We start from the raw sequence: 144,179 nt of genomic DNA, 5'->3' as shown, positions 1-144,179 counted from the left end.
AGATATATTTGAAGGATCTCAAATGAATTAAGGCGAAGAAAATAGGCATAATTTATTACTGAAGAGGTTGTTCTCCTAGATATACGTCCATGCCGACTGTTCATCAAGTTGCGAGTCCACCCTACGTACAACTGTAGAGAAATCTCCACAGAGGCAACAGCTACGGTCTTGGGCCCGTCAGACGTCTGCGGGAAGTCAGCTATCTGGGGGCGCGATCTGGCTTCCGGCCCTGTTGCTGGTGTTTTACATCCCCCGGGGGCGGCGCCGGTGTTCTTAATGGTCACCAGCCAACGACACCCCAGCTCCGTTACGGACGGCCGGATTATACAGTTATACCGCCGGCACTCGTTTGCATAAAATATGCTAATTATATTTTCACATCCCGGCGCGGCTGCGATATTTCAGCGGCAAGGAATAATATTTTTTATCTCTTACGGGTTCAGTGTGAGATAAACGACTGAATCAAAACTTCTGCCTCCAGTTTACATATGACTCCTTATTTGCAATGATAAAACATTTAAATCCTTAGGCTGACTACAGCCGAGTGATAACGAAGTCGCGATTCGTGAACAGATAGCGGATGAGCGGCATCTGTGACGAGGGGTTTGCAACTCCCGCATCATCTAACTGTAAGAACTCAAAGAAATGCTAACAGCCAGGTCATGGTTCATGCCGTAGTTCCTTCAACAATAGCCGCCGTAAGATGCGGAGATATTATTTTTTATATTTATATTATTTTTCTCTGTCAGAAGTTAGGAGATATCTTGAAAATTTATTCTGCACATATCGATAATAAGTATCATACCATATGTCTTGTCTAGGAAATATCTTGAAATCTGGTTTCGCAGGAGAGGACGGATCAGGTTATAGTTGTGGAAAGACACCAAAATCAGTTACCGTCTGTTGCACAAAACTCCCAATCACACATGCCCTTAAAAGCATTCAAGTTATCAATATTGCCTTGAGGAATACACACGGCTGAAGGCCTACTAAAGGCCACACACTGTAGATAGAAGAACTGAGGACTTAAAGCCTGGATAACAAGAATTTCAGATATAGAAGAAAATTTTAAAAGGTTTTAAACAAGTGATTTTTCAAATTTTAATTTAAGACAGCTGAAGGCCTTACCTTAAAATAATTCACGTAAAGTTCGGCTGAAGGCCACATACTGAACATAGAACAACTCAAGGCTTAAGGCTTGGATAATAATAAGGATTTCCAAAGAGAAAAATGCACCTCTTTTTTTCTAAAAAAAAAGCAAGAATCTTCAAAGTTTTAATTTGAGTCGGCTCAATGCCTTATCTCAACATTAAAACAAACTGAATTAATAGATAGCTTAAGGCCTCTCACAGTACTTGAGATTAAAAGAAAATCACAAACTAAAACAACTGACTGCGGGACTGCTACGGTCGCAGGGTCGAATCCTGCCTCGGGCATGGATGTGTGTGATGTCCTTAGGTTAGTTAGGTTTAATTAGTTCTAAGCTCTACGCGACTGATGATCTCAGAAGTTAAGTCGCATAGTGCTCAGAGCCATTTGAACCATTTTTTTTTAAATAACTGAACAGTGGTGCTCAAAAATGCTCCAAGGGTCGGCCTGAGGAGATAACTCTAACGTAAGTTCAGGTGAGACAGGCAGCCAATCGTAATACTAAGTAATTGGATGCCAACACGACCCAGGGACGGCTGAAGGACCGACCAACAATCTATTGAATTCCCTTCTGCCCGACCAACAGCACGACAACGGAAAAATCAGTAAGGACGAAGATGCCAGCAGGACTACGTTTTAAAATTGGCTTCTAAATACAGTCAAGACACAATAACCACTCAGAAATATGAACAACACCAAAGGCTGTCGAACTACACACTGTGCCGAACAGCATCAACATGGCGAGGAAAACCACACTGCCGGAAAACTACGCTAACGACCAGGTTCAAATGGCTCTGAGCACTATGGGAGTTAAAACTGCTGAGGTCATCAGTCCCCTACAACTTATTCAACTACTTAAACCTAACTAACCTAAGGACATCACACACATCCATACCCGAGGGAGGATTCGAACCTGCGACCGTAGCGGTCGCGCGGTTCAGACTGTAGCGCCTAGAACCGCTCGGCCACTCCAGCCGACGCTAACGACCAGGGCAGGTAACTGGAACGTTAACGACCTCAAGGCAGAAGATACCGCTGGTGCACTTCACTAATAAGTATCAACCAATTCAATTGTTAAACACCATATATGAAGGCCGCTGCAAAATTTCGCCGACTCCAACACAACATACGTTGCTGCTTGCGGGAACATCACAGCAGTCGCGGTTTCATAACAGGTTAACTGATCACTCAACTTCAGTGTCCAGTTTCGGTGGGCAACAAACTTTGTAGCTCTCGCAGCTAGCGCCGCACAAATCCAACCGCGCGTGCACGCCGCCGGTGGCCATGGCCTGACCTCGCGCCGTGGAGACTTCCTCGCCGCTCTGTCCCAACCGACCGACTGCCACACACACCACACATGGAAATATAGCGGTCACACCAAAGATGGTACAGCAGTAATAGTATCGATAAGCGCTGCTGTCACTGATGGTGGCAAGTCAGCAACTCGTTATGGCAGTAACTCAGGGAGAAATAAGACGCCACTTGATTGTGCCAAACGCTAAAGAATAAGGCATCAATGCGAGCCAGTCACGGCTGAGATTTGAGTAATTGTGTACACCGAGTTAACATACGCATTCAGTATTTGAAACTTGTGATAAACATGACTTCCTATAACCGCCTCCCTCTTCACATTCCTGTAAGTAACAAACAGGGACAAATAGACAGGCGCCATTTGGGCTGTGGAATACGTGATTTTGAGAGGAATAAAACAGACCGGATTCTTGTTATTTTCATCAGATAGAAAATAAGAAGTTAAACTTCACATTTAATAACGATTTACTTTCTTTTATCCCAATTTGTAATTAAACCTGTCGTTTCTTGTATCGTTGCAGGGATTTGATTTCTAAACATGGAAGCTTGACACACAGATTCTGTTCACTTTAATATGTAATGAAAAACTACGGTAACGGTACGTTGAAAGAAAACAAATGTGCATTCCTGTAACATAGAAGCTACAGAGGAGAAACAGAAAGAAATGAACAGAAACAACTGACTGTGTTGAGGAACAGCAAAGGGAAAGCTTTATGTGGCTGGCCTAGTGAGCAGTCGGAAAGGAAACAGAAAAACACTAACAAAACCATAAGTAGAATGGAAACACGCGAGTCATGTTTCAGACATTTGGATGATAGAAATGATGAGAAATACGATAACAAGTTTACTACAGCTATGAAAATATTACCTACACGTGGTAAAGAACTTAATGAACGTGTGACCCAGATACTCTGCAAGCTTACTCAGGCCTAATTAAAGATACTGTTGGATGAAAAATGTTGGCTGTTTGGTTACCTTTCGTTAATTATCATAGTTAATGTGATACTCAGGGATTACATACCTCACTGCACGGAATATGAATAGCGTGCAATGAAAAATACAAGTCGCTATGAATTTGCGTTTGGCGTGTATTAGACCATACATTGCTGCATACAAAATGTAACTAACACACTGAATTTTTCATTTAATTTGGGAAGAGCTCCACATCTCTCTCCTGCCTCTAGAAAACCGGCTGTATATAGTACGTTCCCTTCCACTTCCCTACGCGATTTCCATATGTTTGGAGCACTGAAGACATTCATGGTCGCCGATTTGCTAATAACCTCTAAAACAGACTTAGTTTTCTCTCTGGGAGGAGTAACTTATTTCCTGAATTTGTCCATTGTAAAGACGAACTATAGCCTGCAGCTGCAGTTACAGCCTACGTAATATGCATTGATGTTCTACTGTAGCTTCTCATTGCTCACAATTTGTATTATCTCTTGTCTCAATCATATTATAGTTATCAGATGTTACTAATTATGGAATTTGTTCTATATTTTCTTCGTTAAACTGTGAACGCCGACGATCAATAGCGTTCTACTCGTTTCCCCTGACTTCACTGCCGAATATTGGATATCTTCCTCTGATTAGAGCTGTTACATATCCGAAAACTCGAGCGTCCTATATACCGTCTCCTTTACAGATCAACTACAATTTTCCAAAATCTTCAGATAAACCGAAGTCGACTTTTCGCCTTCCCAACCTCAATCTTACGTACTTTTTCCACTTCATATCGCCTTCAAACGCTATACACAGATATATAAAAGACGTGACTGTGTCATGCCGGACACTACTAATTCTGTATCGGAACATTACTGGTTTATTTTCCTTACTCATCCGCATTAATTTACATTTTTCTACATTTAGAGCTAGCTGGCATTCATCACAAGAACAGTAAATTTTCTCCAAGTCATCTTGTGCCTCCTACAGTCACGCAACTTCGACACCTTCCTCTACACCACAGTGTCATAAGCAGAAAATAGCAGATTGCCCTCCACTCTCTCAGCCAGATGATTTATGTGTACTGAAAATAATAACGGCCCTATCACATTTCCCTGGTATACTTATGGTGATAACCTTGTCTCAGATGGACAATCGCCTTCGAGGACTACATACTGGCTTTATTATTTACGAAGCCTTCGAGCCACTCTCATGACTGGGAACCTACTACATATGCTCATTCCTTCGTTAAGAGTCTGGACCTTGTCAAGTGCTTTCCGGAAATCTAAAAATAGGGATTCTACCATTTTCGTTTCATCCATAGTTTGAAGTGTATCATGTGAGAAAAGGGCTAGCTGTGTTTCACACAACCAATGATTGCTAACATTATGCTGATTTCTGGACATACGCTTCTGGTGAATCGTCCTGGCAGATTAAAACTGCGTGCCGGACCGAGACTCGAACTCGGTACCTTTGCCCTTCGCGGCCAAGTGCTCTCATTCTGGATACGCTTCTCGTTCTCAAGAAAATTTATTTTATTCGAGCTGAGAATATCATCAAGGTATCTGCAGCAAGTCAATTTTTGGAGCAGTGGTCTATAATTTTACGTGTTCGTTCTTTTTCCTCCTTTACCGCTCTTCCATGCTGCAGAATCCCTCCACTTACACAAGCAGATGACAACAGCTGACGTTGCTTCCTCCCGCTCAGTAATGTAGTGTAGCGCTGCCTCAGTCATTTTCAACTCTCCCGAATGTGGTATGATATTTCTCCTCTCTTTTAAATTTGCTCTCCTCCTCTTACGTTTGCGTCGCTATTTTCAGGATATCGTTGCGCGTTACTTCATCAACTTCGTAATTTGCTATCAATTCCGTAGCCTCCTCTGCATTATTCACACAGCTTACTACGAAGCCATAACATCGTTTCCATCTTTGACTTGGGTTCAAAGTTAGAGTCATAATCTTAAAGAATTTTTCGCGTCATTACAAGTGATATCTTCGGAATCTCATGCCAAACTTCGGCCAGCCACCGTAATTTGAAACCTAGGAAGTCCATCTTCTTCGGAATGTTTCCAGTCTCCATTATTATCAACCGCTGTTAACGAATTGAGAAGATGGCGGCGATACTTCATCTTTAGTATTCCAATGATCGCCTGGTCCATCGGCTGACAAAGAGCAGTCACATTTCATGGAAAAAATAATTCTTTGATATCTATCTGTGAGTCCGTCACTGAGAGACTGCGAAGACGCTTTATCAAGTGGCAGCAAGGCTTTTCTTGGTAAAGAGTTTCCTTTTAAATATTTCTCTAAGCCAGTAAGAATTCATTTTAGAATCAGATTATAGTGATTTCTATATTCATCCATGTTGTCTTTTGACGGTTATAATGTTGGAGCAGTGATTCATTATCATTCAGATCTTTAAGCTCCAGGTATCATAGAATCTTACGATTGTTGTTGCAGTTGCTTAAGTCCAAGTCACTAAGGTTACTCTTTCGTTACGTTTATTGCATCCAGGTGCCACAACTTCCTTTTTGCAAGGAAGCGTTTTCCTGCGGAGCATCTTGTAATTTAAGGCACTCTCATCACAACTGTAGAACTACTAGACAGATATTTCCTCCTTGTCAATCAAATAGTCTGTAAACAATGGCACAGATCTTTGTCAATGAATAAAGCCTCTTCATTAATGGTAATCTGGCGAATATCGAATCTATTTTTCCGCCAGTCATCCATCACTGGGAGTAAATTCAGAATCTTCTCCTATTTGCCTCTGAAATTGCAATGCCTTTTTCCGCAATATCACCCTCGCAACGGGGAAATATTTTCGTTTTAAATGCTCATACCACGAAGATAAAGCTTCAAAAAATGGTTCAAATGGCACTGAGCACTATGGGACTTAATTTCTGTGGTCATCAGTCCCCTAGAACTTATAACTACTTAAACCTAACTAATCTAAGGACATCACACACATCCATGCCCGAGGCAGGATTCCTAGAACCGCTCGACCCCCGGCCGACCGATAAAGCTTCCTCAACTTCGTTACGCTTACCTTTCGACATTGTCTTCCTTACTTTTATTCCAATTCTCCTATCTTAGGAAGTGGATCACTTTTCAATTTCTGCTCGATTTTTCTCCAGTCTCCAACACTTATGTTCCTAATGGTTTTGGCTGATTCTCTAGAAACCACTCGCATTACAGCATGTAGTTCCTGCTCCATAGTCAAAAAAGGTATTTTCTTTTCGTTTGTTACCCATTTCGGAATCTTTAATTAAAACGCAAATGACCGTAGATAACAACCATTGAACAAGGCACGCTATTTGGGTGTCTGAAATGCAACTGAAGCAACAAGAAAGAAAGGGTTGCCACTAGGGCTGCATTCTACTTGTGATGATTGCTGTTTGTGGGCGCTGTAACAGGGACTGTAAATGTCTTTTGTTGCAGAGTGGTTCCAGTTAATTATTGAGTATGAACAATGCAGAATGTACCTTATGACTGTGACTTCAGATGTGGTAGAAGCACAAAAGACGCGTAAAAAATATTTGAATTGCCACGTAGCATTGTAGCCGGCCCCAGCTTGCTAAAGCTTTGCAGAAGTACTGTACGCACAACAAGTTAATCCTTATTTTATCACGGAGAAGCGTTATTATGATACTAACTAAGTAGGCCGGATCAAGTAGACTGGATAGTCAAGAGCTGGACAGTTGATAGTCCGCTGTACAAAGTGTTTTCACGCAATTATGCAAAATGGTCTCACGTACATAAATTGTGAAGGAAATATGGGGTAGTCCTTTACGTACATGCATATACAGTCTTTTAGGTACGTTATCGGTTGACGTCTTGGATCAAAGTTGTAGTTTCACCAATGTTCAATGAGCTCATCATCAGATGCACAAGAAACAATCAGACGACGGTCTAATTTGTCCATACATTTGCTAGCTAGCCTAGGTTCCTGCAGTCACCGCTCTTCTTAATCGGTACTGGAGCTCGTGGAAAGTTTTGGAGTGGAACGCACTTAAACAATGTCACAGACAAACACCGTCACAAATTCGTTTCACATAACGTGAGATCAGGTGAGCTTGGAGCACTGAGGCTTGGCGGCCACACAGCCGTGACTGATCAGCACAGTTCTGAAACGAAGAAGGCAAACCGCCTTTTACTAGGCAAATGCCGGGATGGTTCCTTTCAAAGGGCACGGACGACTTCCTTCCCCGTCATTCCCTAATCCGATGAGACCGATGACCTCGCTGTCTGGTCGCCTTCTCCAACAACCAACCAACCAATCTTTTACTGCTCTGTTGACACCTCCTCGACAGGACGCACAATGGATAATGAACGAGTGAAGTAGCTGTACAAGAGGGCCACACCAGGAAGCACATGAACCGGCAACCTACAGCTCGTTACGAGATAAACTATTATTTTCAACGCATAGGCGAATACGACCCATTTTCCTCTCTTCAGTCGTGTAGAAAATAGCGACTCGTAAAACCGGATTAAGTTTTTTAGCAACCAGTCAATATGGGAAGAAACCTGATGTTCTGGTATAGCGCACCTAATATGGAAACTGCCTTTCGTAATTAGTGGTACCTCACTTTCTTTTTAGAGTGCTTTACCTCACTCGGTAAAAATGGAGCCCTTAAAGATCACACTGCTGTCCACTTGTCTGTTTGTCTGACTGTTAAATACCGTTTTTCTCAGGAACGAGCACACACATAAATTTGAAATCTATTTTACATACTACATTGAGGTAACAAAAGCCATTGGATAAGTCCTAAAATAGTGGCGGACCTCCTTTCTCCCGGAGTGGTGCTGCAGCTCATGGACTCAACAAGTCATTGGAAGTCCCCTGCAAACATACTGAGCCACGCTGCCTCAACAGCCGTCCTAAATAGCAAAAGTGTAGCCAGTGAAGGGTTTTGTGTACTAACTGACCTCTTGATTATGCCCCACATATGTTCGATGGGATTCACGCTGGGCGGCCTGGATTGCCAGACTGTTTTCTCGAAACATCCAGAATGTTCTTGAAACCATTCGCGAATAATTGTGCCCTGGTGACATGGTGGATCCATAAAAATTCCATCATTATTTGGGAACGTAAGCCGGCCGAAGTGGCCGTGCGGTTAAAGGCGCTGCAGTCTGGAACCGCAAGACCGCTACGGCCGCAGGTTCGAATCCTGCCTCGGGCATGGATGTTTGTGATGTCCTTAGGTTAGTTAGGTTTAACTAGTTCTAAGTTATACGGGACTAATGACCTCAGCAGTTGAGTCCCATAGTGCTCAGAGCCATTTGAACCATTTTTTTGGGAACGTAAAGTCCATCAATGGCTGCAGATGGTCTCCAAGAAGCCGAACACAGTCATTTCCAGTGAATTAACGGTTCAGTTGGAACAGACGACCTGATACATGCCAAGTACACGGGGACCATAGATTATAGTGCCACCAGAAGTATGCACAGTGCCTTTTGAGAACTGAGGTACACGGCGGACCCTACCGTCGGCTCTTACCAACTGAAATCGGGCTTCATATGACCAGGCCACAGTTTTCCAGTCGTCATTCGTCTAGGGTCGAAACCACATGGTCACGAGCCCAGGAGAGGCGCTGCAGCCAATGTCGTGTTGTTATCAAAGGCACTCGCGTTGGTCGTCTGCTACCACAGTCCACTGCCCTAACGAATACGTTTGTCGTACCTCCCACATTGATTTCTGCGATCATTTCACCCAGTATTACTTGTCTGTTAGCGATAACAACTCTATGCAAACGGCTCTGCTTTCGGTTGTACCCTCTAGCTACGGCCGTAGGCCACTGCTTTATCCGTGGTGAGAGGTAATGCCTGAATATTGGGTGTTCTCGGCACACTGTTGACACCATGGATCTCGGAATATTGAATTCCTTAACGATTTCCGAAATGGAATGTCCCTTCCGTCTATCTTCAGTTACTATTCCGCATTCAACGTCTGCTAATCCCCGTCGTGCGACCATAATCACGTCGGATACCTATTCACATGAATCACCTGAGTACAAATGACAGCTTCACCAATGCACTGCCATTTTATACCTTGTGTACGTGATACTACCGACGTCTGTATATGTACATACCGCTACCCGATGACTTATTACCACAGTGTAAGGATTATGGTCACTTGGCGGTGTAGAAACCTAATATTTTACTTCAAAGAAATCAAAAGATGTGACCATTCATGTCACATATTTCGATACACGCAAACTCACTCATGAAAACCTATAGGGTACTTAATGTTGGCCTAGAATCACAAAATTTGCTAAGAAGAAAAGTTTCGTAGTATAGGTAAATGGAGAATAAGGATTCGTAATTATATGGCACGAGAAAATATTTCTTTTCTCGTTTGTTATCCTACACTACTGCCCATTAAAATTGCTACACCAAGAACCAATGCAGATGACAAACGGGTATTCATTGGACATATATATTATACTGGAACTGACATGTGATTACATTTTCACTCAATTTGGGTGCATAGATCCACAGAAATCAGTACCCAGAACAACCACCTCTGGCCGTAATAACGGCCTTGATACGTACGCCTGGGCATTGAGTCAAACTGAGCTTGGATGGCGTGTACAGATACAGCTGCCCATGCAGCTTCAACACGATACCACACTTCATCAAGAGTAGTGACTGGAGTATTGTGACGAGCCAGTTACTCGGTCACAATTGGCCAGACGTTTTCAATTGTTGAGAGATCTGGAGAATGTGCTGGCCAGGGCAGCAGTCTAACATTTTCTGTATCCAGGAGGTCCCGTACAGGACCTGCAACATGCGGTCGTGCATTATCCAACTGAAATGTAGCGTTTCGCAGTGGTCGAATGAAGGGTAGAGCCACAGGTCATAACACATCTGAATTGTAACGTCCACTGTTCAAAGTGCCGTCAATGCGAACAAGAGGTGACCGAGACGTGTTACCAATGGCACCCCATACCATAACGCCTGGTGATACGCCAGTATGGTGATGACGGATACACGCTTCCAATGTGAGTTCACCGCGATGTCGCCAAACACGGATGCGACCATCATGATGTTGTAAACAGAACCTGGATTCATCATAAAAAATGACGTTTTTCCATTCGTGCACCCACGTCCGTCGTTGACTACACCATCGCAGGCGCTCCTGTCTGTGATGCAGCGTCAAGGGTAACCGCAGCCATGGTTTCCGATCTGATAGTCATACTGCTGCAAACGTCGTCGAACTGTTCTTGCAGATGGTTGTCGCCTTGCAAACGTCCCCATCTGTTGACTCAGGGACCTAGTCGTGGCTGCACGATCCGTTACAGCCGTGAGGATAAGATGCGTGTAATCTCGACTGCTAGTGATACGAGGCCGTTGGGATCCAGCACGGCGTTCCGTATTACCCTCCAGAATCCACCGATTCCATATTCTGCTAACAGTCGTTGGATCTCGAACAACGCGAGCAGCAATGTCGCCATACGATAAACCGCAATCGCGATGGGTTACAATCCGACCCTTATGAAAGTCGAAAACGTGATGGTACACATTTCTTCTCCTTACATGAGGCATCACAAAGCGTTTCATCAGGCAACGCCGGTCAACTGTTGTTCGTGTATGAGAAATCGGTTGGAAACTTTCCTCATGTCAGCACGTTGTAGGTGTCACCACCGGCGCCATCCTTGTGTGAATGCTCTGAAAAGCTAATCATTTGCATAGCACAGCAGGTTAAATTTCGCGTCTGTTGCAAGTCATCTTCGTGGTGTAGCAATTTTAATGGCCGGTAGTGTATTTCAAACATAAAATTAAAACATTCTCTTAAGTCTTGGAATTCCTGACAGTTTGTTCCTTCAGGTCCTCCTGCACCACAGACGATGCTTTGCAAACGCTCCTGTTAACTGCGCTCCTATTAACTGCTCTTTGATTCCACGCCACGACGTCTAGCAGCCCTTATCGCAGCACGTTGTGGAGCTCCTCCGTAATGAATTTCCACAACGACAGTGCACGTAAATCTCGGTAATGATAATCATTTGCGTAGTATCATGTGCCTCATCGGTGGAATAAATTTCATTCTCGGTCTTGTTGTTTCACATTTTCCTAACAGCAGTGGATCTACAAAGATATTTAAAAAAATAGTTTTTTGTGAAACATTTTCTCTAAAAGTAAGAAATAAAGTAGATCAGAGTAGCATTTGCCACCCTTAAGACCTGTACATAATTTCAAATATCATTCAAAGGCGCATCAAATCTTTGCAACGACGATTTCGGCAAAAATATTTGTTTGATTTATAGGGGATTTTGTTTCCGTTGCGCTCAAACACTTGACCAAAAATACTCCCATCCAATCGTGTACAATATTCAAATCACAGTTCAATAAGCATCAGTGCATGCATTATCAAGTTCCACCGAACATGATTCACCGTCCGAAACCCTGCTGTCTAATTCCTTATAGACGCCCCGATGTAATGTAATAAAATGAAAATATTTGTGGCTCTTTTCCTTTACTATCAGTGTAATGTATTAGAATGAATATGAGCCGTTACTTATGTAAAAAAAAGAAACACACATTAATGCAATTGCTCAACATAAAAGAGAAATAACTAATGTAGGAATATTATTAACCTTGTAATATGTTGTTTAATTTAGCCGACGCGTAAAGCACTCAGTAAACTAGCTCAGTTCTCAGGGGTTACGGAATTGTAAATACTCATTTGTTTAACTTTTAAAACACCATAAACATTCCTCAATATATGCCTAGTCGACGTCAAGTTAAAAGTCGTGTGCTTATAGCACCAGAGAATTCTTCACCAGTCCGTTCACTGTACAACAATAAATTCCGTAACTCAGAATCATGGTTTCGTCTTGATTCCCAATATAAGATAACAAGCGTAGCTTTTGAAAATGAAATCTTATACCAGAACTAGAAATCTGTGACCAGGCCTTCCTCCCTGGGATGTTATATCGGAACTTTGAGAAAATCTGAAAGTGAATCTTATTAAATTATTTGCAGCGACCACCAGGCTCGTAGAATCGGAAAGAAAGGTTTAGTTTTCTAACCGGTGGCACGTCTCGACGATGAGCTGATTTTTTAAGATGGTGCCTAACAATGAAGAATTTCTGTTAAGGCCCATGTCTACTGTAGATAAGCACGGTTTAGGATTACAATGTTTAAGTCACAAACAACTATATTTTCCGTTTTACATTGGCTGATAAAGCAAGATGACCCTCGTTAAATGCTCCTTAAAGTTCGCGTCCAGATCATAAGCCAAAAAGAAGAATGACACAAGAGGTCAGAGTTCAAACACAGAATCTCACTTCCATGGAATAGGCATACATTGTAGCATAATATATTGTTCGTTGGTAAAACTCGCAGGTTACTCATACAATACTTATCGTAAAAACATGTAATCTATAAATTTCCCATTCATGTCCACCCAGGAGAAACAGTACACTGACTAAACGTCCACTCTACCAAAACTATAGTTGTGTAGTTTTGGTACAGTCCTTAATGATGTAGCAATTGGTAGGGTTACCTGTACCACTGGTAGTATTTGTAGGGAAAGAAACATAAATGAAGGTGTGACAAACTGGGAGTCGACGACTTCTCCTTGATTTATGTTTGTATCGGACTTAATTAGAACCGCCTAACGTCCAGTGTTAGTTCATTGTATTTCATATCCTTAAAAAATATAAACTGCATCTCTTAAGTGATAAAAATTAATCTACCGCGTTAATTCTCCGCTTTTACGTAACAAAAGCAACTACGTTTGAAGCAAGTACGGTTTACATGCAGAAACATAAAAATATCTATGTAACTATTGTTGCCATGTTATGCTCTACAGAATAGGCGTTTCCTGTTATTATTGAAAAGCGCGAAAGTTGTTTGTGATAAATAGAACATGTTTTATATAAGCTCGACGAATTATTGAAGCGATGTTTGATATGTTTTTGTTTTGCTGCTTGTTTTTAATTTCACCATTTATTTTTAGAAAATAGTGTTTTCTAGCGATGTGTGATAGATCTGCATGGTTTTCATTTTTTTTTTTTAGTACAACAACCTTATTTTTCAAGTAAAACTTTAAGAATTGCGAGTAGAACCTGAATTAAACATTGACAATTTCTATTTTTCTGTAAACACTGTTTACTTTTAGTTAACACACAGGAGAATAAATATGCACAACAAAAATGTTCCGCAGGTTACGAAGTTTGTATACAGCACGGGAAAAAAAGTTAGTACTCACTTTTAGATATTTCAAATTCGCTCAAAATTTATTGTTGCAACGCTGCGTATGGAGTTCGTGAAATGATTACATTTACAGATCAGTAGCACAAGTTGTTAGGTACCTAGTATCCACACATGCGGAAACACACATATTAGTATGTGGCGCAGGTAATGAGTCTGGCATTCAGTCGATCTTACAGATGGCAAATACAATCCTGGGATACGTTATGTCACGCCTGCTCGACCGACTCACGTACTTCTGTAAGAAATGTTGATGGACGAGGCGCACAAGTCATTTTTCGTCCCATCAAATGCCTCACACGCTTGACTGCAGACAAGTCAGGAGATCGTGCTGGCACGTCTTACAGTGTACATTGAGTTTTACAGGCAGTTTGTGGGCGAGCACTGTCTTGTTGCAACAACACGTCACCTACCTGTTGCAAGAACAGCGGAGGAACAAGTCTAACAAAGTTCTGTAAGTACCGAACATTCGTTAGCGACCATTACAAATATACCAAAAGTGTGCGTGTGGTTCGATGAACCCTCTGCCAGGCACTTAAACTTGATTTGCAGAGTATCCATGTAGATGTAGATGAACGAGAGTTGTGCTTAGCCCATCCCAATCCATAAGGTCTGGAGTGTGGGTAGTGTGTCTTGGACTAATAGCACTTACCAAGTTCACGACGTACGCTGAAAGGACCATCGCTTGCGTGCAGGCAGGATCAGCTCTCATTGCTGAAGATCACCATTCCATCTTCCAAGCGATCCTGGCGCGTCCATGCTGTGACGTGCGTGGAAGACGGGCTAGGAGTCCCCCTGCTAATAACTTGTTTGCAACAGTACGTCTTGACAAGCCCATCGTATCTGTACTGCGTTAGCTGTACGATCTGCCATTGCTGCCGTTACAATACGGAGATCCTGGCGGCCGCCTGTGTTTCGTGGGCATCCAGAACCTCGTCTACGTGTGTCAAAATGTTCACGTGATCACTGATACCGGAATCATTACTCTACTGACGCAACACGCCCAACTTGTGTTGTGAAGGACAAATCCGTCACTCGCAAGGTCACGGTTTCGCCCCTTTCAAACTCTCTCATTTGCCTGCTTGCTTTACACGTTTCCTCCACACTGAGCCCTTCGGCTGTGAGCGCTCCCCAGTCAAAGAGCAGGCGCAGACAGCCATCTGGTAGCTATACCACAACGCTCTCAGTTGGCGGACGACTTTGGCAGCATTATCAATAAATTTGATATCTCGTACGCAGCATAAGACGTCATCGGATCAAAATCGACCTCATCATTCCTGGAGTGCTAACTTTTTTTCTGGCAGTTATATGCTCACTCAGTTTCTAGACGATTCACAACGTCCGGATTTTGGGGAAATCTAGTAAGTCACTGATCGCTAACGCAAATAGTGCCATCGAAACGAGATAGCGCCCTGTAGGTATGCAGCACATCAAACGTACAGGTAATCCGGTCACTGGAGAAACTGACCAATGTTACTAAGAAAACTGCCGTAGTGTACGATTACTTGTTAATGTCCATAGTACCCTATTGCAGTTTTACAAAATAGTCGCGACACTCGCTGCCTGCCTCTTGTCCTTGCTGGCGACGCTGACGTTCCACAGCGACAGTGCACTAAATCTAGTTACAAGCCACAGCGCACAACTAAAACGTTCAAATACTGCGTAAGGTGATCTGATAGTACGCGCACAACGCGAAATTTTCCCATCTTAATAGGACTTCGACGAGATGAAAGGGTACTTTAGATGCCACTCCCCTAGAGGAGAGGGAGCATTTTTGCGGGCTGGAACGACACGCTCCAGTTGGCAGCGATGTCCATCAAGCCATGGAAGACTCGACGTAGATGGGGGCCACCTGCTGGAGGAAGGCGCAGAGAGGTAAGTGCGCGGGGAGCAGGGAAGGCGACAGGCGTTTCGCATTAGCAAGTTGGGCCGCCGCGGCGCATCACTGCCTCGACACGGGCGCCGCGCTACGGCAAACTTGCTCATTACGCGACAGTCACCGCCCGCCGCACTTACTGAACAAGTGCAGACCGCGGGGATGCGCCGAAACGTCACGTGAGAGCGATTTTTCTTCACGCTTGAGCAACTTCAAGTTGAAGACTTGTGGCCACCATATCAGTGGACTTCAAATATTTACCAGACGTTTCAATAGTATTGTGAATACAAGTTCATCTGCACGTCGACGCCTGCAGGCACCTTACGGCGCGTGACGGGGAGTACTTCTAACACCACTATCTTTCCCTCCCTTCCGTGCTCCATTCGCGTGAGAAAAAAGGTTGCGGGTAAACCGTATGAGTTCTATTTTCACGTCGTAGTGATTTCGCGAGAATTACGTGAGAGAATGTAATAAATATGCTGTCCGACTCTTCCCGTGATGTACTCTCTCAGAATCTCGGTAAGGTAAACCGATACACTGACCGATTTCCAAATTCAAATGTGCTTTGACCACCTACAAGTAATTACATTGATCTGTAGTTTCATTAAGTGCTTTCTTAAGCCTCATAAAAGAAAAAAACCTAGTTTGGTACATACATCAAGCAGTGTGAGCCATCATAGAAATTATTAATATAATGAAAGATACAAGGTTGCAGTACAACACGCATAGCTTCAAATTTCGTTGTGGATAATACACTCAATTTTATCAATCTTAAATCCTCGTTTCAAAACATCTGGTTCAATTAGAACTAAGGTTATCCGTTCTTCAATAAACGCGACAATATCTGGCCCTTGTGGCCAAACGAAACCCATTCTTTGTATCTGAAGATATTTGACATTATATGTTATAACTGAATCCTGCTTAAACCACAACAGCTTGCATTTTGAGAAATATATGACTGACATTTGTTTTCCTTCGTTGCAAGTATATTAACAATTACAAATGAACGCTCGTCTATATACCTGTGGTTAATGTTGTATTCCTTAGTTCCACACTGTCATTTACATCAACACTGTTTATTAATGTCCGCCTGCTTAGCTGAGTGGTAACGTGCTTGCCTGCCATGCAGCAGACCAGGTTCGATTCCCGGCCGGGTTGGAGATTTTCTCCACCTGTGGACTGGGTGTTGTGTTGTGTTGTGGTATCATTATCATCATCATCATATCACCGACGCGCAAGTCGCCCAATGTGGCATCACCTGAAATATGGCTCAAATGGCTCTGAACACTATTGGACTCAACAGCTGACGTCATCAGTCCCCTAGAACTTAGAACTACTTAAAGCGAACTAACCTAAGGACATCACACACTTCCATGCCCGGGGCAGGATTCGAACCTGCGACCGTAGCAGTCACGCCGTTCCGGACTAAAGCGCCTAGAACCGCTCGGCCACCGCGGCCGGCTCACCTGAAATAAAAATTGCACTTGGTGGCCGAACTTCGCCGGACGGGGCCTCCCGGCCAACAATCACACACGATCATTTCATTTTTTTGTTTATTAATTGTGTATCTGTATTCCTGGGGTAACAACGACTATTGTGCCAAGTATCCCGAAATTGAGAAATCATGCACATGACCTCAGGAATCGTAATATACTGGCAGTCATTACATGAGAACGAAAAGCTAATCAGTGGTCTGTTTTGAGAACCAATCAAGCAATATACATGATATAGTTGAAAACACCGATGGCTTTGCTGTTAAATTATATCAGTGGATTTTGCACAAACAGATTTTAGCAGGCTTTTTCGTATACAATTACAGGTCGTAACAGGTTCACCAGCTGTCGCACAAGAAGCTCGGCACTGCACGACGCCTTCTCGCGTATATTGACGGAAATATACCGTCAAGTAGCGTATACTGAACACCTTCCTGAGAGCCAACAGATAGCTGTAAAGTGTTTGGTGTATGAGTGACCAAAGTAATCACGGCAGTCAGTACCACTTGAGTTTGTCGAGCATGTCCTTAACTCTCTCGCGCCGTCTAAATGATCCCAAGAAAAAGCGCACCGCTACTTGTTCCTTCATTCACATCTTCTGTAATAACCCAGCCTGGTAAGAGCCCCAGACAGATGAACAATACCCGTGCCTCAATCGAGTAAGTTTTTTCCAAGCCATTTCTTCCGTGGATAAACTTCTGTTTCTTAAGATTTTTCCAACGAGTCCCATTCTGGTACCTACTTTTTCTACTGTTCGTTTTATATGGTCATTATCTTTACGGTTGCTGGTAATAGTGGGCGTGGAGTTGGGAGTGGAAGTGGCAGATAAACATCATTATTACAATTTCCAACACTACCGTCAGCTGTAATTTCAGTATCAATTTATTGGCAACCTGTTTCGACGATGTGCTTCGTCATCATTAGACATGGCTGAATTTTCCCAAAAGACGTCAGAAAGACCCACGCCAAAGGCTCTTGTAGGAAGCAACCATACACCGTGAGACCGCAAACAGGAGTCAGTTATCTGTTAGAGATCTCAGTGTGTGGTTGCTTACCACAACTGCGGATGCGGATAATGACTAGTTTCAAGTGTGACTCTGATTGATGTATTTCGGTGAGAGGACCGGTAACAGCTATTAACAATAAACGGGCATTGGACCCAACGTGCAGTGGGGGCCGGACACGAGTACTCGAGGTACTGCCCTGCATGACCGGCCGTCTAAGTTCCCGCAGGCATCGACTGCACAAAACATATTGAAAGGAAGTCATTAAACTAAATAAAACTACTTTACATAACAGCGAGGGCAGTCTCTTTCTGGTACACCGAGAACACTGGCAATATAATGTATACAAAATGAAAAATACAAACAATTCACATGGAACACGTAAGTAGAACGATAATATGAAGTTTTAATACAGCACAGTCTACGAGGAACATGCAGAAAGTAAGTGTGCTTGAATTTTATATTTTTTTCTTAGAAAAAGTGTATTTGAAAATACACTACTGGCCATTAAACTTGCTACAGAAAAAGTGTATTTGAAAATACACTACTGGCCATCAAACTTGCTACACCACGAAGATGACGTGCTACAGACGCGAAATTTAGCCAACAGGAAGAAGATGCTGTGATATGCAAATGATTAGCTTTACAGAGCATTCACACAATGTTGGCGCCAGTGATGACACCTACAATGTGCTGACATGAAGAAAGTTTCCAACCGATTTCTGATACACAAACAGCAGATGACCGGCGTTGCCTGGTGAAACGTTGTTGTGATGCCTCGTGTAAGGAGGCGAAATGTGTACCATCACGTTTCCGACTTGGGTAAAGGTGGGATTCTAGCCTATCGCGATTGCGGTTTATCGTATCGCGACATTGCTGCTCGCGTTGGTCGAGATCCAATGACTGTTAGCAGAATATGGAATCTGTGGGTTCCGGAGGGTAATACGGAACTCCGTGCTGGATCCCAACGGACTCGTATCACTAGCAGTCGAGATGACAGGCATCTTAAACGCATGGCTGTAACGAATCGTGCAGCCACGTCTCAATCCCTGAGTCAACAGATGGGGACGTTTGCAAGACAACAATCATGTGCACGAACAGTTCCACGAGCTTTGTAGCAACATGGACTATCAGCTAGGCGACCATGGCTGCGGTTACCCTTGACGCTGCATCACAGACAGGAGCGCCTGCGATGGTGTACTCAACGACGAACCTGGGTGCACGAATGGCAAAACGTCATTTTCTCGGATGGTTCAAATGGCTCTGAGCACTATGCGACTTAACTTCTGAGGTCAGCAGTCGCTTAGAACTTAGAACTAATAAAACCTAAGTAACCTAAGGACATCACACACATCCATGCCAGAGGCAGGATTCGAACCTGCGACCGTAGCGGTGTCTCGGCTCCAGACTGTAGCGCCTAGAACCGCACGGCCACTCCGGCCGGCAATGTATGTTCATGTTTTAGTATGTATTGGTTTTAGTTACTTCTTAGATACGTAGCCTGGCCATTTTTTCGGACTTATCCAGGTTCTATTTACAACATCATGATGGTCGCATCCGTGTTTATCGACATCCCGGTGAACGCACATTGGAAGCATGTATTCGTCATCGCCATACTGGCGTAACACCCGGTGTGAAGGTATAGGGTGCCATTGATTACACGTCTCGGTCACCTCTTGTTCGCATTGACGGCACTTTGAACGGTGGACGTTACATTTCAGATGTATTACGATCCGTGGCTCTACCCTTCATTCAATCCCTGCGAAACCCTACGTTTCAGTAGGATAATGCACGACAGCATGTTGCAGGTCCTGTACGGGCCTTTCTGGATACAGAAAATGTTCGACTGCTACCTCGGCCAGCACATTCTCCAGATCTCTCACCAATTAAACATGTCTGGTCAATGGTGGCCGAGCAACTGGCTCGTCACAATACGGCAGTCTCTACTCTTGATGAAATGTGGTATCGTGTTGAAGCTGCATGGGCTGCACCTATACACGGCATCCAAGCTCAGTTTGACTCAATGCCCTGGCGTATCAAGGCCGTTGTTAGAGCCATAGGTGGTTGTTCTGGGTACTTATTTCCCAGAACCACCCAAAGTCCGTGAAGATGTAATCACATGTCAATTCTAGTATAATATATTTATCCAATGAATACCCGTTTATCATCGGCATTTCTTCTCGGTGTAGCAATTTTAATAACCAGTAGTGTAATTACAGTATATTGTTACGCTCGTAGAATATTTTTCCACATACAGCCTTATAAGTTCAGTGAAGGTGGTGAACTATGGAACAAGCTCCTTTACGCCCTCCTCGAAGAACTGTATCGCTAGCTCATTCCCCCACTTCAGAATCTCTAACTGCTTCTGCTCGTAAGTTGAAAATGTAATTCTATTTATATGTGCCGTGAGGGAGGCGACAGACGACATCCTGATGGCACCAAGTCAATGGAACACGTAGGGAAATACCCAAACCAAATTAATACAGGAGTGGCTATGGCGATCTGAGCGCACTCCTTTCTTCAGCACTCCCTCCTTTCCTTCTGAGTGCTCTTTGTGAGGCTTTTTAGGGTCTCACAATATGGTCGTGCACTGATGGTCTCCATCTGAGGCAAAATTTCGACCTAAATGCTGCCGTTTCGGCCCCAAACAAGTAGACCACGATTATGTTTGTCCATAATTGTGGTTTTGAATTTTTTGGCAAGTTTGGAATTGGTGTGACACCACTCTGACGACTGTCGTTATGCATCGGGCGTGTAATGAGCAACCCATGTTTCATCTCTAGTCACAATAGAGCTCAGAAAATCTTCACCTTCCAATTCAAATCGCTCAAGAAACACGTCTGCACTCTAGGCGTGACTTCTCTTGTGCTGCTCTGTCAGTTATTTTGGGATCCATCTCTCCCTGAGTTTCTCTGAGTGTTTCGTATAAGAGAGTTCTAGAAAGCTGTGGAAATACCGCAGAAATTTCGTCCACTGTCATTCGGCCGTCTTCACGAACAGTTTCCTCGATATTTTTGCACCAACTATCTGTCATTAATGTTTGTTCCGCATTGGGTAAACTCCATACTACTATTGAACATACCCGTCGTGTTCATAACTCCTTAACATAAACCGCTTTTATTAGCTAATACAATTCTGTAGATGGCATTCCTTCCACGAACACATGGCTCACACCTCACACTTGACGAGATTTCCTACCGAGATCTTTCACGCAGCTGGACACTTCAACGAGAATTTACGTACTACCGTCTTCCTGCGATGCTCGCTCTGATCAGGGATTCTCCTTCTACCTCAGTGTAACCAACTCTCAAAAGCAACCCGATACGGTCTCAGTACAGTTACATTCTGAACAAGTATTTTAGTTTACTTGCAAGGATCCTAGATCTCCAACGACTTTGTGAAAGAAGTTTAAGTTAAACTTGGAATAAGTCATTGGATCAACAAGGATCCACAAAACTGAGGAATTCGAAAAAAGCAACAAATTTACAACTGTGGATCAATATCAAGCAATTTAGCTATAATAATCTACAACACAGAGTAAATTAAATTAAAAGGAATTTTAAAGCCAAAATTAATATATAAGAAGTGAACTAATTCGTGAAGCCTTAAGCAACAAAACTGGCCTCAAGTAATTCAAGTTTGACAGACCTGCAATATCATACTAAGACGGGAATCCCAGTCAGTTACAACAATATCCACAACGACCGTTGCCTACATTTGCTGAAACGAGGGACCGAACAGGCCATGCTTCGTACAGATACACAAATGTCGGAATCCAATGTACAGAAACGTGTCACAAAATAATTTTCCTCCCATGATGGCCGGCGGCGAACAAGGTGGGACCAGCACGAATCCGAAGCCAGTTTACAGGTGCTTAGGGCCTATCGTGCCATTCAGCACATTGCATATTGCAACCAGTGGTCTCCAACCAGCACGTCCGAATACTCCTGTGGCTCCGCATTGCCCCATAATGCTGCATTCGGTCGGCGCTGCCTGTTCCCATTCGCTCCCGTCCGAGGGCGGAAATACATCTCAAAGTGGGACGCGGAGAGCGGTTTCAGGTCGACAGGACGCACTCTCTCGGGAGGTGTTCCCGAACCCTTTGTTAGGAAACTAGCATAGATACCTGGCGACAAGGGAAACTCCCTTTCGCACTGTCCACACATTTAGTGGTAAGATGACCCAATGGATAGCCCGTCAAAAACAGTACACAGATCAAACATGAAAACAGGAAGTAGGTTTACTGAATAGGGAAAAGGAAAGCAAAACAGAAACAGTGAACGATCCAAGAAGTGCAATAAACAGCACTCTGCAACAGCAATGGCGTCATGGGTAAGTGGTCATAGTTTTGGACTGCACAGTGAACGAGCCATGTTCAGAACTCCCTGCTGCCATTTATTTTTATTTAATTTTTTTCACAACACGATGAACTTTCCGTACGATCATTGAAATGTTTGTTCTCTTTCTGTAGTCTTGGCAGTTGTCGTACTCTACATTAGAGTGTAAGTCATGTTGTAAGTATAAGCTACCGTCGCAAATAAATGTGATGTATAATACGAGCAGGTGAGATACCACATAGACGTCTTACAGAAATGAAACAACAAATAAACGGTTGTGAACTATGTTACAACAAAGAAATTTAAGAGTCAAGACTTTCAGAACAGAACTAAATTTCCAAAACGTTGAAAACTATGTTTTGACAGAGTATAGAGAAACTGTATGACTGTAAAACTGTTGCGTTCATTTGTAGCAGATTATGTGACATGTGATTACATTTTCACGCAATTTGGGTGTATAGATCCTGAGAAATCAGGACCCAGAACAACCACCTCTGGCCGTAATAACGGCCTTGATACGCCTGGGCATTGAGTCAAACAGAGCTTGGATGGCGTGTACAGGTACAGCTGCCCATGCAGCTTCAGCACATATTTTCATCATTTCCTTGGGAGTGATTGCACCACACCATAGACACAAATTTGAATAAAGCGAACAGCGAAAAAAAAAATTCTAAGAAAATGGCACGAGTGAGGTTTGAACAAGGCTCGCCACAGAACCACAGAACCACGACGCAATTTCTCTTACCGCTAGCTCTACATTGCACTTGTTGTTCTTGGATCGTTCACCGTTTCTATTTTTTACACTCCAGTACCCTTCTTCCTGTTTTCTGACTCGAGCTGTGTTCATTTTTTGAGAGACTGTCCACTGCGCCCTCTTGCCACAAAATCTGAGGGTGGTGCAGTGGGTTGTTTTCCTTGTGAGGAGGTCAAGCGATACGAGCCAGCATGCCTCAGTCTCGCTCCCCCCCCTCCCCCCCCCCCCCCCCGATCAATTAAAAAATCGAGATGTTTTTCATAACCCATATAAATTATTAAAATGGATTTGTGTACGTAAGTATGTGTTTATAAATATGTCCTACATCTTCCTCTAAGCCACTGGAAGATTTCAATCAAACCTGGTAAACATATCAGTACACGTATGATTTACTGCCTGGATAGAATAGTTGTGGAGTAAGAAACACCCATCTATCAAAGGGGAGGGGTTTGGTGTTAAAAGCCGTGTAGCCCACGGCACATGAATACATATACATAAGTCATACAGTATTTGAGAACGAGAACACTCAGAGACATTCAACAGACCTTTAACATGACTTCAAACCTTTACAAAAATCTTTCTCGCTGACGATCTCCACAAAATTGTGAAAGGAAAAATGTTTATCGCTTACTACTTTTTCAATGTTCCTGTAGTAAAATTGCTGCGTGAACCATTTACCACTTCTTTACTACTGACTGTCACCGTGAAACATTTTGCAGACAGTTTTCACATATACCATTGAAAGTACCAGAAAGATTACGACATTGTGCTTAATTCAGGAGATAAACTACAGCATAATCAAAGATGTTCATTTTTTTAATTCCTTGCTACTAACTATACGCAACACGTTTGGTATGAGATATCCACATACGTTGCTTAATATGCCTAGAAAAATGTATCATTATACGACACGTACATCAGGAGATATGACATCAAAAACACTGAGATGCGTGAGAAACTGCCGTATGGTGCATGACGTTCTAATTTATTACTTCTTTAGTACTGAAGCTAATCACCACACATTTCCAAAACACTAGCCACTTGATGTACCAGCAATATTATAATATTGTACGGGCCTAGTTCTGGAGATACGGCATTATAAACATTGAGCTGTGTGAAAATGAAACTGACATACAGGTAAAATACATCGACAAATATGTGCGAAACATGATAAATTTGTGTGAAATATATTTGACATATGCGCATATGCGGCCAAAGCTATGGATAAACAGCTCATCCTAAGCCCATGGGGCTGGCCGGAGTGGCCAAGCGGTTAAAGGCGCTACAGTCTGGAACCGCGCGACTGCTACGGTCTCAGGTTCGAATCCTGCCTCGGGCATGGATGTGTGTGATGTCCTTAGGTTAGTTAGGTTTAAGTAGTTCTAAGTTCTAGGGGACTGATGATCTTAGAAGTTAGGTCCCATATTGCTCAGAGCCATTTGAAGCCCATGGAGCGATTTCAAACAAATTTGATACACAATTCAGTTACAACCTGGACTGGAATGCTGTATGAGTAAGAACTATCATCCTCCTGTTTTGGTGAGCATGATAACGTGGGGAGAGAAGGGCAGGAGGACATGGGCAGATAGCGACGGTGAAGGAGGAAATAGGCACAGATTGGAGGAGAAGGAGGTAGAGATATGGGTGTTGAAACGGCCAGAGAATGGAGGAGAAGATGAACTGAGAAAAGAAAGAGGTGGAGATGGAAACAGACAAGTGGAGGAAGAGAAATGTAGAGGGGGTGGAGGAGATTAACAGACAGAGAGGGAGGAAGAAATATGGAGAGAAATGTGAGGGGGAGCAGAAGACAGAGGTGAGGACGACACCTGCAGAGAGGGAGGAGGAGATGGTCTGATGGAAGACTGGAATAAATACGTATCCAGACAATGCTAGTGATCATATACGATTGCCAGTATCAATCTGGCTTACATGAACCCAGCAGGACTTATTAGTAGACAGATATGTAACCAAAGGCTGACTGTAGTCAACATTAACGACGTTACAGGGCCCCACTAAGCGAACAGTTGTAACACAGTGAGTGACTTTGCAAATTCAAATATTGTACTTCCCAACCTTTTTCTATTTTTTTACGGAGCACCAAAATTTTAAAATTCTTGGCTGAGGCAGTGCTTAATGACAAAATAACTACAGAATTGACACGTAAGGTGCTGGACAAATATTCAATACTGAATAGTCTGTGAATTTAAGCAAGTAAAAAAAATAATACAGTAGTGTTTAAAGCAATACCAAGCCCCGAAACAGTTTCAGAATATCAGTCTTGAAGACGCGTCTCTTCTAAGAGAATGAATTAATTAGCGAAAAATTCTATAGTGTAAGAAGTGTTTGAGTCTAAGGCAGTAAGTCATTAATATTACAGGATTGCACTGGCACTAACAGTCAAGGGCTACGCATGATCTCAATACGTCAGGCATGACTAACAATCAGCTAAAGGTTACAGAAGGAAAGGCGAACTCAACTTATATAGCTGACTAAGCGGTACGAAAGGTGCACGCAGAGGTAGTTGACGGTATCAGAACTCGCACTGTCCTACAAACAGCAAGCTACACAGCGATACACAACCACCCCTATACCTGGTAGCCCCCCCCCCCACCTCACCCCACCGCACCCAGGCCCTCCAACCAAGGCGAGAAGCGCTACCAGGTAGGAAACAGCGCAGAGAAGGAATCGCCTAAGCAAGACTGGTCCAACAAAAATACAGGCAAAATAGTCTTCAAAAAAGGAAGCGTAAGATAAATTGACGCCTAAGCCCCTTCAATTAGGTGCAATTAAATGACAAATTGTTACAAACGAACTGAATCAACTTATGGCCCATTAAGTTAGAACCTGAGTATAAATTAAATTCTTTATTAAACAAACACATTCATTAAAAGCACTAAAATAGACAACCAAATTTAATACGATTTTTACACCAGTTAATTAAATTGAAAACAGTTACAATTAGTTTCCTTGAGGGATAGCGGGAAAAGTCAAATAGTGCCCCCAAATTTTTTGTTGTTGAGGCATGAACGTAAGACCCGAGACGGATGAAATTGCATAAAAAAAGCCAGACAAGACCTTACCTTAGAATTAGGCTGGGCAATGGCGAGCAACTAACCAGTTTCTCCTTATTAAGAACCTTAGTAAACATCTTGAGGACCTGGCCAGACTACGTATCTAAAAAGTAACTAAAACCAATACGTATTTAAACAAGAACATACATTAAACGAATAACCAGCAACAAACACAAATAATCAGAAACTCGTATGTTAAAAGCACCTCGGGAAGGGAGAATATTAAACAACAATGACGTGCCCCGTAACCTTTAGCTCAGTTCAATAACCTTAAATACACTATGAGATTATTATGAAGGGCACTGACCACGACTTTTAGAGGAACTTTTACAAATTATTTGTTTAGAGTGTCAAAGACCTTAATAGGGAAACAACTACAAATGCAGAACCGTAAGGCCATATTGAAACAAATACACTCACAGTAACATTAATAAAACGACGGAGAGCGATACGACGCAAGAGGAAGGCAGAGGCAACCCGCCCCAAAATAACTCGTTGTATTGGCAACCATGCGATTGAGCGTCTCGCGAAACGCAGGAGGAGACTTTCGCAGGAGGCGCACGGCGTTCAAGTTATGCGGTGGGCTGATCCACTTAGCCCATGAGCGGAATGCACCAGAAAAACACCTTTCCAAACATCAAACTTTGTAGGTTCCCCATAGATCAACATTCCACCGTAGCGGTTACCGTGTACAAGGCAACACACTATTTTAACATTGGCGCCGACTCGTCTATTCCTCTCTTCCTCTCAACGGAGAGACTGCTCTTGTCCTCGGTTCAGAGATCACTGCAAAACACGCAACTCTACGTGGTCGTGCTATCTCGCGGCGCGACAAGACGGTGAAGTCACGCCAGCAGGCCGCGAATCAAACATCGATACGAGCCAGCATGTTCAACCCTGGCCTTGGGCTCCAAAATTTCTGATAAACGCGACATCACCCACATTCAACAGGAGAGGACGTCCAACACAGATATATCGCCCCGCCTCCGCCCGGTGTGCAAAGTCAATATCGCTGCTTGGCCGCATGCTCAAAACAAATTTCTTAAATTCTTTTGAGACGGAGTGCGTGCGTCATCACTAATGAAGTTCTTGGGTGGGCCAAAAACAGAAAAAAACGTTAACGAGAAGACGAATGGTAAGAGGCAGTACCCCACCCTTAATTAAGTACCTGCCACAGGAAACAATAAAATGCGTCAATAATGTCAAGTATGTACCTGATCCCCTTTTGAGTACGAGGAAGAGGCTGCCTCCTCATCAGCCGAGTGGAGGAGACCCCAATAAGTATTTGTATTTGGCTTCACCAGTTTACTGGCCTCGCACTCACCAACTGCCTTATGATGTCCCTATTTAGTAAAAATTGTAATTTTGGGCATCCACATCTGTGGAATTGTACCATGATGAAGAAGACCTCTCAGCTGTATGGTAAATCTTTATTAATGATTCAACTAGTCACACGGTGTTAGAGACACATCTTGAGGGATACATATCTATCCCATAATTTATTCCAAATGATGACCGAACGTTCCTTGTCCAAATGTGATAAAAAGGTTTATTCGTTAAAAGGGAACAGAATGCAGGGAGCATCTTCTCGATACAGGAATTGTAAGGCTTAACATCGTAGTGACAATATGGGGTCCATAATGACAGTCTACACGAACTGAACTGAACCAGCACAGTTCCGGCGCCGATAAGGAAAACAGGCGCATTTGGTCAAGAACCCAACTTGGAATTGAGAGTTCCACTTCGAAACCAGCAAAGATGACAAGCGAAAACATATTTGGAGTGCTCTGAACCAGTGGTCGGATACCAACGTGGCTGTCGCCCACCACACGGCCCGAGGAACAGGAGTGACGGTATGGGGTGTCATTTATTTTCATGGCAGAATCTCTTTAGTCGACGTCAGCGGCATCTTTACAGGACAGCGGAACGTTGACAATATTCTACACCTCCTTTTATGGCCCTTGGTTGGCAAGCCATTCTCGGCTTACATTTCAGCAATAAAACTCCCGCCCGCACACGATCAGAAATTCGAGTGTTTGTCTCAGTGCTTGCCAAACCGTACCTCGGTCAGCAAAGCAGTCGGATCGCTCCCCAACTGAGAACGTGTGGAGCATTACGGGCAGGGCCCTCAAACTAGTTCTGGATTTTGACGATATAACGGACCGGTTAGACATAATTTGGCTCGATTTCCTTCAGGAGAACGTTCCATAAATATATCAATGCTGAGCCGAATAAATGCTTGCATAAGGGCCACAGGTGGAGCAACGCGTAGTTGACTTGCTTAATTTGTGAAAATCTTTCTCTTGAATGACTCATCTATTTTTTATGAAAGTGTAATCATTTGTTTGTCTTACAAGTACATTATATCTACTGATTTGCGTCCCATTGTTTCTGAATGTCTTCATGGTTCGAAGGATTATTTTTCTTTTTGGTCGCTTTAGAGTGTATTAGTCGTAGTCCAGCGATCTAAAAGGAAAACACACACACACATGTTAGCGGTAGCACTCCCTTCCAAATTTGAATTTAAGAAAAAAGAAACACAAAAACACATAAACGGTAGAGCTAACTAACTCGCACTAGAGGCAATAATTTCTTTCAGTTACCACGCAATACAGAAGACAGGAGTTGACCATTAACTTCCGTTAAATGATGGTGATAACTGCCACACGTCCTCGCAGTAGATACACCTCGATAAAGTACCTCTGTGGCGGAATTAAAACCTGGCTCCACCACACTGATTGTTGTACGACAATAATTGAGTTGGACCAAAAGAAGCGACGACTTTTCATGTGGCTACTCACACCTCCAAACAGGAAAACTCGCGCCTTTCAAAATCAAAACCCTCCACAATCCTCACAACCTTCACGTATTCCTGGCTGCTAGCAGACTGGTCGCTAGTGTACCGTCCATGCCCCCTCTCTTCTTGAAAGTTGAAACTTCATGTGTCTCAACTACACTTTTTAGTGGATGAAAATTACCTTAGGCGTTTCGATATTACTTCATTATCGAAGGCTACAAAGAAGTGTATAGTAACATAAATGTGACTCTGAAACTACAGAAGTTTGTGAAGACATCTTACCAAATTTTTAAAAAAATATAAATTATCTTCATGCTAAAGTACTGTTCATAATACGAACAATACCACAGCCAAGTGTAAACAGATCGTAATACTACGAGGTATTAGTTCAGCTCCTTCACAAGAGGGCGCTAATGCAGCGATATATCTGCGAATTACCTACAGATTTATGTTAAAAATTAATTCGGAACATAAATGAAGGTAACAAAGTAACCTTACGGGTAATAAATTGTCTTTTACATATGTCCTACAAGTAGTTGCATAGTAAAAGAATAAAGTGGAATTACTACACAAACCGCCAGATGGCTTTGCTTATGGAGAAAGTTACAAAGCAGTGTTAAAACACAAACCAACAGATGGCGTTATTTATGGTAACGATATACAGCATGATGTGTATAATTAATACAAGCTCGTAATCCATCTCACATTAAAATTACTTTCAAGGAAATGTGTCAAGCTGCAAATGTAAAAATTGCAGTGATAGAAGGAATAATATTACTGTGAACTGTGCGTTAACACATCCATGGGAAAGCTTAGTCCTTCGTATGACATGCATGGATATTATAGTAATGCAGATACGAGGTTGGTGAATTTACTTGTGAGCCACAACTGGCCGCCGTTTCATTGCAGACATTGACCACAACATGCAACTCATCATGTACACAACATGAATGTAGCTGAATTACATAAAATTCTTGAAAAAAGAATGAAAATGCATGTATTTTAATGTGTGTGCATAAATCACTGTGTACTGTTTGGTAGCCTGCACGAATAAAAGAAGCAAAATATGCCCGACGAAGCCGTATTCCTTACTGAGTGCCCGATATCGACTCTTATGTTGGGAACCTGTTTGTCAAATATGAAAGTTACTTATGTCTGTTATCCTGCATTCCCATGTGGTGAAATCTGTACCGTTTTTCGCTATAAATATACCACTCCAACTCTTCCACCTGTTGACTGTGTTTCATGTCTTCCATCATTGCCTGTGATCAATCTTGTCCGACAATGTTCCTATTCCTTAGCAGCTGTCAAGCACTGTACATTGCTCAATCGCCTGTGCAGGATCGCACTCACATGTCACATGCCTTAGGTCAGGTAATGGACTTTTTTCCAGGAAGACAAATATCAACGTGGACAGTGCTTCCATGTTTGGAGCACCATGGAATGTGAGCACGGCGGCTACTGTCACTGGCCGACACCTGATATTGGACTTGACACACGCAGTTTTTTTTCTGATTAGACATCATCATTTGGCACGATGATATAGGTGCCACTGGGCGCATAATACAGTAACCCCTGGTTCACATAGACGGTAATGTAAATAACAGGTGTAACAGTTCCGAGGTATTGAGGTCTCCATGATAACGCAAGACGGTATTTCTGTCAATCTCTCCTGACCTACATCGATGCAGACAGTGTTCGACTGTACTCACTTTGCCCCACCAAAGGCATCTGCTCAGGACTTGACGAAAAACTGGCACGCTACTACTCGAGAGCCTTTCGGTTGATGAACTGTGATATTTGAAGCGACATGGAACGACGTATCTATATCTTTGTTATGGCTATCCTTGTAACAGATGGTTACAAGGGATGCGGCTCTTCAATATGAAATGAAAATTGAAACACCTTCTCTTTTGCACTTACTTTATTTATGCAATCAGTTTCGGTGTTTCATTACATCGACTTCAGGCATGTATGGAAGTGAAACATGGACTATAGTCAGTTTACACAAGGGAAGAACAGAAATTTGAATGTATGGTGCTACAGAAGAATGCTGAAGATTAGATCGGTAGATCACGTAACTAATGAGGTGGTACTGACTAGAATTAGGGAGAAAAGAAATTTGTGACACAATCTGACTAGAAGAAGGGATCTGTTGATATGACACAATCTGAGACATCAGGAGATTACCAATTTAGTATCCGGGGGGCGGGGCGTTTGGGAGGGGGGGGGGAATTGTATATGGAGACCAAGAGATGAATACAGTAAGCATATTCGGAAGGATATTAAGTTGCAGTTGTTATTCGGAGGTGAAGACACTTGCACAGCGTGGAGTAGCGTGGAGTAGTAGCATGGAGAGCTGGACAAACGCGTCTTCAGACTGAAGACCACAACAACAACAACAACAACAACAGTTTGGAGTTATCCTTGACTTCCAAATTTTAGCTCTGTTTGCGTTTAGCAATTCATATATCGAAATTTACGAAAGTATGTGCCAAGGTATTGCACTTGTATGAACAGTAACCTGATTTATCATATCTAAAGAGATTTTCCGGAGTACAGACTTAGTATTTAACCCGAAATGATTGGGCCATAGGTAGCACATATATCGGATTCTTATTGCAGGCTAAGGCGCAGCTGTAAGTAGTAATCTCTATCTGATACAGTAAATAAATCAACTAATAGAATTAAACAACTTTTTAATTAATCAAGCTGTATTTCCTTTACGAGTTCTCAAAAGATTTATCCCACGATTAGATCTTAAGAATGGGTAAGCAGTTCTTTAAGTAAGCGTGAAATTCTTCGGAAGTCAGTGTCGTGCGTTCTTCAGAGCGGAGTGGCAAAATTAAATCTGTTACTGCGACGTACATTAGAGCACGTGGAAGCCGAAACCTTTCACCAGATGTCCAGACGGGGTTACCGTAAGGGCATTCTACATGCCACGAACTACTGAACTTGATGAAGGATGCAATGGGATCCTTCGACCACCACGTGTTTTCTGGAGCCCTGCTGCTGTATGTCGTCAGAGCTTTCTACTCAGTGTGGCATGAGGGGTACTGCATGAGCTGTAATTTGCATGAATATGATGCGAGACGAAGCGGTCATTTGGATGCAATTTCATAATTCTTCTTATGGCTTGACCGCAATTCTTTTAGTTCCTAGAACACCCTATCAGTTTCGACATTCCGTCACTTTCAGAGTCAAACAAATTTGCACTTGTCTCTTGGTTAACAATGTTGACGTGATACAATGTATCTGATGAACAATTCTGTATGATTGACGTAGCACTGTCTTTGAAAATCACGGCATGTCGAAAACCGTAAGGTGCTTTTGGAAACAGAGAAGTGTGGTCAAGACATAAGTATAATAATTAAATGTATTGCTTAAGTTGCTAATACAACGCGCCCCGCGTGTGAGACTACCCAACAACTACTTGGACGCACGCACAAGCCATGCACATGCTGCTGTCGAAGTGACGTCACGTGGCGCCATCGCCGTCAGCGTCACACACTGGCCGGTGTTTGGCCCAATATCTCATTACAACAGACACCCCCACAACATCATAGAAGAAGCTCGCTTTATAAGCCGAGGATATGGTCTTGTGCATAAGGAGCCTTCATGAGCAGATAATGCAACTACGACTACAAATGACAATAAACCAGCACGACGACTGGACGACAAAATGGCGCCTTGCTTTCAATCCAAACAAGACACAGGGCTTCATGATTACGAAGAGAGTTGGGTTACCAGCTCCGCTGCCCGACAACGTTTGGGGAACAGTTACTGTGTAATCAAAATATCCACGGGTGTGCTGCCGGTCTGTAGTGTCCAACGGGCACAATATTTCGGCGATCATACATGTCGCCATCATCAGGTGAACTGACGGACTGAGCTCCTGTGAACGTGCCGGCACGGAGATCCGTACGCTATGGCTGCTCAGAGGGAACTGGGTCGGTCGCGGCGGCGGCCGATTTAAATACCCTCCGCCCGCGGCGCGCTCCCTCCGCCGTCCGCGCCCCGCACCACGGTCACGCGGTGGAACAGATTGCGACGGCGTCTGAGATGACGTCGGTGTGATGGCTCTGTCCGCCGTGGTCGTCACAACTATACGTTTGCTCGATTTACTCTTGATTAACCCAATCGCTGGTTCCCAAGCCTTGCTAAGATTATAGCCACAGTCACGGTTTATGAGGTCGTCATTGGTGCGAATTTCGATGGCCTCTCTAACAACGCTGTCCCAGTATCTCGAAGTCTGTACCAGAATCCTCGTGCGGTCATACTCCATGGCGAGATTTTCCGACAAACAATGTTCAGCGACCGCCGACTTGCTCGGATACATCAGTCGAGTGTGCCTCTGGTGTTCACGGCATCGATCCCCGACGGTACGCATCGTCTGACCAATATACGACTTGCCACATTGACACGGAATCTGGTACACGCCGGCCTTCCTCAAACCGAGGTCATCTTTGGCGCTCCCCACCAGTGCACGAGTTTTATTTGGAGGACAAAACACAGTTCCGACCTGGTGATTCTTCAGAATGCGGGCGATTTTCCCCGAGAGTGCGCCTGTGTATGGAATAAATGCAGTGCCTACCTCCTCCCTCGTGACTTCATCCATCTCAACAGGTTGTGCTGTAGTGGTTGGGCGGAGAGCACGTTGAATCTGCCATTTTTTCGAAATACAGTTCTCAGGTGTTCCAATTCCTGGTGTAGACTCTCTGCGGCAGAGATAGTGCGCGCCCTATGTACTAGAGTTTTAAGTACCACGTTCCTCTGTGAAGGGTGGTGGCAGCTGTCTGCGTGCAAATACAGATCAGTGTGCGTTGTCTTCCGATACACCCCATGAGCTAGGGTGCCGTCAGCCCTTCTCTTGACCAAGACGTCAAGGAAAGGTAATTTACCCTCCGTTTCAGGCTCCATAGTACGCCGGGAGAAACCTGCAGCTTGCCTTGTCGTCGCGGTGAAGAAACGTCTAACATGGTGAGACTATACATACATCACGTGGTGGGGCTCTCGAACGACTCAGGGCCCTGTATCTACTGGTCAGCCAATACTTTCAGCTGCACAACCACGCCAGTGCTTTTATCTTCAAGTACCTACCACATCTCCTCGAGTATGTGGCAGTTGCAAGGGAGAATGCAGCCAACGATCATATCTGACTGCAGCAACAGCGACAGGGCTCTGCGCCTGGCTCTACACGTTGCTCGGGACAATTCGTCGCGAGAACTACACCTATTGGCTGATATACAGCAATTGAACGAACGACATCAAGAAACTGCAAGAAAGTTTTACAAAACATACACACCAGAAAGCTGGGAAACAGAAGGCGAATACTGTCTCACTCTAAATTGGCTATACAGTTTCTGCGACAAATATGGTGAGATTATAAAAAGAGTAACAAAGTAACTGATACTTGGGTAGCAGCAGAAGGTTCCAAGGAACAACGACAGCCGTAGGCAAGCAGCAAGCCTGAAGCCAAACCACAAGGTTGAAGATACCACACAAATTGTAGACGCTTCATCTTAAACTGGAAGATAACAGCTGGAATAAATAAATACTCAAGTACATGGGATGTAAAATCCCCTATATTATTCCCAATGTTCAGTAATTCAAACTGCAAACATTTCAACAGTTGTTATGTACTATGAATAGCAATATCCTCAAAACAAATAGGGAAGCGACACAACCAAAATTTTATAATGTGACGGCAGTACCAGTTCTTAAGTTTGAGTAGGAGACTTGGACTCTAAACGTCAACTAACGCTAGACGAATAGACCAGTAGAGATGAAACTTCTAAGGTCACTAGCCAGTCACACACTCATAGATCGGAAAATACAATAGTTAATTTAAAAATCAACATCTATGCAAAGCACTCTCTTGAACGAGTAGTGTAACATTTCAAAGAAATTGTGCCTTTTAATGACCTGGTAATGACTCAATTAACATACCTACGAAGGCATTCTGAAAAGCAAAGCCTCAGAATTTTCCGTGTGAAAAACTCTTAAAGCTTTTTATAAATAAAACAGACATTATTAACATTCCACATTTTTGGTCTTTATTTCTACATATTTATCTCTCAACGTAATCACTCTGGCACCGAAGCCATTTCTCCCAACGACAGACCGATTTGTTAATATCGTCACCGTATAATGATTGTTGACGGAGCCACAACTTCGTATCTGCTTGCACCGCTTCATCGCTATCAAAGTGAAGTGCTCCAAGTTGTTCTTCAAGTTTTGGAAACAGATGAAAATCGGATGAGGTTACGTCGGGACTGTATGCAGGACGATCGATGATAGGGAACCCAAGTCATCACAATGTTGCAGATGTCGCAGCGCTTGTCTGTAGTCATGCTTAAAGAAAGGGTACCCCAAGGTGTGTACGAACTCTTCGAATTCAAAACTCGATTAGAGTACACCGTTCTTCGCTCATTCACATAGTTGCCTTGCACGCCACCACGTGACACGCTATAATTCGGAGTCCTGTAGCGGCAGAGGGCTGCCATTATGCAGATATGAAGGATAAAGTTGTAGAAATTAATGTTTTATTTAAAGTTTTAAAGATTTATTTAAAAACCTGTAAATATTTTGATGTAAAAAAAAATGGGGGAAATTACTCTACAGCACTCCCCATATTAACGGAATCTGACTTCGATAAGAGAAATTATATGAGCAGCAATCATCTACATTACATTCGAAATGAAAGCTATCATGCAGTGAATAATAACGAATACTAGTGAATACGGAAAAGTCATCGAAAGATCCTAATACTATTTAAAATGCTGTACTAAGTAACTTACAGTTGTTCACTGTGCAATTGGCTGTGTACCCAGCATGGTAGTTTCAATCCGCAAACACAGAACACATATTAGATGCTTAAAATAAGACTAAATTCGAATGAGTATTGATAGAATTCAAAAGATCTGAACAAGTACGTTCTACGAACTCGTACTACACAGTTCTCGACGATACTGTACACGAACCAGATCGTAACACATGAATGAAAACTCACTGGTAGAAGCAGCATAAGCGTCACGCCACCATCCCTTGACAGAATCTACCTTCTAATCTGAAATTTCTTACGTTACAACGGATCATTATTATTAAAAGTGGGGTATATTACCTGAGAAGTGTAATCTTTAGTGATGCTCATCAGTGAGGCAATATAAGGGCAAAGTCGAGTCTTGTAACACGTGATCAGGAAAGGGTGGCGCACACAAAGCTTTGCCTGTTAGCTTAAATATTCAATAAACGAATCAAGAAGGTAATAATTAAATACCGTGTAATTAACTCAAAATCTAATATAACGCCATCACATGAAATCGCTATCATACACGACTCTCAAGAAATCATTTATTAAGCTAAACAGAGAGGAACAATGAGCGAAATGTTGAGTAATATTTACGATTAAGAGACAGAAGTACGAGTCTGTAACCAGATTCGCGTCTACAAACAGAGAAAGATCCGAAGCATTAACAATAGCACTCTTATGAATGCATGTTTGCTTCGGCGACTTATAGCAAATTTAACAGAACCAATCTAACGGAAATGTTAGCAGCACTCGAATGATTTATGGAATATGTTTGCATACAAACAATCCGTCCGAATGTCGTTGTTAGTGGAACAGTCTCACCAAAAAAAAGTGCAAACTCGCGGCCGCCGCATCTAACATCATGGAGCTGCATTTGAAATTCGACTCGATAGCGGGCTTCCCGTGGTCAGTTCCACGGAAAAGAGTGGCCATAGGTTCCCCCATACATCACGCTGAGAGACACCTAAAAGATCATGATTGTCTATAGTCGATGCTGATTACAGAAAAGTATTTGCAAAATATTTACAGCTGCTATCCCAAGTGGACAACAACTATATAAGACTGCAGATTGGTGAAGATTATTCAGAACTTACGCATTCCACTCAGGGTTCCGCAAGCACTTCGAATGTGCTACAATCTTAGTGCAAATGAGGTCAGTGACACGTCATCTGTGGTAACCCAGAGGAGGTGTGAAAGAAGGAAATTTTATAGGGAAGGGATTTTTGATAGGCACGCAAATACCTCTCTCTCCCTTCCTCCCTGCCACTCTCTCTCTCTCTCTCTCTCTCTCTCTCTCTCTCTCTCTCTCTTTTACTTGCTGTAGGTTAGCGGTAAACAATATCATCGGCCTGTTGCGATCTCGCATTCAAGGGGTTCCTTGCGAGAATATTATATTCGGTAATTTCTCAGCGGAGCACACATCGCCATATTGTAACTAAGTTGTTTCCGAAACAGTATTCTATTTCATCATCCCTGAAAGACTGTATTGAAACGTCCCCTTTGGCAAATTATAAAAGACTGTACTGATAAACCTCTTACGTTATTTGATTTTCAAACAGCTGAGCAAAGCTGATCGTACTCAGTCATTTCTCTCTTACTTATTCTGATCAACACTAAACTGATACACAATATTTATAGCGTAACGCAATCTGACTTTCAATAATCCCTACAAAAGAATGGCCCTTACTGACAATAACCTATACCTTTCATGAATCACTTACCCCACAAAAACCTTCGTTACTCAAACTACTGCAATACAGCGTGCGCCAATACTGCCAGTGCCCGCATCTCGTGGTCGTGCGGTAGCGTTCTCGCTTCCCACGCCCGGGTTCCCGGGTTCGATTCCCGGCGGGGTCAGGGATTTTCTCTGCCTTGTGATGGCTGGGTGTTGTGTGCTGTCCTTAGGTTAGTTAGGTTTAAGTAGTTCTAAGTTCTAGGGGGACTTATGACCACAGCAGTTGAGTCCCATAGTGCTCAGAGCCATTTGAACCAATACTGCCAGCTAAATAAAAGATTCTAACTACTGAAGGCACTAACTACTGATAGGCATAGTTAGCATATGAAAGATTATGATGCAGAACAAAAATGTGTTTACCTTAATAGTGTTCAAAAGTCATTATATATATATATATATATATATATATATATATATATATATATATCAGTTCATGTCATCCAGTCTTACAAATGTCCTATCTCTGACGGACACACGTCCAGATCATCCGCTCTCAAAATTCTGCCATCTCTCTCCCCACATCCACCACTGCTGGCGGCTCACCTCCAACTGCGCAACGCTACGCGCTGTTCAGATCCAACTGCCCAACACAACAATAGCAAATATTCCAACAATGCCAACCAGCCACAGACTGCACACAGCACAGTCAGTGATTTTCATACAGAGCGCTAAGTGGCGTTACCAACATAAAAACCTAAACAGCCTACTTTAGTATCACCGCCATGTGAACACCAGACGTACATTTGGACACACAAAGAGAAGGGTACAGTTACAGACACGGAGCGGCTACCATTATTTTCCCATGCTTTACTCGCTTAGTGTCTAGACAGAGTATTGTCTCGTTCCATATTCTGTACTATATTTGCACACGACAGTTTTTTAATCGCTTTTTTTATAATTTATTTTTACGAAAATAGCCTTTTTTTAAATAAGGAACTACACGAGGAAAAGGAAATTGGTCAGATTCAGATGACTGACATTTCTTTCACACAACGGTCCACCTAAGTTCAATCACATACTACGGAGACAACGTAAAACTTCAAGTATTTGAGTCGCTTTAAATGCATATATACGTATAATCGCTCACTGCCACATCCGCATGTATTAATTATAGCTGTTTACTTGGCTACGGCAGTAGATAATCGGACCATCAGTATCCGCATCCCTTTGATGCCGGCGCAGTGCAGTGCGATGCCTGCGATCAGAGCGCTAGTATTTACTCGTGCTTGCGGTCGGCTAGCGCAGTTATTAGCGGCGGGGAGTAATAATTATATCAGAGAGCAGACGCGTTAATAACGGCCCGTTATTAGGCCAGCGCGGGGCCGGTCTTGACTTAGGATAATAGCAGGGGACACGGCCGCTGCGGCTGTTGACATAGGCGTCTGCCATTAGAGGCAGCGGGTCCGCGGTCCCTGCGGGGACCGAGACGGCGCGCCTTACAATAGCACGCGACACTGCACCACCTGCCGCCAGAGGCGCCACTGTCGCGCCGCTGTGTTACCTGACAGCTGCGAGTGGTGCACTGTCCGCAGCTGTCTCAACTGCAGGGGCATTGCACGCTGCCAGCGGGCCGATTTCCGTCACGAGCAAACTAACACGCTATCGATCCTGTTAGAAATCACGAAATGTTACATTCCATCAGGATAGCATATTTGGTTAATTCATTTTTACGACCCAATTAAGCACATTAAGAAAAAACTCGAGGAAGGACAAAACTTTGGCAGCTACCTGCCGCCACTCTAGAAAAAAAAAGTTATGATCCAGACAGACAGATGTTTCAGTTTGTCGATCACTTCTAACGAAAAGGATATTTTTTCCTAGAAATACGAAATTATTATGCAATAACTGCAACACCTATCAAGAAAATGGACCTTATGAAAACCACACTGGATAACGAAAATATCGGGAATATGGTAACATTTTATGAAGATCAAGTTCTACGCTAATAAATACAATGAAATATTTCGTGGTAAAGGCTTCCGCCAAAAACGGTACATTCAAAAGTAGAACATCCACAACACTTGAAGACTTCATTCCGTTGAATGCAATTCGCCAGTGGTGAGACGAACATCAAACATCGAACTTTACTAAAAGGAAGTACATGGGTCGGATAAAAATATGGAAACTCAGTTTAGTTCAATGAATGTTCTTACAATAATCTGTATTTGTGGAGTAATTCTTGCTGCTTTTCATGGAGGATTTTGTCAATGATTTCCGCTATTTGACTCGAGTGTATAGCGCATAATGCATGCATATACATTCTATGCCAAAAAGAGGCCCCACGAATGAATTGTCCGAATGGGAGTGAAATTGTCAGATGTGTACATGCACAGACAATTTCTAAAAAAACTGGAGAAAGAGTATAAAAAATTGTGCTAATGCAAGCAGTTATTCGGCTTGTCACTCATTGACAGGGTTGTTGTATGTCCTCCTGCGGGATATCATCCCAAATTCTGTCCCAAATTGCTTGTAGGGTGCTGCCCTTAATGCTCCAAACGTTCTCAGTTGGGGAGGGACCCGGCGACCTTTTTGACCAAGGCTGGATTTGGCGAGCACGAAGACAAGCAGTAGACACCCTCTCAGTGTGCGAGTTGACAATGTCTTCCTGAAATGTAAGCCCAGATGGATTGTTATTGAAGGATAACAAAACGAGGCGCAAAACGTCGTCGTTGTATGTACGAGGTGTATTCAAGTTCTAAGGCCTCCGATTTTTTTTCTCCGGACTGGAAAGAGATAGAAACATGCGCATTATTTTAAAATGAGGCCGCGTTCATTGTCAATACGTCCCAGAGATGACAGCACCGTACGGCAGATGGAATTTTACCGCCAGCGGCGAGAATGAGAAGTGTTTTAAATACTTAAAATGGCGACGTTTTCCTTACTTGAACAGCGTGCAATCATTCGTTTTCTGAATTTGCGTGGTGTGAAACCAATTTAAATTCATCAACAGTTGAAGGAGACATTTGGTGATGGAGTTATGGATGTGTCTAAAGTGCGTTCGTGGGTGTGACAGTTTAATGAAGGCAGAACTTCGTGTGACAACAAACCGAAACTACCTCGGGCTCGCACAAGCCGGTCTGACGCCATGATCGAGAAAGTGGAGAGAATTGTTTTGGGGGATCGCCGAATGACTGTTGAACAGATCGCCTCCAGAGTTGGCATTTCTGTGGGTTCTGTGCACACAATCCTGCATGACGACCTGAAAAGGCGAAAAGTGTCATCCAGGTGGGTGCCACGGATGCTAACGGACGACCACATGGCTGACCGTGTGGCATGTTGCCAAGCAATGTTGACGCGCAACGACAGCATGAATGGGACTTTCTTTTCGTCGGTTGTGACAATGGATGAGACGTGGATGCAATTTTTCAATCCAGAAACAAAGCGCCAGTCAGCTCAATGGAAGCACACAGATTCACCGCCACCAAAAAATTTCGGGTAACCGCCAGTGTTGAAAAAATGATGGTGTCCATGTTCTGGGAGAGCGAGGGCGTAATCCTTACCCATTGCGTTCCAAAGGGCACTACGGTAACAGGTGCATCCTACGAAAATGTTTTGATGAACAAATTCCTTCCTGCACTGCAACAAAAACGTCCGGGAAGGGCTGCGCGTGTGCTGTTTCACCAAGACAACGCACCCGCACATCGAGCTAACGTTACGCAACAGTTTCTTTGTAATAACAACTTTGAAGTGATTCCTCATGCTCCCTACTAACCTGACCTGTCTCCTAGTGACTTTTGGCTTTTTCCAACAATGAAAGGCACTCTCCATGGCCGCACATTCACCAGCCGTGCTGCTATATTGCCTCAGCGATTTTCCAGTGGTCAAAACAGACTAATAAAGAAGCCTTCGCCGCTGCCATGGAATCATGGCGTCAGCGTTGTGAAAAATGTGTACGTCTGCAGGGCGATTACGTCGAGAAGTAACGCCAGTTTCATCGATTTCGGGTGAGTAGTTAATTAGAAAAGAAATCGGAGGCCTTAGAACTTGAATGCACCTCGTATGTGCTCTAAGGCTGCCGTGATTTCACTCGTCATCGGGGCTCAGTTCAAGCGGGACCCATTGCTGGAGACAATTCTACTCCAGTTAAAGAGATTCCAGGACAAGGGCAGCGGTGGAATACCAACCTCACTGTCGCCTACCATACGGCTAGACAACGAAGAGTGATCGTCTGAGGTGTCATTTCTTTTCATAGCATCTGCAGCGTCCTTACAGCACAAAGTTACGGCGACGATATTCTGTGCCCCGTTTTGTTACCTTCACGGCAAGCCATCCTAGGCTCGCATTTCAGCAAGAGAATGCCCTCTCACAAACGGCGAGGGTCTCCACTGCTTGTCTCCGTGCTGGCCAAACCCTACCTTGGCCACCAAGGTCGCCAGCTCTTTCACCAATTGAGAAATTTTGGGAGAATTATGGGCAGGGACCTCCGACCATCTCGGGATTTTGACGATCTAACCCGACAGTTCGACAGAATTTGACACTACATCCATCAGCAGGAGATCCAACATCAATCGTTATTCAACGGCCTGCTTCAGTATCAGAGGTTGCGCAACGCGTTATTCACATGCTCTTGAATAAGTCGCCCAATTTTTCAGAAACTGTAATCGTTTGTTTGTCTGCATATGTACATCACATCTAACCATTTCCGTGCCATTCACAGAATTCCTTTGTGGCTCTTCTTTTTTTTTTAAGAGGAAACTTTTAATCTAATGTAAGTAATTTGACTTTCTTCCTTCTAAAGAAGATACTACTAGGGATATGGAAACCTGGTTAACGAATATTACAATGAACTTCATGCACCGGCCGCGGTGGCCGTGCGGTTCTAGGCGCTTAAGTCCGGAACCGCGAGACTGCTACGGTCGCAGGTTCGAATCCTGCCTCGGGCATGGATGTGTGTGATGTCATTAGGTTAGTAAGGTTTAAGTAGTTCTAAGTTCTAGGGGACTGATTACCTCAGATGTTAAGTCCCATGGTGCTCAGAGCCATTTTTTGAACTTCATGCAACCAGATAGCCCTATTTAGCATATACTAAAATTTTATTTACTGTTGCTGCAGCAGTCATGTTTAAATCTGTGCCAGCACGTTGGCATGTCTAATACTGTGTAGGAAATACGTTCGCATTCGAAACAGCTTCTATTCGTCTCTATGTGGCTAAATGGGGGCTGTTGTTTTCAAGGGTATATTGTACCACATTCCTGCAACATATTTTTCAAGTTGAGTAACGACGATGGGCGTGGAGAGTGGCCAAGCACCATTCTCACCAAAATAAGCCACAAAGGCTAAGTGATACTGAGTTCTGACGACTTTGTAGCCAGGAAAGATTGTACCGGCTTAACCAGAAGTACCCGATACGAAAATGAACAACGAAAGAGCGGAGAAATCTGTGAGGCAACGTCAGCCAATAGTTCGCTGACCATGACCGCACCACGATGGGAGCGACCTCTACAAGAAGAGAATATAAGCGCCTCTCCTGCCAGCCTCGGCAGCTCACTACTTGACAGGCACTAGGAGAGCACTACCATTGCAGTTATTAGTGATCTATATCCATTGTTTGTATGGACATAGTACACACATAATTAAAGTTTTGTATGAGCTCGGTTCCGAGAGTTCCTATCCAGAAAACTGGCACAGCGATAAACATAAACATCATTTCTGTCCTTTCTATTGCTCACGAAAACCACACATTGCGTGTTGTACCATCATACAGCGAGACCTTCAGAGGTGGTGGTCCAGATTTCTGTACACACTGGAACATCTAATACCCAGTAGCACGTCCTCTTGCACTGATGCCTGCCTTTATTCGTCATGGCGTACTATCGACAAGTTCACCAAGGCACTGTTGACCCTGATTGTCTCACTCCTCAACGGCTATTCGGCGTAGATCCCTCAGAGTGGTTGGTGGGTCACGTCTTCCATAAACAGCCCTTTTCAATCTACCAAAGGAATGTTTGACAGAGTTCATGTCTGGAGAACATGCTGGCCACTCTGGACGAGCGATGTCGTTATGTCGTCCATGAAGACGAATGCTTCGCCAATAGGCTGCCGATATGATTGCACTATCGGTCAGAGGATGGCATTCACGTGTCGTACGGCCGTTACGGCGTCTTCCATGACCACTAGCATCGTAGGTCGGCCCCACATAATGTCATCCCAAAACAGCAGCGAAGCTCCACCTTGTTGCACTCGCTGAACAGTGTGTCTAAGACGTTCAGCTTGAATGGGTTACCTCCAAACACGTCTCCTACGATTGTCTGGTGGAAGGCATATGCGACACTCATCGGTGAACAGAACGTGATGCCAATCCTCAGCAGTCCATTCGGCATATTGTTGGGCCCATCTCTGCCGCACTGTATGGTGTCGCTGCTGCAAAGATGGAACTCGCCATGGATGTCGGGAGTGAAGTTGCGCCTCATGCAGCCAATTGTGCACAGTTTGAGTCGTAACACGACGTTCTGTGGTTGCACGAAAAGCATTATTGAACATGATGGCGTTGCTGTGAGTGTTCCTCAGAGCCATCATCCGTAGGTAGCGGTCATCCACTGCAATAGTAGCCCTTGGGCGCCCTGCACATGTCATCGACAGTTCCTGTCTCTGTATCTCCTCCATGTCCGACCAACATCGTTTTGGTTCAGTCCGAGACCCTGGGACACTTCCCTTGTTGGGAGCCCTTCCTGGCAGGTAACAATGCGGACACGATCTAACTGCGGTATTGACCGTTTATGCATGGTTGAACTACAGACAACACGAGCCGTGTATCTCCTTCCTGGTGGAATGACAGGAACTGATCAACTGTGGGACACCCTCCGTCTAATAGGCGCTGCTCATGCATGGTTGATTAGATCTTTGGGAGGGGTTAGTGACATCTCTGAACAGTCAAAGGGACTATGTCTGTGATACAATATCCACAGTCAACGTATGTCTTGAGGAGTTCTTGGAACTGAGGTGATGCAAAACTTTTTTTGATGTGTGTAAGTAGAGAAAGTCACTGACTGTTTGACTGTCGCCCCTCGCTTGCTACACGATCTTGTAATACAAAGTTATGTATTGTCTGTTTGCTTTAGTGCAGTAAGAACCATTAATGTGATTTTCTTGTATTGTTTTATAGTATTCCGGAAACGCAGCATCCCTTGGGCACGCTGTATGAAACGAGTGGGCAGGATCCCACTGAGATGCGGTAATTTATCTTCGTCCGCCCAAAACCAGTCTTGGACCTTGAATACTATTTGAATAGCTGCACTGTCGTGTTGCTACTCATCGCCATAGTTGGTGTGTGTGTGTGTGTGTGTGTTTGAGGTTTACGGGCGCTAAACAGCGTGGTCATCAGCGCCCAAACGCATAAAAAACAGGAACACATGCAGTGAAGGGACTAAGACAAACAGCGAACAAGGAGCACGGCTAAAAGACACAGACCTGACGCAGTTCCAAATCCTCACATACAGAGGCAAAACAAGAGGAGAAGGAACACACTAAAAAGGAAAGGAAACACAAGGAAAAGAGAACAGAAACCGAAGGGAAACAAGGAGGTAATCGTGACCGGCTGACCTCTTACCTAAAACCTGGGTGAGCCAGTCACCCAGCCACAGTTGGAGAACAAACATTATTGAATAGGTGGACTTCATCAAAATGAATACACTGTCCTTGGCAGTAATCGACCTTGCAGTTTAGTCAAGCGGTCCACGGAATACCACGAATTTACTGCCCAAATCATCACCGATCTCGCACCATGTTTCACGCTTGGGATGTAAACTCGACCAGAAGTGGTAAATAGTGAAACAAAACTCATCAGAACAAATGACTATCTCCATTACTCCACAGCCAAGATTTTATGTTTCCGGTAACACGTTTCCCAGTTCGGCGATTTACATAAATGGTGAGCTGTTTTGGCATTCCAGATCGCCCTACAGTTCCGTGATTATGGAGCTCCATTCGTGTGGTTTTGATGTTGACAGGATTTGCGAATGCGCCCAGCAGTTTTGCAGTGACTTTTCCAGCTCTTGTACCCCTATTTTCCGTCACAACCCTCTTTAATGACTGTCTGTCACGATCACTTGACACAACATTTCGTCTGCGCTGTGACATACTGTATGATGTTTTTCCGCTTTGCCTGTATGCGGTATTAACCTTCCTTTATTGTGCCTCTTGAAACATCATACGCTTCACTTCCCTTGGTTACAGGAGCATGCATCTTATGACTACCAACAATCTGCCCAAGTTCTATTTCATATAGCTCTGACATAATGCATTTACAATTACGTAGCGCTGCTCTGAGCGCGACTGACAGCTTGCAACGTATTGAGGACATTGCACAGGTACGATGTGCGGTCAGGTGCAAAAGCTCAAACAGCAGGCTTGGTTAGCACTTGAATTTACGTTGAAGCATGAGCTACTCAAGTCGTTTCCATATTTTTGACCAATCCTGTATTATAAACAAGCACAGCAAAACATCCCTTCACAACCCTGCTTCCACACAGATCTTGCGAAAGGAGAATTTAAAATTTCTACAATCAGCATTACACTGAATCGTGGATCATTCACTAGTCACTTTCATCCATACCTGCTAAACGAGCCGGCCGTTGTGTCCGAGCGGTTCTAGGCGCTTCAGTCCGGAACCGCACTGCTGCTCTGGTCGCAGGTTCGAATCCTGCCTCGGGCATAGATGTGTGTGATGTCCTTAGGTTTGTTAGATTTAAGTAGTTCTAAGTCTAGGGGACTAATGATCTCGGATGTTAAGTCCCGTAGTGCATAGAGCCATTTCAACCATTTGTGCTAAACGATCCTGGCAGTGAATGCGACTGTGCCATAATTGGAAACACAGATCAAATTTTGTTGGCTTGTAGGCCGAATACAAGTCTGCATACCTATTTCTTACGATAGCTAATAAGATATAATCAACTAAAAACCAGGGCATGGCTATTATCCTTCATGAAAATGATATATAATTTTTAAAAGTGATTATAAAATCTTTCAAAAAACTGGTTCAAAATGGCTCTAAGCACAATGGGACTTAACATCTATGGTCGTCAGTCGCCTAGAACTTAGAACTACTTAAACCTAACTAACCTAAGGACAGCACACAACACCCAGCCATCACGAGGCAGAGAAAATCCATGACCCCGCCGGGAATCGAACCCGGGCGTGGGAAGCGAGAACGCTACCGCACGACCACGAGCTGCGGTATATATATAATCGTCGAAAATTCCTCAGTGTGCTATGAACATGTAGAAGTCATTTCGCAAATCCGTAATGGTACTTCGTTCATCAAAACTGCCTGTTCCCCAATTTTCAGGTTCTTCTACAGCGATTCCACCCATCACTTAACAGTTCTTAATATTCAAGTTTGGTTTTGAAACTAGCAATTCTTTTTACTATATAATAAAATTATTTCGGACAGTTATTTCGAAGCAATTATCATGTGAATGTGGATCGTCACCTTTCGGTTTCGACTCATGTAGTTACTTATTACAAAAGAAAACTAATTTCATGAAAAGAAATTACAAAAGAGCCATTAAACAAGTAGAGACCTGAAACTTTCATGCAAAATAAACGTGTGATGATATAATATTCTGTCTAGACGTACAGGAATCTCGCCTACATTCTTAAGTCGTGTAAGATGTAGTATTCACAGTGCTTCAAAAACTGTCCTGTTGCACAGTTTCCACATCTCTTTAGGGTAAAAAATGCTTTCATAAAGCTTAGGAAGCTGCTAAGAAAAATAAATTTTCCTATGTAAAGAGGCGCTGTGGAACGCACGTCCTTTTGAGTATAAAGCGTGTGCGCCTTCATTATACTTTACTGGAATACTGCCTGCCCTGTTATTTCCTCGTCACCCGTCGCTGTATGATATCCTCTAACATTCGGGTTTATAGTCGACTTTCATTAGTGCTTTGACTTCGTACTGCTGGCCGTTACCTACAGTTATCGTACAATTCTGTCAGTCAGAGCTGCTCCTTTCGGTCGGGATAGTTATACAGGAAAATGATTCATGAAAGGTTGTATTTGACTTGTAGTAGTGATTCTACAGCAGAAGGAGTTTCTTACTCATTGGGTCTAAAGATGACCACAGTAGTGGTCGAAACCGGTCACCGTAATAAATAAATTGTGATCAAGACTGTTTTTGATAGTAAATATTTGTAACACATTGATCACTGTTCACTCCCATAATGTATTCAAAAGTAAAAATTTTTTCCTGTTAAAATTAAACGTGCAATTGTAAACGATTAGCGGCTGAAGGCCTACTCGTCTGAAGAACAACTATAATTAAAACACATGAATAAACAATTTTTACAACAAAGAAATTTCTTTCTAAACTTACAACAGAATGGCCTAAACCCTAACTAAAGAAATATTAAATTATTGCACGGCTGAAGGTCTCCAACAAATTTGGAACAATGGCTGAAGGCCAGAACAACAAGTCAAACATACAATTTAAAATAAACCCCTTCCTTCTCATAAAAAACTTTGCTTTAAAGAATACACATGGCTAAAGGCCTTATTAAAAAGGGTTCATGTAAATCCTCAGCTGAAAGCAACACATAAGACATCCAACAACTAATGGCTTAGGGCCCGGATTAAAAACAATTTCAGGCAGAACCATTTTTAAGGAATTTTTTTTCCTTTTTTAAAATGAAATAAATCTTCAGAATTTTTATTTAACACGGCTGAAGGCCTTTATGTAAAATTTAAAAAGAACTAAATTAAAACGTGGTCGAAGTCCTCGCACAATGCCTCACAGTAAAATGAAAATCACAATCTAATACAAGCAGAACAATTGGTGCTCATAAGTGTTCGAAGGGTTGGCCTGAGAAGATAGTTCAAACTTAAGGTGAGGTGAGACAGGCAGCCAAGAGTTAAAGTTCAATAATCGAATGGCAACAAAACTAGGGACGGCCCAAGGATCGACCAACAATTTAACCAATTCCCTTCTGTCCGACCAACGGCACAACTTTGGAAAATATTGGCTAAGGATGAGAATACAAACAGCACAACGTCTTCAGAAATTGGCGTTTAAAAACAGCCAAGGGAACAATAACCACTCTAAGCAAATATGAACGAAACAACTTAAAAGGCTGTCGAACTACGCGACATGCCGTACACCATCAACACGACAAGAAAAGGCACAATGCTGTAAAAGCACGCTAACGACCAGGGCAGATAACGGCCACTGAGCAGAAAATACCGCTGGTGCACTTCACTGGTAAGTAACAGTTAATTTGATAGTTAATCACAATATAGGAAGACGGCTGCAAGATTTCTTTGATTCCAACACCTCATACGTTGCTGCTAGCCCGAACGGCCAGCGAGCAGTAACCCGCAAATGAACGAAGAGATTTCACTATAGTTGACGCTTCATAACAGGTTAACTGATCACTCAACCTCAGCGTCCAGGTTCAGTGGGCAACGAACTTTGTCGCTCTCGCAGCTAGCACCCACGATCCAACAGCGCATTCACTCTGCCAGCAGTCCCGGTCTGGCCTGGCACTGCAGAGTGCTCTTCGCTGCTCCGTATCAACTGACTGACTACATGCAGCAAGCAGACCGCATTAAAATAGCTGCTCAGTCAAAACCACACAAGCTACACATGGTTCCACGAAAACACTTCCACAAACAACTCGAACAATACTAGAGGAGGAGGAGGAGATTAGTGTTTAACGTCCCGTCGACAACGAGGTCATTAGAGACGGAGCGGAAGCTCGGGTGAGGGAAGGATGGGGAAGGAAATCGGCCGTGCCCTTTCAAAGGAACCATCCCGGCATTTGCCTGAAGCGATTTAGGGAAATCACGGAAAACCTAAATCAGGATGGCCGGAGACGGGATTGAACCGTCGTCCTCCCGAATGCGAGTCGAACAATACTAGAACCAGTGACTGTGGAGCAACAAGGACGTATCGCAAGTCTGCACACACAGAGAATGCAGAAGCAGTCGGCGACCAAATACACGTCGTCCGAAGAGACGATTAGCCGAACGACCAACCGAGGTCGTCCCCACCCAAGTCATGTGTGTCGGCAACGGTTGGGCAAGTCATGGCTGTCCGGACCTCACTACTGCTCCATCCCGACTGAACTCTCAACACACAATGACCCGTAAATACTAGCAGTCGCTCCAAAGATAGTATGACAGTGCTCTTATCGATAAGCGCTGCTGCTGCCACTCATGGGCAGGCAAGCTAGCAACTTTGTGACGCCAGTAAATCGAATAAGAAACGGGACGGCAGTATCACAAAGACAAGATGTCAAGTAATAAACAGCACAAACACGAGCTGCGCACGGCTCACAGTGCAACACACTGATCCCTAGGGTTAGCCGAAAGCCTAGGTTGGGTTGAAAGTTTTGAGGTACTTATCAGTTGGCGAGCGCTAAGACTATGAATTCCAAAACAGGTTGTGGTAACAGGCTGACCTGTTGCGTTGCCTAATGTTCACATTCACACCATATTTAATCGATCGTTTTCAGCCCAACACCAACTGTACTACACTCAGTGAAGTTGCCTGACATATTAAGTATAATGCTGACTGCAGCGTGCTTCCATTTCGCTGCTGGTAGGATTGCTGTTTGTGAGTGTAGCTGCATGACAGAAGCAGATGAGTGTTACGGACAACAGTATTCATGATACGAACAGCTCCCATTACTCCACCTCTCCATGTGGCGAGCAAAAGCTTGGACCAAAGGTGATAGAGACCGCATTATACTGAAATCAACATTGTCTCACTACTTCCAGCATTCATGTCCACATAACGTCTTGAACAGTGTTCAGTTTACCTTAATTTACAAAAATTGTACTGTCTTCAGTAAGGGTTTCTTTATTACAGTGTTGAAATAATGGAAATAAAAAATGAAAAAAGTAAAATGAAAGATGAAACTGTTAGAGTGAAAGATGATAGAATTGAAATAAATGATGAAATAATTAAATCAAAAGATTATGAAATAAAAAATTAAATGGAAATTTTTTGAAAATTTCTGTCACAGTTTGTTAATACCACCTGAGGGTGAATGACGGAAGGTATGGACCAAAGGGATTTGAGGCATTTCATTCGTTGTTTATTTTTTTACAACACACTTTTTTATTAATGACATTGATAATACTTTTAAAAGGAAACCACACAACAGGACTTGTAAATCGACTTACTGCATAAGTCAACTACTAAAAATAATCGTTAATATGTTTAGGAACACAATAAACTTCAACTCACAAATAACATTTTGTTGTTTACTAATTAATTATTTGTCTGTTCAAAGCAATTTCCCCACATAATCAATACAATGTAAAACCAGAATTCAATACACTTTCTTGCTATTAAATGTCTACATAAGTTAATTGCCATATATAGAAACCTCTGAAGAGCAATTCAATTGACTAAAGGAAAACACAACCATCTAAACATGTTTACATAATTATAGGAAAGAAATGCAAATACACCTTCTGTTTAGCAAGTGAACCACTTTCGGCCTGAGCCGCCAACAACGTAAGTCGTTCTCATTACCCACATAGAGCCACTCCGAGCTACTGGAAGCGAAATGTAAGTCTTCCACGTGTACACCAAAGGCACAGTTTCCCAGACTGCAAGCCATAAGAAAACAGTCAACACACTCCTGCCACCAAGTACAGAAAGGCGTCAGGCTACGGGCTAGTAAACAACGCCCGCTACGGTGGGCGAGTGCGACTACGTTACTTCTTGCCACAGTGGATTGGTCCCTCCCGCAGCCTGTGCGAAGACCAGTGGCGAAATTAATGAAATTAGCACCACCTGTGACACATAGGGTTAGCAACTCACCTAAGTAATAAGGACATAAATTATTTGCATATACAACGAGTCCATAACAGCTGTCCATCCACTACTTCCAGCACCTCAGAGGAAACCACTTAACAGAGTGAGTTCAGAGTCATCTAAACATATCGCGCAATCTATGTAAAACCACATAAACTTTCTGTGCATGTGCGCACTACACTTAAAATAAGGAGTATTAACTTAACACAACATGCAACTTCTTAATGTCCAGGTGACTGGCCTGGACTCCTGAAATGGATCTACCAACACATCATCATGGCCAATAAACCGCCTCCACCCTCCACTTCTGAGGCAAAAATAGGATATGTCCTGCAACACACAGATTAAAATATCTAAAACAGTGTTCATTACAAGATTGACACTCAGTGTCACAGGAAAACTTTTATCAGAAACAGACATCGGTTCGTTACAACAAACACACGAATTACTTGGCTGAAAAACACAACCAAGTCAGTGGCACACAAGAAGGTCAGTAATAGTATGGTCCTTTATCATTTTCCCATTCAGAGGGGCGTAAAACAATAACACTTAGACAGAGAAGTATGAATACATTTGAGCAATTCAGTGACTGACAACAACTAAGTTTTTAAATGCAGAACACATGTCCTCACAGGATAAATGTGGCCTTACGCAATGGATTCCTAATAGTAACGTCAAGTGTCCAAAGCACACTGCTCAATAAATAAACCACAACTTCAAGCACACTCAGTAATCGCCATAACGATGGACACTGAGAACAAAATGCTGCTTTTATCCAAACCAACTCTGCTGGCAATGGCATCAGTCACAGAGCCATAGACACGAGAATGTAGTCACTAGAAGCAAACGGTAAATCCATCATAAACAAGGAAACAGCATGTTTCCGACAGCATCGGCGCCTCTACCCACCAAGTCCACCACAAACGCCCAAACATAATCAGGTAACTTGGGAAACTTTGCTCTGGCCACCACACATACCGTTGGCAGACACAGCCTCATGCTCCGCGCAATACTGCGTATCTCACTTTTTCTGCTCGCCCTCCAAAACCCAACTCCTCACCATCACAGGTACCTCGCCGACTTCCCCCACGAGGGGGCGCCACTTCTCTCTTTCCTCCGTGTTATAGCGATAATATTATACGCGGTACGTTCGATAGATCAAACCTAAGCCGCCACAGCTCAATTTTGATACCTATTTTTTAAAATGCAACTGATTGTTAAACTAAAATAGTAAACTATTTCTTTGCGACAGCAAAAACCTGTCTTCACACTGCATCTTTATAAAATTACTTTATCTTTATATAATTACTTTATCTTTATGAATCAAACAGTTGTGTGAATTATCAAAACCTAACCATTTAACGTAAACTTATATCCTTTCTTTCTTAAAACTTTTTCAACTAAGTATACATCTGGGTATTTAGTTTTCTGTAGTTCTTGTTCAGAAAAATTTCCTTTTATTTCTTTCAATTTATATGTAATTGTATTAGGATAAATAACATCTTCAATTTCAAATACTTCTGTTGACCAATTAGCTGTATATCCTTTTCCATTTCTAAGATATGTCTTTTTTGTTCCTCTAATTCCTTATCAGCTTTCTTTTTATTTAATGCTGCATTTGCAATTGCTGCAGATCCACGAGCTAAAGAATCAATTGTTGCTAAACAAGGTAATGCAGTTAATAATAATAATAAAAATCCGCCTTCAAGTTGTGTTAGTCCTTTACCATGTTTCTTTTTTGTTAAATAGTGAATAATTTTTTAACAACAGGTATCATCATCATCAGTTATCTGCTATATTAGCAGGTCCTTTGCCTCTCCATTTTCTGTTATCCATTGCTTCCTTCTTAAGGCTGCTGTATGTTGTACCGTCCATCATGTCATCCAGTATCTGGAATCTCTTCCTTCTTCGCTTCCTTTTCCCTTCTACATAACCTTCTAAAACTGTTTTTATCAGTCTGTCATTCTTCCTTAATATATGCCCAATCCAATTTCTTTTTCTTCTCTTTATTACATCTAGTAACTGTCTTTTCTCTCCCACTCTTCTCAGTACCTCTTCATTTTTTACTCTGTCCATCCAACTTATTCTTTCCATCTTCCGCCATGTCCAGATCTCAAAAGCCTCCAGCCTTTCTCTGTCTTTTTTCCTCATAGTCCATGTTTCAGCGCCATATAGAAGAACACTCCCTACAAGACATTTTATGAGTCTCTTTCTGAGTTCTCTGTCCAGACCGCTGCAGAAGATTCTCCTTTTCTTATAAAACGCCTCTTTTGCCATTGCTATCCTTGTTTTAATTTCTGTGGTGCACTTCCATTCGGTGTCTATTCTGCGTCCAAGTTACTTAAAAGTTTGCACCTGTTCTAGTGTTTCTCCATTCAGCACAATTTTTATTTCCTTATTTCCTCCTATTGCCAATACTTTTGTTTTATTTGTGTTAATTTTCATTCCATATTTTTTCCGTTAGTTGCAATGGTGTCCACCAAATCCTGTAAATCTTTTTCCCCTGTGGCTAGAAGGGCCATGTCATCAGCAAATCTCAAGCATCAACAACAGGTATACCTAGTATAATAAGTAAATTTCTGCCAACTTCCTTTTCTTTTTTCCTTTTTTGAACATCAGTTAAATATGGTTCAATTGCATTTCATTGTCCATTGTCCATTTCATTTCATTAACTTTGGTTTAGTTTTAGCACTAGGTAGCAAAGTATAATCAATTATATACTTAAAAATTTAATAAAGATTTTATTATATAGTTTAAATTTTATAATCCCCAAACATTTACATCAACATTAATTGGCATACCTAATTTTCGTTTTCCCTACGTTATTCCTCTAACTGTTGTTGCTTCAACTATACCACCAAATGAAGCATCATTTGCATACATTCTTTCTTTTGCAGCTAATTGAAGTTCAGGTATATGTCTTTGTTCTAAATCTTTATCATCTCTATAAGCAATATCATGTTTTTTACAAGCTTCATCTAATTATCGATTCTGAAATCACTAAATTTATTTGTTAAAATTTCTGCAATACTAACTTTCTCCTTATGATAATTCTTATTTCCACCTAATTCTTCACCATGAATAACTGCTAATCTATCAATTAATTGTCTATCATCATTCATCCCAACATATTCAATTCATTTATCTGTATATTTTTAACTACACCTTCACCTATTTTTTCAGGAGAACTTGGTTCTGAATCATCTACAGTATGTCTTCTGAAGTTTGGAAAAGAGTCAGCAACAATTTCTTTTGTTAAATATTTATATTTATTACCTTTACTTGATCTTATTTTATTTTGTATTATTATCAGAATGCAATACTCCAGAATTAAATAATATTTCTACATAATTCAGTAAATCAACAGAATGAAACTTGTCAATTGAATCATCTATAGTAATTTGTTTTTCAGTTAAAAGTCTCGTCAATCTATCTGTAGCTTCATATGTTTTTTCTCCAATTTTTAATTTATCTCCACTGAATCCAACAGGTAAATTAACGGTATATAAACATACCAACAGGTTTTAAACCAAATACTTTATCTTCACTATGGTTAATATACTGTAACATTCTTTTACTAACATTTATCTTTTTAGTTTCATTTATCTTTTTGCTTTCATTTATCTTTTATTTTCATTTTCTACTTGGTATTCATTTAATACCTCTTGAATTTCTGATTCACTTAACATACACTCCTGGAAATTGAAATAAGAACACCGTGAATTCATTGTCCCAGGAAGGGGAAACTTTATTGACACATTCCTGGGGTCAGATACATCACATGATCACACTGACAGAACCACAGGCACATAGACACAGGCAACAGAGCATGCACAATGTCGGCACTAGTACAGTGTATATCCACCTTTCGCAGCAATGCAGGGTGCTATTCTCCCATGGAGACGATCGTAGAGATACTGGATGTAGTCCTGTGGAACGGCTTGCCATGCCATTTCCACCTGGCGCCTCAGTTGGACCAGCGTTCGTGCTGGACGTGCAGACCGCGTGAGACGACGCTTCATCCAGTCCCAAACATGCTCAATGGGGGACAGATCCTGAGATCTTGCTGGCCAGGGTAGTTGACTTACACCTTCTAGAGCACGTTGGGTGGCACGGGATACATGTGGACGTGCATTGTCCTGTTGGAACAGCAAGTTCCCTTGCCGGTCTAGGAATGGTAGAACGATGGGTTCGATGACAGTTTGGATGTACCGTGCACTATTCAGTGTCCCCTCGACGATCACCAGTGGTGTACGGCCAGTGTAGGAGATCGCTCCCCACACCATGATGCCGGGTGTTGGCCCTGTGTGCCGCGGTCATATGCAGTCCTGATTGTGGCGCTCACCTGCACGGCGCCAAACACGAATACGACCATCATTGGCACCAAGGCAGAAGCGACTCTCATCGCTGAAGACGACACGTCTCCATTCGTCCCTCCATTCACGCCTGTCGCGACACCACTGGAGGCGGGCTGCACGATGTTGGGGCGTGAGCGGAAGACGGCCTAACGGTGTGCGGAACCGTAGCCCAGCTTCATGGAGACGGTTGCGAATGGTCCTCGCCGATACCCCAGGAGAAACAGTGTCCCTAATTTGCTGGGAGGTGACGGTGCGGTCCCCTACGGCACTGCGTAGGATCCTACGGTCTTGGCGTGCATCCGTGCGTCGTTGCGGTCCGGTCCCAGGTCGACGGGCACGTGCACCTTCCGCCGACCACTGGCGACAACATCGATGTACTGTGGAGACCTCACGCCCCACGTGTTGAGCAATTCGGCGGTACGTCCACCTGGCCTCCCGCATGCCCACTATACGCCCTCGCTCAAAGTCCGTCAGCTGCACACACGGTTCACGTCCACGCTGTCGCGGCATGCTACCAGTGTTAAAGACTGCGATGGAGCTCTTTATGCCACGGCAAACTGGCTGACACTGACGGCGGCGGTGCACAAATGCAGCGCAGCTAGCGCCATTCGACGGCCAACACCGCGGTTCCTGGTGTGTCCGCTGTGCCGTGCGTGTGGTCATTGCTTGTACAGCTCTCTCGCAGTGTCCGGAGCAAGTATGGTGGGTCTGACACACCGGTGTCAATGTGTTCTTTTTTCCATTTCCAGGAGTGTATAATCATATTTTACAGGAAAATCATCAGACCAATCTGTTTAATTGGTGATAATTCTCCAAAATCTCCTATATGATGACGATATGGAATCATTTGTTTTTAATCTTGTCTGTTTTCACCAATTGCTTTTAAAACATTACGACCTAAACCTTCGATTCCTTAATTAACTTGTTCAATTTGCGTCAATAACAGGTTGATCTTCCTTTTTATATTCCTCATATTCAGTTCTCGTTAGCTTTTTCCAAAGCTTATATTGTTCTTTTAATTCTTTAACCAACTTTCTATATTGTTTAACTTGTTTAACAACTTTTTCATTGTACTTTGGAAGCATTTATTAAGGATGAAAAAACATTGATTATGTTTAACATTTATTTTTAATGTTTTTGATTAACATTTATGTTTAATAGTTGTGTTTAACATTTATGTTTAATGAGTATGTTTATGTTTAAAGTGTATGTTGGTGTTTAACATTTATGTTTGACATTAATGTTTAAAGTGTATGTTTATGTTAAACATTTATGTTTAATGTTTATGTTTAATGATTATGTTTATGTTGCACATTTAGTTTTAACATTTACATTTACCATTAATGTTTATTTATTTATTTAATCTTTACAATGGTAAGAAATGTTGTATTTTAATTCTAAACTTAGCGTCATTTGGTTTTCTAGTCATGTCTATTGTGAAAAATCCAAACTTGTCATTCCAACATTTACTACACATTTCTTTAAATTTACAAAACTTTAAATCTCTACCAACAAACTCTTGATAAATGTGATTTGGATTTGTATAATCTTGTCTAGAGATGTTTCAAAAATTTAAATTGTCTCTAAATAACTGCTTTGGTATTTTTGAATTTGTTTGAGCTAAATAAAAGCAATCTATACCTTTGTGTCTTCCTCTAGTAAAATAATCTCTTACAATATCATGCTTCTCTAAAATACAGTCAGCAAATGCAGCAGCTGAATTATCTTCACATTCATCTAATGGAATAATTTCTTCATTATTTTCAATAAAACTAACAATTTCTTTATTAATTTTATCTTGAATGTCTTATATTGCTTTATAAATTCTTGATGTTTTAGCTGATCTTAACTTTTTGAATATATATATCCAGTTTGGTTAAATTGGAATAAAATTATATATATATATATATATATATTCTTACTTTAGGTTCACAATTTGTTTTATTCATTTATTAATAATTTTTTCAGTAATAAATTAGCCACATTTTTTAACTTACAGAAAAATCTTCAATACTTAGAAAAAGATTAACTGTTACATTACATGATAGTTATACTAATGTTTCATTAGTTGGTTTTTATTAAATTTTTTTAATGTCAAATATTTCAACAAAAAATAATAAACTTTATTGTGTTGGTGAAACAATATAAATTACTGTAGGTCAATATAGTTCTAAAAATTTTTTAAAATATTCATACTATAAAACCTAATATACACATTAAAGCAGATGAAATTTTTAACAGAGATGTTATAGAAAGTGATGTCGAATTGTATATATGTATATATATATAAAATATGCTATTGGATGTTTACTTGGTTTTAATAATCAAGTTGTTTTAGCTAATGAATAAGCTGTAAATAAAGATCTTCCTAAAATAATTCCTTTTGAATTAATAAATTTAAATTTTTATCTTGCTGATGGAATATATGTAAAACATAATGAGCATTTTCATAAGGGAACTAATATTATTGCTTCATTTAAACATAATACATAGTTTGGTGGACCAATAATTTATGAACCAAGACATCCTGTAAATGTACATATTTTTCATACAATTCAAGATTTAGAAATTACTGTAACTGACAAATATGATAATTTAATTGACATTGGCTTGAATTGCACACAATGGTCTTCAAACCAGTCTTGAACAACAGTGTCCCGGCGACATGGCGCACTGTCATCCCTAAAAATTCCGTCATTGAATAGTTGCAAATAGTCTCCAAGTAGCCGAACATAAGCATTTCCAGTAAATGATCAGTTGAAATAGAGGACCCAGTCCACTCCATGAAAACACAGCCACCGCCGCCTTGCAGAGGGTTTTGTAGACAATTTGAGTCCAGACCTTCGTGACGTCTGCGCCACACTCGAACGCTAACCTTCAGCTCTTAACCAGCTGAAATCGGGACTTACCTGACCAGGAGACCATTTTCCTGTCGTCTTGGATCCAACCGATATAGTCACGAGAAAGTAGAAGCCCTGCAGGTCATATGGTGCTCATAGCAGAGACTCTCGCGTCGGTCCTCTACCGCCATAGCCCATTAACGCTAAACTTCGCCACAGCGGCCTAAGGGGTACGTTCGTCGTCCGTCCCATTTAGATTTCTGCGGTCATTTCACGCAGTGTTGCTTGTCTGTTAGTTCTGCCATCTCTACACAAATGTCGCTGCTTCCAGTTCTTAAGTGAAGCCCGCTGACCAAACGGCTGTAAAACATTGTTACAATTTGGAGGAAAAAATTCCTCTCGAACACTTTCCAGAGCTGCATGGTGTGGATGGGCTGCATATCAACCCATAAGAAGAAGGATCCACTTTCTCCTTTCTCATTTAAATAGTTTTTTACCAATTGTTCCTTTAACATCACAGTATTCCAAGAATATTTATTGAATTCATATTACGAATAGGTTTGGTCTTAACACCTTTGAAACACCTCGGATTCTAAGATTTTCCTGTTGTCAGTGGGTGAAGTTTGTTGTGTCCATATGCATTCGTGGCGAGAAATTTGCTTTGGTTCTGTCCATTGCATAAGTCACCCTTTCGAGCTATGTTCCGCTGGGGAGCAGCTGTAGAATAGAATCTGTCTCGTCACAGTTGTACATATTTCGCGGCTGTTAATCCCTTAAGATACCCGGCAGAATCTCTTGAATCCAGGGTTGGGCCGTGAAGTAGTCCACAGCTTTCAATTCGTCGGAAATTGTTCTCCGTGTGATTCCATGACAATTTTTGCATCCTTGTAAACATCCTGATGAAGCACTGGAATCGGTAGTGAAGCTCAGAGTTGTACAAATTCTCCTTCCAGTCAGCCTACCCTATCACCGCCGTCACCATTAAAGCAACTCAACCCACCGCAACGGAGACACACGAGTACGCGTCTACTGAAGCACAGTGATTAAAGCAGACCAGCTGGGGTTACCGTAAGCATTGCAACCTTCACGGGACACGTTCAGCTTGTTGCACCTGACAGCAGCTTGCGCTATCAATCCACCGTGTGATATACAGCCAAAGAATCTGGTACTAATGCCTAACACCCTATAGGGACCCCGCGGTCACGCAGAAGCACCGTAACAGGAAATTCATACCATGAATCCTGCACGCCTATGCATAAATCCGTAAGAGTAAAATTGGGTTGCGATCTCTTCTGAGCCTTCTGGGGTGGCCGAGCGGTTCTAGGCGCTACAGTCTGGAACAGCGCGACCACTACGGTCGCAGTTTCGAATCCTGCCTCGGGCATGGATGTGTGTGATGTCCTTAGATTAGTTAGGTTTAAGTGGTTCTAAGTTCTAGGGGACTGATGACCTCAGAAGTTAAGTCCCATAGTGCTCAGAGCCATTTGAACCATTTCTCTTCGGAACAGCACGTTGCAAGGCATCCCAGATATGCTCAATAATGTTCATGTTTGGGAAGTTTGGTGGCCAGAGGAAGTGTTTAAACTCAGAAGAGTGTTCATGGAGCTACTCTGCAGCAATTCTGGACATATGAGGCGTCGCATTGTCCTGCTGGAACAGCCCAAGTCCGTCAGAATGCACAATGGACATCTTTGGATTCAGGTGATCAGACAGGATGCTTACGTATGTGTCACCAGTCAGAGTGGTATCCAGACGTATAAGGGGTCTCATATCAAACGAAATGCACACGCCTCACACCATTACAGAGACTTCACCAGCTTGAACAATCCTCTCTCGACATGCAGTGTCCATAGTTTCATGAGGTACACGTCCATCCGCTCGATACAGTTTGAAACGAGACTCTTCCGACCAGGCAACATGTTTCCCGTCATCATCAGTCCAATGTCGGTGTTGAGGAGCCCAGGCGAAGCTTAAAGCTTCGTGTCGTGCACTCATCAAGGGTACAGAAGTGGGTCTTCGGCTCCGAAAGGCCACATCGGTGATGTTTCGTTGAATGGTTCACACGCTGACACTAGTTGGCGGTCCAGCATTGAAATCCGCAGATATTTGCGGAAGGGTTGCCCTTCCGTCACGTTGAACGATTCTCCTCAGCCGTCGCTGGTCCCGTTCTTGCAGGATCTTTTTCCGGCCGCAGCGATGTCGGAGGTTTGCGTTTTGCCGGATTCCTGATATTCAGGGTACACTCGTGAAATGGTCGTACGGGAAAATTCCCATTTCATCGCTACCTCGGAGATGCTGTGTCCAATGCCTCGTGATGACTGGGTGTTGTGTGATGTCCTTAGGTTAGTTAGGTTTAAGTAGTTCTAAGTTCTAGGGGACTGATGACCATAGATGTTAAGTCCCATAGTGCTCAGAGCCATTTGAACCATTTTTTTTGCTGTGTCCCATCGCTAGTGCGCCAACTATAAACGCGCTCAAACTCACTTAAATCTTCAGAACCTGCCATTCCAACACCAGTAACCGATCTAACAACTGCGCCAGGCACTTGCTGTCTTACATAGTCGTTGCCGACCGCAGTGCTGTATTCTTCCTGTTTACACATCCCTGTATTTGAATACGCAAGCCTATACCAGTTTCTTTGGCGCTTCAGTCTCATGATAACGGTGGGAGCAACGAAATGAACAAATCAAACTTAAAGGAGACCGATGTGAAATTACGAATTGGGGAATACATAACAGTCACGAAACAGAGCCGAATTCCAACATGGGAAAATGTTTATGAGGCAGCTGCAAGTAAATCTGTAGGTGTCTCCCAACGCAAATAGTGAAAAAGTTACTAAACACTCATTCGGAAACTTCGAGTATGTTATGACATGTTCGTAAATTTGACCGCCAATTTCGTCACTGTATTATTTTTTTAAAGAAGACAAAGCCTTATTGGATGCCAAGTGGGCGGTAATGTATGCTAAGGACTTGAGGCCATTTAACAGGGTTTAGGGCAAACATTGATTTAAATAGGAAAAAAAAAATATATGGCTCAGTGGATACTAACAACCACTTTGTTGTGGTATTCAACTTAGTGCCAAGAAAGCTTAGTTTGAAAGAAAAGCTTATTTTTTCAGAAATGTACTTTTTAGATGAACATAATATGAAAAACGTACTTCGTGTTTGCTAAAATGCATTGGGTGATTTAGAATGGACTATTTTCGCCACTTAGAATGAATTCAGCGAACCCAGAATGCATATCGTGGAAAAAGTTTTTAAGATTAGTATAACTGGGGACACATACGGCTGAAACACAGTAATGTAACATAAATTAACTTAACGTTGCTGTAGTGGCGTTGCCTTGTAATCTTCAGGTTCTCATGTGCGAGGAACGGTGATTATTAGTGATGGTTCTCCTTGCCAAAGAAAACAGGTATTAGAGGTTCCCTTTTTGGTTCGAACTGAGAGTAGCCAGTACTAGCCGAAATAGGGTGAAGTTGTTGAGAACATCGTTCATCATACGCCGTACAGGAAAAAATGGACAAACAAAATTTACTATTTTCTGGATTAGAGCTTCTCAAAAATGAATATGTGCACCACCGGCCATTAAAATTGCTACACCACGAAGATGACGTGCTACATACGCGAAATTAAACCTACAGGAAGAAGATGTTGTCTGGTGAAACGTGGTTGTGATGCCTCGTGTAAGGAGGAGAAATGCGTAACTTCACGTTTCCGACTTTGATAAAGGTCGTATTGTAGCCTATCCCGATTGCGGTTTATCGTATCGCGACATTGCAGCTCGCTTTGGTCGAGATCCAATGATTGTTAGCAGAATATGGAATCAGTGGGTTCAGGAGGGTAATACGGACCGCCGTGCTGGATCCCAACGGCCTCGTATCACTAGTAGTCGAGATGACAGGCATCTTATCCGCATGGCAGTAACGGATCGTGCTGCCACATTTCGATCCCTGAGTCAACAGATGGGGGCATTTGCAAGACAACAATCATCTGCACGAACAGTTCGACGACGTTTGCAGCAGCATGGACTATCAGCTCGGCGACCATGGCTGCGGTTACCCTTGACGCTGCATCACAGACAGGAGCGCCTGCGATGGTGTACTCAACGACGAACCTGGGTACACGAATGGCAAAACGTCATTTTTGCGGATGAATCCAGGTTCTGTTTACAGCATCATGATGGTCGCATCCGCGTTTGTCTACATCGCGGTGAACGCACATTGAAAGCGTGTATTCGTCATCGTCATACTGGCGTATCACCCGGCGTGATGGTATGGGATGCCATTGGTTACACGTCCCGATCACCTCTTGTTTGCATTAACGGCACTTTGAACAGTGGACGTTATATTTCAGATGTGTTACGACCCGTGGCTCTACCATTCATTGGATCCCTGCGAAACCCTACATTTCAGCAGGATAATGCACGTCCTCATGTAGCAGGTCCTGTACGAACCTTTCTGGATACAGAAAATGTTCGACTGCTGCCCTGGCCCGCACATTCTCCAGATTTCTCACCTACTGAAATCGTCAATGGTGTGGCCGAGCAGCTGGCTCGTCACAATACGCCAGTCACAACTCTTTATGAACTGTGGTATCGTGTTGAAGCTGCATGGGCAGCTGTAGCTCTACACCTCATCCAAGCTCTCTTTGACTCAATTCCCAGGCGTATCAAATTCATTATTATGGCCAGAGGTGGTTGTTCTGGGTACTAATTTCTCAGGATCTATGCACCCAAATTGCGTGAAAATGTAATCACATGTCAGTTCTAGAATAATATATTTGTCCAATGAATACCCGTTTATCATCTGCATTTCTTCTTGGTGTAGCAATTTTAATGGCCAGCAGTGTATTTCACTGAGACTCGTCTCGTGACAATCGGTTATAAAAACACTTTTGATCAACTTGCTAAGCAGGTAAGCAAGACTCCTTGGGATGGGCACAGTTTGGCTTGGATGGGGTAGAGCTGCCTGCACGTTCTGTTGAAAACGTGCGGCAGCTTGCCTGCCCAGCTAATAAGCACGCTTTGGCAGGTTAAAAGCGGAATGTGTAAGCCTCTTGGTCTTACCTCCGGATAAATCAATCGCCTTTCCTTTCAGCATGTCGCTGTTGACCGCTAGAGCTGCTGACCGTTTTTTTCTGGCACCACGTTAAAAGTGCCTTTTCCAAATTACGTTATCCCCCTTCTTGCGAACAGCAGCGTTTTATTGATTTTGCACCCAACTTTAAAAATTCATCCAAATACTGGTCTGCAACTACGTAATATTTAATTCTAAAAATACTGATTAGCGAAAAAAAGGATAAGTTAACGGTCGTCAGCCCGCTAGGACAACAAATATCCAAAATCCCAAGAAAGGTAGTGGCAAAACTTCTGTTACAACTTCTGTTAGAACAGAAGTTTTTCAAACTCTTCCACAACAAAACATTTCACGAGAAAATAAATGAATCAGAATGTACTAAGTTTGCAAATACTTATTCTGAAACGCTTAATTTTGATAGTAAAGTTGCTGATTAGATAAATGATTGACGCTAACTGAAACTCTGTCGCATAAAAATGCCTTTTAATGACCTCAGCGTAACGTAATGCAAAATATTTAAAAAGGCAAGTAGTTTACTTTCAATTATTGAAAGATTGAGTTGAGTTTACTGTACGCAAATGAGAAACTTATTTACTTTAACTTGAGAATAGTAAAATACGGCAGAATTCACTCGCTGAGCTGAATCAGAATAAATGAAACTTCACACATTTAATTTGTGCGGTATCTTTTGTTATTAGCTTTGCCAGTGAAATTTTACGCTACTTTAGGTGAGTAAAGTTAATATTCAAAACTGCTAATTAGTCAAGCCTCTCTTATTCAATACAAGAACGAACAGTTACTTAGGCAGCAACATTTAGACTTAAACTGGTCATTAGCAAACAAACAAACCTGACAGTAAATAGCTAATCAATGTTCATATTCTTACGACACGCGGTGATTGCGTGGGAAGGAAAGAGACCCCGCTTGGTAACAATGTCTGATGAAATGACTCCACAGGTGCCGTACAAGTTTTAACTACTGTAGGTTATTATTCGAGGAAGTCAGTTATTAACGTTTGTTGGTGAACTGCCACTACTTATGCTGTCTCAATTAACAGTCTTACGATGTCTGCGCCGACGACAACGCTGAGCTGCTGCTGTTGCTGCTGGTTGCGAACCACGAGTCAATTCCAGAGACACGAATAATTATGGGACAGGCAGTAGTTAGAACTGCAGCTTCCTCAGCCCGTCCACTCCGATCGCGCTCTCAATACTCGCGGGTTAACAAAGTAGGTGCGCATACACTGGCACCATCATAGCTCCACACTGCGTCTGCAGGAGCGCCTAACAATCCCCTCCACACTCTTTCAAGACTCGAACTGCTGTATCTTCTCATTGCCCGCAGCGCGAACGAGGCACTCAATAGGCAGAGATAAACGAATCTGACATTTCGTTGTTGCTATCGATACATTTAAATGAAGTTTTCCTTGGCGATTACTCAGAAATTTACAATATTTACATTACAATTACAATCAGTTATATACGTTCATAAACAAATAAACTATTACATCCACTACATATTAAATATAGTTTTCATAATGAAGCTTACGCGTACAGAATAAGCAGTGTATTACATTTTATCGGCATCTACTTGACTCCGAAAAAAATTTATGATGACCCAGTTGGTATTTTACCTGCATTTTCAGTGTTACAAGTGTATGTACAGTAAGAACAATAATAAAACCAAAACACAGCAGGAACGGATTCCTTGCTGGAAGTAAATGAAAAAATTTCTATGGATACGAGGGGCGTTTTGAAAGACCGTACAAAGTCTGAGAAATGGCACTACCGGCGCGTATCGAGGTCATGTTTAGTCAGTAGCATCTGTGGGAAGAACGCATACCAAGTTTCAGCCATAGTAGTCTATTTCTTTGTGTTTGGCATTCGTGTGAATCAAGGAAGTCGAGTGATTGTCAAAAAATGGGCGAAAAAGAATTTCATGTGGTGATTAAACATTACTTTATGAAAGGCAAAACGCCTCAGGGGACTAAAGAGAAGCTTGACAAACATTACGGTGAATCGGTACATTCGATTAGTACAGTTTATAAGTGGTTTCAAAATTTGCGGAGTGGCCGTAAGGACACATGTGATGCTGAACGTTCTGGACGCCCTGTGGAGGTTACGACTCCATAAATCATTGATAAAATCCATTATATGGTGATGGGTGACTGAAGAGTTAAGGTGCGTGAGATTCCTAGTGCTGTGGGTATCTCGAATGAACAGGTACGTAATACTTTGCATAAACATTTGGACATGAGAAAGCTATTCGCAAGATGTGTTCTGCGATTGCTCACGCTCGATCAAAAATGGAATCGTGTGAAGTGTTTCAAGGATGGTTTGCAGCTGTTCAGGAAGAATCCGCAGGACTTTAAGCGTCGTTCCGTCACTGTGGATGAAACATTGTAAGAGGTCCGAGCAGATGTAATTTCGATGTATTGCTCACGCGCTGCCTGCGATATGTAAGGTATAAGAGAATCTCAGTCCAGAGAGCAGTGTTGACTGCAGTAGGAACTGTGTAGCTGTAGGAGTAAGTTGTTGCTAGCGAGCAGTCTAGTCTAGTCTGGTGTATCGTGTTGGCTGGGCCGGTCGTGGTGGGGCGATGGCGGAGCCTGAGCGATATAATATAAGGTAAAAGCAACCTCGCGCATATGTAGTATTGTTATACCAAGTCCCATGTAAATGTATCTAAAAACTCTCTTAATAATAATCTTTCTCATAAAAAGTAATTTTTGACAATCATTCATTTCAATTTAAAGAATTTACTAATTTCTCCAATCCTTGGTCATCCCGATTATTGAAAGAAAAAAATCAGTTGTTTCTTTTTATACGTGACAAATCTATCGGCCAGCATTGCACAGGGCTGTGCCAGAAAAGTTTAGTTTCATATAGGAGCAGATATATACGCGTTATCCGGCGACTAGACTGAGGTAAGAATTTTCAATTTATTCAGTATGATCTTTCAGGGCCATGACGCAGCACTGCTGACGTCCAAAATTTACCTGGTTAAATTCACAGTCGATAATTGAAAATTTATGGTTACTGAATTTATTTTTTGTTGGGACGTTACACTGAATGTGAACGACATAATTATAATTTTTACTGTTGAGGAGTTTAGGAATTTTTCTGTTTTGAGGTTACACTAGATGTGAAAGAATTTTGTGGGGAGGTTACAACATGGATTCATAACTATACTTCTGAGACCAAACAACAATCTATACATTGGGTTACCAAGGGAGAATCTGCACCAAAAAAGGCGAAGACCATTCCTTCGGCCAGAAAGATTATGGCGACTGTCTTTTGGGATTCGCAAAGGATAATCCTCATCGACTGTCTGGAAAAGAGTAAAACTATTGCAGGTGAATATTATTCATCGTTATTGGACCGTTTGAAAACCGAGTTGCACGGAATACGTCGGCGACTGGACCGCAAAAATGTCCTTTTCCATCACGACAGTGCACCAGCACACACCTCAGCAGTCGTGGCCGCAAAATTAATGAACATAGGATTCTAACTCTTTTCACATCCCCCCTATTCTTTAAACTTGGCTCCCTCGGACTATTATTTGTTCTCAAATTTGAAGAAATAGCTGATGGAACAAAGATTTTATTTAAACAAGGAGGTGATTGCAGCAACTTATAGCTATTTTGCAGACTTGGGCAGTTCCTATTATTAGGAAGGGATCAACAAATTACCACAGCGTCGGACGAAGTGTATAAGTCTAACACTAGACTTTGTCGAAAAATAAAAAAAGACTTACCCCAGACACGTAAGTAGTTTTCATTTTTGCACAGATTTTTTAAAGCCCCTTGTGTGTGTTCAGAGATGCATTGTTGCCACGGTACATGACACTTGCCGTGTTCCTTATATGTCACGGAATGCGTGGTTGAAGCAGCGTACTGCAAGCAGCAGAATGGTATGGTATTCATGTCGGAAACCAGCCGAGGTGGTGTTTGTATATGGCTAAGCAAATGGACATGACCGAGATGCAGTATGGCTATAGTATACAAATACCCTCGTAGACACCAACCACATTTTACATTTAAAGCCCATTTTCGATGCTTCTGTGATCATGGATCCTGTCAGATAGACGGACGAGCAAGGAGGCGTCGGTCTGTGGGGACACCAAATTTGGAGGATTGGGTTCTACACGGTATTGAGACAAACTGTAGTAAAAGCTCCCAGTAAGTGGTCCACCAACATTGTTAGAGATGAAGTACGTTATGGATATTTTGCATGACAATTGCTTCTAACCTGTTGTGTACATAGTTCCGCGTAGTCAGCGCGAACACAACTTTCCCACTAGAGCGCGCCCCGCTGAGCACAACAGCACAGGCGCAGCGGTCGTCCATTTCCATACTACGAGATGGCGCTGCCATAGAGACGGACCAAACTCTGCTTGCGCCGATCTGCGTGTTAATATGTAACGCAGCCAATGAGATTGCTGCTTATGTAGAACCTTTTCTCCTCGCAGATCACACTCGCGCAGTGATACATGAACACACGAGGTATTGTAATAAGTGTACAGACCTCTGATTAGTCAGTCTGCATTAGTCTGTACCAGTCTGCATGAGTTCTGCATTTGTCTGTACTAGTCTATAGCCAAGTTTCAGTCTGCGCCTAATAAGATTACCATATTCCTGTACATAGCGATGAAGATAAATGTATAGACACTTTTGTCAAGTATCAGAGATATATGTGAGAATAAGATTAACGTACCAATACCAAAGGAACTTCAGATTGTCAATTGTAAATAGCATCCAGAACCAAGTTAAGAAATTTTTATGCTTGTTATTATTTTAATAAATGTGTATGAAAATTAATCAAGTTCTGTTTAAAGTTGGTCACCGTCAATCTGCTACTCTAAGCGTGCAGGTGGCATTTCTATCGTCTGACCTAACGGCAGAAGATAAACACGCCACAATGAGACCACGAGACATATTGCTGACACTCGCCTACTTCGTTAGGGCGATAAGTCAAATAATCTGATGGTGTGTGTACTGAAGGTCTTACAGTACACACACCACATAACCCCATCACCTGCCATCCAATGGCTGCCACTTTGAACATCTGTTGTGACGTGGATGCGATGCAGGTCTGTATTGTATTCCGGGACGATTTGTTGTCATTGCACGCACACTGTTGATAGGACCTTTTACCCTCATTTCCAGCCAGGAATGAGTCCCGGCAGATCGTCGGTTTCATGAATGTTCACCCTGTGAAAGGCTTTTTAAGACGTTTTGAAATAGTATTGTACTGAGAACGACAGAAGTTTGCGTATAAATGAGAAATACGCAGTAGAGGGTTATGTATAAAACGGGTTCAACTGCACTTCTGCAGTAAATGAAATGTCGTGTGGTTAGGGCCTACCATTGGGTAGACCGTTCGGCTGGTGCAAGTCTTTCGAGTTGACGCCACTTCGGCAACTTGCGTGTCGATGAGGATGAGACGATGATTAGTGGAACACAATACCCAGTCCCTGAACGGAGAAAATCTCCGACTCAGCCGGGAATGGAAACCGGACCCTTTGGCATGACATTCCGTAGCGTTGACCACTCAGCTACCGGGGCGGACAATTCTGCAGGGAATACACCAGTGACACAGTCCTTCTCCAGGCCATTTGACTCCCAATGAAGTAGATTTGTGCCCCTGACCTCGTTCCGGCAGTACATCAGAAGGCAATCGAACAGCTTGGCGTTCCGGCCTGTGAGTGGGATGTCGCAGGTAGGGGATAAGACGCGCAGGCACGACATAGCGCACGCCGTCCGCGCGTCAAGTGTGTGTCGGGCAGGTGGGAGGCCTCGGGAGAACAAAGCGCCGCCGGCTTAAAGGGGACCGCGGACGGCGGGGGCGGCGTAGGCGCGGCGGGGTGAGGTGAGGCCAAATACCGGGGGGTCCGCGACGCTGGGATTACATTTTGACGGCGGCCGCCTGATGGAAAAACTGTGTCAGGTGCTAGCGGACGCGCCACTTCGGCCGCCTGTTTCCTTTTCTGCCAGCACATTCGGCGTGTTTCCTTTTTCTGTTTGCCGCCCCCGTGCCGGCACCGCCTCGCGGGTCTCTGGAGAACGCCACGCAACCACGGCGACGCATCGGCCCCCGGCGTCGCGCAGCGCACAGTAGTTGCGTCCGACCTGCCTTTGTCCTGCACCGCGCCGTGTGGACATAAATTCGCGTCGCGGCGTGGCAAATTAAAATTTTAATTAAAGCCGCAAGTATCGCTGCGTCTCTGGCCTAGGTTGCGAGCCCGCGCCGTGCGATGCACCGAAGAGGAAAGCGGGACGGACACAGAAAGAAAATTACACGCGCAACAGAGATTTCGGGAGTGGCGAGATAAGAGAAACAAGTCTCATTTAATACCGCGAGTGTTAACATCTGGTCGCAGGTTCCGCACAGACGTATTCCTTTATGCGGATGCAAATAAGTTAACGACCGCGCTGGAAACCAGCGCTATATTGCTGCATCAGAGGCAGCAGAAGAAGTGTGTTAAGACTCGTGACACTGGCAGCATTTGCATGTTGTGTAGGTGTCATTTCGGAAATTGTGTTGCGCAGAACACTGGCATAGCTTGGATATCAACCAAGGCTTCCGGGAAACTTACGCACCTTTTCTTAGAATGCCAACGAGCCCTCGCTTTAACTTATGTAGACACTGACAGCAAATAAGGTCGTATTTATCACAGGCGAGACGACAACCCTGCACATGACAATCTGAACAACGAGGGCATGACTATACGTATGTTTTTGGATAGGGTGCGCCTTTAGCAAAACACAATTTAATTTTTTAACCCAAACATGTTTCACTGCAGTTGCAGAATCTTCAATGGACTTTTATTTATCACCTGTTAAAGATAAAATGTGTTCTTTGCTGTTTGTATACATGTAGCTATTAGTTTTTAAATCGTAATTACAGATATTTGAAAAAAAAAACACATAAATTATGAATTCATATCTTTTTACCACTGACTGATGGTGGCAGACCGTCCAGATCTATGTCCAGAAATGTACTAGTTGGATACAAACTTATTAAGGCCGAGGTTAGAAATACCGCGTCAGTTGTAAGATTCTTATTGTAAGACGTATGCGTTGCCGGCGATGGGCGAGGCATGGCTGAGTCTCTGACAAGAGAGTAGTATGTAGTTAGTTGTTGCTTGTCGCTAGTCGGCAGTAGTCTTCAGTAGTCGGCAGTAGTCTTGAGTAGTCTGCAGTAGTCGACTGGAGTCGGCGCGTGCCTGCGCGTGTCGGCAGTCTGCTCTGGTCGGGACTCTGGAGGATGAGTATTATTGTAGAAGGTAAAGAAACAGCCTTGCGCATATCTAGTAATGTATGTTAATTGTCATTAATTTCTTTTAAAAAAATGTCCCCAATAATATTTTTTATATTATAAAGTAATTTTTTTAAAGAAGAGCATTCATTTGAATTTAAAGAAAATTTCCAATGCATGATCATTCCTTCCAAGAATCAGAAAAAAATAAACGCCAGCATTGCACGAAGCTGTGCCGAAAAATTTCTACATAAGAGCAGATATATTCGCAGTTTTTATTGAGGTAAGAATTTTTTCCTTTTTTTTATTCAGAATACAGGGCCGGAGCGCAGCGCTGCTGTCGTCATAAAATTTACCAAGTTACTGAATTTTTTTATTATTTCCGGGTTAGGAATTGAATTTTGTGGTTACATTAAATGTGAATGCATTTCTGCACAGAGATTATAAGTGGGAGCCAATTTTGTTCAGAGGTTACAATATATAAAATTCATTTAATTATTATTTTTGTGCGGAGGCTACACTTGGTTGTTGGTTAATAATTTAAATAATTTTGTGGGGAGGTTACATTATTATTTTTTAGTAGTTAAAACACTACCAGTTTCGGGTTCTTACACGCCCATCAACTGGTTTTATACTGAAAGCAAACAAGAGACTGGAGCTAATAGTAGTTTTACACGCAGTAGTGCAGATGAAAAAGCAAAAAAGACGTTCCATATGACTTTTTAGAAAATAGTGTTCGGACTAGTTGCCGTAAAGCCTAAGGCAGTGGCAAAGTGACACCAGACGATACCACGGACGACTACCTCGGTAGAGAAATATGCAGTAAACACCAGGACACTTGCGCTTTGAGCTATGAACCCGAGGACCGCGACGGACGAGTACAGGACGAGGTGTACGACCAGCGAGCGCAGAGCACGGAGTACCGTACACGAAGGGGGAAGCAAACTGGTAAACCAGACAGGCAAAAGTACTGCTATCTGTTGACGAGAAGAACAGCGTGGGGACAGCTAGCACGGCCGTTCACAATTTAAATTAGTGATTTACATTCAAAATGAAAGAAAAACATTACATACAATATTACATGGTTGATTGGTTGATCTTGGGCAGGGGACCAGACAGCTAGGTCATCAGTCCCATCGGCTAGGGAAGGAAGTAGGCCGTGGCGTTGCAAAGGAACCATCCTGGCATTTGGCTGAAGCGATTAGGGAAAACCTAAATCAGGATAGCCGGAAGCTGGTTTGAATCATCATCTTCCTGAATGCGAGTCCAATATGCAAACCGCTGCGCCACCTCGGTCGGTAAAGTCACATGAAAGGAATTAGAAATACATTATGAGTGGTAAAGGAACATACTGAACAGCGACAGGACAGTACTGTAGTCAAACTTACTGGAAGCTGGCGACATAAAATTCATGCAGAAGTAGTAAACAATGATAATTTTTCCCTTTCCACGAGTGGCATGCCAGTTTTTAATTTAGTGTGGAATAACGCGCAACAGTCATGAGCTGGAAGAACGTACAGATGTGCCATTCCTATTTATTAGTAAACGTTGGATCATTTTCAAATCTCCTTATATACTCTATGTACACAAACCAAGAAGACGGAGCCGTCGTCAGACCCACTAGTACTTATTATGACATGACATGCCATTTGTCCGCACATCGTGGTCGTGCGGTAGCGTTCTCGCTTCCCACGCCCGGGTTCCCGGTTTCGATTCCCGGCGGGGTCAGGGATTTTCTCTGCTTCGTGATGAGTGGGTGTTGTGTGCTGTCCTTAGGTTAGTTAGGTTTAAGTAGTTCTAAGTTCTAGGGGACTGATGACTATAGGTGTTAAGTCCCATAGTGCTCAGAGCCATTTGAACCATTTTGACATACCATTTTCGTCCGACTACAACAACGGCTGATTGGCTCCTTCGCGATTAAGAGGCCGTCATTCGTCATTTAGAACAACACTGGAAACATTGCCCATTCCATTGACCCGTGTAGAGGATACAGGGCGATTTTCGCTGTCTCCGCTGTGTGAGTGTCTTGCAGTGGGAGTTCTTACATCCAAACGGTACGTTTCTGGACGTAGGTCTCTTATCGAAACAGTATCTACTAACCCTTCTCTACTACCCTGGGAAGCCTGTAATAAGAACTCTCAAATACCCTATCTGTTCCGGATGTGCCTCCTAGTAGTCTCCCGTCACATTTTCTCTGGTGTTTCAGCAGATATTTGCAATTTTATTTTTCCAACGTGTAGTTGGAGTCAGTCTAACAATTAAGGCTCGTAACGTCTTTCATGCGACGCCCCATGTCGACAGAAATCACCGGTTTATTTCTTGTTGCGAACAATATAATTTGAAGCGGAAATGTACTTCCCCATTCGATAGTCCCCTTCCAAATTCGCCTTTTGCGACATTCTTTTTATTGATATGCTTTCCTAGGAACAGTAAAACATGAAGAATAACCAGTACGCCAGCAGCTACAGTACCGCTTTGACCCGCTGTGACTGCTATCACCATGGAGTTTCTCAATTGTCAGAAATGGTTCAAATGGCTCTGAGCACTGTGGGACGTAATATCTGTGGTTATAAGTCCCCTAGAACTTAGAACTACTTAAACCTAACTAACCTAAGGACATCACACATCCATAACCGAGGCAGGATTCGAACCTGCGACCGTAGCGGTCTCGCGGTTCCAGACTAAAGCGCCTAGAACCGAAGGCCACACCAGCCGGCGCTCATTTGTCGTCTGGAGTACTGGTTATTCATCGTGGCTTATTACCATTGTTAACACATATCGATAAAATGAATATCACAATAGAGGAAGCTGGGAATGGTCTAACGAATGGGAAAGAAAAATTCCGCTTTGAAATTATTTTGTTCGTAACGGGAGACAAACCGAAGATTTTCACTGTGAAATGCCCTGCTTTACCCGCAGGACAGGACAGGTAGAATAAATTGTGGAAAGGGCTCAAAATAAGGGGCTGCCAGTTACACTGGAACATACAACTTTATTATCTGATCAAACATTACAAGAGCCCAAAAAAATTTGTACCACTACTGGTACTCAGATCTCCTTGCTTATAAGGTAGGAACGCTAACTATTACACCACCACATCATTATTGCTAGTTTTGCTTCATGGACTACACAAGTGCAATGGCCTCGCCAACACAAACTGAAGTTCAATGCCCTTGCTAACACAAACGGAAGATATAAATTGAAGACTGAGTGGGGGAGGGCATTGAACTTGGGTAATTCATGCAGCAGTGTTAGCCCTAACGCTGCGGTGTTGTAATGGTCACCATTCCTACCAGGTAAACAAGGAGGCTTGAGTTCAAGTTCTGACCATGGCTCGAATTTTAATTCGTTTCTTCAGATTCCATTATTATTTTAGTTTATTCTGATTACTTTACAGATGATCGTGAAATGTCTACTGAGAAATACAGACATTTGAAGGCTAGGAAAGTTTTTACCATAGTGAAGTGCAAGTATATTTCTATCTGCATTAGTCACCATCAATTGGAAAGGGACAGAGCAATACTTCATAATGTATATTTATACGATAACATTATATAACTTATTGTAACGGGAATCTAAATAAGTGGTTAGTGTTCGTAATATAGAAGCTACCTACAGTTTGTTACAGATCTGTCAAATTTTTCCTTTGTGCAAGTTGAATTACAGATAAACAAGCAGCATATGGTTGTACACCTTAATTGAGTGTATATAATTTCAGCAGTAACGTTTCTCTGTAATATATAGCGTAACGTTAAACAAAAACAAAAAATATAAGTTTGGAAATTCAAATATTGTGAGTCGTTAAACTCTAAATTTTGTCTCCTGAAAAAAGTCTGGTTTTACCCCTAAACTCTTGAAATGTCCCCTTATAAAAATTTATACACGACTGTGCTTAAACTGACACACAATATTTTTTTAGCGCAACGCAATCTGACTATCAAAGATCCCTGCAAAATAATGGCCCTGAGTAACATTAAACTATACCTTTCAGAAATCACTTACCTCACAAAAATCTTCATTACTCGAACTACTGCAATACAGCGAGCGCCACTACTGCCAGCTAAATAAAAGATTCAAACTACGGAAGGCACTAACTACTGATAGGGATTGTTAGCAAATCAAAGATATTAATGGAGAACAAACAATGTATTTACCTTAATAGTCATAATATATATAGCAGTTCATGACAAATTACAAAACTCCGCCATCTCTCTCCCCACATCCACCACTGCTGGCGGCTCACCTCCAACTGCGCAACGCTACGCGCTGTTCACATCCAGCTGCCGCTGCCCAACACTACAATGGCAGACAACAACGCAAACTAGCCACAGACTGCACACAGCACAGCCAGTGATTTTCATACAGAGCGCTACGTAACGTTGCCAATAAGAAAACCTAAACAGCCTACTTACATAAAGAAAACATAAACAGCCTACTTACATAGCCCCCATGCTCCCCACAAAAAATTTTACAAATGGTTTTGGACACTGGCCAATACAGATTTGAAAAAAATTTTTTCATGATTACAATAACAAAGATATCAAATGCACACACTTATTGATACAATGTTGGTCAAAATCTAAAATGTTCTCACAGTCCCTAAAGACAGTCCTGATCATTTATCACAGTAAAATTACAGTGTTTTTTTTTCAAAGTCTGAGTAGTAAAAGAGAATGCACACGGAAGTAGTGGATTTCCATGCAGTCTTGAACAAGTAGTGTTGTGCTTCCAACGGAAAGACAGTGCTGACTCTTGACATGCTGACAGGTAATGGGCCACAACAGAGCAAACCCACAGCAGAGTCATTCGACGTTTTGAAGAATATTGGTAGGTAGGTCATCACAGAGTAGACCCACTGTAGTCCTGGTAGAGATTGTGGTATTGGTGGGCCACCAGAGGTGCAGACCCACTGCAGTCCTTTTAGAAATAATGGTACTGGTGAGTCAGCAAAGGTGTAGACCCACTGTAGTCCTTGTAGAAATAATGGTATTGGTGGGTCATCAAAGATGCAGACCCACTGTAGTCCTTGTAGAGACGGCCAGCAGCCATCTGTTGTGACTGTGCAGGTGCACAATCACCATTGAAGAGTCTTGCGGATAATATAGCAAGTTCATAACCACCACTTGTGCACTCACAAAGTTTTTGGAATTGTCCTTAGAACCAGCAATGCTGTTATCCAGTCCCTTGCTGAATTATTAACACACATGCAAACACTATCAGTCCCTACTCCTCACATATTGTCCATATACTATGACCAACAGAAACGTGTGCAGTGAAATGTAACTTACAAGTTAATTTTTTTTTATGAACTGGTGTCAATTACAATTTTATAACATGAGAATACAATTACAAAGATACAGAAAACATCATTGAAAACATAATAATACAGATAACATTTGTAGTACAGGCTTTACAACAGAATAGAAATAAACATATACATCAGTGTTACAGGAATTATGACATGAGTACATACATAAAAGATCAGAATAATTATTGAAACATCAACTTCACACATGAGCATTAAAACAAAACAGAATAAATAATGTCTAAGCATATTTACAAGGTAAATAACATATTATTAATGCCAATTATATTTGAGGAGAACAGTATTCCTCATTATAGTGAATGTAGCTTAATATTAGAAGAAAAAATTATATGAAACTACACAGAGACAGGAAGAAAACAAATACACAAGGGTACGCAAACACATAGTGGGATAACACAAAAGGAAAGGACAGGGTTTGTTTTCAGTGTAACATTTGGTACTGCAGTCCAACCCAAAACTTCATTCCATAGATTTTTCGTCTTATTTCGATATTTACTCCAGCCAAAAAATTCTATCCAAGCATGCTTTCTGTATTCTGTTCACACATTTCTTACCTCATTATTTATTTACCTTTATCTTACCTCAACATTTATTTCCAAGAAAATCCTACCTAAACCTGTTGTCCCTAAACCCTACTTTTTTTGTTCATATCCTCTTTCAAAATTCTTTTTTTTTTTGGCCACACCATTTTCTTATAGCTGCTCAATGCATTTCTTCCAATCCATCATAGTTAGTTTCTTATAGGCTACCCCCTCTTAAGCTAACTTAAATCTACTGAGCTCAGATGCTAAACTAAGGGACGAGGCAATGCAGCAGCACAAAACAATTAACACAAACATCAATGACAAAAATATTCAAATTGGCAAAGCAATTGCAATATTACAACTAATATAAGCCACTGTGCAGCAAACAAGAAAACTAAATCCGTAGTAAAACTGGCTTAACAGCGTAATACAAAGTCAAATTCTGTAACATTATGCCTGGCAAACAGCAGCAGCAAATATAAAAAATATAAAACTTATATCTATACATGACAAAGCTCAAGCAGAAAAAATATTACAGTAAAAATGGCCATGTTTAATACTTATGTCACATCTTAACACTAGAGTGATGCATCACAAAAACGTACTCTACCAAAAAAATTACCCAGTACTCGAAAAGAAAATTATATATGCAGTTACTGTTATAAGTCCCTTCTTATTGTTCTTTCCATTCCAAGAGCTCCTTTTTCAGAGAATGTGGATCATAAAATAATTATTTAATAGATCTGTTGACAGAAAGTGTTCACATTAGCAAATGCATATAAGTTTATTTTATAAAACCAATGCTGCAACACAGCTGGAAAACAGATATCAAATGAAATAAGCAATTATGCAAACCCAAGCATAAAAACATCATTCAATAGCTATGTGGCTTTTCGTAAGTCAGTAGCTCTCAACTCTTGTAGAAAGATACTTGTCATAATCAGGTGTGCAGATGTAAGCGTGTCGTATTTGTGGTGCTTTCTACAAAGGAATGTCAATGGCGAGGATAATGGCCTCCCTTTTTTTTTCACCTAATGGCTTTCTTTTGTCAGACGACTACCTCTCAGCTGGGCGCCCAAAACGCATTACGTGCAGGTGGTCACTTAACTTTCTTATGGAAATATTTACGACAGCAGTTTCCGCTACAGTGACAGTCTCATATACAAAATTTCACGGGTCGAGAATTTGCGTTGCAAATGTGTAGAAACAAAATCCTATGAATATAACAGTGTCCAAAAAAATTTTCGCCGGCATTGTGATACATTCACGCATTTACACACACATTTCATAACTCTTAAAGTACGTTTCTTGGTTTCAAACATCCTTTTCATAAATCAGAGTCCCTAAACACTACTCATTATTCCTTACCTTATTCATCGACACTTCTTCAATATTTCATCATAACAGACACTTAGCATAATCAAATAACTCATATAGCATCAGCTTATGGATCATAAACTTACCGCAACAGCATAATACACATAGTCATCGTAGTAATAACATCATAACACCTCAGTCAACTCTCAAAATCGTCGTAGCTTCCTCCAATAATTAAAAAAATTCTCTGCTCATGTCAAAGGTGTCATCTGCCTCAAACGTACTTTAAAAATTGTGATCCCATACCAAATACATCATTCAAAGCTCTCATAGTATCACAATGGGTCCGAAAAAATATGAACAGTTCGCAAAGTACAGACAGAATACAATTTCATAAGTGTGAATTTATCCAACTGTTTAATTGCATAAACATGTCACTGATGTAGTAAAAAAAAAGTTTGTTTCTCTGTTAAATGATCAGATAGCTGTGTAATTATGTGTTAGAGAAATATGGTACCGATGTGTAAAGTTGTATAAGCAAATACCATATTAGCTAGGGCTCCTTGTGCTTGCCAAACACATGGTACACAAAGTAAGCGTGCACCCCCCTGAGGATTATTGTAATTATACCCTCATGTGTTACAGATTACAGCAATGGAATGAAATGTATCACAGAAAACTTTCTTTGTAATTCAAAAATCTTTAAAAATAAATGTTTTAAGTACAAAATTAATCACTCAAATACGTGTCCTGTAGCGCTAAATGTGCGTCTTGCTGTAAGATAATCTCTGTGGAAGTGTCGTAGTTATCGTCCTCAAAAAGCTAAGTTCTGCAGAAGTCAATGTACTGACCTCATGATAAACAAAAGTGAAATGCTTTGCGTATAGATATCTTACTTATTACGCTTATTGCTGTGATGAAGAAAGTACTGTGCTGTAACGTATTGTTGTGCTACGGAAAAGGCTGTCTCATTGTAGCTGTACCACAAAAGTTACTACTAAAACATGTTTTACTTTCCACAAGAATTCAGAAAAACCGTGCAGATATAAAACAGATACTCCGCAAAAGCAACAATGTAAATTGTGTCACACATTAGTAACGTCATGATATAATCGTGTAGCTGTCACATTAACTAACCACTGTGTCATCTGGTATCTCCCAGAAAGTACTTTAATTCAGAATGTATTTTCAAGTACACCAAAATGTTGCATTAAAATCTCATTAGCAGTACTGGTAAATGTTCTATGTATGTGAGCCTTATAGTCGTTACGTAATCATGCAACTAACAAGCAAGAATGTACACACACAATAACACTGTGTCGTCTGTTAGCAATAATAATGCATTCGTAATTTCTGTTTGAATAAGTTCTCTTGGTTCTTGACTGGATATTTAACTTTAAACATTGTTGCATAGTAACAGTTTCTAAAGCATACCAGTAACGTGAAGTGAAACGTTTTATGGCAAAGACAAAGTTAAAAAGCAGATTATCTTTCAATAAACGGTTTTACATGTGAAATGTGGTGTAAACCTTTACTCTTCCTAGTACGCAGAGTTTCAACTTTAACGCAATTATCATGTGATATGCGTCGGTAAAGAATACTGGAATTTTTCTCAAGGTTAGCGTCTATGTTAATTTTCTCTGAGCCAGCCGGCGCATGCGGCAGCCTGCAGTGCGAGTCAATGTCTGTTCCTTTGTTGGCGCGCATCGTTACTGGGATTAGGAGGCCTAACTTCTACAAATTCGCCTTGCCGAGAGGGCCCAGCTCTGTTAGAAACCCGCCAGTTCTGATGAAATTCATGTCTGTCGTTTTGTCGGTAGTTTACGTAGTTTCTTGTTTGTCGGTATGTGGTGAGGAATTTCTCCCTGAATTACCACTGCCCGGTGGACCGTTGCGTCTGAAGTTATTCTGTCTCCCGTGATAATAATTGTTCTGGTTGCCAAATTGTCTGTTTCTATGAGTGTTTCTGTCATATTCATTACTACGGAAATGCGATCTCTCTCTGTAACTATTACTCTGACAGTGGTTGCCATACGGGTGGTGTCTCCTTTGGTCACGATTTACTTTGTAAAAATAGCCTTGTCGCTTCCAGTTATTATTTCTGTCATCGTGGAATTGTGACGGATGTGCCCTGTAGTGATTGTTTTTCTGTTTTTGCATCCCGCGACTGTCCGTGTCAATTTCTAATTCTTGTACGAGTCCCTGAAAAGCTTCAATGTCGTCTTTGCAACGTCCTGCTAAAATAATATGTCTCAAATGTTCAGGCAGTTTGATTAAGCAAATGCGGATGAGTTCTGAGGGGCTGTATGGGTTTGAAAGATACTGATTCTTATGCAACATGTCTTCAAAATATTTCACAAGACTGGAAAATTCAGATTGTTCGAAATGTTTCATCATTATGATGCTATGTTTTACACGGTCTTGTGTAGCTTGAAACCAATACGCTGAGAGGAAGGCATGATAAAATTCTCCTTCACTGTGACAATCGTGAATGACCGATCGCATTCTTACAGCTGGTTCATTCTCTAAGTAGCCACACATAAATTCTAACCTTTGCTCCAATGACCAGTTAGGAGGGAAACAATGAGAGAATTGATGGAGCCACGCTTGTGGATGAATGTCGTTGGCAGAATTCTTAAACGTTTTGAATTTACGTGTAGTAATGAACAGCTTATAGTCAAAATCATCGTGTCGGCGAGTAGCATATCGGTCATTGTTACGTCGTGTCGGCGGTTCCATCTCAATATTCGGTGTACCTTGCCAATTTCTTTCATAATTACCGAAATGCCCTGTGTTATTATTTTGTGGCTTTTCCGTATTTCTAACAAGGGAACCTCCCCATCGCACCCCTCTCAGATTTAGTTATAAGTTGGCACAGTGGATAAGCCTTGAAAAACTAAACAGAGATCAATCGCGAAAACAGAAAGAAGTTGTGTGGAACTATGAAAAAAATAAGCAAAATATACAAACTGAGTAGTCCATGTGCAAGATAAGCAACATCAAGGAGGATGTGAGCCCAGGAGCGCCGTGGTCCCGTGGTTAGCGTGAGCAGCTGCGGAATGTGAGGTTCTCGGTTCAAGTCTTCCCTCGGGTGAAAAGTTTACTTTCCCTATTTTTGCAAAGTTATGATCTGTCCGTTCGTTCATTGACATCTCTGTTCACTGTAATAAGTTTAGTGTCTTGTGTTTTGCGACCGTACCGCGAAACTGTGCGATTAGTAGACGTGCCTCTCCAATGGGAACCGAAAACATTTGATCGCAAGGTCATAGGTCAAACGATTCCTCCACAGGAAAACACGTCTGATATATTCTATACAACACTTGTGACGGCATGTGCGTCACATAACAGGAATATGTTGTCAACCCACCTAACTTGTACACTTGGCGAATGGGTAAAAAGATTCTTCTACCTTGTCCGATTTAGGTTTTCTTGTGGATGTGATAATCATTCCCAAAAAAGTGATAAAAACATAAGCGTTTGACACATAAGCCGAAAAAAAGTTAAAATTTTTCAACCGAGGGAAGGCTTGAACCAGGGACCTCTCGTTCCACAGCTGCTCACGCTAACCACAGGACCATGGTAGTCCTGACTTTGCTGTTTCCTTGTTATTGGCTATCTTGCACGTGGACTACTCAGTTTGTATATTTTGCTTATTTTTTCATAGTTCCACACAACTTCTTCCTGTTTTCTCGATTGATCTGTGTTCAGTTTTACAAGGTGTATCCACTTTGCCAACTGAGGGGGGTGCGATGGGGAGGTTCCCTTGTAAGTTCCTCTTCCCATGTTTGAGCGCGAGTGTCCTCTGAAATATGTAATTCTTGTATTACCTGCGTCAACAGATCTTGTACTTCCCGGATTTCTCTTTTGTACTGTGTATTTATTTGATTTTGAGTTTGTTTGAATTTTCTTATTTGTTCATACTCTTCTGTGTCAGTGAAGGCTACAGGTCTTGTGTCATTCAGATCATCATCTACCTTTGTAGATAAGTTAGTGACCTGATCCGAAAGTTCGGCTACTTTCTCCGATAGTGTACTTATTTCCTCCATGTGTCTTTCTGAACCAATTTTCAGGGTATCTACTGTGTCCTCTAAGTTTTCCTGAGTTTTTGCAAGTTGCGTAACCGAATCGGTAGATGCAACTGTGTCAATTTTAGCTTGCAAGGTCTCATGATTTTCATGAACAATAGTTTGCAGTTCTTTTATGGCTGCTTCGTGATTCTGTAATGCATTTTCATGACGCGAAAAAATAGGTTGGAAATGCTCACAAATTTGTGTTTTTACGTCATTACAGACCTTTTGACATTTCGATTCGATGTTATGTAACTCAGTGGTTAAATCTTCACGTGTTTGTTCAAGTGTGGTGTCTAACTTTTGAAGATTTTGTTCCATTGTGTCTAACTTTTGAAGATTTTGTTCCATTGTGTCTAACTTTTGCTGTGTTTGTCTCTGATTTTGTTCCATTTGTTGCATTAGTTGTAATAACAATGCATTAGTGTCTGGAATCTGTTCCTCTACGCTTTTCGGCAGTGCATTTGCACCAGCAACATTCACATTTTGACAAGCAGAAAATGTGTCTTGACTTATTTGAGAAAACGGTAAGGACGCAAAACCTGAATCTACAGTATTTGTAAAATTGTGTCCTGTCATTTCGGATTCCTGAGGCGAGCTGTTGCCAAGCGATCGATCGATAATGCTTCCCTGTTCACTAATTGTTTCACTGCCTACGCCATTGTTTGTCGCCCTCTTCATTTCCCTATGCACAATTACCAAATTACTATGTTGAACATTAGTTAATTCATTACATGGTGGCGTTACCACACTGCTTTCGTCTTCACTGTCATTTCTCAGTTTACTTTGGAGCCTAGTGTTACGCTTTTCACACGCCATTATTGACACAATATTTCACACGAGAACACAGAAAAACACAATTTGAAGAGCGAAAATAGGGGAACACATTAACATAGCACTGAAAATAATATCTAGTTAATTGCAAGCGCAGCTGCGAAATACTTGGTGCAAATCTACATGCATGCCACAACTGTTTTACTGTACAACAATGAAAGACTGCAACTACAAAGGAGATTCTCTCTACAGTTACGCAATAGCAATAAACCAAATCTACACCAATTACACAAACTACAAGAAAAAATCAGAAGATTCCAGTGAGGTATCCTAGGCTAAGGGTCGACATATGAAACGTCCCCTTATAAAAATTTATACATGACTGTGCTTAAACTGACACACAATATTTTTTTAGCGCAACGCAATCTGACTATCAAAGATCCCTGCAAAATAATGGCCCTGAGTAACATTAAACTATACCTTTCAGAAATCACTTACCTCACAAAAATCTTCATTACTCGAACTACTGCAATACAGCGAGCGCCACTACTGCCAGCTAAATAAAAGATTCAAACTACGGAAGGCACTAACTACTGATAGGGATAGTTAGCAAATGAAAGGTATTAATAGAGAACAAACAATGTATTTACCTTAATAGTCATAATATATATAGCAGTTCATGACAAATTACAAAACTCCGCCATCTCTCTCCCCACATCCACCACTGCTGGCGGCTCACCTCCAACTGCGCAACGCTACACGCTGTTCACATCCAGCTGCCGCTGCCCAACACTACAATGGCAGACAACAATGCAAACTAGCCACAGACTGCACACAGCAAAGCCAGTGATTTTCATACAGAGCGCTACGTAACGTTGCCAATAAGAAAACCTAAACAACCTACTTACATAAAGAAAACATAAACAGCCTACTTACACTCTTCAAACGATTTGGAAAGATTTTTCGATATTTTTATTTCATATTTATTTTCTTGTTTTACTTTGTGTTCCGCAATAGTTAAATATTGTATTAATGACATTAGTATAATCATCAAAGATGGTACAGAAATTGTTCGTTTTTTGCGTATATAATTCTGAACGTGATAGTCTTTCAGCGTTCTTTTTTCTTTTTTGTTTTCTCTCATCAATGTTCTGACTGTTTCTATAATGTCCACCACGAATAATTCTTATTCTTTTCAAAGTATTACTTGCACCTAACCTCCTCATTTATTTGTGCGATATTTGGCTCAAATGGCTCTGAGCACTATGGGACTTAACATCTATGGTCATCAATCCCCTGTGTGCGATATTTATGCCAGTGTCTGTGTTCCTCTGTAGATTTTACTGTCTTTACTTCCGTCAGTGCAATGGAAGTTATTTCTTAATGCCTATCATCGAGTCCCTTTTTATTGTCAGTGTTTCCCACATCTTCGTTTCTTCACTGATTCAGCGGAAAAACACCTGGTTTCTTATTTTATAATAACACCACATTTCAAACGCTTCGATTCTCAGGAATGCCCTCTTCGCCTGTGCTGATCTGTTTCTTATGTTCTCCTTCTCTTCGTCCATCATTTATTATTTTGCTGACCAGGTAGCAGAATTTCTTCACTTCGTCTACTTCGTGATCCTGGGTTTCGATGTTAAGTTTATCGCTAAATCATTTCTTACATTCCTTATTTGTTTCGTCTTTCTTCGATTAACTCTTAACAGACAGTGGGATTAATTGACTAGTCCTGCTCTTCCTCTTTCACTGGGGACAGCGAAGTAATCAACGAACGTTTTCCTTGATAACCTTTCGATCTGATTTTAAGTCCCAGTTCTGAACCTTTGTTTTATTTCCGTTGTTATTTGTCTGATGTACAGATTGAAGAGTATGGCTGAAAGATTATATCCTTGTCTTACACCCTTTGTACCCGAACATTTTATATTGTTCCAGATGATTCGAACGCAATGAAGATATTTTGGTTTTTCTTAAAGTCCGCTTCCACTACCAAGTGCAATGACAGAATTGCCTTTCTGGCAACTTCACCTTTCGTAAAGATACCCTGATCTTTATCTAACTTGTCCTCAATGGTGTTCAACAGCTATAGTTTCATATTTCTGAAATGTGAACACATATCATCAGCTAAGCTTTATCGTACACTTTCGAATTCCGTGGCTTGATTTTCATAATTGTTAAATTATCTGTCACAAAACTATAAGCAGATTAAGTCACATTTGCTATTTCGCTAGCCTGTGCACATGTGCCTTGACATGAGAGTGTTGTGCAGCATAAAGAAACGGCTTACTTCTTCTTTGAGACATAAGTGATTATCGTACACAAGTAGTAGTCACATTGTACTCATTGTACTGTTGACGTTTAAGAATGCCTGAAATGTACGGTTGGCACATAGAGGAAGTTCAGTGATAAATTCCTCAATACCGTTCGCACACAGGAAAGCGTTTTCCAAGGACCCTAGATTGCCTGTGAAACGCGTTCAACTTCTAGATTGCCGACCTCTCGTCTTCCCATAAATCTCCCTGGTTTCGCCCGCCCTTACTTGATGTCTACCTGCTCCGAGTCTGCTTTGCCGCCGGCGCAGCCGAGACCTCATCCGACAAGCCAATTCTTCTTCGTCGGGAATTGCTCGTTTCGCGGAGAAGCTTGTGACCCAGAAAGAACTCACTCCTAATAACCTCTGGCGTGGCAGCGCCGAAGTCCTCTCCGAATTGGGTTAACCTGAATTGTGCACAGCGTGACTTCTTTGTAATGGGACTGCTCGGCTCTAAACTGCACCTCCACCTTTTGGAATAGCTCGATCCATTACTGAACTGAATACCTATGTAGCCTACCATAGTAAAATTTGACAGTTTGGAAATATAAGGGGTTTTGAAAAGTTCTCAGAAAAAAATCTCTCTTCTTCCATCTCCTTTTCATGCTGAAACCACTACAGGAGAAATCTGATATTCCTAATTCTCAGTCTTACAACTACAGCAACATATTTTTATCTGACGATAATTACGTTTAAACTGTTATCAGTTATCATTATTATCTATCATTTGTTATCAACTCCGCGATATAACGCCTTCTGTAGGTTCATGCATGTTTTGATGCTTGAGTTGTACGAATACATTTTTATAATCTCATCTACCCACCTTCCATTTTGCCGTCTCCAGCCGGAGTGGCCGAGCGGTTCTAGGCGCTTTAGTCTGGAACCGCGCGACCGCTACGGTCGCAGGTTCGAATACTGCCTCCGGCATGGATGTGTGTGATGTCCTTAGGTTAGTTAGGTTTAAATAGTTCTATGTTCTAGGGGACTGATGACCTCAGATGTTAAGTCCGATAGTACTCAGAGCCACTTTTTTGAACCATTTTGCAGTCACTTTTTTTCCTTAAAATCCCGCGAAGAATGTGATTAATCCATCAACAATCTACTTATGTACATCGCTTTCTATCTCGTCCACCACCAGTTCAATACATATCTAATTATGTCCACCAAGACTGTCTGTTCCTTCAATCATTAATTAATAATTTATTAACTCTCTACTGTCTCTTAGAAATTTCCAAAGTGTCTCTCTACGTTACTTGAACAACACTAACTTTGCGAATGGTTTTCGAATTAAAAGTTCATGTCTCACCTCTGACTGCAAAGCATCGACTTGAGACACTTGGGAAACATTTTTTGGACACCAAATTAAATAGATTAATAGCACTTCCGGCCATTTTAATTCTTATGGTTGTTTCTTTTCGCGTTACCGCAGATGTTGTCCCAAGCTACAGCAAACAGGAAAGTTCGTCAACTGGCACCATGACTGCAGAGGTAGTACGGTATTTTGTTTTTAAGATGTTAGTATATAGTTTTCTTATTGGAAAACTGACCTCTTAATGTCCTATTAGTCCAGAGTTTCCTCTGTTTCCAATAATTCTTCAAATGGTCGTTACGTTGTTGCATTCGTTCTTCCGTCCATGTTCCTCCGATCTTCGTAGTTTTCTTTTTGACTTGCATCCATTTCTAACCTTTACGCAGTTTTGAAGCACGATCCGTTCGAACATGAGGACTTCCACGTTGTTGGGCATCTCAAGGCTTTTCAGTTTCCTTAAACCACGTCAGTCTTGTTGTTCCAGGGTTAATCAAAGGTAAGTCTGTTTTTGTCCATTCTGTATAGATATTCTAGGAATGTCAGTCCTTGTTTACTCATGGTGTGAGATCCTCTCCACATTCTGAACTTTCGAGGATAAATCATTTTGAGCGCACACACGATTTTTCGTAAGGTTCTGCGTTCCAGGATCTCCATCTCATCTAGGTTGTAGTTCTTTGAGAGAGATTAACTAGCGAACAAGCATATTGTTTCGACCGTAGTGTTCAGTCTATTAGCTTTGCAGTGCAATAGAGACACTTTTTGTTTTAAAACTATTTACTTATCCCATGTGCCTTCTTCATTTGTTGGATACGATGATCTGTCGTAGTCTATTCTAGTCCATTTTTTTGTTTGACATCTCTAAGCGATTTGAATTTCTTTACCTGTATAATATGGTCTATCTCTCTTTTAATGCATTTCGGTAATTGTTCGTCATTTATCAGGAATTCGGCCTTTTTAATGAAGATCATCACTCCTGCTCCGATGGCGATCATTTCTAAGAGGTTGATCTGGACGGTCGCTTCCTTAGAGCTTTCCAAGATACAAACTTACCCACAAAAGCCAGACAGTTGACTTCAACTCCTTCTGATATTTTTCCTTAAACAAATGTGGCTGATTTCCTATTTATATTGATTTTCCGGTCGAATTTCTATTTTGCATTATTTTCTTTAATTCGCTACTGAAACTTGCCCGAAGTAGGCGTTAGCAGAAGACTTCATTTATTAAAGATGGTAGTTCAAATATGATACTTTGCCAATTAGTTCTTGATCATTATCCCAGGTAGGGATTTGGAAAATTGCTCTGTAACAGCTTAGAATAGTTTTGGATATGCGGAAAAAAGGGGCGACTATTCCGGGACAGTGGATGAAGTGACACTTCGCCAATTGTTTTATCGTGGTACCGTTTAAAAAGTTTGACTTACCTTACCACGAATGCTGGATTTCAGTCCAAACATATTGCACTGTTTTGTACTGCCCGGAGCTCTCGTTTAGCAACAAGCACGCAATTCTGACCAGGCGAAGGAAGTAGCCTTCCTTCCTCGCATCTCATCCTCATAGGTGGAGTCACTGGCCAAGCATATCTGTATAGTTGCTAAGCAACCATGACATTACCTGCTTCACTATGTCTGAGGGGTCATACGTTGGGATGTATGGTAATTTTATTCCCGGTTACTTCCAGTTCCAGTCTCTAAAGCAGAGGTTCTTTCTGTGACTGGAGCACTCACAGTGCTTTTAGTACTACAAAGTTTAAATATGGGTTCTGCTGCTGATATAGTGAGTATGTCATCAGAAACACCCTCTTCTTTTTGGAAAGACGAAAATAGGCAGGAAGTTTTTAAATGTGGGCGCCCTACTGAATGTCCACAAATTTGTGATACGGATGTAGTGAAACATACAGGTAAATTACAATCTTAGTTTCATACGACACCGGTTTATAAAATTCCCGCGGTTGTGATCCTCTCCAACTCTGCAGGAATTGTTTACATGACCTTCCTGGCTTTTTAGCTATAAAATCAACGTTTGGATTAGAGAACGATTTGGTGCTTTGTTCAATACAACACGATCATTAGAAAAATCAGAGATTTGGGAGAGCATTTAAAGCACCAGGTTAATTTGAAAGAAATCGAAATAAAATTTCAGATGCCCTAAAGGAAATTTCTGAACTGTGTATCGTGCAGTTTATTGAAAACGTCCGTTTGAAACAGAGTTTCCCTACATTTAGCATTACTCTACACTGGAACTACAAAAATCATGGGATGCCTCCTAATATCTTGTCCTATCCTAATATCTTGTCCTATCCTAATATCTTGTCGGACCACAGCTCGAAGTGGCATTGACAGTTTTAGGAAGCTCGCTGTAAAAATATGAGCCATTGCGCCTCTATAGCCCAGGCTGCCCCTCTACCCGACCAGAAGTGTTGCAGGTGCGGGAATTTTTGCACAAACTGACCCTTTATTAACTTTCATAAATGTTCAACGGGATTCATGTCGGGCGATCTGGGCTGCCATTACATTCGCTCGAATTTTCCAGAATGTTTCTCAAACCAGTAGTGTACAATTGTGGCCCATTGACATGGAGCATTGTCATCCATACAAATTCCATTTTTATTTCTGAATATGAAGTCCATCAAGGGCTGGAAATGGTCTTAAAGTAACCGAACAAAACCATCTCCGGCCAATGATCGGTTCAATTGGATCAGAGGACCCAGTCCATTTCACGCAAACACGGCTCATACCATTGTGGAACTGCCACCAGAATGCACAGTGCCTTGTTGACAAATCGGGGTCGTCGCCACACTGGAACCCTACCATAAGCTCTAACCAACTGAAAACGGGACTTATCTGACCAGGCCACGGTTTCACAGTTATCTAGGGTCCAACCGATATGGTCACAAGCCTAGGAGAGACACTGTAGGTCATGTTAGCAAAGGCATTCGCGTCGAACGTCTGCTGCCATAGAACATTAACGGCAAATTTCGACGCGCTGTCCTAGTGGGTACGTTCGTCCTGCGCCCCACATTGATTTGTGCAGTTATTTCGCGCAGTATTGGTTGTCTCTTAGCACTGACAACTCTACGGAAACGTCTGTGGTGAGAGGTGATACCCGAAATTTGGTATTCTCGCCACGCTCTCGACGCTGTGGATCTCGAAATATCGAATTTCCTAACGATTTTTGAAATAGAAAGTCTCCTGCGTCTACCTCCTTTCCGCGATCAAAGTGCGGTCATTATCGCCTCGGACACTTGTTCACATTTATCAGCTGAGTACATATGACAGCTCCGCCAATGCACTGCCCTTTTATACCCTGTGTACCCGATACTACCGCCAAATGTATATGTTCATATCGCTATCCCATGACTGTCAAATCAACGTATTTAAGTAAGAAAGAGTTCACTTTTCGCGGTCACAACGAATCAATAGACTCAATAAATCGCGGGGACACATTTTTAGTGGATATTTAAATTCCGAAAGAACTTACACTGCAGTTAATAAAAACACCGCCATCCTATGAAGACATCACCGACGTGATTGCTGCCTTTAAGGAGTTCAGTTATTAAATAAGTTCATGCAAAAAAAGATATAGTTTTCTTTTCCGCCAACTCTTCACTCAGCTTCCCAGCCACGAGTTTCCGCTGCTGAAACATCCTTTTTTGGTTCCTCTTTCACTTTCTTTTGATTGGGCACTGTAGCATATACACGTGGGCGAAATAAAAATTGGTCCGGAAGATATTTATAAGGTTGACGCACAACTGAGCCTTGTTAATGAACAAGTGAACTGCACATCACAGAACATACTGAAAACCATGATTTCAATGCACAAATAGGTTGCTGCAACATGCCGGAAATGCGCCTCTTCCACATGCTCTGTCCGAGTAGTTCGCCGTGTTCGAGTGAGTGAGAGAAGCAAAAGTGCCTAATGTCTAGCTGAATGCGAAACAAAATCGTGCTCACAATAAAACAGATGATGTTCATTGCTCGGTTTTATGTCAAGCACTACACGTGGATAACCTTTGCGGAACTTTTGACACACATAGTGTTATCCATTTGCAGATTCTCTGTTAAACATTGCACAACCGATCTTTATGTCCTTCGTTTTACAAAGTCAAACTCCTTTTCTGTATATTTTTTCATATTTTCTCTGTGTTAATGCATTTCTTCTATATAATTTCATCTACATTGTAATTATTCTTGTTCATAATCACATGACGCAATCATGTATAGATGCACACCAGCTACAGACCTTTCTGACAAGTTTTGGCTTGGGATTCTCAAGCACATACAGCAGTTGGGATTGCTACAGCTACGAGTACGTCATAGTGAAAAATGGTTCAAATGGCTCTGAGCACTATGGGACTTAACATCTACGATCATCAATCCCCTAGAACTTAGAACTACTTAAACCTAACTAACCTAAGGACAGCACACAACACCCAGCCATCACGAGGCAGAGAAAATACCTGACCCCGCCGGGAACCGAACAGGTCATAGTGAAATTAGATTCGCTAGACACACAAACGTTTCTTAGCTCTGACAAGATACTCGATGTACCGGTGTTGTTTATACAATTTAAATTTGACTGCCACTTCGTTTGGCATGATATGTTCCTATTCCTAAACCAATGCTATTTCTATCTACATGATAAATTTCGCTGCTTAACTCAATCATTTTGCTTCTCTTCTTCCGTAGGTTTCAATCTAGTTGCTTTTACAATGATGGTTTATTCAGTTTCTTACTGAAGCTCGTAAGAGCATGAAATGTTATGAATATTACGTATTTGAAGTAATTTTGTTAATTTATATGTAGAGTTCACAGTTATCTGACAGTCATTTTCATTCTTTTAAGTAGCTCAAAGCTATATAGACAATGCAAGATTTTGAGTACCCTCTACACTATGTGATCAAAAGTATCCGGAAATCCCCAAAAACATACGTTTTTCATATTATGTGCTGCCACCTACTGCCTGGTATTCCGTATCAGCGACCTCAGTAGTAATTAGACATCGTGAGAGTGCAGAATGGGGCCCTCCGCAGAACTCACGGACTTCGAACGTTGTCAGGTGATTGGGTGTCACTTGCGTCATACATCTGTACGCTTGATTTCCACACTTTTAAACATCCCTAGGTTCACTGCTTTTGATGTGACAGTGAAGTGGCAATGTGAAGGGACACGTAGAGCACGAAAGAGTACAGGCCGACCTCGTCTGTTGATTGTCAGATACCACCGACAGTTGAAGAGGGTTGTAATGTGTAATAGGCAGACATCTATTCTGACCATCACACAGGAATTCCAAACTGCCACAGGATCCACTGCAAGTACTATGACAGTTAGGCGCGAGGTGAGAATACTTGGATTTCATGGCCGAGTGGCTGCTCATAAGCCACACATCACGACGGTAAATGCCAAACGACGCCTCGCTTAATGTAAGGAGCGTGAACATTGGGCGATTGAACAGTGGAAAAACGTTGTGTGAAGCGACTGATCACGGTACACAATGTGGGCATCCGATGGCAGGGTGTGGATATGGCGAATGCCGGGTGATTTTCATCTGCCAGCGTGCGTAGTGACAACAATAAAATTCGGAGGTGGTGGTGTTATGGTGTGGTCGTGTTTTCCATGGAGGGGGCTTGCACGCCGTCTTGTTTTGCGTGGCACTATCACAGCACAGGCCTACATTGATGTTTTAAGCACCTTCTTGCTTCCCGTTGTTGAAGAACAATTCGAGGATGGCGATTGCAGCTGCTCTTAATGCAAAGCCTGTGGAAGAGTGGTTACACGACAATAACATCCCTGTAATGAAGTGGTCTGCACAGACACCTGACCTGAATCCTACAGAACACCTATTGGATGTTTTGGAACGCCGACTTCGTGCCAGGTCTCACCGACCGTCGTCGATACCGCTTCTAAGTGCAGCAGTCCGCGAAGAATGGGCTGCGATTCCCCTTGAAACCTTCCAGCGCCTGATTGAACGTATGCCTGCGAGAGTGGAAGCTATCATCAAGGCTAAGGGTGGGCATTACCGATGGAGTACGCCACGAACTTGTAAGTAATTTTCAGCCATGTGCCCGGATTCTTTTGATAACATAGTGTATGTTGGCACGTGTTGCGTCATGAATGGCATGTTATTGTTATTATTATTTTTCTCTCTTTCATTTTAACTTGTAAATTTTAGTTTAAAGCAATTTTCTCTTCTTTGCCTGCTCTCATATTTGAACATGGTTGCTTAGTCAATTGAAACTAGTCATTACACTATAATATATTGTAACGCACACAATGTAGACAGTTACAAAATTTAATAGAAAATTTTCTCAATTTCGTGAAATGTAGCAATTTATTCCTTTGTTCTATGTTTTAATGAAACCTGTACATTTAACTCACTGAAATTCAACTTTTTTTCAATACTGTTGTAGATAATTCTAAAGATTATCTCATACATTTTGAAGAGACTGATAGGTCTATTCTTTTTAAGTTCTGCATTTTACGCTTAAGACATTATTAACTGCGTAAATTAGTACTTCAAATACCATGTTACAGCACTGGATACACAACAGGTAACGTTTTTCATACTGTTTAATGTTATGTAACTATTTACATTCGATAACTACACTGTCTCAAATAACAAAACTAAATGATCGTATTACATTAAAAGCTCTATAAATATTTCGTCACTATCAGCAACGAGAGGAAAAGCTTCCTCATTTCTGAACACTAAAATTATTATCCTTCCTTTACAAAGAGTCTGATATACATGTTTGTATATTCTATACTCTTTCAAATATGAACAGTTCAGTAATTAACCTCTGAAAATGGCTATTACACTTCTATGTAATTTGTAATCTGTTTCTAAAATTGGTGATTAAAATCTAGTGACATTTATAAACTGCCTTATAATTCTTTATTAAAAGAGCAGTAATGCTTATAGGGAATTTAATTCGATGAACTGTTTGCTGTGTAGCTGGAACTTAATACAAGCAAAGATGAAATGATTATTATCTCCAACACCTGAAGTGTTGCATATTTGAGGGAACATGATATGAAGGATCATATCCAAGTGATATCTCTGCAATATACTGACATATTATTGAACAAAGCGGACGAGGAATATGGACTGAATTCATCCATAACGTGTTCCTTTCCTTTTTTTCCACTCCTCATCCCATTGGGACCTGACATCCACTTTTACTTGGTAACAGATAACATTACATACACTGTAAAAATATGTTGTCTGTGATATGAATGCATTTTATTCAAAAATATTTACTTCCATTCTTCATTCATCAAACTAAATTTATTGATACCTGCTCCTGATTCATAAATTTTGCAATAAAGGTTTACAATGAAACTATTGCATTAACCATTTTTTAAACTTTGTTCATTTTATCTGGGATGTTTCCAGATGGTAACCTTCTGCTCATAGATTTCACCCACAAATCTTTTTGCTGCAGCTGAAGATATCCCACATACAGATTGTTGTGGTCCCCAGTCCTGAGACTGGTTTGATGCAGCTCTCCATGCTACTCTATCCTGTGCAAGCTTCTTCATCTCCCAGTACCAACTGCAGCCTACATCCTTCTGAATCTGCTTAGTGTATTCATCTCTTGGTCTCCCTCTACGATTTTTACCCTCCACGCTGCCCTCCAGTACCAAATTGGTGATCCCTTGATGCCTCAGAATATGTCCTACCAACCGATCCCTTCTTCTAGTCAGGTTGTGCCACGAACTCCTCTCCTCCCCAGTTGTATTCAATATCTCCTCATCAGTTATGTGATCTACCCATGTAATCTTCAGCATTCTTCTGTAATACCCTATTTTGAAAGCTTCTATTCTCTTCTTGTCTAAACTATTTATTGTCCATGTTTTACTTCCATACATGGCTACACTCTATACAAATGCTTTCAGAAACGACTTCCTAACACTTAAATCAATACTTAATGTTAACGAATTTCTCTTCTTCAGAAACGCTTTCCTTGGCATTGCCAGTCTACATTTTACATCCTCTCTACTTCGACCATCATCACTTATTTTGCTCCCCAAATAGCAAAACTCCTTTACTACTTTAAGCATCTCATTTCCTAATCTAATTCCCTCAGCATTGCTCGACTTAATTCCACTACATTCCATTATCCTTGTTTTGCTTTTGTTGATGTTCATCTTATACCCTCCTTTCAAGACACTGTCAATACCGTTCAACTGCTCTTCCAAGTCCTTTGCTGTTTCTGACAGAATTACAATGTCATCGGCAAACCTCAAAATTTTTATTTCTTCTCCATGGATTTTAATACCTACTCCAAACTTTTCTTTTGTTTCCTTTACTGCTTGCTCAATATACAGATTGAATAGCATCGGGGAGAGGCTACAACCCTGTCTCAGTCTCTTCCCAACCACTGCTTCCCTTTCATGCCCTCGACTCTTATAACTGCCATCTGTTATCTGTACAAATTGTAAATAGCCTTATGCACCCTGTATTTTACCCCTCCCACCTTCAGAATTTGAAAGAGAGTATTCCAGTCAACATTGTCGAAAGCTTTCTCTAAGTCTACAAATGCTAAAAACGTAGGTTTGCCTTTGCTTAATCTTTCTTCTACTTCGTAGGGTCAGTATTGCCTCACGTGTTCCAACATTTCTACAGAATCCAAACTGATCTTCCCCGAGGTTGGGTTCTACCAGTTTTTCCATTCGTCTGTAAAGAATTCGCGTTAGTATTTTGCAGCTGTGATTTATTAAACTGATAGTTAGGTAATTTTCACATCTGTCAACATCTGCTTTCTTTGGGATTGGAATTACTGTATTCTTCTTGAAGTCTGAGGGAATTTCGCCTGTCTCATACGTCTTGCTCACCAGATGGTAGAGTTTTGTTAGGCCTGGCTCTCCCAATTCTGTCAATAGTTCTAATGGAATGTTGTCTACTCCCGGTTCCTTGTTTCGACTTAGGTCTTTCAGTGCTCTGTCAAACTCTTCACGCAGTATCATATCTCCCATTTCATTTTCATCTACCTCCTCTTCCATTTCCATAATATTGTCGTCAAGAACATCGCCCAAGTATAGACCTTCTATATTCTCCTTCCACCTTTCTGCTTTCCGTTCTTTGCTTACAACTGGGTTTCAATCTGAGCTCTTGATATTCATGCAAGTGGTTCTCTTTTCTCCAAAGGTCTCTTTAATTTTCCTGTAGGCAGTATCTATCTTACCCCTAGTGAGATAAGCCTCTACATCCTTTCATTTGTCCTCTAGCCATCCCTGCTTAGCCATTTTGCACTTCCTGTCGATCTCTTTTTTGATACGTTTGTATTCCGTTTTGCCTTCTTCATATAATGCATTTTTATATTTTCTCCTTTCATCAATTAACTTCAGTTTCTCTTCTGTTACCCAAGGATTTCTACTAGCCCTCGTCTTTTTACCTACTTGATTCTCTGCTGCCTTCAATATTTCATTCCTCAAAGCTACCCATTCTTCTTCTACTTTATTTCTTTCCCCCATTCCTGTCAATTGTTCCCTTATGCTCTCCCTGAAACTGTACAACCTCTGGATTAGTCAGTTTATCCGGGTCCCATCTCCTTAAATTTCCACCTTTTTGCAGTTTCTTCAGTTTTAATCTACAGTTCATAACCAATAGATTCTGGTCAGAGTCCACATCTGCCCCTGGAAATGTCTTACACTTTAAAATCAGGTTCCTAAATCTCTGTCTTACTATTATATAATCTATGTGAAACCTTTTAGTATGTCCAGGGTTCTTCCTTGTATACAACCTTCTTTCATGATTCTTAAACCAAGTGTTAGCTTTGATTAAGTTATGACATACAGATTAGCAATCGCCATTATAAGCTGGTTCATGTCATTATATACTTGCATGTGTGTCGGTTTCCTAGCTAGAGTTCTCAGACTCACTTTGGAAACAACTACTTTTTATTATTATCTACACTACTGGCCATTAAAATTGCTACACCACGAAGATGACGTGCTACAGAGGCGAAATTTAACCGACAGGAAGAAGATCCTGTGATATGCAAATGATTAGCTTTTCAGAGCATTCACACAAGGTTGGCGCCGGTGGCGACACCTACAACGTGCTGACATGAAGAAAGTTTCCAACCGATTTCTCATACACAAACAGCAGCTGACCGGCGTTGCCCGGTGAAACATTGTTGTGATGCCTCGTGTAAGGAGGAGAAATGCGTACCATTACGTTTCCGACTTTGATAAAGATCGGATGTAGCCTATCGCGATTGCGGTTTATCGTATCGTGACATTGCTGCTCTCGTTGGTCGAGATCCAATGATTGTTAGCAGAATATGGAAACGGTGGATTCAGGAGGGTAATACGGAACGCTGTGCTGGGTCCCAACACCCTCTTATCACTAGCAGTCGAGACTACAGGCATCTTATCCGCATGGCTGTAACGGATCGTGCAGCCACGTCTCCATCCCTGAGTCAACAGATGGGGACGTTTGCAAGACAACAACCATCTTCACGAACAATTCGACGACATTTGCAGCAGCATGGACTATCAGCTCGAAGACCATGGCTGCTGTTACCCTTGACGCTGCATCACAGACAGGAGCCCCTGCGATGGTGCACTCAACGACGAACCTGGGTGCGCGAACGGCAAAACATAATTTTTTCGGATAAATCCAGCATATGATGGTCGCATCCGTGTTTGGCGACATCGCGGTGAAAGCACATTGGAAGCGTGTATTCGTCATCGCCATACTGGCGTATCACCCAGCGTGATGGTATGGGGTGCCATTGGTTACACGTCTCGATCACCTCTTGTTCGCATTGACGGCACTTTGAACAATGGACGTTACATTTCAGATGTGTTACGACCCGTGGCTCTACCCTCCATTCGATCCCTGCGAAACCCTACATTTCAGCAGGATAATACACGGCCGCATGTTGCAGATACTGCACGGGCCTTTGTAGATACAGAAAATGTTCGATTGCTGTCCTGGCCAGCACATTCTCCAGGTCTCTCACCAACTGAAAACGTCTGCTCAATGGTGGACGAGCAACTGGCTTGTCACAATACGCCAGTCACTGTTCTTGATGAACTTTGGTGTCGTGTTGAAGCTGCATGGGCAGCTGTACCTGTACACGCCAACCAAGCCCTGTTTGACTCAATGCCCAGGCGTATCAAGGCGGTTGTTACGGCCAGAGGTGGTTGTTCTGGGTACTGATTTCTCAGGATCTATGCACCCAAATTGCGTGAAAACGTAATCACATGTCACTTCTAGTATAATATATTTTTCCAATGAATACCCGTTTATCATCTGCATTTCTTCTTGGTATAGCAATATTAATGGCCAGTAGTGTATTTACCATGCAGGTAGTGCCAAATTACATTCGAGGTGCCACTTACAATTAAAACAGATTTGTACAAGTATATTCAGACCAGACAACTACCGGAATAGATAACACATAACGAATACAAGTTAGAAGTAAACAGCAACAAGAATAAATTGATTTGTTGGGAAATGATATTCTGACATTTGCTTGCGGTTAAGGTAAAGATTTGAAATTAACAAATATTGTATGATCGTGTGCTCTTCCAAAGGAACTATTTTCAGCATTTGACTGAAGTGATTTAGACAAACTATGGAAAGCTTAAATGAGGATGGCTGGATGTGGGGTTGAAACATCGTCCTCCTGAATGCGAGTCCAGTGTTCTAGCCACTGCGCCATTTCGCTCTGACACGTTTATAAATCCATGCTGTATACAGAATCTCTGCATTACAGCAGCACTGTTTTATATGCAGGTTTACAATCTCTTAACAACTTTACGATGATTCTGTGTGCTGTGGCGTTTTATGACTAAAGATAGCGCTGATTACCGATATTTCCATGTTTATAGTCTTTCAGACAAGCATACTTGCTGATCTTGCTGCTACTCAGAGAATTAAACTAGCTGATGTTTTTGCTTTCTAATTCGTAATCGTTCGTCACTCATGCTATATCAGATTATCCATTCCCATTACCTATTACTAACACCTAGGAGTGAAAACAATTCTGCTTGTCAGGTAGGGTACGTGATCATCATTTGTATAAGAATGTTCAAATTCAGTCTCTAGATCATCGTATTTTATTTTTACGTTATGGGTTTCAGTTCAGTTTCCCAAATTCAAATCTTATACAATTTTTAACTTACAACTAGTTCAAAGTACAAAGAATTGAGACCTATGTTTCAAAAGGTCCAAATTTCTTGAGCTATTTACGATAATACGACAGCTGTGCAACAGGCCGTTTCTTACAACTACAGAATAACCCATGAAATACGAAACTTGAAGCTCACTGTCGAAACAAACCATACACCAGCTTGCTGCATCATTACTCATATTTTTTTTAAAAACTTGATTGTTACATCAACTACGGAACTAAAAAGGGCCCTTTGTCTGTAGAGAGAGGATTAATGTAACTCATAAAATGCCCCTAAGTATAGCATACGAAACACTTATGTGGAGTTTAACAGCATTAAAATATTTTAAAGAACGTTATGAAACTGACAAAAAAACTAAATTCTTTTTGTAATGATCCTAACTGGTGCAAAGTCTGTAATACTCAAAAATGTCCTTCATAGATAGATATAATACATAAAGATATTCGTAAATTCAACCTCAAAACCCATATAAGGAGTTTAGTGCTACTAAAAACTGTGAAAGATCTTTAAAACATTCCAAAAATATCATTTCTCCCTTCTATTTGATGACTGTAAAGTAGCACACGAAAGTGCCCTTTATGGACTGAATTAATTCGTACATAAAAATTTATCTAAGTATAAGACATAAAGTGTAAATGAGGGTATTCAGTATCATTCCAAATTAGTGGAAGAGAAGATATTTTAGAGTGTTCTAAGGTTTCCATTATAGTCTCTAATCATATTGTAGACGACAAGGGGTTATTTTTTGGAAATACTGTGCGAAATTGTGATTTAGTGTTTTTCAGTGCGCGATGCGCCAGCCTCACCGCAAACGGTGGACGAAGGCTGGCCGGCGCTTTATGCAGGTGACTTAGTTTTGGAACGAGCGTCGGTATGTGTGTACGTGCGCGGCAGCCATCAGAACGCAGCATTAGCAAAATTACGCAGGCGCGCGCTGTGTGTGGCGCGGTTGCGTTGGCCAACTCATCGAGAACCTTCTAATAAACAAGCCGCCGCGTAACCGGCTGATTCAGCAGCGGTCTGTTAAGGGCAACAGAGCTGGGCATCGGCAGTCGGTTCGACTGACTGGGCATTCGGTCTCTGTCACGTCGTCGTCATCAGTGTCGCTGTCTCCGAGGACCGGTCGGCGGGGGGGCGTTGCCCGCTGCTGCATCGGCGACTCCCCGCGTAGTCACGAGCCGCCGCATCTGCGAGATGGGCCGCACCTCGTGCTGCTAACCACAAACCGCCTGCGCAGCCGCTGACCGAGCGCGGCGTCGCGTTCTCCGGACTGCGTGCATCAGCTCGTCTCCACCACGACACGAGCGGTGGGGCTGAGCTACCGGAAAATGTATAGGAAGAACCAACAATAAAGAGGAAGATTGCTAAAAACAGCCACCTTCTTCCACCCAGCCACGCCCTACAACCCCGACCATGTCACCCACTCTGGTCATCCCATTACAATACTGAACCTCTCGTTTCGGTTTTGTGAGTTTGAGTCAGGTATCTTTTTATGTATGAATTATTTCAGTACACAGATGGCACTTTTGAGTACTGCTCGCTCTATGATATCCAAAAGGAAGGAGAAGAAGATATTTTTGAACATATTAATATTTTTAAGGTTTTTAGTGACATTAAACATCTGTATATCATATGTCGCATTTAGGAATATGTTTTATGTAGTACGTCAGTCGCTGGAGAGCACTCACTAACAAAGAGGCCTAAAGAAAATTTTTGTTCATTTTGCTTCTTACCATGATTTTACATTATGTGATATTCACTTCGTAAAACGCGGTTGGCACTATGTTGGTGTGTTTCCTAACCCTGCGGCGTTCATTTGTTCCTGAGAGAGTTTGGCAGCGAATTTGAGTTTGTGTGTTTCGTGCATTTGTTTCTTTCCTGTTTCAAATTTGTTGGTTTAATTTCTCTGTCATAAGATACTTGTAACCATTTTCCTCTGCTATCTGTTTTATTCTGTTTAGCTCTTGTATGTAATTTAGTTTGTACATGGGGGTTCTCTTCATTCCGTGGTGCATGAATGAGAAGCTTGTTTAATTGTGTACCACAGGGGTAGTTCGACAAATTGTGAATGTTGGTTGTTGGTTTCCTGAATACTGTGAAGACATGAGCATGGTTAGTTTTTCATATGGTGAGGTCCAGGAAATTTAGTGTGTTGTCTGTTACTGTTTCTAACATGAAGTGATTTTTTGGGTGTAAGTTGGTTATTTCATTGTGTTGCTGTTTTATGTGTGTGTGTGTGTGTGTGTGTGTGTGTGTGTGTGGTTCATCAGTTAGTCATATTATGTTATCGACATAATGGTACCAGTACATGACTTTGTATTTTTTTGGACTTATTATGTGTGTGAAGATCCTGTTTTCTAAGCTTCTCAAGAATATGTTGCCTAGGAGGCCATTAATTTGTCATCCCATTGGCAGCCCTTCAAGTCTTAAATAAAATTCATTGTTAAATATAAGTACTTTGCTGCTGTTATGGTCTTGAGTATAGCTGCTATTTCATTAATGTGTTTTAGCAAATAGGTGGAACATATATCCTATAATTTAACTGCCAACATGGAAAGAGAGACAAAAGCTGCAGATCCAAAAGATTTATAATTCTTTTTTAATATTTTACTACAGGTAATATCTTCTGAATGATAAATATAGAACATTAACATTATATAAATAAAGCATTAGATCTATATGGTAGTACAAGTACTTGACTGTGAAATAGACACTTTGTATTTTTTTTAGTTAATTACTTTCATGTTATATGGATCATTTTTCACAATAAATGCAAAGGATTGCATTTTACATTCATATTGCATATTAATTAGTACATCTATATCTACTCTAAACATCACCACATTTTTTTTCTGAAATGAAAACAAGATATACAGATTGAGTTAACAATTCCTATCCATCACCTTAACATTACAAACATAGAAATTCTTGTGTGGAATAGAAGACATTTTCAAGGACCAAATTTTTCAATTTATTTTCAAACTTTACCTTGCTGTCTGTTAGAATTTTATATCACTAGGTAAGTGATTAAAAATTTTTATTACAGCTTTGTGCACCACTTTCTGTGCTAAAGACAACCTTAATGTTGAGTAATGAATGTCATTTTTTCTTCTAGTATTGTAGTTATGTACCTCATTGTTCCTTTTGAAATGTTGTGGATTATTTACAACAAACTTCATAAATGAATAAATATACTGTGAAGCAGTAGACAGACTCCTTACACAGATTTCTACAAGATGATCATGGGTGAGCACCACATATTATTATTACAGCACTCTTTGGGAAATGAGACCTTCTTTATTAAAGATGAGCTACCCCAGAACGTTATTCCATATGATATTACTGAATGAAAATCAGACGAATATGTCAACATACTGATTTCTCTCTCCCAAAATTTTTTTGTGATTCTGAGTGCAAATATGGCTGAACTATTGTGTTTTAAGAGTTCCAAAATGTATTTTCTTCAATTTAAATTCTCATCAATAAGGACACATAAGAATTTTGAAGTTTCCACCCTATGTATTATTTCATCAACGTATGTTACACTTATCACTGGTGCAGTACCCTTAGAGGTACAGAACTAAATATGGCATGTCTTTGTGAAATTCAGGCTGAGACCATTTACAGATAACCTGTCAAAGATGCTTTTGAGAACTTTGTTCACCATTTCTTCCATTTCTGTATGTATACTGGTATTCTGGTGTCATCTTCAAAAAGAACTAATTCTGCATGTTGTACATTAAATGGTGGATTATTTACATATATGAGAAACAGTAACAGACCTAAGACTGAGCCTTGGGGAACCCCATAAGTGATTTCTCCAAACTCAGAATTATTACTACTAAGTACCACTTTCTGCATTCTTTTAGTTAGAAATGACATGATCCATTGGTTGGATATACCATCAATCCCACAAAACTTCAATTTATCTAGGGCTATACTATGATTCACACAATCAAATGCCTTAGATAGGTCTCAGAAAATGCCTAACGGTGCTATTTTATCATTTAATGCTTGTAATAATTGGTGTGTGAACATGTAAATGACATTCTCAGTAGAGAATGATTTGCTGAGGATACAATTGTTGCCAAGGTGCGATACTATTCTAGATTACATCACTTTCCCAAAAACTTTGGAAAATGATGCGAACTGTGAAATAGGTTGGTAGTTACTGTCACCTCTCTTACTACTTTCCTTAAAGAGAGGTTTAACAATGGCATATTTTAGTCTCTCTGGAAAAATGACATTAGTTAGCGATGCATTACAAATTTCAGACAATACTGGACTTATTATATGGGAACAAATCTTTAGTGCTCTATAGGGAACACCATCAAAAACAAGAGAAGAGATTTTGTTCTTGAGAGAAAATATGGGCCTCTTAATTTCAGAAGTAGAAGCTGGTGGTACATTTATATGATGTAATTTTATGAGAGGTACCTCTTCAACATATTGCTGTGATCTTTCTCTTGAACTGTTGGGCCCTATGCTTTATACTGTGTTTAAGAAATGATTATTAAATACATTTGCTACCTGTGACTTGTCATTTATAAGCCTTCCATTCAAATCAATACTAAATCTATCCTCTTCTGTTGTTGGTTGTCCTGTCTCTTGCCTCACTATATCCGTATTGCCTTAACACTGTTGTCTGATGTTCTGACATTATGTGCATGTTTCTTGATTTTTAATAACTTTTCTTCGTAATTTTGATTAGTTTTTGTAATGTGCAACTACTGCTGGGACTCTACTTGTTCTTGCCAAAAGATACAGTTCCTTTTTCCTTTCACAAGATACTTTCATCCGCTTAGTGATCTATGGCTTTTTAAAAAATGGTTCAAATGGCTCTGAGCACTATGGAACTTAACATATGAGGTCAGCAGTCCAAAAGACTAAGAACTACTTAAACCTAACTAACCTAAGGACATCAGACACATCCATGCCTGAGGCAGGATTCGAACCGGTGACAGCAGTGGCTTTTTACATGGTTGTTTAATGTCCTTTCTGATTGGCTTATACAGAAAGCTATTTCCAAATACTGATATGAATATATATCGTTGGTCACGCATGCTTCGGAATCATAAAATCAAACCTGTTTTTATTTCATTGTATTCACCACATTGTAACCCCTCCAAACGGATTATGAAAGAAATCAATAAGCTTTGCAGACTTTATTGTCACAGAAAGCACCAGCATTGGGACAGATATTTACACTTATTTCAAAATGTGCTGAATGAAATGCCTCATGATTCCACTGCTTTACCACCTACTCTTGTACTAAAGAATGAAGAGCCACTGAACAGAATCAGAGAGCTTGTACCTTTCCCGAATACACGTAAACTTCGACACAAAGACATAATTGATTTGGCTCTTAAAAATATAAAATCTGCAGCAGACAAAAGGAGAAAACTACACGGTAAAGCAAATGCAAAGAAATTATATATTGGTCAGAAAGTTCTCATTACAGCTCATTCATTGTCACATAAGAAGAAACACTTGAGTCACAAATTCTTTCTAGTTTACAATGGACCTTACAGAATCCGACGTATACCACATGATAATTGCGTTGAAGTTGAAACTCTGCGTACTAGGAAGAGTAAAGGTTTACACCACATTTCACATGTGAAACCATTTATTGAAAGATAATCTGCTTTTTAACTTTGTCTTTGCCATAAAACGTTTCACTTCACATTTCTAGTCTGCATTGTCACACTTAGAAACTGTTATCATGCAACTATGTTTTGAAGTTAAAAATCCAGTCAAGAACCAGGAGAGCATATTTAAACAGAAATTACGAATGCATTGTTATTGCGAACAGACGACAGTGTTATTGTGTGTGTACATTCTTGCTTGTTAGTTGCACGATTACGTAACGACTATAAGGCTCACATACTTAGAACAATTACCAGTACTGCTAATGAGATTTTAATTCAACATTATGGTGTACTTGAAAATACATTCTGAGTTAAAGTACTTTCTGGGAGATACCAGATGACACAGTGGTTAGTTAATGTGACAGCTACACGATTATATCACGACGTTGCTAATGTGTGACACAATTTACATTGTTGCTTTTTAGGAGTATCTGTTTTATATCTGCACGGTTTTTCTGAATTGTTCTGGAAAGCAAAGCATGTTTTAGTGGTAACTTTTGTGGTATAGCTACAAGGAGACAGCCTTTTCTGTAGCACAACAATACGTTACGGCACAGTACTTTCTTCATCACGGCAATAAGCGTAATAACTAAGAAATCTATACGCAAAGCATTTCACTTTTGTTTATCATGAGGTAAGTACATTGACTTCTGCAGAACTTAGCTTTCGGAGGACAATAACTACGACACTTCCACAGAGATGATCTTACAGCAAGACGCATATTTAGCGCTACAGGACACGTATTTGAGTGATTAATTTTGTACTTAAATCATTTATTTTTAAAGATATTTGAGGTAAAATGATACAAAGGTTTTCCGTAATACATTTCATTCCATTCTTGTAATATGTAACACCTGAGGGTATAATTGCAATAATCCTCAGTGGGGTACACGCTTACTTTGTGTACCATGTGTTTGGCAAGCACAAGGAGCCCTAGCTAATACGGTATTTGCTTATACAACTTTACACATCGGTACCATTGTAAGTAGGCTGTTTAGATTTTTGTATTGGTAATGCCACGTAGCGCTCTCTATGAAAATCACTGGCTGTGCTGTGTGCAGTCTGTGGCTAGTTTGCATTGTTGTCTGCCATTGTAGTGTTGGGCAGCCGCAGGTGGATGTGAACAGCGCTTAGCGTTGCGCAGTTGAAGGTGAGCCGCCAGCAGTGGTGGATGTGGGGAGAGAGATGGCAGAAGTTTTGAAATTGAACTGCTATATATATTATGATTATTAAGGTAAATACAGTGTTTGTTCTCTATTAAAATCTTTCATTTGCTAACTATCCCTATCAGTAGTTAGTGACTTCCGTAGTTTGAATCTTTTATTTATTTGGCAATAGTGGCGCTCGCTGTATTGCAGTAGTTCGAGTAATGAAGATTTTTGTGAGGTGAGTTATTTGTGAAAGGTATAGTTTAATGTTACTCAGGGCCATTCTTTTGCAGGGATCTTTGATAGTCAGATTGCGTTGCGCTAACAAATATTGTGTGTCACTTTAGTGAATGTTTGAGTACGTTCAGTTTTGCTCAGCTGTTTGAAAAGCAAATAGTGTAAGAGGTTTATCAGCACAGTCGTGTATAAATTCTTCTAAGGGGACGTTTCATATGTTGACCCTTAGCCTAGGATACCTCACTGGAATCTTCTGATTTTTTCTTGTAGTTTGTGTAATTAGTGTCGATTTTGTTTATTGCTATTGCGTAATTGTAGAGAGAATCTCCTTTGTAGTTGCAGTCTTTCATTGTTGCACAGTAAAACAGTTGTGGCATGCATGTAGATTTGCACCAAGTATTTCGCAGCTGCAATTAACTAGATATTATTTTCAGTACTATGTTAATGTGTTCTCTTATTTTTGCTCTTCAAATTGTGCTTTTCTGTGTTATCGTGTGAAATATTGTGACAATAATGGTGTGTGAAAAACGTAACACTAGGCTCCAAAGTAAACTGAGAAATGACAGTGAAGACGAAAGTAGTGTGTTAGCGCCACCATGTAATGAATTAACTAATGTTCAACATAGTAATTTGGTAACTGTGCATAGGGAAATGGAGCGGGCGGCAAACAATGTCGTAGGCAGTGAAACAATTAGTGAACAGGGAATCATTATCGATCGATCGGTCGGCAACAGTTCGCCTCAGGAATCCTAAATGACAGGACACAATCTTGCAAATACTGTAGATTCAGGTTTTGCGTCCTCACCCTTTTCTCAAATAAGTCAAGACACATTTTCTGCTATTCAGACTGTGAATATTGCCGGTTCAAATGCGTTGCCGAATAGCACTGAGGAACATGTTTCAGACACCAGTGCACTGTTGTTACAGTTAATGCAACAAAGGGGACAAAGGCTACAAAAGTTAGACACAACGCTTGAACAAAATCAGAAACAAATGGAACAAAATCAGAGACAAACACAGCAAAAGCTTAAAAAGTTAGACACAGTGGAACAAAATCTTAAAAAGTTAGACACAGTGGAACAAAATCTTAAAAAGTTAGACACAATGGAACAAAATCTTCAAAAGTTAGACATCACACTTGAACAAACACGTGAAGATTTAACTACTGAGTTACATAACATTGAATCGAAATGTCAAAAAGTCTGTAATGACGTAAAAACACAAATTTGTGAGCATTTTCAACCTATTTTTCGCGTCATGGAAATGCATTACAGAATCACGATGCCGCCATAAAAGAACTGCAAACCATTGTTCATGAAAATCATAAGACCTTGTGGGCTAAAATTGACTCAGTTGCATCTACCGATTTGGTTACGCAACTTGCAAAAAATCAGGAAAACTTAAAGGACACAGTAGATTCGGTTTCAACACAAATGGACACTCTGAAACTTGGTTCAGAAAAACACACTGAGGGAATAAGTACACTATCGGAGAAAGTAGCCGAACTTTCGGATCAGGTCACTAACTTATCTACAAAGGTAGATGATGATCTGAATGACACAAGACCCGTAGCCTTCACTGACTCTGAAGAGTATGAACAAATAAGAAAATTCAAACAAAATCAAAATCAAATCAATACACAGTACAAAAGAGAAATCCGGGAAGTACAAGATCAGTTGACGCAGGTAATACAAGAATTACATATTTCAGAGGACACTCGCACTCCAACACGGGTAGAGGAACTTAGAAATACGGAAAAGCCACAAGATAATAACACAGGGCATTTCGGTAATTATGAAAGAAATTGGCAAGGTGCACCGAATTTTGAGATGGAACCGCCGAAACGACGTAACAATGACCGATATGGGACTCGCCGACATGATGATTTTGAATATAAGCTGTTCATTACTACACGTAAATTCAAAACATTTAAGAACTCTGGCAACGACATTCATCCACAAGCATGGCTCCATCAATTCTCTCATTGTTTTCCTCCCAACTGGTCATTGGAGCACAGGTTAGAATTTATGTGTGGCTACTTGGAGAATGAACCAGTTGTAAGAATGCGATCGGTCATTCACGATTGTCACAGTGAAGGAGATTTTTATCATGCCTTCCTCTCAGCATATTGGTCTCAAGCCACACAAAACCGAGTAAAACATGGCATCATAATGATGAAACATTTCGAACAATCAGAATTTTCCAGTCTTGTGAAATATTTTGAAGACATGTTGCACAAGAATCAGTACCTGTCAAACCCATACAGCCCCTCAGAACTCATCCGCATTTGCTTAATCAAATTACCTGAACATTTACGGCATATTATTTTGGCAGGACGTTGCAAAGACGACATTGAAGCTTTTCAGGGACTGTTACAAGAATTAGAAATTGACACAGACAGTCGCGGGATGCGAAAACAGGAAAACAATCACTACAGGTCACATCCGTCACAATTCCGTGACGACAGAAACGATAACTGGACGCGACAAGGCTATTCTCACCATACAAATCGTGACCAAAACAGACACCACCCATATGACAATCGTTGGCAGAGTAGTAATAATTACAGGGAAAGATCACCTCTTCACGGTAATGACTATCACAGAGACAATCAGAGAAACAGACAATATGGGAACCAAAATAATTATTATCAAGGGAGACAAAATAACTTTAGACGCAACGGTCCAGCGTGCAGTTACGATTCAGGGAGAAATTCTCCAACACGTGACCGACAAGAAAGAAACTATCGAATCTACCGACATGACGACAGACGATATGATCGTAACGACAGACCTGAATTGCATCAGAACTGGCGAGATTCAAACAGAGCAGAGCACTCTCGTCACAGTGAATTTGTAGAAGTTAGGTCTCCGAATCCCAATGACGACGCGCGCCAACAAAGAGACAATAGGCAATGACTCACACTGCTGGCAGCCACAAAACGTACTTATGAAACTGACGACAAAGCTGCCATAGCTAGTAATTACGTAAAAATTGAAGACATTAGGGACATCTTACTCCAGGAACACGAAATAAAACTTAACAACATTGCATATCCTGTGATTCACATTACTGTAAATGACGTAAAATTTACGGCAGTACTTGACTCTGGCTGTCCCATTTCAGTTATTAGTGAAACAGCTTTTAGCAAGTGCAACAAATCGAACGATTGCCCCACACTTCCGTTACGTAAGATTAAATTACAAGGTGCAATCTTTGGAAAAAGTGTAGATGTACGCCAACAAACCAACTTAGAATTCTTTTGTCAAAGCCACAGCTTCTCTATGAACTTTCTTATTGTTCCATTATTGTCGACGGAAATTATACTGGGAGTAGACTTTTTGAATGAATACAAAGCAATCTTAAGCTTTCACGATGCTGAAATAATTTTAGAGAAAGAAGGTAAGTCAATAGCTTTGAAATTTGAAGACTGGCTCTCAAACCATGATGAGGAAATTAATCGGCTTTACGTTCTGTTAGACAACAGTTCGGAATTTTCTACGGAACTAGACACTAACAATCACTCTGAAAGTACTGACAGGGATGATATCGACGGCATATTTGAAATTAATGAGTTAATTCAGAATAAAATTCAAACAATTGAGAATTGTAATGACACTGATAGGCAGGACCTTTTAGAGATTTTACAAGCACATTCCACAGTTTTTACTCACAAAACAGGAACAATCAAGGGATTTCAATACCAATTTCGTGTTCGTGAGCATACTAAATTTTGTGTTAGACCATACGTAACTCCAGCATATTATAGGGACCGTGTTAGAAGAGAAATACAATCTATGCTTGACGAGGGCATTATTGAGCCTGCAGTAAGCTCATACAACAATCCGTTACATGTTGTTGAGAAGAAAAATGGATCGATCAGGCTTGTCTTAGATTCTAGACAAATCAATACTATCATTTTTCCTGAAACAGACAGGCCACAGACGATGGAAGAACTTCTTCAAAATTTTAATGGTGTAAAAGTGTTGTCTTCCATTGATCTCAGATCCAGCTTTTATCAGATCGAACTTCATCTAGAATGTAGAAAATACACAGCTTTCCTTTGTTTCGGCGTTTGTTATCAGTTTCGGAAACTTCCTTTTGGTTTGAACATTTCTTCGGCAGCATTCATTCGCGGGCTAAATTCCATATTACCTGAGTTCTTAAAACGTCACATCACCTTATATGTGGACGATATTCTGATAGCAGAAGCCTCATGGGAACAACATAACCACATCCTCAACAGTTTGTTACGTATTTTTGCTGAATCTGGAATTACAGTTAACTTGGAAAAGTCTGAATTCGGTAGGACAAAGGTGAAGTTTTTGGGACATATTATTTCTTCTGAAGGCATTCAGCCGGATCCTGAAAAGTTAGAAGCAATCAGAGCCATTCCAGTACCATCCACAAAAAGACAAGTCCGCAGTTTTCTAGGTCTCGTAAATTTTTACCGTAGTTTGCTGAATATGCACATTCTAGTTACACCAAAACTTTGTTCTCTCACTGGAAAAAATACTATTTGGAACTGGGACGAACAAGCACAGTTGGAATTCAATTCTTTGAAAGAAGCGTTACTTCACGCGCCAATACTAGCTTATCCAGATCTGTCACAAGATATCTGCCTTTATTTCAAGAAGCCATAGAAGATGACATTACTGTTCAGAAAACCATTGCTTTGCTGGCCGAGTGCTAACAAAATCTGAAAAAAATTATTCCGTTACTGAATTAGAAGCTTTAGCTATCGTTTGGGCATTTAACAAATTCCGTTTCTTTCTTTCTGGTAAGCACGTAAAAGTATACAGTGATCATCGTGCATTACAATTTCTTATGTCTTCAAAATTAAATCATGATAGGTTAAAACGTTGGGCATTGTTTCTGCAAGAATTCCGCTTCACAATAGTCTACATTCCCGGCAAGGAGAACATTGTTGCGGACGCGCTGTCACGCGCACCAGCTGGGCTTGAGAAAAGTAGCACAGAACGCAACCTCGAGAAAAATTTCAGTATTCTTTACATTCAGAAAGTCGCCTTTGAAAACTTCATCACCACATCTTTAAAGGACATTGCTCATGAACAAGATAAAGATCCGATTTGGAAAGTCATCAAAAGTAAATGGCATGAAAAGACACACACTCAGATTCGGCATTATTACCTGGTTAGAAACAACATACTCTTCAAACGCTGCACTGTTGATGACAAGCTATGGGTACTTTGCATTCCAGACGATTTTGTTAATAAGCTCATTTGGTACATTCATTTCAGCTACGCACATTTTGGTCCACGAAAATGTTATCATATTCTTCGAACGACTTGTTATTTTAACAATATGGAAAAGAGAATTCGAAGAGTTTTGTCTATTTGTAAACTTTGTCAAAAGGCGAAACCATCTACTATCTCACATCGTGCTCCGTTGTTTCCTGTTATTCCTTCTAAATTAAAAGAATTTGCTGCTGTTGATCTCTTGGGACCCCTTGTCAGAACATCGAATGGATTTTCGTACGTTCTAGTCGCTGATGAACTTACTTCAAAATTTGTTTCTTTCACTCCGTTACGTAAAGCCACTGGACGGTCTGTATCCAACGCCTTTGTTAAAAATTTCTTACGTGAAGTTGGCCACGTTGCTAAAGTCATTTCAGATAACGGACCGCAATTCAGATCTGCTGTTTGGTCACGCATGCTTCGGAATCATAAAATCAAACCTGTTTTTATTTCATTGTACTCACCACATTGTAACCCCTCCGAACGGATTATGAAAGAAATCAATAAGCTTTGCAGACTTTATTGTCACAGAAAGCACTAGCATTGGGACAGATATTTACACTTATTTCAAAACGTGCTGAATGAAATGCCTCATGACTCCACTGCTTTACCACCTACTCTTTTACTGAAGAATGAAGAACCACCGAACAGAATCAGAGAGCTTGTACCTTTCCCGAATACACGTAAACTTCGACACAAAGACATAAATGATTTGGCTCTTAAAAATATAAAATCTGCAGCAAACAATAGGAGAAAACAACAGGGTAAAGCAAATGCAAAGAAATTATATATTGGTCAGAAAGTTCTCATTAAAGCTCATTCATTGTCACATAAGAAGAAACACTTGAGTCACAAATTCTTTCTAGTTTACAATGGACCTTACAGAATCCGACGTATACCACATGATAATTGCGTTGAAGTTGAAACTCTGCGTACTAGGAAGAGTAAAGGTTTACACCACATTTCACATGTAAAACCGTTTATTTAAAAATAATCTGCTTTCTAACTTTGTCTTTGCCATATAACTTTTTACTTTACATTACTAGTATGCTTTGTCAGACTTAGAATCTGTTTGCGGTGTTTCTGTTTCATATCTGCACAGTTTTTCCGAATTATTCTGGAAAGTAAAACATGTTTTAGTAGTAACTTTTGTGGTATAGCTAGAATGAGTCAGCCTTTTCCGTAGCACAACAATACGTTACAGCACAGTACTTTCATCATCACAACAATAAGAGTAATAACTAATATATCTATACGCACAGCATTTTACTTTTGTTTATCATGAGGTAAGCACATTGGCTTCTGCAGAACTTAGCTTTCGGAGGAAAATAACTACGACACTTCCACAGAGATTATCTTACAACAAGATGCACATTTAGCGCTACAGGACACGCATTTGAGTGCTTAATTTTGTACTTAAACCATTTATTTTTAAAGATTTTTGAAATACAAAGAAAGTTTTCTGAGATACATTTCATTCCATTGCTGTAATCTGTAACACCTGAGGGTATAATTACATTAAACCTCAGGGGGGTACACGCCTACTTTGTGTACCATGTGTTTGGCAAGCACAAGGAGCCCTAGCTAATATGGTATTTGCTTATACAATTTAACACATCGGTACTATATTTCTCTAACACTTAAATTACACAGCTATCTGATCATTTAACTGAGAGAGACAAACTTTTTTACTACATCAGTGACAGATGTTTACGCAATTACACAGTTGGGTACTTCACACTTATGAAATTTTATTTTGTCTGTACTTTGTGAACTGTTCATATTTTTTCAGAACCATTGTGATACTATGAGAGCTTTGAATGATGTATTTTCTATGGGATCACGATTTTTAAAGTACGTTTGAGGCAGATGACACTTTTGACATGAGCAGAGAATTTTTTTAGGTTTTGAAATTATTGCAGGAAGCTACGACGTTTTTGAGATTTGACTGAGGTGTTATGGTGTTATTTTTACGACGACGATGTGTATTATGCTGTTGCGGTATGTTTATGATCAATAAGCTGATGCTATATGAGTTATTTGATTAATCTATGTATCTGTTACGATGAAATATTGAAGAAGTGTCGACGAATAAGGTAAGGATTAGTGAGTAGTGGTTAGGGACGCTGATTTGTGAAAAAGGATGTTGGAAACCAAGAATTGTTCTTTAAGAGTTATGAAATGTGTGTGTAGATGCGTGAATGTATCACAATGCCAGCGAAAATTTTGGACACTGTTATATTCATAGGATTTTGTTTCTACACATTTGCAACGTAAATTCTCGACCTGTGAAATTTTTATATGAGACTGTCACTGTAGCGGAAACTGCTGTCGTAAATATTTCCATAAGAAAGTTAAGTGACCACCTGCACGTGCGTCTTCGGCACACAGCTGTGTCAGACACCTGGAGAACAAGCCATTAGGGTGTGCCTTTCCGGAAGCACAGGTAGAAAAAAAAAGGGGAGGCCATTATCCTCGCTATTGACATTTCCTTGTTGAAAGCATACTGTGGAGCTTGTAATTTATGATATTTCCTGAAATGCCTAATGAAATGACGAGAAATATTTTTACATCTGCACACCTGATTACGACAAGCGTCTTTCTACGAGAGTTGAGAGAATTTCTACTAACTTATGAAATGTCACATGACTATTGAATGTTGTTTTTATACTTTGGTTTGCGTAATTGCTTATTTCATTTGATATCTGGTTTCCAGCTGTGTTGCAGCATTGCTTTTATAAAATAAAATGCATTTGCTAATGTGAACACTTTCTGTCAACAGATCTATTAAATAATTATTTTATGATCCACATTCTTTAAAAAAGGAGCACTTGGAAAGGAAAGAACAATAAGAAGGAACAAGTAACAGTAACACATAATTTTCTTTTCAAGTACATGGTAATTTTTTTTACATTAAGTTGTTGTGGTGCACCACTTTAATTACACAGACATTAAGATGTGAATATACATTTCCCTTATCTGCATTGTTGTTTTCACTGTAATATTTTTTCTGCTTGAGCTATGTCATGTTTAGGTATAAGTTGCTGCTGTTTGCCAGGCATAGTGTTATTGAATTTGGCTTTGTATTATTCTGTTAAGCCAGTTTTACTAATGATTTATTTTTATTATTTGCTGCACATTGCCTTACACTAGTTGTAATATTACAACTGCTTTGCTAATTTCTTAATGCTGCTTGCTTCGCAAATCTGCATTTTTTTTTCATTGCTGTTTATATTAATTGTTTTATGTGATGCTGCATTGCCTCGTCCCTTGGTATATATATCTGAGCTCAGTAGATTTAAGTTAGCTTAAGAGGGGCAGACTATATAAGAAACTAACTATGATGACGTGGAAAAAATGTATTGAGAAGCTATATGAAAATGGTTTGGACAAAAAAAAGGATACTGTACAGTGGAGAAAAACTATTTTTGACAGAGGATGTGGACAGAATACAGAAAGCAGGCTTAAATAGGTCTTTTGGGAATAATGATGAACGAAGGGAGATCTCCATGCAAAATACTGCAGTAAAACAAACCCTGTCCTTTCCTTTTGTGTCATCCCTCTATATGTTTGTGTACCCTTGTGTATTTGTGTTTTTCCTGTCTTTATGTGTTTAGCTGATGAGAGCTATGTTGTAGAATTTTCCTAATACTATGTTATTTACTTTGTAAAGATGATGAGACATTATTTATTCTGTTTTGTTGCTCATATGTGAAGGGGATGTTTCAAAAGTTATTCTGATCTTTTATGTATTTACTTATGTCATAATTCCTGTAACACTGATGTATATGTTTATTTCTATTCTTTTGTAAAGCCCCTATTACTACAAATGTTATCTGTGTTATTATGTTTTTAATGACGTATTTTGTACCTTTGTTATTGTGTTCTTATGTTATAAAATTGTACTTGACACCAGTTCATCAAATTAAGTAACTTGTAAGTTCTATTTCACTGCACACATTTCTGTTGGTCATAGTATATGGACAATATGTGAGAAGTAGCGACTGTTAGTGTTTTCACGTGTGTTAATAAATCACCAAGGGACTGGATGACAGCATTGTTGGTTCGAAGGACATTTTAAAAAAAAATTTGTGAGTGCACAAGTGGTGGTTCATGGACTTGCTATATTATCCGCAAGACTCTTCACAGTGACCTGCACAGTCACAACAGATGGCTGCTGGCCATCTCTACCATTACTGCAGTGAGTCTGCATCTTTGATGACTCACCAATACCATTATTTCTACAAGGACTCCAGTGGGTCTGCACCTCTGGTGGCCCACCAATACCATTATTTCTACAAGGACTACAGTGGGCCTGTCCACAATCTCTACAAGGACTGCAGTGGGTCTGCATCTTTGATGACTCACCAATACCATTATTTCTACAAGGACTGCAGTGGGTCTGCACCTCTGGTGGCCCACCAATACCATTATTACTACAAGGACTACAGTGGGCCTTTACACAATTTCTACAAGGACTGCAATGGGTCTGCATCTCTGGTGGCCCACCAATACCACAATCTCTACCAGGACTACAGTGGGCCTGTCCACAATTTCTACAAGGACTACAGTGGGTCTACACCTTTGATGACCCACCAATACCATTATCTCTACAAGGACTACAGTGGGTCTACACCATTGCTGACTCACCAATACCATTATTTATACAAGGACTACACTGGGTCTACACCTTTGCTGACTCACCAGTACCACAATTTCTACAAGGACTACAGTGGGTCTGCACCTCTGGTGGCCCACCAATACTCTCTACCAGGAAGGACTACAGTGGGTCTGCTCTGTGATGACCTACCTACCAATATCCGTCAGAACTTCGAATGACTCTGCTGTGGGTTTGCTCCATTGTGGCCCATTACCTGTCAGCATGTCAAGAGTCAGCACTGTCTTTCCGTTGGAAGGACGCCACTACTTCTTCAAGACTGCATGGAAATCCACTACTTCTGTCTGCAATTTTTTTTACTAATGAGACTTTGTGAAAAAAAAACTGTAATTACTATTATGATGAATGATCAGAACTGTCTTTATTGACTGTGAGAAAATTTTAGCTTTTGACCAACATTGTATCAATAAGTGTGTGCATTGGATATCTTTGTTAGTGTAATTATAAAAATTTTTATCAAATCATTATTGGCCACTGGCCAAAAAAATTTGTAAAATTTTTTGTGGGGAGCATGGGGGCTATGTAAGTATGCTGTTTAGATTTTTGTATTGGGCTGTGCTGTGTGCAGTCTGTGGCTAGTTTGCATTGTTGTCTGCCATTGTAGTGTTGGGCAGCGGCAGGTGGATGTGAACAGCGCTTAGTGTTGCGCAGTTGGAGGTGAGCCGCCAGCACTGGTGGATGTGGGGAGAGAGATGGCGGAAGTTTTGAAATTGAACTGCTATATATACACTCCTCGAAATTGAAATAAGAACACCGTGAATTCATTGTCCCAGGAAGGGGAAACTTTATTGACACATTCCTGAGGTCAGATACATCACATGATCACACTGACAGAACCACAGGCACATAGACACAGGCAACAGAGCATGCACAATGTCGGCACTAGTACAGTGTATATCCACCTTTCGCAGCAATGCAGGCTGCTATTCTCCCATGGAGACGATCGTAGAGATGCTGGATGTAGTCCTGTGGAACGGCTTGCCATGCCATTTCCACCTGACGCCTCAGTTGGACCAGCGTTCGTGCTGGACGTGCAGACCGCGTGAGACGACGCTTCATCCAGTCCCAAACATGCTCAATGGAGGACAGATCTGGAGATCTTGCTGGCCAGGGTAGTTGACTTACACCTTCTAGAGCACGTTGGGTGGCACGGGATACATGCGGACGTGCATTGTCCTGTTGGAACAGCAAATTCCCTTGCTGGTCTAGGAATGGTAGAACGATGGGTTCGATGACGGTTTGGATGTACCGTGCACTATTCAGTGTCCCCTCGACGATCACCAGTGGTGTAAGGCCAGTGTAGGAGATCGCTCCCCACACCATGATGCCGGGTGTTGGCCCTGTGTGCCTCGGTCGTATGCAGTCCTGATTGTGGCGCTCACCTGCACGGAGCCAGACACGCATACGACCATCATTGGCACCAAGGCAGAAGCGACTCTCATCGCTGAAGACGACACGTCTCCATTCGTCCCTCCATTCACGCCTGTCGCGACACCACTGGAGGCGGGCTGCACGATGTTGGGGCGTGAGCGGAAGACGGCTTAACGGTGTGCGGGACAGTAGCCCAGCTTCATGGAGACGGTTAAGATTGGTCCTCGCCGATACCCCAGGAGCAACAGTGTCCCTAATTTGCTGGGAAGTGGCGGTGCAGTCCCCTACAGCACTGCGTAGGATCCTACGGTTTTGGCGTGCATCCGTGCGTCGCTGCGGTCTGGTCCCAGGTCGACGTGCACATGCACCTTCCGCCGACCACTGGCGACAACATCGATGTACTGTGGAGACCTCACGCCCCATGTGTTGAGCAATTCGGCGGTACGTCCACCCGGCCTCCCGCATGCCCACTATACGCCCTCGCTCAAAGTTCGTCAACTGCACATACGGTTCACGTCCATGCTGTCGCGGCATGCTACCAGTGTTAAAGACTGCGATGGAGCTCTGTATGCACGGCAAACTGGCTGACACTGATGGCGGCAGTGCACAAATGCTGCGCAGCTAGCGCCATTCGATGGCCAACACCGCAGTTCCTGGTGTGTCCGCTGTGCCGTGCGTGTGATCATTGCTTGTACAGCTCTCTCGCAGTGTCCGGAGCAAGTATGTTGGGTCTGACACACCGGTGTCAATGTGTTCTTTTTTCCATTTCCAGGAGTGTATTATGATTATTAAGGTAAATACAGTGTTTGTTCTCTATTAAAATCTTTCATTTGCTAACTATCCCTATCAGTAGTTAGTGACTTCCGTAGTTTGAATTTTTTATTTAGCTGGCAATAGTGGTGCTCGCTGTATTGCAGTAGTTCGAGTAATGAAGATTTTTGTGAGGTAAGTTATTTGTGAAAGGTATAGTTTAATGTTACTCAGGGCCATTCTTTTGCAGGGATCTTTGATAGTCAGATTGCGTTGCGCTAACAAATATTGTGTGTCACTTTAGTGAATGTTTGAGTACGTTCAGTTTTGCTCAGCTGTTTGAAAAGCAAATAGTGTAAGAGGTTTATCAGCACAGTCGTGTATAAATTCTTCTAAGGGGACGTTTCACCATATTCCTCTAACACATAAATTACACAGCTATCTGATCATTTAACTGAGAGATAAACTTTTTTTACTATGTCAGTGACAGATATTTATGCAATTACACAGCTGGATAACTTCACACTTATGAAATTGTATTTTGTCTGTACTGTGTGAACTGTTCATATTTTTTCGGACCCATTGTGATACTATGAGAGCTTTGAATGATGTATTTGGTATGAGATCTTGATTTTTAAAGTATGTTTGAGGTAGATGACACTACTGAAATGAGCAGAGAATTTTCTTTAGGTTTTGAAATTATTGCAGAAAGCTACGACGTTTTTGAGATTTGACTGAGGTGTTATGATGTTATTTTTACGACGACGATGTGTATTATGCTGTTGAGGTATGTTTATGATCAATAAGCCGATGATATATGAGGAATTTGATTATGCTACATACTTATTAAGATGAAATATTGAAAATGTGTCGACGAATATGTAAATGTGTAGTAAGGTAAGGAGTAATGAATAGTGGTTAGGGACTCTGATTTATGAAAAGGATGTTGGAAACCAAGAAACGTACTTTAAGAGTTATGAAATGTGTGTAAATGCGTGATTGTATCACAATGCCGGCGAAAATTTTTTTTGGACACTGTTATATTCATAGGATTTTGTTTCTACACATTTGCAACGTAAATTCTCGACCTGTGAAATTTTTATATGAGACTGTCACTGTAGTGGAAACTGCTGTCATAAATATTTCTACAAGAAAGTTAAGTGACCACCTGCACGTGCGTCATCGGCATGCAGCTGTGTCAGACACCTGGAGAACAAGCCATTAGGGTGTGCCTTTCCGGAAGCACAGGTAGAAAAAAAAAAAAGGAGGCCATTATCCTGGCTATTGACATTTCCTTGTTGAAAGCATACTGTGGAGCTCGTAATTTATGATATTTACTGAAATGCCTAATGAAATGACGAGAAATATTTTTACATCTGCACACCTGATTATGACAAGTGTCTTTCTACGAGAGTTGAGAGCTACTGACTTACGAAATGCCACACAGCTATTGAATGATGTTTTTATGCTTTGGTTTGTGTAATTGCTTATTTCATTTGATATCTGTTTTCCAGCATTGGTTTTATAAAATAAACTTCGATGCATTTGCTAATGTGAACACTTTCTGTCAACAGATCTATTAAATAATAATTTTGTAATCCACATTCTTTAAAAAAAAGGAGCACTTGGAAAGGAAAGAACAATAAGAAGGGACTAGTAACAGTAACTGGACACATAATTTTCTTTTCAAGTACATGGTAATATTTTTTTTACAATAAGTTGTTGTGGTGCACCACTTTAATTACATAGACATTAAGATGTGAATATACATTTCCCTTATCTGCATTGTTGTTTTTACTGTAATATTTTTTCTGCTTGAGCTTTGTCATGTATAGATATAAGTTTTATATTTTTTATATTTGCTGCTGCTGTTTGCCAGGCATAGTGCTACTGAATTTTAAATTGTGTTACTCTGTTAAGCTAGTTTTACTACTGACTTATTTTTCTTGTTACTGCACACTGGCTCATATTAGTTGTAATGTTGCATTTCTTTGTAATTTAGATTTACTGTTGCTTGCTTTGCAATTTTCCGTTTTTTTTTTTGCATTGCTGTTTGTGTTAATTTGTTATGTGCTGCTGCATTGCCTCGTCCCTTAGTTTAGCATCTGAGCTCAGTAAATTTAAGTTAGCTTAATAGGGGGTAGACTATATAAGAAACTAACTATGATGAATTTATAAGAAATGTATTGAGAAGCTATCAGAAAATGGTCTGGCAAAAAAAAAAGGCTACTGTACAGTGGAGAAAAACTATTTTTGACAGAGGATGTGAACAGAATACAGAAATCAGGTTTAGATAGGACTTTTTGGGAATAATGATGAACGAAGGGAGATCTCCATGCAAAATACTGCAGTAAAACAAACCCTGTCCTTTCCCTTTTGTGTTATCCCATGTTTGTGTACCCTTGTGTATTTGTGTTTTTCCTGTCTTTATGTGTTTAGCTAATAAGAGTTATGTTGTAGAATTTTTCTGGTAATATGTTATTTTCTTTGTAAAGATGTTTAGACATTATATATCCTGTTCTGTTTTAATGCTCATGTGTAAAGTTGATGTTTCAAAAGTTATTCTGATTTTTATGTATGTACTCATGTCATAAGTCCTGTAACACTGATGTATATGTTATTTCGATTCTTTTGTAAAGCTTGTACTAAAAATGTTATGTGTATTGTTATGTTTTTAATGATGTATTTTGTACCTTTGTAATTGTATTCTCATGTGATAATATTGTAATTGACACCAGTTCATCAAATTAAGTAACTTGTAAGCATTCATTTCACTACACACATTTCCGTTGGTCATAGTATATGGACAATATGTGAGAAGTAGGGACTGATAGTGTTTGCACGTGTGTTAATAATTCAGCAAGGGACTGGATAACAGCATTGCTGGTTCTAAGGACAATTCCAAAAACTTTGTGAGTGCACAAGTGGTGGTTCATGGACTTGCTATATTCTCCGCAAGACTCTTCGATGGTGAATGTGCACCTGCACATTTGCTATAGATGGCTGCTAGCCGTCTCTACAAGGACTATAGTGGGTCTGCATCTTTGATGGCCCACCAATACCGTAATCTCTACCTGGACTCCAGAGGGTCTGCTCTGTGATGACCTACCTACCAATCTTCTTCAAAACGTCGAATGACTCTGCTGTGGGTTTGCTCTGTATTGGCCCATTACCTGTCAGCGTGTCAAGAGTCAGCACTGTCTTTCAGTTGGAAGGACAACACTACTTCTTCAAGACTGCATGGAAATCCACTACTTCCGTGTGCATTCCCTTTTACTAATGAGACTTTGTGAAAAACAAAAACTGTAATTACTATTATGATGAATGATCAGGACTATCTTTATGGACTGTGAGAAAATTTTAGCTTTTGACCAACATTGTATTAATAAGTGTGTGCATTTGATATCTTTCTTACTGTAATTATGAAAAATTTTATCAAATCATTATTGGCCACTGCCCAAAAATATTTTGTAAAATTTTTTGTGGGGAGCATGGGGGCTATGTAAGTAGGCTGTTTATGTTTTCTTATTGGCAACGTTACGTAGCGCTCTGTATGAAAATCATTGGCTGTGCTGTGTGCAGCCTGTGTGCTAGTTTGCATTGTTGTCTGCCATTGTAGTGTTGGGCAGCGGCAGCTGGATGTTAACAGCGCGTAGCGTTGCGTAGTTGGACGTGAGCCGCCAGCAGTGGTGTATGTGGGGAGAGAGATGGCGGAGTTTTGTAATTTGTCATGAACTGCTATATATATTATGACTATTAAGGTAAATACATTGTTTGTTCTCTATTAATATCTTTCATTTGCTAACTATCCCTATCAGTAGTTAGTGCCTTCCGTAGTTTGAATCTTTTATTTAGCTGGCAGTAGTGGCGCTCGCTGTATTGCAGTAGTTCGAGTAATGAAGATTTTTGTGAGGTAAGTTATTTGTGAAAGGTATAGTTTAATGTTACTCAGGGCCATTCTTTTGCAGGGATCTTTGATAGTCAGATTGCGTTGCGCTAAAAATATTGTGTGTCAGTTTAAGCATAGTCTTGTATAAATTGTTCAAAGGGGACGTTTCAACTTCTATGTGCTGATCACTACAAAACCTACTTGTGTCAATGCTTTTGAACTTGTGTTCTGTAGTAATATATGCAACAACTACTCCTTTTCCGATATTAGTTATGCATGAGTAAGCCTCTGGACTGTAATCTTTTATATGTAACTTATCTAACCCTTTGGTTACGTGGTGTTCAAACAGACATAAGATGTCTATCTTTTCCTCTAAATTTTGAAAGCAGGCAAGAAGCTCATCCTCCTTATTACTCAACCCTCTAAAATTTCGAAATGCAAAAATAAGAACTCTTTGTAAATGAGGCATTTTTGTATGTTAGCGCCATCCATAATGTAATTAGCACGCAAAATAATCGTACAACAAAATATTTACTTCAGGTAATGTCTTCTGCACTTTATGTAAATAGTTTAAACAAGACATAAAACGTACGATTATAAGCTAGTTTACTTATACGACTGTAACATGTGCACTAACTAATTTGTAAACGCAAAAACATGTATTCGTTGCAAGACAGTATCATACTTGTACGTTAACGCAGTTTAGCGGATTTGATTCACTGGAAGAACCCACCCGCAAAGCAGGTAGCTTACAAAATCTTCGCATGTCCAGTACTTGAAAATAGCTTATCAGTTTTGGATAGGAACCTGATAGGATCCATATCGAAACCAGACACATCGAAAAGGAGAGCAGTATGTTTTGTACAGGTTCATTTACTAAGGGCGAAAGCGTCATGGGGATTCTCAGCCAACCCTAGTAAAAGCCACTGCTGGAGAGGCATCCTCCACCAATGCTACTGTAGAAATTCCGAGAGCACAGCTTCATGCGAGAGACTGCTTAGTTCCACGTATAGATCGAGATAAGACCATGAAGTTACAACCTGAGAGATTCGATCTAAGACGGAGCCTTATCAACAGTCGTTCTCTCCGCAAATTATTGGGGACTGGAGCACCAGGAGGCTTGCGGGGTACAGATGTAGAAGTAGAAATGGCTTCTTCATGTCCTGGAAAGCTGATAACGGTCGGGACAGTAGTATGCTGACCCCTTGTCCTCCACATCGCATCAAACTGACGCCCTATGGCAGAGGACGACAGGTGACTATTCAGCATTGCATGGTCCTCTAAACCTTACCGCGGAGGTACGTTTTTTCTTGTTTTCTTTTTTTTTTTTTTTTTTTGCATCGCACACATAAAGACAAAGACTTACATGTGTAAATACTACAGCGAGTTGCGTCACATACACTGTGGCCTAGTTGGAAGCATGGCTGGTTGCACTAGCAAACAGTGAAAATGACTCTTCGTGCAAGTCTTTTCCTTTGATACCACTATGGGAACTTCGCCGTCGACGATGATAAAATGCTAATAGGAACAACACAGGTTCCAGTCCCTGGCAGAGAAAATCCGATCCAGTCAGGAATCGAACCTGAAACGCTGTGATAGACGATGAGCAACGCCAACCACAGCACCATGACCTGTTCGATCTATCAAATTCTTGTCGGGTTTCCAGTGGGATCAAACTGTCATCTGAGCACAGTATTTCAGCGGTCCACCTGGCCGCCATCATCAGGTAAGAAAAGCTACGCTACTCTCTCGATAACTGATTCCACTCGCGAATGACTGCACCTTTATATGCATCGGAAGTACAACAGTGCATGCGCTAGATACAGTGTGCACGCGCTCAACCATTCCTGCTACCCCCTGGCGCAAAAAAAAAAAAAAAAAAAAAAAAAAAAAAAAAAAAAAAAAAAAAAAAAAAAAAAAAAAAAATCGCAGCGACTCCAGTGGTGGATACCGTTGAAAATGATACAAAAGATTATTCATAGCCGGCGGATTCAGACGCCGTTGCTTCTTCATGTCTGATAAAACAGGATTCCACGTTTTACTTAGCGGGTATCAATTATCACGATTAATGATATTATCTGTTAGTTGATTTCGACAGATTCTTATGAAATGAATGAAATGATCGAAAAGCTTGATATGGAAAGGACGAAGCTCTGTCGTCATATTCTGATGTCCAACTATTTTTTATTTGATGACAAGTATTTTGAACAAACTGACGGTGTGGTTATGCGGAGTCCTTTATCCCCCACAGTCGCTAATCTTTTTACGGAGGACTTCGAGAATATGACCTGAAAACATCTTTTTTCAAGCCTTCGTGTTTTCTGAGATATGTTGACGGTGTGTTTCTTGTTTGGCAAGGAAGAATAGACTCTTTGCACTGGTTATTGGACCATTTTCATTGTCTTCATCCGAACATCCAATTCACGATGGAAATTGAAGTCGAGGGAAAGTTACCTTTTCTTGAATGTACTAGTTTATAGAAAAGAAGAAGAAACTCTTAGACACAGTGTTTACAGGAAACCTACTCATGCCGACAGGTATTTACATGCTACCAGTTCCCATACACCTTTTCAACGTACTGAAGTCCTTCGGACCTTGGTTAAACGAGCATATGCTGTATCGGATGCTGAAAATTTACCACAGGAGCTTGCAACATCTTAAGGACGTGTTCAATAATAACGGCTATACGGACCGACAAATTCGACGTGCTTTGGAATTTGGACCTGTACCTGAACCTTCTGAAGACACCTTTAGGCCTGTGGCTTTTCTTCTTTATGCTGGGAATGTACCCGAAAGATAAGTATACTTCTGAAGAAATATGAGATCAGATGTCTTTTCGTCCGCCAGCTAAGATTTGAGCACTTCTTCGCTCTGTCAAAGATGATTTAGGTTTGAGAAAGTTTGGTGTTTACAAAATACCTTGTGAGTGCGGGAAAATTTACATTGGCCAAACTATTCGTACCGACAACGACAGGTATAATGAAAATCATCGCCATACGCGATTGTTACAACCAGATAAATCTGTAGCGGCTGAGCATTGCCTTACAGAGGGACACAGGATGCTGTACAATGAGACGTAAGTAGTTGTAAATGCTTCTAGGTATTGGGATTGTGTTTTAAAAGAATCTGTCGAAATCAGACTAGCAGATAATATCATTAATCGTGATAATGGATACCCGCTACGTAAAAGGTGGAATCCTGTTTTATCAGACATGAAGAAACAACGGCATCTGAATCGGCCGGCTATGAATAATCATTTGTAACGATATATCGTTTTCAACAGTATTCACCACCGGAGTAGCTGCAGCTCTTTTCGCGCCAGGGGCAGCAGGAATGATTGACCGCGTACGCACTGTATCTAGCGCAGGGCTTAACAACTGGCCGGTTTCGAGAGCGAGTACTCGCGTCTGGTCTGGCACGTGCTCGCGAGCAGGTGCAAGGTCGCGGAGTGGGGAGGGAGGGGAAATGCACGCGCACGTTTGATTAGGGCCGCAGCGTGCCTATTGAATTCGCGCCGACTGTGTAACGTTTGAAGTACAATGATCAGCTGTAACAGTCACTTCGCTGGTTAAGAATCATGTCAAGTCGCCGTTGTGTAACCCCAACCATGCTTTCGCAGTTCTATCCCCGGGAGGAATTGTATCTGTTTACAGAAAAAGATGATGTTGCAAAATGTTTAGTATGTCACAAAACGCTGAATTCTTTTAGGAAATTTAATTTGCAGCGACATTATGTGTCGTACCACGCGAAAGACTACGGAAGTGGAAAATGTGATGGACCAGATCGTGCACAGGAAGTTATTAAACTTAAAAGGAAGCTATCCGAAGAAGATCTGGACGACGAAGAAAAATCAACTGAGGCAGCTCTCAGAGTGAGTTACGAAATTGCTTAGCTTTTAGCAAAATCCCTGCGCCCCTTCACTGATGGCGATTTAATAAAAGAATGTTTGGTAGTTGCAGCGGAACATTTGTGTCCATCTCAAGTTGAACAGTTTCGGATTGTGCCATTATCTAACATGACCATCATACGTCGCGTACAGGACATGGCAGACGACGTCCAGAGCCAGCTTGCAAAAATATCTGTAAAGATTTTATGGCGTAGTCTCTTGCTCTGGACGAAAGTGTTGATATCACCGGAACAGCGCAGCTTGCCATATTTATTAGAGGGGTTAATAGAGATCTTCAGGTGAGGGAGGAGCTCCTCGATGTAGTAGCCATGAAGAACACTACAACCGGAGGTGATATTTTAAGCAGCATTGAAGAAAGTGTTGAAAATATAGGATTGTCGTGGAATTCTTTAGTTTCGGAGTCTACAGACGGTGCACCAGCGATGACAGGGAAAAAATCAGGTTTCGTTGCGCTGTTGAAGGAGGAAATGCAAAAATTTGCCGTGCCGAATGAAATAAGGGGCGTTCACTGTGTGATCCACCGGGAAAACTTATGTGCGAAGAGTACCACTCTAAAAAATGTGATGAGTGTTGTTCGTACAACCAGTTGTATAAGGAAGCATGGACTACAACACAGGCAATTTAAAAGCTTTCTTGAGGATGTAGAAAGCCAGTATGGTAGCCTGCCTTATTACAGCGAGATCCGCTGGCTTAGTCGTGGCGAATTATTAAATCGATTTTTTTGCTTATTAGATGAGATAAATATGTTCATGGAAATAAACAACATGTGTGTTCCTGAATTGAAAGAGCCTTCATGGAAATGTGATATCGCGTTCTTAGCAGATTTAACTAGCCATCTGAATGCTTTGAACATTTCACTACAAGGTAAAGATCTGCTAATTACTCATTTCATAGATCGAATACGAGCTTTTAAAATGAAATTGACACTTTGGGTGAGTTAGCTGGAAACAGGAAATCTAGTTCATTTTCCTAAATTATCATCCATGCAAGATGTTCACAAAGACTGTGAACGTTATTCACATAGTTTAGTTGCTCTTAATGAAGAATTTGATCAACGATTTCAAGATCTGACAGCACTAGACGGTGATTTTGATCTGTTCTCCTCTCCATATTCAGCGAATATTGAAGAGATTCTTCCTGAGCTGCAACTAGAAATTATTTACCTGCAGTGTGATATAGAATACAGAGGCCAATTTCAGAACAAGAAAAACGTTTTGGAATTCTACAGACACTTCCCTCAAGATAGATTTCCTCGTTTTCACAAACTGGCGGCTACAATAATATCAATGTTCGGTTCCACGTATATTTGTGAACAACTGTTCTCTGCAGTGAAATGTAACAAGATGCGCCTGAGAAACGCATTGCCTGATCGTAATTTAAACTGCACGCTGCGCCTACAATGCACAAGAACAATTACTCCGAACACAGACGCAACTGTAAAGGGCAAAAAGTACAAGATAACCGAGAATCCCACATTTCAGTGACACCTTTTATTGTGTAACAGTTCACAAATTAATACGAATGTAGAGGCAAACACTAAGCTAATAAAATTATGTGGCACGTGTACATTCTCCTTTATTTGTTTCATTTGTCACAGTAATAATTCGTGAGTGATATCCCTGCAGGTGGCCGCTGATTTACATTGACAGGCGGCAGCTGTTGTGTGCCCCACGTGACTCTCCCCACTCTCCGCTCTGGTCCGGTAGTGGGGGTAGCGTGCTCGCGCTGCTCCGTGCTCGCGCCTTGCTGCTCACAGCTTGCTCCGCGAGCACGTATGTTGTGAAGCCCTGATTCTAGCGCACGCGCTGTTGAAATTCCGATGCTTATAAAGGTGCAGTCATTTGCGAGTGGAACCAGTTATCGGCGAGAGCAGCATAGCTTTTCTCACCTGATAATGGCGGCCAGGTGGACCGCTGAAATAGTGTGCTCAGATGACCGTTTGATCCGGCTGGAAACCCGACAAGAATTTCATATACTAATACGCGGGAAAGTTTATAGAGTGACACCTGTTCGATCTGATGACTCGAATCAGTTGTGTTGTTACCGTGGGTAATAGTGACGGTACTTAAATAAAACGTACACTTTATAAACTTACTAAATAGCGTTACACTGGAAGTGAGCGTTTGGCGTCATTGGCCGGGAGGACCCTTGCGGGGCAGGTCCGGCCGCCTTGGTGCTGGTCGTATTACATTCGATGGCACATTGGGCGATCTGGGCGCCGGATGGGGATGAAATGATGATGAAGATATCACAACACCGAGTCCCTGAGCGGAGAAAACCTCCGACCAAGCCGGGAATCGAACCCGGGCCCCTAGGACGGCAATTCGTCAAACTGACCACTAAGCTATCGGGGCGGACAGAGTTACATTGACGAAGGAAGAAAGCAAATAATTTATAGTTTGGTGCAGCGCAAATTTTGTAATATTTGTGCATGCAGTAACGTGAGCCGTGCTCACGTGTCTGCCTATTACATGTAGCTGCCCTCGCATATCATAATCAAATGCAGCCTCCCATGTAAGTGCACGACGTTTCTACGTCAGGAAATCAGCCTTTACCCTAGCCTTCACCTCTCAACGATGTGCAGACTCGTCAGGAACGACACTTGGTTCAGAAACCACGTTCATCTGTAGATTCCCTTTCTCCGATGGAATAACCAGGGTAGGGTAGGGACACTCAAGTCGCTAAAGTAGCGTCGAATTGAAAGACCTGCACCAGGTAGTTGAGCTACAAGAAATTATTGTCGAGTTTTGTGTAGACATTGTTTTTGTTTCACAGCGACGTTTGAGACATACTGTACACTTTAGTTTTAACATGTTTGCAGTACAACAAAGTACGTTTCTATGTATTGTGTGTTAAGGGATTAACGTAATATGTACCTACATTAATTCCTTAAGGGAAGTATTTACCGTGGTAAACCTGTAATATGTAGCCTGATAACTAGTAGGAACAGAGCTACATATATAGTATGTTATTAATGGTGGGAGGCACAAACAGTGGAAATTACTACACTAAGAATTGGCTGGAACCGTATAAAATACTAGCTGTTTGTAACATTTTGTAGCCACGGAGATCTACCATTGTCTTGGTGTCATAATCGACAAAAGTACCTTAGAACGGAAACTTTAATCTGTTAAATGCGATGCCTGACCAGATATCACTGGAATACGGTTGTTTCACCATGTATGAGTAAAAGATGTACCGGCAGTCACTATACTTAACGAACATTCGAATGAATATCTCTTCGGTGGCCAATATGCTATCAGAATAACTCAGAATTGAAAAAATTCATCTCTAACTAGTATGTTGTCAAGTCTCAAGTCTTCGTTTGTTGTTATAATGTAACCCTAGGTTCTGAAGTTCGTACTTAACCACTCATACATATACAGCTACAAAACTAACATTATAATAGTGTTTATATATTTAGGCATATAAAATGGATAACCTCTGGATTCAGGCGAAGTTACTAAGTATTAATTTCGCAAACTTTCAAGTGTAAAGCTATACATGTTTGACCTGTTGTGGTTGGTTGGTTGGTTGGTTTGGGGAAGGAGACCAGACAGCGTGGTCATCGGTCTGCTGTTGTGGAAGTTGAAGCTTTATTGAACAGTATGTTCACAATTACTTGCAGCTGAACTCAAACAGTGTTGTGAAATATCTATAACAAAGTTTCTGTCGCTGTGTGCGTAGTCACATGCTCAGTTTTTCATTAAATACAGCAACATACTATCGTAATTGAATAAATCTTCGAAGAAATTTATGTTATCAACGAAACCTAAATCCACTAATCTATAATATAAGGCTTCCTCTTCGCGTAGCACAGGAATTTACGATTCGATTTGTATTCGGTAATGGAAAGGAACAGATTGCGGGTAAAGTGTTCATTTACTCAGTAGGACTGGGCGTATTTAATTTATTGAAATATTTCGGAAGAATTATCACTGTTCTAATGTAGCTTGCGGTTGACTATGTTGAACTAAAGTAAACGACGAGCTAGTAAGCTCACATATACACCATATACCCAGTTGTTTGTTGTTATGAAAACGGCTGTCCAAGGCCATAGCTCACTCCTCTCACCTGAGATGTCAGCCGTTGCAGCAGGAAGACCTGTAGTGTGGAAGATGTTTCTCTGTACCAAAGGACGCTAAAAATATGGTGGTGATTACCTTTTGAAATGACCTGTTTAGCTAAAAATGCTAGTGACAGGAACTACGGCTATGTTACATTGCCCCGCCGTTTAAACGCGTTGGATGGATTGTTTAGTTAACAGAGACTCTTTCGTAATCACAACTATGTACATATTCACAATATTTTTTATGTGGCGTGACGTCAATTCATTTAAACTTTCGCTTTCACACTATATGAGTAATTGGCTCTCATATTAACGACATGAAAATTCCAGTTACTCGTACAACAATGCTACCATTGTGAGCCTGTGGAAGTTTCTTCACTACTCTTGTGAAGATTTCCAGAGCACTGTTTCAGTCTACTTGCTTCATGAAATTGTCCCTCTTTCTAGTTTCACACCTCTGGCAGATATCCAAATTTTGTTTGAAATAAACTTCTTCGTCCCGATAAGCCTGAACGAGTACTTGCGACCAAACACACAACTCTCTCTCCGAGTTCCAAATTTCAGCTGTACCTCTTCTGCTTATTTAGTTCTAAAGTCCCTACCGGGTCATGGCACTTAATAGTTAGAGTTAATATTACATAGATTACACGCACATTTGAGTGTATAAGGAAGATAATAAAATACGTAACGGAGAATAGTGCCGTCATAACCTTCTTGCTTATGGCTCACAGCTAGGGTTGCCATCCATCCCGATGTAACGGGACCATCACCGTTTTGGATCTTCTTGCCCCGCCAGCCCGACAAGACCTAATTATGTCCCGATTTTGCCAAATACTGTTACGGGCTTTAATAAGTTCTCAAGTAAAACCAAGTAATGCAACTATTCTCGCACACAACGCCACAATGGAAAGAGTATTTTCACAGATGTTGGCCCAGTGGACTGATGAAAGAAATCTACTGCTGCCATGGACTGCGGAAACAATGTTACAGCGCCAGTTTAATTGCAAGCTGACTTGCATGGACTTTTATAAATACATACAAGAGAAAAAAGACTTACTGAAGAAAGTGAAAGTGAAGGAAATCAGTGAGAAGACTTTAATTAGACTCCGCGCCCGCTAGTTCTCCAAGCAAGAGCTTTACCAATAGACCACGAGGTCCTACTCATAAACCGTAGACCATTTTACGTATAATATAAGCAGCTATTCAATGGCACTTCATTACTTTCAAAGCTAATGTTTTTGCAATAGTCATAATCTACCATTACATACAACGTTAATGACTGTTACAAATGCTCATAGTTAGGTATGATACATAACATGAATAATCGTCAGGCTTATTGGAATTGTAGTCTAAACAGCGATATATCCAGACACCATATATCATCCCTCGTTCTAGTTGTACTTATTTCTCAACTGTGTAGTCTCCAGTACGTCATGTGTCTCCACATGAAATTTATCAACTACGCTGGATATATTAAAAGAAGGTAGTTTTTGAACTATGAAAACGCCGGATAGGAATATCAGCAATGTATGGAAAGATAGATTGCTACTTACCGTAAAGAAGACAAGTGAAATTGCAGACAGACACGATCAGAGGAAACTCAAAAAGAGCTTTCGGCCACAGCACTTGGCAGTAAAGAGGACACACACACATGGAGTGTGAATGTTGAGTGTGCGCCCTCTTTACTGGCGAAGGCTGTAGCCGAAAGCAATACATGAGTGCCTTCTGATCGTGCCTGTCTGCAACTTGACATGTCCTCTTTACAGTAAGTAGCAATCTATCTTTCCCTTCATTAAAGGCAATTTTTGGTTCATTTTATTATTAAAAATATAATGTATTTCACTGCTTGACATGTCACCCTGTAACAAAGCAAAGTATTCTGTTGCAAGTATGAATTCTGTCAGTCTCATTACTTTATGTGTCGCACTTTTACTTTCAGTCATTTATAATTTATCTTAGGCTGTCATCTCATGTTCCGTACACAACAGGTAACGCTCTTGTCCTTGTGCTACCTTTGACTTGTATTTCTGAGGACGGAAATAATTCTGACAAGTGTCAGGGATACTTTGTGATCAACCTGCTGCATGGCATTTATGCCACCTCAGCTACAGTTCTACGAGTATTTACTAGAATGGTCAATAGTCTCCAATTTGTGACTTTATTTTACGCTATTTGACGCCACATGTTTTATGTTGCCATGGGAGCTGTTTACAGTGTATTGAGTTACCTGATGATGGTATGACAACAGACTGGTTGAAGTAAAGAAGTATTTATTAATAGCTGCTAGAGGTGAACTGTGACATTTTTAATTTTTTTTTCAGGCCGTACTGCGTATTTTATGATGAATCTTTCAGGCGTTACGAGGCCATGTTGGGCAATGACTTTGAGGCATTTGTTTTTGTAAAACTCTCGTATTTTACGACAAATAACTGAAATCCTGAATTATCCAGTTGGAGCTCGCATGAAGAAAAAATACATAACGGTCCATGACATATCCGTCGTGGAGTTAGTCATTGTTTATACTTGATGATTAGTTGTCAGATAAGCTTTTAATGTACACTACAAGACAAAAACAATATGCACACGAAGGAATTATTCTAATGGGACGCAGAGCGGTAAATATGCTGTACATGTTATAATGAGACAAGCCCTTAGAACACCTTCCTTTAGCACTGACGAATAAATCGGTACGACACCATTTTCTCCACATTACGACTACATTCCTAAATTTACATCAAGTCTGGTACGCAAACAAACGCTAACGACTTTTTAGTGCATGGAGATATAATCCTCACTGTAGTTAAATCAATATTATCATATAATTGAAAAATTGCATATCTCTGTAAAATAATTCTTCCGTGGTTTTCGTATCTATGTTCAGAGAAACGGTATAATGGGTTATGATTTTTTTCAAATGTTTATTAGTGCACGCAAACCAAACGAATTTTTGCACAGTCGCAGTTATATTTCTAAATCACGTTTATCACACATCTAGTCAAAAATCGATTAATGTCCAAATCTGACTAGCTTAATTAAGGATATAAAATGCACATTCCTTTTATGTTTTCCGTTGTCTGCTTTATTATAAAAACTAAACACAACTAACCAAACAATCGTATATTATCTAGAATCAAATTTGTTGAATTGACACTGGCATTAGCCACATATCGGAGAGCCACTGTTTTTGTGTACAAACGAAGGGAAAGCGCTTAGTCAGTAGGTCAGGGTGATACGTTTATGGTAGAAGCTAGTAGCTTGTTGTGCTTTGACGCTAGGCACTGTTGCATAGCGAGCTCTGTTTTTATACATTGTGACTGATTTACAGCAATAATTAGGAGATGACATGGCTTTTGGAAATAAACAGACGGAAAACATCTTGCGTCCAATTTACTTATCAGACGATAAACCACCCAATTTTTAAAAACACCTTGGGAAAGCAGAAGCAGATAAGTGCACCAACCAGATAAGTGGAAAATGGAAATGAAGTCCCATGCTTCTTTACAGAGCGTAGGGGAACGATGCGGGACACCCGCACCGCTTTACTAGGCAAGGTCCTAATGGAGGTGGTTTGCCGTTGCCTTCCTCCGACCGTAACGAGAATGAATGATGATGATGAAGACGACACAACAACACCCAGTCATCTCGAGGCAGGAAAAATCCCTGACCCCGCCGAGAATCGAACCCGGGACCCCGTGCTCGGGAAGCGAGAACGCTACCACGAGACCACGAGGGGCGGACAACCAGATAAGTAACAGAGTTCAAATTTGTAAATTGAGTGTATCCCTCACTTCATATAACCACAAGCACTTTTAATATTTTTTTATATATAAGGAGAGTTTACAATGTACTGACCAACAAATGATTACAGTTTCAGAAAAATTTAATGAATTGTTCAAGAGAAAGAGCTTCACAAATTCAGCAACTCAGTAACGAGTGGGTCCAACTTTGGTTCTTACGCAAGGAGTTATTTGGCTTGGCATTGATTGAGATAGTTGTTGGCTGTACTCCTGAGGGATGTCGTGCCTAACTCTATCGAACTGACGCGTTAGATTGTCAAAATCCCGTGATGGTTGGAAGACCTTGCCCATAATGCCCTAGACGTTCTGAATTGGGCAGAGATACCGCGACGATGGTGGCCAAGACAGAGTTTGACAATCACGGACAACCGCTGGATATCAAACCGTAAGTCGCCCACCAGATGGCCCGACATCCCGGAGTGATGGTATGGGGTGCCTTTCCTTTTCGTAACAAGATTCCTTCGGTTGTCATCCGCCGCACCCGTACAGCACAGCAATATGTCGTCGATATTCTACTCCCCTTTTCCTTGCCCTTCATGACAATATACCTGTTGTTTATATATTAGCCAGGTAACGCCCTCCCGCACACAGCTTCTCTTCGTGGTAGCTTTGAGGTAGTTTCTACGAAGACAGCAGCGGAATCTCGCGCGATGCTCATGCGCTGTAGCTTGGGTGGTTTTTGTAGCCAATTTTGAGCGGTTAACCAATGTGATGCGTCACAAGTCTCTGGTGTCAAATTGTTGGTCTCGACTTTCAGTACACCATTGTGGCCCACTATAAACCGTGTATAAAAAATATGAGTCCGACTTGGACTGGCGAGCGTCCCATTGCTTAGGAACAACTGCCTTGTGTCACCTAGGAAAAATGTTACAAATTCTGCATGTTACGGTGTACTGAGGGTGGTGTGTTTCGGATATGAGCACTTGCCTTTCAGTTTAAGTAATTCACAGTCATAATTTAGTAAAATAACGGCACACTAAACAAAGAGTGCTACAATCTGATGACACTGTTCCAGCCAACCATGGCGAAACCTTAACACCGTCCACAGGCGCTGGTGAGTCCATCGCTGTCGGAAAAGGTTAAGGTTCCGAGCTACAGTCACGAAACGATGACAAAGTCCAGATGTGCTGAGCTGGAAGAGCGCCAGCAGGCAGCGGACTGGACTGCGAAACGGGCGGCGGCTTCTGGTGAAATTCGTCGGTTCCAGGCTGGCGACATCACTGCTTTTTGCTGCTCCGGCGCGAGCTTAAATCCTCGATGATGAAATGCTCGGCTGGGTCACGGAAAGAACACAATCTCGATCGGCGCATGCTGATGCTAGCTAGCTGCACGCGGCGATAGAGATTTTGGCTCAGCCACCGGCGCCTCACTCTGTTGGTCTATACCCTGACCTGTTGGGCCTGGTGCGGTTCGAATGCAGCTGTGGGCGTTTGAATTATGCTGCTGGCTGACATAAGGTCGCCGGCGCTGCATGGTAGTAGCGTGACAGTGGTGCTGACTTCTAGAGTGAAGACCAGTTATGTGCGTTTGTCATATGCTGTTGAAACAGAATGTCTTGGTCATGGCAGTGACGTCTACGAACAACGGTATTGGTTTATGTTTGTGATACACTGTTGAAATACACTGAAAAGTCAAAGAAACTGGTACACCTACCTAACATCGTGTAGGGCCCCCACGAGCGCGCAGAAGTGCCGCAACACGACGTGGCGGTCTGAAACAGTGCTAGAGGAAACTGACACCATCAGTCTTGCAGGGCTGTCCATAAATCCGTAAGAGCACGACGGGGTGGAGATTTCTTCTGAACAGCACGTTGAAAGGCATCCCAAATATGATCGGTAATATTCGTGTCTGTTTCTAAACTCATAAGAGTGATCCTGGAGCCACTATGTAGCAATTCTGAACGTGTGGGGTGTCGCGTTGTCCCGCTGGAATTGCCCAAGTCCGTCGGAATACACAATGGACATAAATGGATGCAGGTGATCAGACAGGATGATTACGTACGTGTCACCTGCCAGAGTCGTATCTAAACGTGTCAGCGGTCCCATATCACTCCAACTGCCAATGCCCCACACCATTACAGAGCCTCCACCAGCTCGAACAGTCCCCTGCTGACATGCAGGGTTCATGGATTCGTGAGGTTGTCTCCATAGCCGTACACGTCCATCCGCTCGATCAACAGTCCAATGTCGGTGTTGAGGAGCCCAGGTGAGGCGTGAAGCTTCGTGTGCTGCATTCATCAAGGGTACTCGTGCAGGTCTTCCGTTCCGAAAGCCCATATCGATGGTGTTTCGTTGAATGGTTCACACGCTGACACTTGTTGGTGGCCCAGCACTGAAATCCACAGCAATTTGCGGAAGGGTTGGCTCCTGTCACGTTAAACGATTCTCCTCAGTCGTCGTCGGTCCCGTTCTTGCAGGGTCTTTTTCCGACCCCCAACGATGTCGGAGATTCCTGATATTCACGGTGTCTGCCGACTGCTGTTGGCAAGCGGTGTGCACTCAGCGCTTGTAAGGCAGAATGAGGAGCTGCTTGATTGAGAAGTAGCGGCTCCGGTCTCCGAAACTGACATACGGCCGGGAGAGCGGTGTGCTGACCACATGCCCCTCCATCTCCGCAGCCAGTGACACCTGTAGGCTGAGGATGACACGGTGACCAGTCGGTACCTTTGGGCCTTCACGGCCTATGCGGGAGGAGTTTAGTTTAGTTTTCATATTCCCGGTACACTCGTGTAATGGGGCTAGTTGAAAATGCCGACTTCATCGGTGCCTCGGAGATGCAATTTCCCATCCATCGTGCGCCGACTATATTGCCACGTGCTAACTCACTTAAATCTAGATATCCGGCCTTTGTAGCAGTAGTAACCGATCTGACAATTGCGCCAGGGACTGTCTTACACAAGCGTTGCCGGCCGCAGTGCCGTATTCCGACTGTTTACATATTTCTGTATTTGAATACGCATGCCTATGCAAGTTTCTTTGGCGATTCAGTTTAGAATATCCTGGTCGAGGCGATGACCTTCAGGAAGAGGAGTATCGGCGTGCATTTGTCGTACGCAGTTGAAGTTGACTGTCTTTTACAGAGAAGAGTCCGTATACCTTTCGCCGTTGTAGCTGAGTGTTTTCTCAGGGCTGAGAGCGGTGGTGGGAGACACGGGAGCGCGGCGCTGGCCGGCGGCCGCCGCAGTGTGTGGGGCCCGGGTGCGGCGCCAGCTTCCAGCACGCACGAGGTCGCAGGTCAGGAGGCGGCAGCGGCTCACAATAGCCGGCCAGCCACGGCAGCGGCGCGGCAAGTCGTAAATCGCCGGCCTCGCTGCCCGGCTGTGCCGGCGGCCGGCGCACCTGCCGGTAATAAAGGCGGTTTTAATTTACGGGCGGCCGCGCCATCGACCGGCCGGTCCCGTTCTCCGCCCCGCCATCGACACGCCGTGATGGACCAGCCGGCCACGGCCCGGGCGGACGGCAGGTGGCTGGCCGTACGTCAGCACTCAAAACTCACGTTATGTGCGCCTTCCCGTTACCACGCGGTGCTCGCGTACATTTTTACCCTCTCAACAAACTCGACGTAAAAAAAAAAACAGGGGGCACAGATTTGCAGTACATGCGAACAGCACCCCTTCTCCGAAAGCGAAGGTGCGGACTCATATTCGGAAAGAACCAGTTTCTGATACCACGTTGTAACCTCCTCAAGATAAGACATATAACAACCTCCCAACAGTAAAAAATATAATTATATAATTCACATTCAGTGTAACTCTCCAACAGATAAATTCCGTAACCTACCACTAATAAAAATGTGACTAACCTGCTAATTAAAATTGTGACTCACATATAACCTATCAACAATTGACTGTGAATTTAAACTGGTAAATTTTGGACGTCAGCAGTGCTGCGTCATGGCCCTGAAAATTCATTCTGAATAAATAGGAGCCGCACGTGATTAGCCGAGCGGTCTAAAGCGCTGCAGTCATGGACTGTGCTGCTGGTCCCGGCGGATGTTCGAGTCCTCCCTTGGGCATGGGTGTGTGTGTTAGACCTTAGGATAATTTATGTTAAGTAGTGTGTAAGCTTAGGGACTGATAACCTTAGCAGTTAAGTCCAATAAGATTTCACGGCCACAATAAATTGGAACTTCTTACCTCAATAATGTCGCCGGATAATGCGTATATATCTGCTCCCATAAGAAATTTTTCTGGCACAGCCCAGTGCAATGCTGGCCGATAGATTTGTCATGTATAAAAAAATACAACTGATTTTTCTTTTCAATAATTGGAGAAATTAGTAAATACTTTAAATTGAGATGAATGATTGTCAAAAGATACATTTTATAGGAAAGATTATTATTAAGAGATTTTTTAAAAAATTTACATGGGACTTGATATAACAATAGTATATATGCTTGAGGCTGCTTTTACCTTATACTACAACTCTCAAGCACCGCCATCGCTCCCCATGACTGGAACAGCCAACTTCATACACCAGACAGCTAGCTACTACTTACTCCTACTACCACACAGTTCCTACTCCTGACAACACTGCTCTCTGGTCTGAGATTCTCTTATACCTTACATAACGCAGGCAGCGCGTGAGCAATCCATCGAAATTACATCTGCTCGAGCTCCCTAGCAACAAATTCCTTAATAATGGGCCTCTTACAAGGTGAGGTAGCGCAGAGGTAAACGGTGGACTTATTCAGGGCGATGGTTCAAATTCTCTTCTAATGACACAGATTTAGGTTCTTCATGTTCCCCTACAACGCTTAAAGCAAACGACGTGAGCCGGACAGGGTGGCCGAGAGGTTCTATGCGCTGCAGTCTGGAACCGCACAACCGCTACGGACGCAGGTTCGAATCCTGCCTCGGACATGGATGTGTGTGATGTCCTTAGGTTAGTTAGGTTTAAGTAGTTGTAAGTTCAAGGGGACTGATGACCTCAGAAGTTAAGTCCAATAGTGCTCAGAGCCAGCCAAACGACGTGATGATTATATTAGAAAAAGGACCACCACAGTTGTACCTTGAATATTCTTTATTCCATCAGACGGCTAGTTTCAGCAGCACACTTCCGCCCACTGCCAAAAGGGCTTTTGATTTCCTCGAGGGCATATACTGTGGGAACCTTGTTACTAGCACACGTGGGCTAGCATTCATCAGGAGTCTATACTCGACACTGCGTTGTCTCCAATGCATTGAAACCTAGCCCACGTGTTCTAGTGACAAGGATCCCACAGTAAATGCGCCAAGCAAATAAAAATATTCTTTTGGCAATGATGGGGCCTGAATATGGTGATAACGGGCAGTCCTATCTAGTCATGTTGTAGAATAAAGAATTCTCAATGCACACCTGTGAAGTACTTTCAGAAATGGTTCAAATGGCTCTGAGCACTATCGGACTTAACATCTGAGGTCATCAGTCCCCTAGAACTTAGAACTACTTAAACCTAACTAACCTAAGGACATCACACACATCCATGCCCAAGGCAGGATTCGAACCTGCAACCGTAGCGGTCACGCCTTTCCAGACTGTAACGCCTAGAACCGCTCGGCCACCCTGGTACTTTTCCTCATACATATCATCAGCTGAAGACCTTCGTCCATGCAATAAGATGGACATCTATAAACTGACGTGATGATTCTTACGAAAATGAGGTGGACCCATCGTCCCCTAATGACGGGTACACACTAGACCAACGAAGTCCAACGAACGACGATCACTCACTTAATTGTACTAAATGTGCTTTGAGTGTACGGGCGGCAAATGAGGACCAACTAAGCGGTTAGCCTTGGTTGCGTTTCGGACTGCCAGCGGTAACGTCAAAGCGTTGGTGGTGAGTTGGAATTTGGACACCCCTGCTAGTGCGGACGCCAGACCGAATGTTCTCTAGTTCAGTAGTGATTTTCTGTATCTATTGAACGATTATGTATTTATTGTGTTACAAATATTGGAGTACTGAGTGGAATACGGAGACAACATTAAATTCATAGTTTTATCGTGAATGGGAATGTCTATGGGACTTAATGAACTGCTACTGCAGCAAAAATTGAAAATATTAGGCGTTTAGAGGGACGCAAGTGAGCTTTTAGAAGATAATGTGCACGATGTGAAAAAGAAAATTGAATCTTTAGGGTATTTTTTTACTCAAGGTAAAGTCTTCGTAAAAGAGTTGTCGTCTTTGGAAATTTTGGGGGCTACATGATGCAGTATCAAACCGAAATCTGTAGGCATCGTTCGCAAAAAAAAAGAAAAGAAAAAAATAACCCATATTACAATTTACTGTAAAGTTGGACATTAATTTTGTTTCACTACACTGTCCCCCACTTTTCAAAAGAAGAAGGTATTTCTCCTTCCTTTTCCGAATATCTACTTCTTGCGATACAGTAAATGTTGCACATGCGAGGACTGCTAAATTCTCTTCTTCCCTCATAATATCGGCCGTTAAAACTGTTAATAAAACGCTACTTTATAACAACAACAAAATGAAAGCAACCTCGACAAGTTATCAGATGCTACAGGGATTCCAAATCGCCGAATCCCTTTGTCTCAACCTCCTGTTTGGGGAGGATGACAGCCCGAAAGCAAGTGCTTTGGCGACCAACGTGCGGCCGAAATCATTGGCCGTCGTTCGCTTGCCTACGTTGGGCTACTATACACGCTCTTTAGTATCAGCTAGGAGTGAACCTGGGAGCCAGTATGTAGAATACGGCGAAACTGGTTGGTTGTTGGTGTACTATTGAAGTACGTGTGGCAGGGCGCTGTGGCCGAGTGGTTCTAGGCGCTTCAGTATGGAACCGCGCGACCGCTGCTGTCGCAGGTTCGAATCCTGCCTCGGGAATAGTTGTGTGTGATGTCCTTAGGTTAGTTACGTTTAAATAGTTCTAAGTTCTAGGGGACTGATTACCTCAGATGTTGAGTCCCATAGTGCTCAGAGCCAATTGAACTATTTCTTTTATTTATTTATTTTAAGTACGTGTGGAACTTGGTCGAATGACCACGGGTCAGTAACAAGTTGTTGGACGTCCACGCCTCATACCACAATCTGACGTTTGGAGTCAGGCTCGCTTCGTAAACGATATAGAGGCATATTTAGATCTATAGTGATGCTTTAAGGGAAGCATGTAAGAGAGGCAGAAACGAATGGGGAATCGCCCTAGTGACGATACAGGCAGCAACTCCACTGGCATAAACGACTTCCGCAAAGCAGCACAAGTATAAGGGAATGTAGTCGAATTAAATTTGAGTGAACATTGAGCATGTAAAGATGCGTAGGGAATAACGTCTCCCGCCAAGTATAAGGACCTGGTTTGAGATTTCGCCTGTATCATGCAGCCCACATAACACAACTGTCGAGAGAAATAAATTACGAAACGAGGCGCTTGAAGTAGTAGATGACCTTCGTTATTTGAGCATCAGGGTAAGTGATGATGGCTGAAGTATACAGGATGTAAAATGTAGACTGGCAGTGGCAACAAAAGCGTTTCTGAAGAAAACGAATTTGTTAACATCAAATACAGATTTAAGTGTTGGGAAGCTTTTTGTGAAAGTATTTGTATGGAACATTGTATTTGTATGGGATTGTATGGAAGTGAAACATGGATGACAAACAGTTTGTAAGAGAGGAAAATAGAAGTCTTTAAAATTTGTTGCTACAAAATAATGCTAAGGATGAGATGGGCAGATCACGTAACTAATGAGGTGATACTGAACAGAAATGCGCAGAAAAGGAATTAGTGGCACAACTTGACTAGATGAAGGGATCAGTTGATAAGACACATTCTGACACATTAAGGGATCACCAGCTTAGCACTGAAGTGTTTGGGGTAAAACTTTTAGAGGGAGACCAAGAGATGAATAACGTAAACAGATTCAAAAGGCCGGCTGAAGTGGCCGTGCGGTTAAAGGCGCTGCAGTCTGGAACCGCAAGACCGCTACGGTCGCAGGTTCGAATCCTGCCTCGGGCATGGATGTTAGTGCTGTCCTTAGGTTAGTTAGGTTTAACTAGTTCTAAGTTCTAGGGGACTAATGACTTCAGCAGTTGAGTCCCATAGTGCTCAGAGCCATTTGAATCATTTTTTAGATTCAAAAGGATATACGAGGGTTGTCCAGAAAGTAAGTTCCGATAGATCGAGAAATGGAAACCGCTGGGGAAATCCGGTAAAGCTTCGCACAAATGTGTTGGGCAGTGTCTCTAGTATGCCTGTAGATAGTGTCGTGTCGCTCTTTCCAGATTTGATTGAACATTGATCATGTAAAGATGCATAGGGAATAACGTCTCCCGCCAAGTATGAGGGCCTGGTTTGAGATTTCGCCTGTATCATGCAGTCCACATAATACAACTGACGAGCAGTTCCTTCTTGATGCCAATTCTCGGCCGAACACTACAGGGGCAATAAAGACGCTCCTGCAGCGTTTCCGATGAGAAGTGTTTGATCACCCACAATACAGTCCGTAATTGGCTCCCCCTGAGTCTCATATCTGCTCACAAGAAACGCCGGATATGAAGACAATTTTTTTCCACAGACAACGAGCTGCAGACCAGTGCAGATAACTGGTCGAAAGAACAGACGGCTGATTTCTATGACGAGGACACTGGAAAGTTGATACAACACTACGACAAAACACGAGACTGGAGCAGCGAATGTGTAGAGAAGTAGGTGGAAGGTGCACCTAACTGTTGCAAATAAAACGTTTCTGGTTTTCATTGTAGTTTCCATATCGCGACCGATCGAAACTTACTTTCTGGACCACCCTTGTACATTGCAGTAATTATTCGGAGATGAAGAGGCCTGTCAAGGATAGAGTAGCATCGAGAGCTGCATGAAACCAGTCGTTATACTGAGAGTCACAACAGAAACAAGGGACTTTGAGAAAGGGCAGCATCTTAGGAACGGCGAAACTGGTCGGAGGTTGGTGTGCTGCTGTCATGAGGATGTATGGAAGTTCATTGAAGGACAAAGATACCGTCGGTAGGTCCACACGGTCACAAAGATGCTGGACATCCACGCCTCATCCTGAAACCCGCCCTCTGAACAATATAGGTTGCTGTCTGTGCCACATGCGAAAAGAGTACAATGCCATTACTGGTGCTGGAGGAAGTGTTCCGCAGCTCACCGGTCAGGGCAGTTTGTTGGATACGGGGCTCTGCATAGACCATCGTTACGTGTTTCCATGATGACGTAATGACATCGTCAGTTAAGACTGCAGTGGACACAGGATCACTGAGAATGGAATTTTTATTAGTGTAAACTTATATGTTCGGATGAATCACATTTCTTGTTATCATATCCTGATGATCCGATCCTAACACCCCGTCATTCATGTCAACTTCGGTTCGAAACATGTACTGTTCCACTGACACAAGTCGTTGAGGGTAGTGTTATAATATAGGGACATTCAGGTGTTGAATTAATTTAGTTATTCCATATAAGTCAGTGCAGATTGCTACGTGTGGTTTGAAATACGCGCGCAGGCGTGAGTCGCTACATGCAGCGGTGATAATGTAACGTAGCAGTTTAAATTCTGAATACTGTTTTTGGAACACCACATATATTTTGAGCACGAGTAAATGTGTCTCAAATATACGTAGCGTCACCTAACGTCAATAGGCAGGCAAAAAGTTATTTATTATTAATGGAAATATAACGCTCTCTTTCAATGAAAGACAACGTAACGTAACCTGCAACTAACCCAGCGATAATATAGAGCATGAAATGATTTCTTTTCCAAGCAAATTAATCTTATGTTACACAGAAAGAAAGAATGGTATAAAAACCTGGGTATATTAAAATGATTGCAAAGAATTTCTGGAACTTTATCTCTTCAAGAATTGAGTTGACCTATAATCATTTGAATCAACACAAAATATTTTAAACCAGAGGTTAAGCGTCACCTATGCCTTGCGGTGTTAGATCTCTGAACAAGTTTCGTAATCAAAATTAACTAACTTTAATATTGGTAATTGACTGTAAAAATTCGTAAAAGCACTTACAATTATCTTCCTTTGCGAGTGAAGCTCGCAAACACTTTAATATTTTGTAGTACACGTAACGGCGGACTCAGCGCGACCAAAACAATTGAAGGCAGATGGGCAATCGACAGCAATATTATTATTATCTTTAAATAAATTTCACCTGGAGGGAGAAGTATTTTTAAAAGGAAACATAATTTCAATTAACAATATATTGTAACCTTAAAGTGCAGACAATGAGTTATACATCCATGGACCTAAAGGTGAGAAAGAAGAAACAGGCGAAAAACAGAGGAGAAACCGGGGAGAACATGGTTCTTCTGTATATACAGGGTGTTACAAAAAGGTACGGCCAAACGTTCAGGAAACATTCCTCACACACAAAGAAAGAAAATATGTTATGTGGACATGTGTCCGGAAACGCTTAATTTCCATGTTAGAGCTCATTTTGTTACTTCTCTTCAAATAACATTGATCATGGAAGGAAACACACAGCAACAGAACGTACCAGCGTGACTTCAAACACTTTTTTACAGAAAATGTTAAAAATGTCCTCCGTTAGCGAGGATACATGCATCCACCCTCCGTCGCATGGAATCCCTGATGCGCTGATGCAGCCCTGGAGGATGGCGTATTGTATCACAGCCGTCCACAATACGAGCACGAAGAGTCTCTACATTTGGTACCGGGGTTGCGTAGACAAGAGCTTTCAAATGCCCCATAAATGAAAGTCAAGAGGGTTGAGGTCAGGAGAGCGTGGAGGCCATGGAATTGGTCCGCCTCTACCAATCCATCGGTCACCGAAACTGTTGTTGAGAAGCGTACGAACACTTCGACTGAAATGTGCCGGAGCTCCATCGTGCATGAACCACATGTTGTGTCGTACTTGTAAAAGCACATGTTCTAGCAG

This window comes from Schistocerca cancellata, chromosome 5 (genome assembly GCF_023864275.1).
Source record: "Schistocerca cancellata isolate TAMUIC-IGC-003103 chromosome 5, iqSchCanc2.1, whole genome shotgun sequence".
Classification (NCBI taxonomy): Eukaryota; Metazoa; Arthropoda; class Insecta; order Orthoptera; family Acrididae; genus Schistocerca; species Schistocerca cancellata.
This window is presented reverse-complemented; position numbering follows the sequence as displayed.